The following is a 144,179-nucleotide window of genomic DNA, read 5'->3' as shown; positions in this document are numbered from 1 at the left end:
CATTTGCATCGTTTAGGACTTCTCATAACCTCTGGGTTTTTTTTTCCCGGTGAGACTGTCCATGGTTCTGATATAATCTATTCAGAGAATTTAACAAAAGAAAGTCTTGTTACAAGGTAAGCAATCGACGATATTGTAAATTATCCCTAAAACACATTGTGGTAGATAATCATATACCCATACACTTCTATTCGTGTATTCTTGGATGATCCAAAACATGTTGTTTCATCTAAACATTACACGAGAGGCAGTCAAAAAATTGTTTGGGGCACGATATGTCCCAGTCGAATTATTACTAGTCTAAATTCTGAAGGAGGAAAACGAAGTAACTCACCTTCCACTGACTTGTCACAAATAAGAGGGTATTGCTATTTGCTATAATTGTTTTAACCCAAATATGAAACAAAAGTATTTTCTGTGTTTGGATTGAAGAGTTACCTCCCTTGAGACTTATATGACATATTGTGTAGACATCCATTGTAAATCGAACGAAAAATAAGACCGTGACAGGTGGATATTGTCTTAATTCAAATATACAAACAACTGGGCTATTTTTTTTTCAAAATATAGCAACTTTGCCTGATAAGTACAAACAGTATGATGTCAAGACAGAATTCGTTTTATCTCCCATACGGTAGTAAGTTTGTCTGAATTATTTTAACTGATGGAGTACAGTTTGCAAACAATGAGTTATCTCTCATTACACGGAGAGAGCTTTGTTGCTGGCTTTAATTGACAGAGATCAGAGTTAAAAGGGTTAAAACTAATATTTATCAGATGGATAACAGTCAGAATATGATAAAAAAATTCAATGTTGATTTGTAAAATTTACCATGTATACTTAGAGTCTAAGCCATCTTTAATCCATTTCCACTCCGGTAAACATTAAAGCGGGCTCCATCCAAGTAACCATTCATTCCTATTTATTCAACACATTTTTCGTGCTACAACTCGAAAGCTTGTTAACATATTTCTACACAATTTATTCATAAAGGATGTGAGGATAGGAATATGGTAGGGATGAAGAGAGGAGGGTAACTTTCTTAATCCAACACGTCGATGTTTAGGTCACTTTTAATGAAACTTTCGGTGTCATTTTCTATTAAGTGCTGACTTTATGCATCGCTCATGTCATGGATATATCCCTGAACAACATACGCGTACTTTTCATCAATTGATATGGATAGCATGCGGCGGTCCTTCTGCACGTTGTTCAATGAGGTATAGTAGTAAACAACTACTGCGTGGGGACCTAGCCTCACCTTGACCCTGGATGTTTACGGGACGATAAAGAATTGCTAATTATGAGCTGTAATATACAGAATGAAATTACGGCGTATGCACATTATACATGTGTTCGCCTTTAGTGTGAAAGACTGTTCATGGAGTCTTATCAGTTTAATTACTTTCTACTTTTGAAAGGACAAAAGTTCCTCTCGCATATTTTGTGTAGTTCTGTTTTGTTTTTGTTTCTGGTGATTTTGAATTCTGTATTTGAAGATAGGTAGATAATGGATGCAATTGCAGTATAAGTATTTATTTTATGTATGAATACTTGAATTATCACCATACACTGGATTTTAGGGGGCGTAGTAGAGGTAAATTACCATTATTTAAGAAATACTTTATATATAATGCACACGCAAAAAAATAAAAATAAATAAAAAAACAAGTATTCAATAATTGTAAATCCATAAAAAGGCATACAAATACATGTACTCCGTATTAAGGAATAAATAAATAAATTTAGATAAATAAATAAGATAAATAAAACTTTGTTCATGGTAACATGTTATCGATGTTGTCCGTCACCAAACAGCGTGTTTCGATATTATTTGCCATAAGATACATATATGCGTCCAGTATTTTGTAACTACATCAGCAATTGAAATGATGTTTTGTATTTAAATCATCACTTCCACACCGAAACGTGTTTTTAATACAGTTAAGTATGGTATTATTTGTTATATATCATAGATACGATTGTAAAGTATGCAATTAAAACAAAATCTGAGTTATGTTTTTCAAATCAAAACTTTTATTGTGATTTTAGATCAATAAAAAATTATGTACTTTCATTGCATGATTTTACAGTGTTGCCATATTACTGACGTCACAGACTCGACACCTATGTGTCCTTGTGTCTTCCATTCAGGGGATAACTCACTTGACTCTCTACAATATACATATATGTACACATGTTGGTCCCTTTCTATTTCTATCCCAGAACAAAGAGAAACGGTCCATTTGCTCTACTTCTCGCCTTCTGAATAAGTCAGGAATTCATTTTTCTGATGATGATTATTTTGTATGCTCACGAATAATGTCCAAGATATCTTCACAACTAGTAACGAACCAGCTTACTTCCAGAGCTATGTTAAATGTGTAATACATTCCGAGAGCCTGTCTTTACTGCAATAATATTTTATCGTTTTAAAGTAGAATAAACATTCATTGTATAGAGGTCATATAACATGTAGAAAGCTGGGGCGTTTTTCTCTTCCCGGATTTATGATGGAAGGCAGCATACGCTTCGTCGGATTATGACTCGAGATCGAATCGTCCAATTGTTTAAACCCGGAAAGTTCGCTTTTTTTTTTTACTTCATCGCATGTGGATTGTTTAACTTTGCATATATCTATGCTGCTCCTGGTGGATTATCAGTTGAAATTCCAGATGAAATACTAAGATTATTAGTTTCAATTTTTTTCAAAGCGTGTTCTATGCAGCTGAGCATGTTGTATAGGCCTCGAATGTTTGGAGTCAGCCATCTACCATTGGAAACTCTTTGTGACTTTGTAATGTTCCTTTTCAATTCGTCTGTTGGCAATTGACATCGTGCTAACCTTTAGCGGAGGCAGATGACCGTCGTCCTTGTAAATGTTGATGTACTTAATAGCTTGTGGGGAGGTCTGTGAGGCTACTGATGTGCTGGTTCCATGAATAGCAGGAAGGTGGAAACTGGCAGATGAAGAAGTTTCTAGCGAAGATGGACCCTGTACTCTCTTTGTCGATTCAATTAGTTTACTAAGAGATCCATTTTTCAAGCTTGAAGACTTTGATGTAAAATTGTTTTTTGGCATAATTTTCTTGTCGCTTGGTTTGAAGCCTGGTTGTGGAATCCAAGCCTCTGATGATCCTAGGAAATAGGTATTGTCTATGTAGTTAGTGTAATTTGTAGGTTGGAAATGGCACGGCGTTCTTCCCTTTGACGCCCGCTGTGGACCTCGACTATTCGTGGCACCGGACGGAGCTTTTAATGGTGGCAACGCATACTTCGGAGCTTTCTTTTTGTCTACCGTCGTATTCTTTCTTCTTTCCGAAGCCAGTTTCTTTTCTTTCTTCAAAATAGCTGTTAAATATAAAGATAGGTCAATATCATTGATATGTTCTAGCGAATATATGTAGAAGATGCTTGTTTTTATATTGACAAATTTGAATTATTTAAGAATAATATTTTACTGTTTACCTTGGAGCTCGGGCTGTTGGGGCGGAACATCGGCTTCCGTTGGGCGGTTGCGGTAATCTTTGGGAATGTTGGCTATTTCTGATTCATTGTCTAGATTCGGGGATCCCGGAATGGGAGTCATGACTTGGACGGATCCGAAATTTCCGTAGTACATTGTTGTTTCTCCTATCACCAAGCATTTATCCTTCATAGTCCTCTTGAGACGTTGTAGTTTAGGTGATTCCTCATAGGACGACAACATGTTCACTTCGTTTAAACCTGCTTCACCCATCATATCAGTCATTATAGAAAATTATCTCTTTGCAGTATCAAAAATGCGCCCGACATCTAAGCCTAGGGCGTAACTATGAAAGAAGTATGGGTATTGCAATTATGATGTAATTGTGTTTGTGACGTCATCAATACTGTGACGTCACTGTAAATTTTCTGAACGTCGCCGGCGCTGGTCTTATCGAACGGAAACATAAGTACTTCACATGACTTAAGTGGATGCAAATCGGAAAGGTAAATACTTCTTGAGGGAAACAACGATCATGTGTATTGAAACGATATTCTACTGACACGTTTAAAAAAATCCCGAAAGCATACAACATGGCGTATAACGGATAAAGTATAACATGACGCCGCCCAGAATGGAAAGTACCATGTAACAGGAAAACACATTAGAATTAAGAAGATGGTTTTTTTTCTAAAATGTCATATACTGTTATAAGTGAGAGACATGCTACTGAGTCTGTGACGTTTCTTCTGTCCCTAACCAGTTTCCCCAGGCCCTTTGAGCGTGCCCCAGGGTACCGCCGGCCAGAGACCCTGAATTCGTCGTGGGTTGTCGTCAGTAGTCTGCTCATCGCCCTCCATCATCAGCATGGTGCTATTTCGGGCCTTATCCATGTATATCTGATAGCGAGTGGCCCCAACGTTCTACGGTGTGGAGGTCGATAGCTTCCAGCACTTCTCCTCGCGTCGTAGACACAACCAGCTAGACGCACGCTCTGCAGCTTGGCTCAGACTTTGGATCGTCCTGCGCCTTTCTCTGCCAGTGGTCCCAATTGCTGCCATGAGTAACTGCTTTAAATTAATGAAATGAAATTACTGTAAATATTGCGATTTCCTAAATGAAGGGAACATTGTAATGAATAAATAAATAAGATTTTGGTTTAAAACCTCAGTCATAGTTTGATATATAAATGTTATTCGTTATTTTGATGATTTTTGATGTGAAGTCTTTGAAGGCTTAATGTCCAAACTAACTCAAAACCAAATGCGGTGATATAAAGGTATACCAATATGAAAGTATATCAATCAATATAAAGCCCAATTTTCCTATTTGGTAGAGTCAAGTGAAGGTATTTATTTCTATGAACATATAAATAAACAGACTACGACGACTTTCAATGACAGATGATACAACCGTAAACGTCTAGGTACAGGTAGTGAGAGTTGTCGTTCTTAGTCCATCCGTTTTGCCAAAATGTATTTGTGATTCACCGTCAGTTCGACACACGTTTTGTGCCATTTCACGGTCTAAATTCACACCTAGGAGATACATATGTAAGCTGACATATATCGTAAGAGGGATTAAAATAATAGAATCCGGATTGGCAGAATGAAAAATTACTATAAGATCTATTGAGACTATATCGATTTTTTCGTTGAGACACTTCGAGTTAAACATGAACGCTATATTGTTTCAATTAATCTGTTAACCTGGCAATAACAAAAGTACCAGACACCTACACTGATAGGTGACAATGCCATATGAGACGAAACAATGTATCTTTTGAAGGGACTTTAAAGTAGTTTTAATCCACTGATGATACTCGGACACCTATCTACTTTGCTGTTATTGTATATTTCAGCTTATGGATTAAATATATAAAAGCACCGTTGAGCTGTTTCGTCCCCAAGCACCTTTCTGAGATGCTATGGTCAAACTTTCGGAAACCAGAAAAGGAGTTAGAACTTAAACTCTCAAAAATAATTTCTGTATAACAGGATTTTTTTTCTGTCTAGTATGCATTTGTGATTAGGGTAAATCTTGGTGACATAGATGTGCGCCATCAGAGCTCGTCACATACAGAGTTTGGTGACATAGATGTGCGCCATCAGAGCTCGTCACATACAGAGTTTGGTGACATAGATGTGCGCCATCAGAGCTCGTCACATACAGAGTTTGGTGACATAGATGTGCGCCATCAGAGCTCGTCACATACAGAGTTTGGTGACATAGATGTGCGCCATCAGAGCTCGTCACATACAGAGTTTGGTGACATAGATGTGCGCCATCAGATCTCGTCACATACAGAGTTTATAGCAAATTAACTTTACAAAAGACACACAGATGAATGGTGAATAAAATAAAAAAGAGCTCATGCTGAAAAAAAAAAGAAATTAGCGTCACTCAGCTGTTTCGGTCTTCCAGTGATGCTGGGGTCCTGAAATGTTGAAAACTAGGAGTGAATAAGGAACATCGCAAATGGCCACTTACTGTATAATTACATGACATTGTAAATTTCGGTAACTGAATAAATATATGTTTTCAGTTTAGAAGCTTGACATAGAGACGAAATGAAATGCATTTTCTTGAAAATATACCTTACTATACTTTAAGTATCGTTAAAAGCAAAATACTTCATCAGTTACAGGGTTTCCATCTCCATGGATCTTCCTATCGTAGACAAACGTCAGTGTTCTGGCGATGTTTTCAGAGGAATAAGATTGAAATGGCCATCTTTAGTAATTTTCCTACAATTATACATCTGTACGTTGTTGTCTAACGTTAGAGTGATCATGTGTATGTACAAAATAAAACAGAAATGGAACAAGAACTGATCCTTTCGATGAACCTTTGTTGCATCAGAAATTATCAATCCAACCAGCCTAACGATGTATATGCTACAGTAAAACCTTTTTGTATCGAATTTAAAAAGGACCCGGAGAAATTGTTCGCTTTAAGCTAAATTATTATAGAGTTAGTGAAAGTAAATACTCTTGTTGACTGATTTCTAACTAACGGTCATGCCGCAGTTGCGACTCCGATTTATGACTAGGACTATTAAATACATGTACCTATATATCAACACATATTCAAAGATCGACACATTACATGTTACAGAAACGTGGACCAATTTATTTCAAACGACGAAGAAGAAACTAAATGTACATTTTCATATTTTCTGAAATCAGTCTGTGATCTTGGTTTGTGTTTTCACTTATTTTTTTCGAAATATGACTCGAATGCCGACAGCTACTGAACAATACTTGTTGAATTTGCAGTTGCGCAGAGTTGAAAAAGTTCACAACAGTTTGAAGTTACAGCTGTTTTCACCTACTGGTTCATCATCTACGTCGTTAACAGAATAATTGTTGATCACAGCGATTATCGCCTCGTCAAAGCCCACATGAAGTTCAAATATGGGACATATTCGTCCAGATCGCAGATCTTGGGAACATCACGCATACTCTCTGAATTAAATGGGAGAGAGAAACACCATCCTCGTCGTCCGAGGTGTTCTAAATGGCAACAGATTCTAAATGTAGATATGAGAAATCCAGCTTGTTCACATAGCAGTTGTGAATGCAATCCTGTGTTAGCTGCTATCACGCAGTATAAACTGTATGGATGGGCTATCAAAATATTGATATGTATCTCGCGTTTCCTCTCTAAATCATCAAGGTAGAGTTTAATCAGTCGTGTGCGGTACCTGTAACAAAATATGCTAACATTCAATTTCAAATAAAGTGAGAATGCAAGTAGCCAATAGTCTCGGTTTCATTTGAAAATCGCTTGGGTTTGAAAATGATTTAGACGACAAAGGGGCGTGATTCGGGTTATCATGATTTCCTTTATAAAGTTGGCATTGTTTACATGTATGAAGTACTCATGTAAGAATTTGTTTGGAAGTTACGCCCCTTAATATGATTTGATCGATTTGTAATACTTTTTTGTCGTACCCGTCAACACTGTTGTGTCAAATTAATCACCACGTGATATTGCCACTACCAGTATTTGTTTGTTTTTTAAGTATATTCCACCCTAAAAGACGTTTCATATTAACGCCGTAAATATATATACTCATAGGAATAACATTTTCTACAGGAGTTAAACAAAAATTCATTTCAGTAGCCCGCGCTTGGCACTGTTAAACTGTGACATCGATTAAGCGTATGAATTTGAGTTTCATTTAACATAACAGGAAAGGTTGTTATTTAACACTCAAGGTGACCTTATGACTTAATGGTTTGATATCTTTGATATGTAACTGATAAAATAACTGATCAAAACGCAAGTTGTATCCTATTCTAGTCAGGACGTTCGTGATGGAAGGACATCGGGAGGTCAAAATGGTGTAATTGATGATAATTACCATGCTCATTACGCGGTAAGATTCAATTATATAATACGAGTTAATGATCTCAAAGTACAGGTCTTGAAGGCCGTCTGTGATGAAGTCTGGTAGACGGGTCCTGTCAGACTGCTCATCACCCCCGGGATAAAAAGTAGACCTTTCTCTGTTTGTGTCTGGCTATGCCTTTGACTGGGTGATGATCGTCAGCGTTGACGGACAGACCAATTGTTAGGAGATTTGTTGTAAACTAGAATCAGTGTTTGTCTTACCACAATCGTCTGTTGTCCCAGAGTTCGGTAACCTGAAACATGTCTGTTTCCCTCTTGAAGAAAGTATCAGTGCACGATATTGCTTCACACTGTGATCAATAGCTCATTAAAGAGAATATCGTTTCTCATTAATCTTTTTTATCAGGTTAGGGAAGATTGATAACAATTTGTTGATGTACTACCATTTTATACAAATATGATATCAAAAAAAGCATTTGTTTGTTTTTTGCTTAGTTAAAGGAAATCTACAGCAAGAATCCTATATATATTCTCTATTACGTGTTTTTGTTTTCCAAAGTCTCTTTGGTGTCAAGTTTGGATCCGTTATTCTTAGAAATTAACTCCTGAAAGTTTGTTACATATGTTGTAGGTTTCAATGGAACAATTCCTGGAGAAGGAATTTGACGATAGCTTTGGACGTTGCTTGCGTGACAGCTGTACAAATGCATTTGACTCGGGAATTGGAACCTTGGCGTTAAACACTCTTGATGAATAGTTCATAACGTGACGTTAATCAGAATGAACTACCGTTTGAATCCAAATAACAAAATGCTGACTGGTATTATAAAACCATGACCTTTGTTTGATACCTTTGATGAAAAAATAGTTTATTTCACTTGATTACTAAGAATTCTCGATTTTGTATCCGAAATATTATGAAACAATTGAATGTCATGATTTTGATGATGTTTTTAAATACAAACCTATTACTTGTAGTATTTTGAACCTCCGCCTCTATTTCGTTGTGCATCAAATGGTGCAAATTGCGATGTAAAATGATATATTTTCTTTGATGAGGAGAATGATAAATCTTGATATCACATATTCAGTTGCATAGGCGCAGTTGTGATGAAATTAGAATTAAAAGCTGGAAACAGATTGTCGGAATGAGCCGCGCTGTGGGCATACCAGTTGTCACAATGGTTTAATTACTGTTCCGTTTTATTAATTTCCTTATTGATGGGGGACAAAATGAGGTCATAGACGCAAATCTAAGACCAGCTAAGCTCGGATTTGTGAGGAAATGAACCCAGTTCACACACAGGCGCCTGCGTGGCAATTGCCTGAATATCATTGATACTTCATTAGGGTTTATTGTCATGACATATATTTACACATGGAATCCCTCCTTATATATATTTTACTCCCGTGACAGCATTGAATTTTACATGATTTAATGTTGCTTTGTATACAAGTAAGTAGTAGTAAGTCACTGATAGGTATTTCATGAACTGCTTGGGGCGTGAGGCCTTTTTGTTCTGACACATGGTCATTAGACGATGATGAGAGCGGCACCGACCAGAGCTGTTGCTTTAATCGACATCTGTGCTGTTAATAAGTTTCAATATTCCGTCTACCACACAGGGGGTATACATTCGAATAATTTGGGTCAGGTTTCATCACCTAACATATATTCCTCTTGGTTTCACTTCGACAAAATTATAAGAAAGACGAAGAAAAAATCGTTTGAATTTCAAGGGCGCTTCGATACGATGGAACGGAATGCATTATGGTATTGTTATTTATTTATTTGTTGTTTACTGGGAGGTCATTGACATTTATTCATCTCTCTATTGTACATACGACTGTCCGTCATTCGTAAGATATGGCGTGGCTGTAGATCATTACTTATATGACCTTATCTCTTAAACTATTAATATTTTACTTGAGTGTGCTTTAGCGATTCCAACTCCAATAATTATGTACAGGCTTTTAAAGTCTCGCTGCTGTATAGCATGTGACATTTTTATTCCGTTGGTGACCTAATTAATTAATGGATTTTTTCAATTCTGCAGTATCTAGTTTTCATCATAAACTTGGATAAGGCCTTTTCATGACATCATATTCAACTGACGAATCCCACACATCTATTAAGAAATATATATACAAAGTTTGTTTTGTAGTAAACATCATCAAAAACTATCTTGCTATCGTTGTATTGACATCCATAATACAAAGTGTACATTTTCATTGTTATACATGTGGCTTTGCAGAACTGTGACTGACTAGGTTACCATTGTTTCGACTGTGACGCTATAACTTAATGGTAAGAAAAACTAGACTGATAAAATATCTCTAATTTAGATTTTTTTATTTGCCTAATAAAATGCTGTTTGCAAGAATGGTTATAAAAGTGTCTAACGTTAGTGTAACCCTGCTAAAAGTACTAGCCGCAAAAAACCGCGTGAGTAAAGAGAACTTCTCTTTAGCTCGATCGGTTGCGCGCCTTTTGAGCAGTACACCAGAGCTTCCGGGTTCGAATCCCAGCGGAGGCATTGGAATGAACAATGTTACATTGGCGCCCACGTAGGGACTCGGGAATAAGACTAAGTCTTACTTTCACTAGCATCGCTGTAATCCCTGGAGGTAGAATATGTAACCCTGGTAAAATACTAGCCGCCAAATGCTGCTTGGTCTCTAGTAAGAAATTATATTTAGCTCGATCAGTTGAGCTCCAGATGTCCCAGTTTCGAATCTAACAGAGGCACTGACATAAATAATGGCCTCTCTTACATTCGTAAAATAACATGATAAACAGGATCTTACATTCGTCTCATTTTATACGAGATTTGTGAAAGTGACCAAGAAATTTTCAATTCACTTCGCCAGATGTTCGGTAACACGAGACAAAATATCAGGCTAGACTTCAGATAAGACAAGGAAAGGTAAAGAAGTTTTGTCTATCACGCAACGTAATCATAGGCTATACGTCTTTCCTGTGTATATATCAATTTTAAGACCAGAGTACATGTAATGGTATTTACAATGTTTACAACGAGTTGAAAAGAGACAAGTCGACGATTATACAAAACAAAACATCCATCAGTTAAGACAAGCATAAAACCTAAAGATCAAACGCCATTATAACTCGACAGACGGTACACCTCGCTAGTTACCATAAAATACAATGTATTTACCACGGAAAACTTCCCCGTTAACAGAGAATTCATGTCGGTATGAACTGCAGAAAACACAATACACAGTCCATGTCAGTATTTACAACAGAAAACAAAACACAATTGACAGTCCATGCCGGTATTTACTACAGAAAATATTACAACGTAATTAACAGTCCATGTCAGTATTTACTACAGAAAACCTAACACAATTGACAGTTCATGTCGGTATTTACTACAGAAAACATTACTACACAATAGACAGTCCATGTCAGTATTTACTACAGAAAACATTACAACGTAATAGACAGTCCATGTCAGTATTTACTAAAGAAAACCTAACACAATTGACAGACCATGTCGGTATTTACTACAGAAAACATTACTACACAATAGACAGTCCATGTCAGTATTTACTACAGAAAACCTAACACAATTGACAGTCCATGTCAGTATTTACTACAGAAAACCTAACAAAATTGACAGTTCATGTCAGTATTTACTACAGAAAACCTAACACAATTGACAGTCCATGTCCGTATTTTCTACAGAAAACATTACTACACAATAGACAGTCCATGTCAGTATTTACTACAGAAAACCTAACACAATTGACAGTCCATGTCAGTATTTACTACAGATAACCTAACACAATTGACAGTTCATGTCAGTATTTACTACAGAAAACCTAACACAATTGACAGTCCATGTCAGTATTTACAACAGAAAACCTAACACAATTGACAGTCCATGTCAGTATTTACTACAGAAAACATTACTACACAATAGACAGTCCATGTCAGTATTTACTACAGAAAATCTAACACAATTGACAGTCCATGTCAGTATTTACTACAGAAAACCTAACACAATTGACAGTTCTTGTCAGTATTTACTACAGAAAAAAAACACAATAGACAGTCCATGTCAGTATTTACTACAGAAAACATAACACAATAGACAGTCCATGTCAGTATTTACTACAGAAAACAAAACACAACCTAATTAACAGTCCATGTCAGTATTTACTACAGAAAACAAAACACAATTGACAGTCCATGTCAGTATTTACTACAGAAAACATTACAACACATTTGACAGTCCATGTCAGTATTTACTACAGAAAACATTACTACACAATAGACAGTCCATGTCAGTATTTACTACAGAAAACATTACAACGTAATAGACAGTCCATGTCAGTATTTACTAAAGAAAACCTAACACAATTGACAGACCATGTCAGTATTTACTACAGAAAACATTACTACACAATAGACAGTCCATGTCAGTATTTACTACAGAAAACCTAACACAATTGACAGTCCATGTCAGTATTTACTACAGAAAACAACATAACACAATTGACAGTCCATGTCAGTATTTACTACAGAAAACAAAACACAATTGACAGTCCATGTCAGTATTTACCACAGAAAACATAACACAATTGACAGTCCATGTCAGTATTTACTACAGAAAACATTACAACACAATTGACAGTCCATGTCAGTATTTACTACAGAAAACATTACAACACAATTGACAGTCCATGTCAGTATTTACTACAGAAAACATTACAACACAATTGACAGTCCATGTCAGTATTTACAACAGAAAACCTAACACAATTGACAGTCCATGTCGGTATTTACTACAGAAAATATTACTACACAATTGACAGTCAATGTCAGTATTTACTACAGAAAATATCATAACACATTTGATAGTCCATGTCAGTATTTACTACAGAAAACATCATAACACATTTGAAAGTCCATGTCAGTATTTACTACAGAAAACATCATAACACAATTGGCAGTCCATGTCAGTATTTACTACAGAAAACATCACAACACAATTGACAGTCCATGTCAGTATTTACTGCAGAAAACATTACAACACAATTGACAGTCCATGTCAGTATTTACAACAGAAAACCTAACACAATTGACAGACCATGTCAGTATTTACTACAGAAAACATAACACAATAGACAGTCCATGTCAGTATTTACTACAGAAAACATTACTACACAATAGACAGTCCATGTCAGTATTTACAACAGAAAACCTAACACAATTGACAGACCATGTCAGTATTTACAACAGAAAACCTAACACAATTGACAGACCATGTCAGTATTTACAACAGAAAACCTAACACAATTGACAGACCATGTCAGTATTTACTACAGAAAACCTAACACAATCGACAGTCCATGTGAGTATTTACTACAGAAAACATAACACAATAGACAGTCCATGTCAGTATTTACTACAGAAAACATTACTACACAATAGACAGTCCATGTCAGTATTTACTACAGAAAACCTAATACAATTGACAGTCCATGTCAGTATTTACTACAGAAAACCTAACACAATTGACAGTTCATGTCAGTATTTACTACAGAAAACCTAACACAATAGACAGTCCATGTCAGTATCAGTATTTACTACAGAAAACCTAACACAATTGACAGTCCATGTCAGTATTTACTACGGAAAACCTAACACAATTGACAGTTCATGTCAGTATTTACTACAGAAAACCTAACACAATTGACAGTCCATGTCAGTATTTTCTACAGAAAACATTACTACACAATAGACAGTCCATGTTAGTATTTACTACAGAAAACCTAACACAATTGACAGTCCATGTCCGTATTTTCTACAGAAAACATTACTACACAATTGACAGTTCATGTCAGTATTTACTACAGAAAACCTAACACAATAGACAGTCCATGTCAGTATTTACTACAGAAAACCTAACACAATTGACAGTCCATGTCAGTATTTACTACGGAAAACCTAACACAATTGACAGTTCATGTCAGTATTTACTACAGAAAACCTAACACAATTGACAGTCCATGTCAGTATTTTCTACAGAAAACATTACTACACAATAGACAGTCCATGTCAGTATTTACTACAGAAAACCTAACACAACTGACAGTCCATGTCAGTATTTTCTACAGAAAACATTACTACACAATAGACAGTCCATGTCAGTATTTACTACAGAAAACCTAACACAACTGACAGTCCATGTCAGTATTTACTACTCCCTCACGTCCTTTTCAAGGAACTTTACATTTACTTTAGGATGTTTTACGCTGTAGTTTGTACAAGTCATCAGGTTAAAATTGCAAACTCAGTTATGAAACGAAACGAACCACTATGGAATCTGCAATAAAATCGATACCTGAAGCAAAGTCACACAAGGGGCAATGCCCCAGACGTACCACGCCTTATTGTTTGAAACAAAGATATGATAAAGATGTAACATCATATTTTAATTGTAAAACTTGGGTCCTGTGCACTTTAAACAAATTTTGTATCTACCATACAATAGATAAGTCAATATCTGTTGATTTAAGATCCAAACCGTCAGTTACAAAGTGATTGGCTTCTTTTTCTAAATACATTTCGCTTCCTAAACCCTGTGTGAAATTGGCAGCAGAACATTTTAGGAAATTGCTTATTCTCATCTATCGACGAAACACATTAAGTGTACTTTAAAAATGGTTTTGTATACCTTTATGCCATGTATAAGTACACCAACCACTTGCAGGAGCATTTTCTGTGTTTGTTAATAACAAATGTTGATATGTTTCAAACAGACGGTATATTAAAATCATGTAGTATAATTTTACTATGGCTATACGTTTATACATTTCTCTTAACGATCCCAACATAATCAAACTGATGGCTGAGATCAAAAGAGGGTTATACAGCGTTATGGCTCAATGACCATGCGCTGTATCATCCCACATACCTTATGTCATCATCATAATGAAGGTGGTAAAATGTCTGTTAAAGACCCGATATGTGTGGATCTTTTCCTAAACGAGGAAGGCCTGCATGTCTCAGTGAATTCAGATCACGGATCGCCTTGTGCCGTTGTATCCTTAGGCAAAAAATTACCCGAATTGTTTAGAATACCATGCAGTGGGTCTCCACTATGATGTTCGGGGAATACTCACCAACTACAAGGTGAATACGATATTGTTAGACGTCCTTTTGTTGAATATAGTATTGATTCACAAACTCGTCGTTTAAGCTCTAGAGATATTTGTAAAAATATGTAAGGATAGATAAGAATGTACACCATTTAATTAAGAATGTCCTTTATGGGTTCGATCTGTGTTGAGATTTAAATAACATCAGAACAACAAATCCTTATCTTAATACAAATGATTACATTGATAATAAGATATGAGTGACATCTTTTGATTACCTTTCTTTATAGGCTTAATGTTGAGATACCACCAAGTGGTGTGATGGATGAAAAAAACACGAGGAAATCAATTTCTTGAGGCCACTCTGGGGTTCATCAAATCAGTATTTATGAATATCATTGTAATGCTATGGACGGAAAGCTTCATTTACTGGGGCAAATTTAGATGTGAAAAGATACATTATTTTTGCAATCTGTAAACAGAGTCAGATATATTATTGAAAATCTCATTTTAGCTCGATTGAGTGACTTTAGAGATTATGATGGATTGATAGTCTTCTCGAACCGGAAATTTGCCTTGAGTGGACAAGGAGTGGTGAGGTAACATTTAGCACAATAACCAGACAGATTGAAATAGTTTGAATTACAATCCCGTATTTTAATGATATTAAAGGAAAAATCTTGAAAACTGCTTAATTTAATTATAATTCTAAAGATATTTAATGCATTGCTGCATTTTTTTATACTTAAAAATCAATGTTTGCGTATGACATACAGATATGTACCCTGTTTATGGAAACGAAATGTTGACTTTGGCGTAGGTTTTTAAAATCAATTTTTAGTTTTTCCTATTTATGTTGTAAGAATGGGATATTTGATTATCACCAACTAACATCATTCGAATAATACAAAAGGTGGCTTATTGGAAGCTATTTTTTAAAAATCTGTTTTACGCTGCATTGCTTTAACATTTAGACCAAATTGTGAGACGATAGTGTAAGATAGCTAATAGGTTAGCAATATATGAAGATTATATAGATAACCCCTGCAGTTCTGTGTATGCATTACATAATACCCCTGTTTGTTGCCCCTACATATGACGTAGGCACATGCTGATCAATGTCATTGGTCACATGTTTTTATACGTGGTTTTGTGTCATGAAAGTAGAAATAATCAATATCAAATCAGGAATTTCCTTCATCAAAGCAATCACCGGTCACAACGTGGGCCAAGCCTTGTTAAATAGTTTTTTGTGGTGTGATAAATTGCACATTTCCTACACAAAACGAATTTAAATGAAACAGGAACGTCTTTAAAGGGCGGTAATCTGTGCTAAGATTACCATTTATAGTTATATGCCTGTCACCATGTACTTTAAGATCCGTACTCAAAAAACCGGAAGGGTAATTCTTGGAATATTAGAATTTTACTGTGTATTTTATCATTATTAATTTGATTGTATGTTGCAAAAATATTTAATTGTGTCTTGAGGTAGATCATGACGTTCGATCATCAGCATAACATAGGTCAGGATATATCAAATATAATAGTCTAAAATATTCGGTTTATATGCATATAAGTTTTCATTGTTTGTGTTATAGATCCTTCGGAACAAAACAATAAAAGGAAAGGTTTACATGGAAACTCGTGAAAAACCTTCAAGGAGAAAAAGACCAGTTATTCCGGAAGGATGGGTCCCTTGTGTTTCATAGACGGCAACCACATGCAGATATTGGTCAATCAGTGTAAGTTATGTCATGTTTGCAAGTTGGAGAAAGGAGTGCCTTTAATATTATGAATTTATTCTCATTTAACACCAATCGATCGTATAATCCATAAAATCAACAATGTGAACAGCAGCACAGCGAAAAGAAAACACTCAAAAACGATGAAAAGAAAAAATATAAATAAAAAAGAACAAACGAAAGCGTTCATACCGTTGATGTCTTATACATTGCCGTTACTATAAAAACTTCCTGGGCAATTATCAAAATCAATGTTTGATTGATTGTCTTTACAATAGCAATTTTAAAACATGGAATTATCACTGAAATATATAAACATATATAAATGTAACCTTCAACATGCAGCGTTATAGATAGCGATCAAGGAAAACCAAGCAATCCTATGTAAGAGACTAATGGAGACTAATGAGAACATCGAACCATGCATTAGGAAATAACCATTTTACAGAAAAAGGGCATTTCAGTTGGAACTGCTTTTGTTTTGAGAAAGCTGTGCCAATTGAGACAATCGTAAGGCAAAATGGTTATTTTATCTGTTAAAGATGGAACGTAAAATATAATTTGTCATTGACGTCATACCTCGCATGACTGTGATAACATTAATTGTGAATTGGATAATTCATTGGCTTGTCATTTACGTTCTCTGGTACGTGTTATACATTACGACATGGGATTTTGGAAGCTTTCTGTTGAATATCAAGATAATAGTACATGTACTCTGCTAGACGTAATTCTTTCACAATTTCTCTCATCTTATATACTCCATTGATTTAGTTAGTATGTAGGTTTAAAGATCTAAAGTCACAAACAGACAAAGGACTTGGACAGCAATAATTGGTCATACGTCTATATTACGATAGTCGATATAGGTCATTTGGTCCATACCTAGGAGCGACAAGGTGTCTTCATGGTGAAATGGGATTACTTATCTAACCAATAACCGACTTATCAAAAAGTGAAATGGTTGAACAAGTGGTTATTACAGGAATGTTCACATGACTTAATAGGATTTCCTTAATTGTGTTATATCATTACAAAGAAATTTAGAATTCAATAAAGGACGAAAATTAGTCGTATAATACATATACAATTTGTCATTGAATGAGAGCCAGCTAGATAATTATTGGTACAATTTAAGATTTTCCGGCAGATGACAGCACGTACTGGCATTGGAATTATCTTTCTGAATGTAAAAGATTCATTGCAAAACAAAAACTTGGTAGTAATTATTAAATATTTATTAGATAGATGAAGACACATCTAAACGTGTTTGCTTCGTCATACTGCTGTGGTAATCCTGTGTTCTTGGATATCACGATATTGTAATATGGTTAACCTGTCTAGTCTGACAATATCGAGTATGATATACTAACCCTGTTAACCTGTCCAATCTGACACATTGTAATGTATGACACGATCTATAATTTTAATATAACTGTCTTAACTGACAGTGTTGAGCACGGTAGATTGGTTCATTTAACATGTCCAGTTTGAAACACGTTTAACACTATATATTAACCTGGAATACCTGGCTTAATTGAGAATATTAGTACAATCTCAAGAAAGATCACTTGAATTGACAAATCTGTCTCAACAATTAAAGGCATTTTGTGTGAGCTTTCTGGAAGAATTATTGTATATTTGTATCAGTGAATTTACTTGTTAAGTAACTGAATCGATGAGAGATTATTAAAACTGAATACCATATAGCCGGTAATTTCCACGTGTCAAAGTTTTCACGACTTTCTTTTAAAACGATAATGGTATACTTCAACGAATTTTTATTTCGCGATATGGATGTAAACATATCATACACACGCGTCTTACTATTTCACGGATTTTATTTTCGTTATCATTTAATGTACCACGAAATATCAAAAATAATATCCCCGATAAAAATAAGCGGCTAAAGTTATCTTTTTCCTGTCCTGTAAAGTTCTAAATATCATTATTTTCCTGTTTAACTTAATAACTTGTTGTAAGTCTACACAAATAAACATTGACAAAGTACTTGGAAATATATTGAACGTCTTTTCATCATCTCAGTGTATAAATGTAATAATACACCCCATGTTATAAAACAAGACTTTGTATGTTGGATTTGGACTATTTATTTCTGTTCAGGAAATAAACTTAATTTAACTAGTTTTATGCACTTTATATTTGCATGATACAGTTTAAAGATACACTTGTATCAATAAATTTTCTTTCCTCCACTTTCAATGAAAATTCTTACTTCAAATTTACCTCAAGAAAAACTGTAAACTGACTAAATCGGTGCAATTAAATTTAACTAGTTAACTATCACTTTTGGCAAGTCAACCCAAATATTAAGCTGCACATCTGCAAACTCGCTTTAACCAGAGCATAGAATATGCAAGTAGCGCAATCAGATTTTAGCGCAATCAGATTTTAGCGCAACACTTCACCGCAAAAACTACATCACCGCAAATTTATGTAGGTTTACAGTACATCAGTAGGAAGACTAACGAAGGGAATTTTGTCTACTTTGACCCCTCTCATTTACAATTAAAATCGATTCAGGTTGTTATTCTTTTTGCCTTATTTGAATATTCGGTCACATATGATTAAAACAAATTTCAGTTTCATGTAAATTTATTGGGAGATTCTATCATTTATTCCAATATCCATTGAAATAGATTACTTAATAATGACTAAAACGCATGTTGTTTCCATCATCGAGGGTTATGTTTGACAGTGTCTGACATTGTACTACAATAGGTCCCTTACATCTGTACTTTACTGGCTAACACAAGGGTGTAGTTCCACTGACAAAGCAAGCCATATATGTCTATAATTCATAGTATTTATATACCATGTAGCTGAATTTCTTATAAATTGCTTTTTTTGATTTTTTTTTTATTACTGACGGAATAATAGTTATGGATATTTTAGTCCTAGTCTAAACTTATTATTTTTACCCTGTGGATGTACTTTTTTGTGATGTATATTTAACAATAAATCAAGTTATCTAATAAATGCTGTTCCCCATTGATATCCTATTGCTTTCCTTTGATATAAATCCTGGATTCGACAACTTATTCACTTTTATTCATATAGAAATGTAATGTTTCTCATTTGTTCACTTGATATGAATATTTGTTACAATACGATCGAAAGATTAAAGGGTTGATATTCTAATTAAGTAGAAAGGTATTCAACTTTTCCTAATTTTCTTCCACATTTGGATGATTCCTAATATAAACAGATAGCTTATTAATTCGCCGATATTTAATATATGTACAAATAAACGTTACTCTATTACAAATGTATTGGATTTTCAGATATATTTTCCATGAAGAGAATTTTCCTTTCAGTATAAAAATGCATATCTTTCTAACTCGTTCTCCCCTGTTCCTTGCTAAGTTTATACATTACACATATAATATAAAAACCAATACTAATATCAGGTTTGAAAAGAAACATTGTGTATGTTTATTATTTAGGAATAGAGACTTAAAATTGGATCTATATAATCTTATTTTGAAAAAAAATCCAGTAATGTTTTATATAATGATACTTCATTTACCTGATTCTATGTTTCATGTCATTACACAATCGTTTTTACTCCTCTTCATCACGTAACAAATACATGTTTCTACAAATAACCCCAGATTATGTCTACAGGCAAGCAATAAAGCTTCACAAACCTGGCACACCCATCGTGAATCAAGCCGACAGCATATATCTCTATACTTAAAAGGCAATCATCATCTTTCTTTCTCTTGAAAGACAAAATTTACTAACCTTGTGCATGTATACGTAGGAGAAAAAGACTGTTTTATCTTTTTTGTTTTGTTTGTTTTAATTTTCTTTTATGTAATTTGGTTTTGTGTGTTTCGTTTTTATCTAATTGTGTGTGCATGTTTTGTAATAATTCTCATGTATCAGTTACCCTTTTCTCCTTTATATGTCTTCTCGTATGATAGAATACCAATGAATTTTTCACTTGTCGTTAAACCAGTGAAAATATATAAAAATATATCCTCCATATATACAGCGTAATTAGAAGTATATTCTAATTTTGTAAACATTCCTAAATATATTTCAAAATAAAACAATAACCTTAGCTGTAATATCTTAATAAGGTCTCGGGATCATTACCATTAAACCGAGTTTTCGTCAATCCTTGAAAGCTTGTGGTGTGAGTTTTTGTCGAAATACGTCAGGGGAGGTAACAAATCACTGTTATAATGATTAACTATGATATGGAAACGGCAGTATGCCATATGTAGCCAAGGGAAAAACAATCGGATGTTAGTAAAGGGCATTATACTACTGTCAGCGTCTTTTATTTTTTTCGTATCTATCAATGACATCTATAGCAGGCTGCATCTGTCATAAATGGGAATACGATTCGTCGCTTTACTGTGGTATCAAATTGGCATGTTCTCTGTAGTTGAGATTGATCTTGTTTTAATGTGACGAAAAAGATGAAAAATTTAATCAGTAAAAAAAAGTTCACATACGTCTCGCATAACAAAAAATAATGAAGCTGTTTAGGGACTGGCTGATTTAGGGACGGAAATAATGAATGCAGTGAGGGGTCTGAGAGTGAAGCTGTAGAAAAAACTCAATTCAAAACTGGTGTGATCGCACTATGTTTATAAAGGCAAAGAATGTAGTTTATATTTCCTATACCTCTTAATATTTGCACAAAAAAGAGAATAAAAACACGTCCTTAATGATGCCAATGAAAATAGTATAAAAGACGCACAAGTGAATAGCACCTTTTCATTATTTGGATTGTGATACAGTAGAGCTAAACAATGAAGTAAACTGCCTCATACAGCTGCCTCGTCCTTCTAAGACTCATCAGTGAGGACCTAAATTTTGAAGCCTAGTTTAGGCGAAAACGGAAAAATCTAAAGTGATTTAAAGGAAAGTCAAAATCTAGACGGGGAGGTGCAGCAGCCCATGATTGAATAAATTCCGTAATGATGTTAGGAGACATACATGTAAATTGAGGAATAACTGTCATTTCTCTATATTGATGATAAATTAATGTATATTTATAATTTTATTTTTGCTATGAGAATCTTCTCGGGAGCATCACTTAATTAATCTAGTTCATTTCCAAAGATAAAAAAGTCCATTTACACTACAAAAAAACTAATTATCATAACAAATGAAAAACCCCGACATATTTAGAGAAACGTTTTTCTAGATCTATACATCTACAGTTCAGGGAATAGTTTGATGTCCGTTTTACGTTGCTGTTAGGTTTAAGAAACACACAATATACTGTTATGTCGTGCTAAATTCCTATTTTGAAATAAATTCAAATATTTCGATCGTACTCTTAGTTTTCACACAAACAATAAAGGAGCTGTTTCAGCCTTGAAATGATATTAGTTTTTCCAGTTAAGGCGATCACGCCATCCTCAAGAACATATCAGTCGAGTGTTTCAAAGCTTAGTTATATGTTGATGTAAAAAAAAAGCAACAACTAAGCATATGACACACATTGTTCATTTGTATATCGATGTTTCGTTTCTGCAAGACAAAAGACAGATCTTATCCGAGGTATCTTGAGGCAATTGAAATTCGATACCATGAGACAATTAGATTTCGTTGATTAATTTCGGATTAATGTTTTTTGTATATTTTCGCATTGATGTTTTTGAAATGTCCAATAGATATACCAGATATTATGCAAAGGAATATTTCAGATATGAAGGCGACTAAAGCTATATTGCTTTATCTACTTAAGTTCCAGTCATAAATATCATTTACTGTATTTTGTCATTCTGGAAAAAATGAAAAATATACTTTAATTGGAATACCGCAATGATTAACAATCTAATTGACAATTCCAAGAGTAATTTTTTAAAAAATCTTTTTTCAAAGACTATACGTTACAGAGAACTTAAAACGTTTTACTATAGTTATCATTTCAATTTATAATCAGAGGGAATTTAAAACATATATGTATATATATTTAATCTATTCTAGCATTTTGCAGATGATTCAAGAACATTCAAAGCTTATATTTGCTTTAAATTTCCTTGAGTCATCTGCAAAACGCTAGAATAGATTAGATTACATTTTGGTTAGTACCTAGTCGATGCAGCTTTACAGCTTTATGTTTAATCCCCTAGGGAAATGTAGACGTTTCCAATATTCATAATTGTGCCCATCCCCATCTAAAATGTTCCTCCCTTTCCTCTGGTGACTTTCGATTTCCTCAGTTGAAACATTTAAGAATCACGAACGAATCTTAGACGGAGCAAACAGCTGTATGGTGCAGTAAAATTCATTATTTGGCATTGCAGTATCTAAATATAAATTGTGTTAAAAGGTGCTATTCACTTGGGTGTCCCTGCAGGAATACTTTCACGGTGTGAAATGACAACTTGATATCAAGATTATCATGTATATTATCAAACAGGTCATAATGATATTGCAAAGTCGTTTGGTTTAACTTTCAGACATATTATTGATGACGTCTTATCTTTAAATCCGTATATACCAACACGAATTGAAAATCAAGGACACACGATATGCTCTTTTACATCAGCCGCTTTTCTCAATTTTCCCCACAACGAAACCAAAATGGAAAACTTTCCAACAAAAGCTTTATGATAAGGGTCGTGATTTTGATTTTTCCCATTGTGAATTTTTCATTTCTGGATAGTAACAGCCCTGTTCCCAAACCTATGGTACAGACATTTTCGCAGTTAATTAGATATTTTGAGGCCTCTTCCCATTATCACGACTTTTCGTGCAAGAAGTCGTCAATTGTCGATGAACGAAAAAGGCATTTAACCATTTAAAAGGGAGCGAAAATATCTCGGTATACAGTATTTGATTTGACGTTTTACAAGGAATCTAGTTATAGTTCTTTATAATAAATAATTGTTATTCCAAGCTCTCATAAATATCTTTCAATTTTGATCGTGATTTTCATTTAGAGAAAAGATTTGTTTTTATCTCATTAAGCAAACAGATGGTTTTAATCGTAACCTTTTCATTTCATATACGTGACAGACATTGCATCTTTATTTGTTGACAAAATCTTGGTAACATAAAAAGGTCACATCTCAATACAAGGCCAAAATCTTACTTCAGGTCTGTTGTAATGACAGGGGCAGAATGTTAGTCGACTGGAACGGGAGAGATGAATATTACTCCTTATCTAATTGTCGATTTATTGTGAAAGTTTCGGTCAGCCATTTTGTACCGTCTTTCACTGGCAAGTTGGATTATGTCACGCCATCTATCTTCGCCTCGCAGTCAATTGGATTAACCTCGCTATGGAATTGAATTTACAGAGCAGTCTCTCTATTCAGTTCTCATTAGCTTTAACGTAAGTACGATGAGATGAGCACTTTGCGCCGTCTACACTCTGCAACAAATTAAATATTTTACACTGATGATCGAGGTGCAAATTGCTGTAAATATTGTCAAAGCTTTGACTAATATCTAATTGTTATGTAGAATCAGTACTATAGTGAGGATGGCATTTGGTGTTAACATTTCTGTCTTACAGATTTCAATAACCTGAAATAAAAACAAACTTGAAAATTGTCGAGTACTTCTTAATATAGTTTGTGGTATTTTCATGATTACAGCTTCTATTCTTTTTTTTTTAATTAAACAAATGTAGTTCTTTTTGAACATTTTATTTCTCCGTTCTGTACACCACAATGCCACAGTTAAAAGTGAACGAACGCTTTTGGGCCCTTTTTCAGAGTGCTTTCTTTTCCAAGAAAGTTGAAAGACGACACAAATATATGATGAACTGTACTAAAGTGCATATACGTACGACATAATGTTCGAATGTAAGATCTTACAACAGATGATAAATATCCTTGTATTGTTCAGCATCACTTGAGTAGTTTAGAATAAATAGTTACACGTAACGGACGTCTTTTTGTCTCACTATTCACTAACACATTACATGATCATGAGGTGACTAAACGCGAATAGAAAATGGATCAACAGAAAACTAAAGTGACATGGGCCGGGAATATTCAAAACACTCGAAAACAGTGTTGAATTGGACACAAGAAACGCAGGTGAGACTCACAGTTTCTTGAATGCGATCTACAAGTAAAGGACATTTCTGCCAAACTAGATGATGATATTCTGAATGCTACATAAACAGAAAACACAGAGAAAAAAATTATCGAAGCAGATGAGTATAATTTAGAATTAGACTCAGAAATACGCATAAGTATATTGAATGATAATGTTGTTATGCCCACACAAGATTCGCCGATAGTACCGAACTCTCATGCGCTGAATTTGTAGACCAAAACTCATTTCGTGTACAGATTCCAAGTCAGCAAATGTCACAAACTAGTACTAACGACAGTTAAAGCTCACAGAATCCTAGACTATCAAAACTTTCAGTTCCAAAATTCTCGGCCGGTGTTTTAGAATGGAAAATTTTCGGGGACTCTTTCGATGCATACACGAGAGCGCTGCTTGATATACCGGCTACATTAGCTAATACGTACAGCCTATGTAACTTTCACGACAGATAGAAAACTTACATTCGCGGTTTAGAATCACTAGGTCAAGATGTGTACGAATCTTCACTTGTACCAATTATCCTGGGAAAAAATCCCAGATGAAATACACATGGACATTCCGCATGAAAACGGAAGTGACAAATGGAACATTGAGAGTTTAAGACGCTCTATATCACGTGAAATTTCAAAACAAATTATGTGTTTATGGTAAGAAATCCCACTTCCTATCTGAGTGCAGACTTATATACGACACGAAAATTGCATGCGTCAATCAGAATCGGTTATGTTTTAATGTGACTGTCGTAAATGTAACAAAATGCATCAGACATTTTGGGCGAAACCCAAGACACTAATGACTGACGCGAGTCGCCATTCAGCAAAAGAAACGAATTCAGTGCTACAAAATGTATCTGTACATGACAAAAGGAATGATCATAATATTGATCATCAAAACAAAACAAGAAGTGGATCGCGTAAACCGGATGACGTTCTTTACTCATCAAGCATGAACGATCAATCTCTCATTTTACTTAAAACTGCAGTTGTGACAGTTTCGTCTGATAGAAAATGTATTGTCGAAACGGACATTACTCATTAAACAATTATGATTTTTTTGGATGAAAACGGAACAGTGAGATATGGAGGCCGTATACACAATTCGTCACTGAATTAGGAGGCAAAGTTTCCTATATTGTTACCAACAAAACACTCGCTGATAAATCTGATAATGATGGACTCACACGAAGCCGAGTTACACACAGTTGTTAACAACACAATCACTTACATTTCTGGATTCCTCGGATTCACCAAAGGTGTATTTGAAAACGTTCTACTTGTCGCAAAGTAATTGGGAAGCCTTACTCCATTCCTGGACACCCCCTTCCCCCCGAGTCCCCGAGGACTCACCATTCACAGTTACCCCAATCGACATCGCTCGACCACTATTCATAAAAGAAAGTAATCATACACAGGAAAAAATAAATTTGTTTAAATTGTTCCAGACTAAAATCATTTATGCTGGTCTTCAGAGATTTGTCAGTCGAAGGTCATCACCAAAGGTCATCATATCGGACAATGCATCAATTTATAAAGCAGCTACCAGTACCCTCTCAGAGATGTTCAGCTCTAAGTACATCACTTAAGGTAATGTTATCTTCCCTGGGAACAGAATGGAAATTCATCCCAAACAGAGCTCTATGGCGTGGAGGTCAGTGGGAAAAGCTGATAGGGTTGACAAAATGTACGCTAAAGAAGGTATTAAAGATAAGCAAGTATATTCAGGGATATGCTACACAAAATCTTGACAGAGGTGGAATCCGTTCTCAACAATGGACCAATTACATACATTTCCAACGACGTCAAGGATGCCGAATCTCTCATCCCATCAGACCTTATATACATGAGGAAACTAGACCTTATCCGGTGTCGTTTTCTGACACTACATGACATAGAATGAGCAATACTGAATCTAACTCTAGGGTACAACGACAAAGACAGTTACTAAATCACTTTAGGTCTAGGGGAAGGACAGAGTATATTACGTCACTACGGCAGTTCCATCGTGCAAACGGGAAGACCTCTGGGGACATTGAAAACGACAGCATCGTACAGATACACAAAGAGTCAAACTTCGTACTTTTAAAATTGGTAGTTGTGAAAGAACTTATTCATGGCAAGGAGTGATATTTGCGAGTTGCCATAGTAAAGACAGATTCGGGACTTACGAATCGTCCAATATCACCCGATAGAACTTAATGCTGAAATATCCACTGGCAAGGATACGGAGCAGTTAAAAAACTGGCATCAGGCGAAGTCAACGTTTAAACATTTTCTAGATTTCTGAGGCCCCCATGATGTCGTGAATTCATTGACAGCTACGCAACCATCATATTGTTACATCACGTTATGTGTGACGTCATTTTTGTTCGGCAGCAGCTGGGCAGTTAAACGGTATGGACAATGTAAGTCTCCTTATTCACTAACTCATTTCAGTCCTATAGGAACAAACTGTGCCTCGATCATTACCGCCAAGAAAATCAACATATATCGATATTCAGCAAGGTTTTTGGTAAGCGTGATGGTTCCAATTTTCCTATTGTGAATTTTTCATTTCTGGAATGTGATATCCCTGCATCCCCAACCTAGAGTTAACAGGTCGCAAGATTATTCGATACCCTTGGCCTGTTCCCAATATCACAAATTTGTGAAAGATGTCGGCAACTGACGGACAAGCTCACAAAACAGGGCGCCGAGAGATGCAGGTTTATGCAAATCAAGGCAAAGTTACAGGCATCGTAGTGATCTCATTGGGAAACAGTATATTCCTGTTTTGATTAACGTTAATATGCCCAGTTGTTTCTTCATGTTTTCCTTTTCCTCATTTGAGAACGCGAAACTACTTTCTTGGGTTGGCATGATGGGTGTCGTCGACGAACCAAAAGACGCTAACCCTTACTGAACACATCGTGTTATTCTCATAATACCAATCGTTTACCTCGATCTTAAACAACGCAATCAAGAAGGAGAGATTGTCGTTTGTGAATTTTCCGTTTCTAGATAATAACAACCACATCATAGAATTTCGAGTAATGTTCATATTGGTGAAAACTGCATCGTGTGAATACGTTGTTTGGTAGCCATAATGATCTCGTTGGAAAGATATTTCATTTCCTCTTGCGGTATAAAATGAGACGTGGTCAAGGCTTGTTTATATGCCTTGTTATTTTATTAGTGTTATATTTTTAGAACGTGACATTCTATGTATACAAGTCGGATGCAGTCGATAAAGCTGAAGACACTTATTCCTATGATAAATATTAGTCTTAAACTTTTTTAAAGGTCTCCAAATAATTATTATATTTGTTCCTATTTGTTAATGTCGAAGTGTAGAAATTTTTGTTGAGCTTAAATCAGGGAATTATGTAATCTCTTTGTGTAACATCAATCTTAATTTTTTATCTTAAGTACGAACCTTTGTTGGGTAATTTATTTTAACTCGTCTAATCAGACGGGGATAATCGATTTTGCAGATGTTTACATTGATTGTTGTCTGTGACTGGACTGGACACGATTGTTACAAGGAAACCATTGAATGTGATAATTAGCATCCCAACAAATTCAAAGATGGCTTAGTAATACGCTTTCTTAAAGATGGTATAGTATACTTTCTCTGGTTAAATCGCCACCATTAAGACTGCAAGCTTCGGTAGGCTGGTCGATATGTAGTAGCCTGATCAGCTGGGCGTTCCTTTATTGTCTGTTCATATCAAGAAATAATCTGTTTCATTTTCCTGATTTTCGAATAATCAAGTTCAACCTTTTCCCAAGTATTTAAAGTCTTGCAGTTACATTTTAGAAATGATGGATGAACGTTAATGTATCGTAATGTGAACCTTACTGAACGTACCTGTAGTGTGGTGTTTCCATGTCTACATATTGATAGGAACAGTTCTGATGACATTATTAGGAGCGATATTTTTTGATCGACAAAACTATGAAATTAATACTGTGGCTAAATGCCACGATCACAGGCGTAATACTGTATAACTAAAGCAGTTGTAGTAACGGATCATTTGAGCTCTTACATGCAGGCACTGTAAAACATTCCGTTCTCATTATGTTTAAATCGTTCAGTGTCTTTCTGTGTGCTATTTTGTAATTGTGTCGGGGAGAAACAACTCAAGTGTCAGATAAACTAGGCTATCTAGTCTATACATTTACACGTTCATCTCTATTTAAAGAAATCGGTCTCAAGTATGCTTCATCACGCGCGTAAACAGGTCCGATATCTGTTGAGAACTGCAGTCGCACGTTGAACAAATAAAACTGTAATTTATCGAGTTTTAGCGCCAATGTATAGATAGTGACCTTTACATGGTGATCTGTATTATTCACTTGTTGTGGACGATCAGCTTAGAACCTTTACTGTATTCTCAGGATTATTCATAAGTGAAGACAACAGCATGAAATTATATTTTTTAGTTTGACCTTTCTGTACCTATCGACGAGGTCGCCACCATCTTGATTCATTTATTGACGCATAACTCCGTGAAGTGATATTCTGTATCTAATTGAAATAAAAATGTCATCTATATATAAATAGATGTGGGGCTTCCAGCAATGCTAAATTCTCATAGAGGGAGGCCTAAAGATTATTTCACCCTTCGAGACCATACAACGATACATTGCTTTGTGCCATCAAAGATGGTTCCTTTACATTTAATCTAAATAATCGATGACGCCATTGCTAATTCACTAATTACGTAACTAAATTACTAAATTATGAACGTCGATTGTCAGTAAATAGATAAAAAGTTATTAATTATTTCAACGAAATAGGAAAGTTTGAACCATGAACTGAATACCCAAATACTTAAACAATAAATACACCGCCGATATTATTGGTTTTTAAACATTTTGTGGTAAAAAATGACAATTTCTTCTGAACAAATGGCATTTTGAATGTCTTTCATTTTGAGTTCATTCAAATGTATTAGAGAGTTTTATCTCTTACCTTTCTGTTATCCTATAAAATACTAGGCGCAATTATACTACTAGGCTGAAGAGAATTTTTCTTGAGCTCGATTAGTTGACTAGTAAACCAGGGCTCCTGGGTTGGATTCCTTGCAAAGTCAATGAAATAAATAATGACCCCTAGCACGTATACAAGTAATGCCGACATTTCCTTGAATAACTATATCTGTAAATTATAATTAGGACATTAAGTACGATATTTTATAGGACTAGAAACATACCCAAGGAAAACTGGTTGTTTGATGTTTGAAAAGCAGAAGACAATAACTTTACTTATGACCAAGAGATGGGTATGTGTGCTAAGTGTTATAAGAATTATCAGAATAGAAAGCCACAACCTGAAGATCGATACGTTGGTGTTGATGACGATACGTGGCGAAATATCCCACTATTATCCATAGAGGACCTATTTAATGATCAGTCTTCCCATGCAAAATGCACATTATGAATGCATAATTTCAATCAAAACTCGACTATATTGCACAAGCGCACAAAAAACCGACTCCTTTTTCACCACAACCTTAGTTCTTAGTCCTCAGGTTTACATCATCTTATAGGGAAAGACCTTAGCTGTAACGGTGAACACTGCAATGATGAAAGAGATATGTCAATTTCCCAGCTACCTTTAAAATAAAAGGGAATCGTCAATGATCTTTTGGAGATATCACATATACTATCAAAGGAGAAGTCTTCTTTAACTATGTGCTTATCCTTTCTGAATGAAGCAGATTGTAAAGCCTGGAATGGTTGGACGAGAAAACAGTTTCTAAAAAGTATTTCTTATTGTTCATTTTCTTGACCAGCGGGCGACTGTACGTATATCTTCATTCCTTAGAGTTCTGCGTACAAGCTCCGGCTCCAATTTTCTACTGTGGCCAGCAGAAGCGGAACTATTTGACGTGAATGAGCATAGCCATGCCTGATGGTTACATTTTGGACAGTAGAAATTTTTCCTGGAAGCGATAAGGATACGACGATTACAAAAGTCATAATGGATAGTCTCTCCTGGATGGCGGATGATGTCAAATTCGTTGTTGATCAAGGGTTTAATGATGTTTTACCAGATTAGGAATCACGTGTTTTGACAACTAATATGCCGTCTTACCTAATACCAGGGCAGACTCAACATGCAAGCCAATCATCTTGATAGATCTATAACTAAATCCAGGTGGGTAGTGGAAACATATCACGAACGATTCAAGCAATGACTGTTTTTCAAAATACAACTTGCCTCAAACTATTTCATTGGTGTCATCGAGGCACTCGTTAGAATAGTAACAACCTATCTCAATGGAATCCGAGGACCCATATTTGTTAGAACACAAGAGCGAGACGCAAAGGACAAGGCACTGGCTGCCAAACTAAAAAGAACACCTTATTGTTCTTAAACAACTTAGATCAGTTTGTGAAAAATGAGCCCAATACTGATAGAAGGGCAAAGTCGCTATTTGTCAAACTAGATGCTACTGCGGATAATTATAACTTTCCAAAGTTTGACATGGAACACATTCTGACAATATCCTGTGACACATACAATATATCATTGGAAGCTGGTTATATAAGTGATCACCTCAGTGATGATGGTGACTGCGATATCTAGATCTATCGGCACTCACGAGACATTGTACGGTGTCAGATTCACTCGAAGCATAAGAGCAGTGTAAGATATGATGTTTTGATCCAGCACGACAGTTCCGATGCCATTATTCCCATAAAGGATTATCATTGCCAATGTTCTACTGGACAGAGGGCCATGGGGTATGTGCCCATGTAGCTAGTATCTTGTACTAATTCGGATACTACATCATCTATCACTTTGCCCATGTTGTCTTGGAATATTGATTCAGCAGTTGTAAGATCATAAGTTTTTGTGGTTATCATGGAACATACTTATAAAGCAAGTGAACATTTTACTTCAATACAAAACAGATTTTCTCCTTTGCTCGTTTTTTTTTCTAAAACAAAAACGTAGCAATATTGGCAATCAATATTAATATTTCAACAAACTTTCTTATTACTATTTTTGAGTAATTCGTTTTATACTCTTTGAAGATGTTTTTAGCACATAATTAAGAATGAACTCCAATAGCAAGTTGTATTTTTGACCTTAACAAAAACTTTCTCTTACTCTCTCATGCAATTTTTATCAGCATGTTCATATGAAGTTGCCGTTAAAAAGTTAAGAAAGGATATTTTAGCATTTTCCCTAAAAACATACATTTTTGGGATAAAAAGGGGGCTATTGTTTGGAATTAAATGCCTATTTGTAAATGTATGCCTACAGAGGCTACCAACAGCATATACACGCTGTTGGTTTGCTTCTTAGACAAATTACCTTTACATCTACTGTATCTGACTTTATTTTCTTATAAATGTCTTGCGTTACAGAGTTTCTTCAGGCAGCTTACCAACCAATGTATGTAATTATATTTACACATGGCGATTAGGCTTGCACAGTGAAAATGGTCTGGTCATTACCTATAGCGGTTGGTAATGCACAATATTTACTCACATAATAGAGAAGTGGCTTGGAAGGCATCTAGTTATTATGTTACACGACGTTTTTTTTTTGCACGAAGTCTGCACATTTGCTCCTAGAAGTTTTTATATCTGTTCTATCCAACTTCTGCTTTACGATGGTGCTGTTGAAATGGCCTCGCAACTGTCGTCACGAAGATTTTTTTCTTTCCTTTTTGTAATTGTTTTATCAATTTTTTCCCTTTTGTTTGGATTTGGTTTTTCATCTGTTCGTTCTTTTTAATGGTTACTTAACGCTTAACGTCAAGAAAATTACTAAATAGATGTTACTTTGTCTCTATGAGAGGAGAAATGTCATAACATTCATTGCCTTGGAAAGGGTAAAAATAATTGAAACTAAGTCGCCTCTCCCGAATGATGTATCAAGTCGGAGTATTAGGCATACGTCGCACCGCCCGAGCTGTCTGCCTTGGTGGACAGTTTTTAGTTGGATGTAACAACGTCAAATAGTGTTATATAACATCGCATGTTTTAGTGTGAACATTGTTAGAAATGAAATACAAATTAACCCGAAGTCGGTGACACTCAATAGAAATCCTTGCCTAATTTGTCAAAGTCGGTGCAGCAAGGCTATATGTGTTGCTATAGCAGGACGTAAGCATTGTGGGATTGTATTGATGGATGTCTACCGACAATGCAAACCGCTAATCAATCAATTTGTCTCGCCGACTGGCATTCATTTTAAAACAAAAATTCAATTAAAAAAAGAATATCATTTGTATTTCATATTGATTGTTTTCGATGAAATGTTCTTAGTCTTGTATTGAATAAGAAATTCTATTTGCAAATGCATACACAATGAAAACACTCTTGTCGTCATTTTGAAAGTCAGACATCACAGTATTTTCTCAATATGAAATACATTAATATATGTCAGACGAACCTTCCGATAAGATCATCAATTAAATAGAAAACGATAACTGAATAAACATTCGAAAACCTTTGAGTGTATATTACTGCCATGTCAATCCTACATAAGTATTTATACACAGGAAAATAACATCACAAGAGTAAATATCACTGTTAGGAATTCCATGACTAATGAATTGCTTTTACTGGTAGCAAGATATTGTTACTTGCTACAGTTGAACAGAAGCTAGACTGACACCGGCATGAGTTTGCCAAGAGATTGTCAAGTAATACAATATACAACAATATATACACGCCCGACAAACACTCATATTTATCAAAAATACCAAACTTCGACAGACTATTCAGCGTGGATACGAATGGCATCTCTCAATAAAAATCAATTAACAAACAATTACTAGAATTTGGGTGTCCAGCTCCCTGTTCTTTGAAAGGTTAGTTCAATATTAGGCTGATAAATATACAGCTATACATCTGTTCAATATATGAAAGGATCAGCAGATTAAAGTTCATATTCATATCGCATAACAAATCAAATATCCATCATATTGTAGACTTTATTTCCCACTGAAACTGTTCCAAAATTCATCCATAAATACGTTTGTTTCTGCAGGAACGAAACCATACCCAATGGATTAAAGGATAAAATTACCAAAGGTTAATGGAAGACAAGACTATAATGTTGTTTGCCAAGTTTTTATTTAAGCATTACAGTTATATAGCTTCAGGAAGACCCGCGATGTCATAAGAATACTTCAAGCATGGTTAGAATAGATTAATTGAATTCCTCTTTTTTCGGCCGACGCGACCAAAACAACGTCATTACGCGATCCAAGTGTAAATGTCTTTGACTCATGTCTTAAAAAGTGTGTTTGTTCGATAAACTGCTTATCAATTTTTGTTTTTCACTGAAAAACTGTACTTATCTTGTTAGGGAAATTGCACCATTTTTAAAAACATTTCGTGGATTTGAACTAAATATACTCTGCCTCGTTTAATTTTTTTTCAAAAATATTTTCAGTTCCGTGAAATCTTTGTGAACTAAGCTAAACTAAAAGTGAAAATCTGGGCTAGTAATACCATTTGTAAAAATGAGTGACATGTTTTGCGATAAAACTAACGATGCTAATTTACATTTTCAAATTCTCCCAGTAAATCAAATGAAAAATAAAATATGTAGACCAACACAAATAAAGGGAAATAAAATAAATTACAGTAGTCACAATAAATGATCGACCAATATATAATCAATAGATAGAACAAAAGCACGTTCATGTATAGAAAATAGTTTAACAGTTTAAATTATTTTCTGAAAATAATAACTGTTGTTCACATATCTTGATTAAATATTCAAAATTTGTCTGAATTTATTTGTAGTATATCTGATTGACGCAGTGATATACAATGAAGGATGTATGTCCACTTCAGTGATATTTTCTGTTCAATGAAGACAAAAAATGATTATTGAGATAAAGACACTTACTCAAAGTTTGTTCAAAAGACACACATTTAGAGCTAGATACAGCATAGCTAGGCAATGAATTAAGCAGCTGTCAACAGATGTTACCATTAAAGAACAATGTTTAACGATCGTTCACTATTGAAGTGCAAACATTTTGTCATTTAATTAATAATCTGTTAAATATTCGGCGACATGACACACGAGACGTCAATGTAGTGGAACTCATATGTATATATCTAGCTCGGGTACAATTGCAACAGGTAATTCGAACCTGCAACCTTCGAATCAACAACATTATTGTTTTTGATGCATATTGTTAATTTATAGATATTTTGGACATTGTAACACAATGTACGAAGGAAGACAATTATTGACTTGTTCCCAGTCCGGACCTCCAACTCACTATCTACGGCACCAAATCGCCTAGCTAAGAACTTCCAGATTGCCTGACCGTCAAACCACTACAGCATACCTAATAAAGGATGATTGGAAGTTGTACTGATAGACAAAAGACAATATCAAGAATCATATCGATGAAATAAAGGATATATACAAATAATTGTAATATCTAATTTGGTACGCATGGTTTAACAACAATAATGGACACAACATTGAACACGTATAAACCATTCAAAGACAGGTTTTAATAATATTTTGATTCTCTTTATGAACTTCCGACATAACTAGAATATACATTGCAAACTACTGAAAGACAGTTGCAATATTGGTATTTCAACACAACCAGCACATTCAGAGAAGTATAAGCATTATCACAGAGCCACGTGTTTTGTCAGATATTTTGACCATTGATAGAAACTGTATGGCATTCGATATTGGATTGCATGATAATACAAAAGTACAAAATCTCGACATTTACTATACAATGTATATGTTTACATTTATAAAAACCTCATCAATTTACATCTGTTTCCATAACAACATTTACATCTAGTTCGCCAACTGTTATCTGTCCCATCTGGCTTTCCCCCTTAATATCAATACTCATGTCTACAATTCTACCTATGCTACACCTGTGTACTTGGGTTATTTACCATCAAGTTAATTTAATTAATTACATTCTCCCTCATCCACATCTGTGCTAACACTGCCCATCTGCACCTTCTTTCACACTTAGCTGTAACCCAACCCATTTATTAGGATTATAAGATTGTGGTAAGGTACGGATTGTAAGATTGTGGTAAGTTACGGATTATAAGATTGTGGTTAGGTACGGATTATAAGATTGTGGTAAGTTACGGATTATAAGATTGTGGTAAGGTACGGATTATAAGATTGGGGTTAGTTACGGATTATAAGATTATGGTAAGGTACGGATTATAAGATTGGGGTTAGTTACGGATTATAAGATTATGGTAAGGTACGGATTATAAGATTGTGGTAAGGTACGAATCATAAGATTGTGGTAAGGTACGAATTGTAAGATTGGGGTAAGTTACGGATTATAAGATTGTGGTAAGGTACTGATTGTAAGATTGTGATGTTTGAATGAATGTAGTATAAATGCACATGGTATGTATCAAATGACTATTCATTAAAAAGCAATCGACGAATTGATGTCTATGATTACTATTAAATGACCGAGCCGGACAGTCCTAATCTTTAAACAAGTACTTCTACACTAAAGAAAATAAAACAAGTTCATGACCGAATTTCAGAAAAGCAAGCGTTCATCTATTATGCATAAATTTATCGAATTTTACACGAGCTAAATAGATTTGTGTTGGTATATTTACTGCCATTTATTTCTTTACCATGCTTTACAAATCTGAGCGATTAGATACTCGAGACGACATATATCTAAATCGTTAAATACCGATCAGAATGGCAACAGCTTTCTGTAATAATCATTGACCGAGAACACTACAAACTTTATATCTCCAGTTGTGTTATATATACACAACGCCATTCCCGAGAAAAGGCATGTACATTTCAAATACTCAGGAATGTTAAACTATAACACGGCACGCGATAAAATCTACACGTTAAATTCCGTTTCATTTCAACAGGATGGATGTTGTATGGTTGATAAAACTTTGGAAGTTTTTAATATCTATATAGACTTGACGATGAATGAAAAATGTAGATTAAAAATAATAAGGTAAGGAAAATAAAAATTAACATGCACCAACATGATCACACGTGATATCACATCGACAACTCGCCTTGGTTCATGTGTAAACGAGGGTTTTTTGAGTACACTTGGAAGCCCGAATGGTTGGGCATGTATATCGTTCATGTGCGACCGGAATAAAGGACCTCAGTCTCATTGGCTATGTATTTGGTGATTATCATTATGTGTTTAACTGTAGATCAAGTGTGAAGAGAAGTTATTTAATAATATAAGGAACTACAGCAGAATAAATAGAATCCCAAAACAAACATGGAAACAAACTTAAACATTAAATGGAAAATGAATAAATGTGGTTCTTAAGATTGAATACAAAGTCATTACATTTAACAAACTAATACCCAATATCTACACATATGTAGCAGACCTAAATCACACGGACGAAACAGATGATACCAACACACAACGTCGACAGTAGTCGTCACTAATATAGAAGGTCAGAATTAAGCAAAAAGTAGCACAACGTCAGAACACGAGGACAAATTTTACCAGAGCTTCGACACAAATGACCCTAGTATGTAAAAGATCAGCTATCGGGATAAAATACATCACAACCACAACAAGCTAGTGAGGTGAACTACATCGTCAGTATGCAAGACGGGAATGTACAAGAGAAAGAGAGTTATAACACAATGATCCTTACTCAAACCACAGGCACCTGTATCTGGAACGAAACAACACAAACTAAACTCCAGTCTATATGATGCTATAGTGGACTGGAGGTTTGCTTGTGTTTATTTACGTTCCAGATACAGGTTCCTGTGCTCAAACATCAAAAGCAAGAGTCGCCTAAAGTAAAGACTGCTGACTCCGCAAAGAGGTACGCTATCCTGGCACTAGTTACTGTGGCATATATCATGGCGTCTGTTATAACATCATCGACGAATTGTTCCGTATCATCGAACTATGACTCTTAAATTCTGATGGGCCACTCTATACATCTACGCTAATGACCTGTCGGGAGATGGATTTACATAGTATTCAAACTTGTTATCTAATCCTCTTGATAGTTTGTTAATTGTTTTAATACTTTTTCAATAATGAATTTTAATCAAATATTTTAAACAAACAATCTGATGGAAATGAGGATATGGTCAGTTTGAACGAGATCGTGACGACTTTAAAGTGTTAATACAGAGTAGACAATAAACTGTGGCATATTAGATCATTTAGCAGGTAAATCTATAATAGAAATGTTGGGAAAGTGGAAGTAATTGACCCGTGACGGGAGAATCAAATATGACATAATAGACGATTTTACCCTAATAAGACGGAAAACCTGGTATGTTGCTACTACTAAAAGGCACAACAGTAGTAATGTAGTTTCCGTTACTGTAGTCGTAATATTTTGGTATATGGTAGCGATGGTCAGTACTATTGGGAAATTGGAGTTTTGAATGGCAATAATCGTTTTTGATATACACGTACTCTGAAAAATATCGATACTGGTATTACATGTACTGTTGGTAAATATAGAGATTGGAATTAAATTCACAGTCACTGACATACTGTTTGTTTTTCTTGAAGATAAAATAGCAACAAGAATAAGAAAAACTTAACATATCATCTGTACCACACGCCTTGATATACCCTGTTAATACCAAAACAATATATCAGTCTCGACCAGTTATGCATATATAGCTGAATGTGTCGACACTGATGTTTTTTTTGGATCCCTGGGTCCATTTTTTTTTCCTGACCAAAATTCTAAACTATCTTACTATCATCATGAACTCACAACACACGCTGCCCCGGAAATCTAATTGAATACACGCCTTTCATTGGCAAAGCTGCTAAACACGGTCAAGTCGTTATTATTTCTTAACGACCGAAATGTTCAGTTAACATGAACGTGACATTCAGTTGACCTTTGTTATTACTGTATAGAATCCATTAGTAGAAAAAGATGTTATCATCGGAAGAGGAGATGTGCTAACCGGAAGTAGAGCCTGACGATAGATGAGCTCGGCTTCAATGTCTTAAGAATATTATTATCGGTAATAAACGTTTCCCTTCTTCAATATATGAATCTCATGAACTTGGTCATGGACTGAGCCAGTATACGGTACTTAATGGGTGTCATTGCTTGAACGACAATGTCGTGAATACAAATTGCTTTGATACAATCATAGTGGATATAGATCAAACAAAAAAACACACTTCGATGATTTTGATAGACAGAAAAAAAAGATATGCACTTTAATTATTTGAAAGCATTGTGATACTTCGAAAATTTAGAGAAAAAAGTCACAAAATGACATCACGCATGCTACAAGGTATATTTCAATCAAGCCCTGGATTGATTATACCCGAATGACATGTCTTTTACAAATATTTAAAATGTCTATGTATACATACACACTGTACATGCAAGGAATGCAGTAGTATACTTGAGGGTTTTAGTAAACATAATATATAAAGACAAAAACAATTGATCATATTGTTGCTGTAGGTAGTTCTGACTTCGAGGCACCCTTTGAACCCTGACTATGGTGTTGCTGTACTTAGTTCTGACTTCGAGGCACCCTTTGAACCCTGACTATGGTGTTGCTATAGTTAGTTCTGACTTCGAGGCACCCTTTGAACCCTGAATATCTTGTTGCTGTAGTTAGTACTGACTTCGAGGCACCCTTTGAACCCTGACTATGGTGTTGCTGTAGTTAATTCGGACTTCGAGGCACCCTTTGAATCCTGACTATGGTGTTGCTGTAGTTAGTTCTGACTTCGAGGCACCCTTTGAACCCTGACTATGGTGTTGCTGTAGTTAGTTCTGACTTCGAGGCACCCTTTGAACCCTGACTATGGTGTTGCTGTAGTTAGTTCTGACTTCGAGGCACCCTTTGAACCCTGACTATGGTGTTGCTGTAGTTAGTTCTGACTTCGAGGCACCCCCTTTGAACCCTGACTATGGTGTTGCTGTAGTTAGTTCTGACTTCGAGGCACCCTTTGAACCCTGACTATGGTGTTGCTGTAGTTAGTTCTGACTTCGAGGCACCCTTTGAACCCTGACTAAGGTGTTGCTGTAGTTAGTTCTGACTTCGAGGCACCCTTTGAACCCTGACTATGGTGTTGCTGTAGTTAATTCGGACTTCGAGGCACCCTTTGAACCCTGACTATGGTGTTGCTGTAGTTAATTCGGACTTCGAGGCACCCTTTGAACCCTGACTATGGTGTTGCTGTAGTTAGTTCTGACTTCGAGGCACCCTTTGAACCCTGACTAAGGTGGTGCTGTAGTTAATTCGGACTTCGAGGCACCCTTTGAACCCTGACTATGGTGTTGCTGTAGTTAATTCTGACTTCGAGGCACCCTTTGAACCCTGACTATGGTGTTGCTGTAGTTAATTCTGACTTCGAGGCACCCTTTGAACCCTGACTATGGTGTTGCTGTAGTTAATTCGGACTTCGAGGCACCCTTTGAACCCTGACTATGGTGTTGCTGTAGTTAATTCGGACTTCGAGGCACCCTTTGAACCCTGATTATCTTGTTGTTGTAGTTAGTACTGGCTTCGAAAATCAATGACAAATCATGACTGATCCTAAGCAGGAAATTAGAATATAAGAGAAAAATATTGTCTTTGATGAAATTGTTTCCTTGGTTACTAAATCAATTCCATAGCGTGGTTATAAAAAAACATTAAAATTTGCAGATTGTTTCGCCTGATTAAAAGGGTTATATTTACCTAGCTCCTGATTTACCTACATTTTGATAGTCTCACGTACAACTTTTTTAAGGTTGATTTATGTCAATATTTACATCAAAAAAGTCTTTTATTTTCTGTCTTTATTCCAACAACAACTAACACCAACCTCCACCCTTTCCTACCAATCATTCCAAGAAATCGCCCAACCCATTCATTTCATACCACACTACTTTCCAATCTACTACCCCCTCTAATTTGTGATTTAAACAGTAATGGTTGAAATCATATTCATACACCAATAGATGAAAAAACTCGCTCACGTGAACAATTTTATTCTATAATTAGTCGTCATAGCAATTTTGCATCCCTAATACCTAGGTTCAGTATCTGTCTGTTTATTGTCTACAGTCATCAGGAATAAAGACGGGATGTTTAAGTTCTACATATACAGTACAATGCTTGTCTCTGATTATATGTGCAACTGACATCTGAGAAACTGCAGTTATCAGAATAACTTAAGCGTATTTCCGGCCTTTATATAATTAGAACTTCAACGGAGAATTTAGGACCATTTCATGCCCGTTTTCATACTTTAAGGAAATGTATCTTCCGACTGTTCGATAAATAAATTTATCATTGACGTCAAAGCTTAAGAGAATGGGCATCGTTTTGGTACGGTTGGGAATGTTTTATGGTTACATTGACCTCAATACTCAAGGAAGTATCAAGCTGGATTCTAATGTCCAGTCATCCAGGACCCTACGAGCGCTAGATATTCCATATTTGGAGTGACCAGTAAGCGTCAGAATTGTGATGTCCGGTGCTAATTGCAGCTTTGGTCGAAATAATGTCCATCGTTGAAATGTGATAATGTGGCTCAATAGGATAGAATTTTACTACCGATAACTAAGTCTAGTGTGAAAAATGGACCGGATTAGACCCTTTTTATTCCTGTGTTTGATGATCGCAGATATACAGAGAACGCTGCTAGGCAGTTATTTAGGTAGTGTCTGTTTATTACCATACCTCATACTAAACTTACACAGTACAGTCAATCTTGTCTTAACGGTCACCTTTATACAAAGACCACCCCTATAAAGACCGCTTCTCTTTGGTTCTCTTTGTAATGCAATTCATAGTAATTGAACCTCTATATAAGGTCACGTCTTTATAAAGGTCACTTGCTCCCTTGAAAGGCCTTTATATACAGGTGTAAATGTATAACATGTTTCTTCCCTAAGAGATGACTTGAACAATTTATTACATTACATTATACTACTATGTATCAATATAATCACTTTTGAGAAAATACGAAGTCTGTAAAAATACCATGACAGTGTACTGGTTACTACATTTTAAATGTTTTAATGAGTGAGTGCTGCACATTCTTGAAAGATATTTAGATATTAGACACGCTTGTGATTACTGAAGACAATAATAAATATCATCACCTACTGACATGGACTGTCTGTTCGTGAGTTTAACAGTCGGTTTAATAGGTCTAATGGCTCCATTTGACCCGTTGTTATAAGTCATTATACGCGGGGATTGGTATGGTGAATACCATATACATATAATGTAACAGAACTTAATAGTAAAACGTTTGTTTCAAATCATAGCGTAAGATTGAGAAAACAATACAAGAAATACAGAGACTATTCAGCTGGCTATCTATCGTTATTTGGCCTTGAAGACCAAATCGAAATGCTTGTCCAGGTTGTGATATGGTGTGTCTGTATTTCGTGTCATTTATCATCGTTGCTGGAGTGGTCTTACATCAATATGATAGCCGTATATACCTATTGCCAATATCAGGGCAAAAGGTCAGTCATGGTTTTAATTATGGTATTGTTCCTGGCCAACATTGTCTGCAAACATCACTATCAATATCGGCATTTCTACATAGCAAAAAGGAGTCCTCGGTAATTGAACGTAAAAGACATAACTAACGAAAGTAATAACATCAAATCTCCTACAAGAAATTACATTTCCTTTATTCTAATGTTGCTATTAGCATTTGAAAATGCAATTTGTCAAACGAAAACCTTTTTTACGGTTATGTGTAGATCATACATATTTTGTAGGAGTAGCAATTCCTCGTTATGTATAATAGTCAGTGCTCATGTACCAAGGTCAAGCGGGGGCTGTTGATTGGATGATTGATGGGATTGTACGTTCTCGTTCCGGTTAGAAATAAGCTAGCGACAAGGGGCGATCACATACGTGCTGTTTATATGATTTATCACAGTGTGTCCAGAATTATATCAACTAAAAGTCAAAGATATAGCTCGTGAATCTAGCTTAATATGTACTTAATACGTACCTTTCTTTTATTAAGTTTCCGGCAATTGTGAGATCTCTTTCATTTGTAATTCTGATGAAATATTCAGTTTTGATTTTGATAAACAAAACTACCAACATACAGTGAAACCGAAATTTGAAAATAATTAACAACTTGAAATAACTACTGAGACAGTTAAATAGAATTTTAGAATGATGAATTCATTACAAACAATGATACATACGTATATAATCGTTATAATCAAATAGAAGTGTTACAATAATGTATTTGAGAAAAGAAATGCTAAAAACGAATTTGTTTAAATTATATTTCTTAAGTCTACTGTATAGGCTGGATACTGCATATATTTATCTATTTCTATAGTCTACTAAAGGCCGGATACCGGATATATTTAACTATTTCTATAGTCTAATAAATGCCGGATACCGCATATATTTATCTATTTCTATAGTCTACTGAAGGCCGGATACTGCATATATTTATCTATTTCTATAGTCTACTGAAGGCCGGATACTGCATATATTTATCTATTTCTATAGCCTACTGAAGGCCGGATACTGCATATATTTATCTATTTCTATAGCCTACTGAAGGTCGGATACTGCATATATTTATCTATTTCTATAGTCTAATAAAGGCCGGATACCGGATATATTTATCTATTTCTATAATCTACTGAAGGCCGGATACGGCATATATTTATCTATTTCTATAGTCTACTGAAGGCCGGATACCACATATATTTATATATTTCTATAGTCTACTTAAGGCCGGATACCGCATATATTTATCTATTTTATTGTCTAATAAATGCCGGATACCGCATATATTTATCTATTTCTATAGTCTAATAAAGGCCGGATACCGGATATATTTATCTATTTCTATAATCTACTGAAGGCCGGATACCGCATATATTTATCTATTTCTATAGTCTACTGAAGGCCGGATACTGCATATATTTATCTATTTCTATAGCCTACTGAAGGCCGGATACTGCATATATGTATCTATTTCGATAGCCTACTGAAGGTCTATATATATTTATCTATTTCTATAGTCTAATAAAGGCCGGATACCGGATATATTTATCTATTTCTATAATCTACTGAAGGCCGGATACGGCATATATTTATCTATTTCTATAGTCTACTGAAGGCCGGATACCACATATATTTATATATTTCTATAGTCTACTTAAGGCCGGATACCGCATATATTTATCTATTTCTATAGTCTACTGAAGGCCGGATACTGCATATATTTATCTATTTTATAGTCTACTGAAGGCCGGATACCGGATATATTTATCTATTTCTATAGTCTACTGAAGGCCGGATACCACATATATTTATATATTTCTATAGTCTACTTAAGGCCGGATACCGGATATATTTATCTATTTCTATAGTCTACTGAATTTATTCTTCTGACGTAATCTTTTCAGTTTTTTTTCTATTATGTCATCGAACCATAAACAATTAAAATACATTGAAAGTAAAGTTGACCTTAAAAACAACGGCCCAAGCATGACTCACTAAAAAAATACACCCCATTACATGAAGATTTTTGTAAAAACCGCAAACATTTGAAAATTAGAAAAATAATCATGATTGAAAAGTTCTTCAGTGTACCTACATATAACCATATATAACCGCGCGCTATTCAGACTGCATCAAATGGGTATCTTTAAGAATCAATATGCATTGTGTTGTTGTTTACTTATCACTGTCCAAAGTACACTATGGAATAGATAGTAACGTATACAATCTGCTACGGAGACATGAAAGTAACGTTACATCAGTGTGAATAATTATAATAACATTTCAGTACGCACCTGTTTCTTTGCCGTACATTTAATAACATTAACAAGTGAAATGTGAATAACGAAATTAAAGGGATATAACTATTTAGAATTCCAGCTAATTTATAGATATTCTTTGTGGTTAGGTTTCCAGGAATTCGGGTGTTGCTATAATCGCGTTATTGATTGATCTACTGGAGCGTGTGCTCCCGGGGAAAGATTTGCATTTCCTTTATGCAATTTTCCTTAGAGGAATTACCATATTGGTTTGACAGAGTGCTAATATTTAGGGACCTTGTTCTGTGACCCATTTAGATATGAACAAAGACACAATAGCTACAGAAGCAAAGAAGAGATGACATTAAAAGAAAGGGATTTGTGGGAGGAAAGTAGCGGGTGATAGGAGGTGGAAGAGGTTATGGTGAAAATGAAGGAATTTAATTTTATAGAATAATGGTTATGAGATAGAGAAATGGAAAGCTATGTATAAAGAAGGAGAATTATGTGTATTTAGATGGAAAGTTATTGTTTGTCAGTAGTGGAAGGCAATGGTGTAGGGGAATGATTGGTAGATATGAAAATATACCATATGATCACAGGGTAACACGATAATTATCTGTGTAACACTTAACAACAAAGACGTAAAATAAAACAATATCGTGTTCCATTGAATGATGACGTAAGAAATTTCAGTTCGTCAACGAATATTCGTTTCTTCATAAAGTTTCAAATTGATGAAATACAGAAGATAGAGGAAGCACATCTACTTTAAATTCGCTCTAGAAGTTTATACACTGCATAATTTACAACTAAAAAGTCCCTCCTTACTCGTGGTCTCTTCAATTTCTATTACTCTTGGCATTCTGTCTATATGCTGATAAGTAGAACTCCCGCTAAGTCGATATGATGTGGACACAAATAATAAAAAACGATTCCTGAACCAAGTGATACAAGGTTCTAAAATGCTGGAAAAGTTATTTATTTATTTGTTTTAGAGAAAGGTCACTGGCGGATTTACATACAAATTGGTGTAGCTATTTCTGGGTCGAAGGAAGTCTCGGAAATGAATCTCAATTATATTTTTTCAAAGAAAGCTTTTTCGATTTCCGAGCCACTGACAGGAATGTTATAGTAAATGACACTTGTGAAGGATGGTGGCGGAGGAAACGCTTTGCTACGGATTAGGTTGGCGAGCTATCGGAACAAAACAATTTACTGTACAAGTCGATTCTACAAATGTTACACATTTTACAAGGCATTGACTACTACTTTGTATTTCTACACCGAAATTTGAAATAGAAAAAATATAATTTAACCGGAGTTGACACTTTCTTATGCTATCGGTGACTTCCAGAAAAAATAGTAGTCCGTGTCATTTTCAATTTTTTGTACTGAAATAAAAATGTATTTACAAAGAAAAACGATAGACCCTACTAGTGACAATGAGAGATCATATATGTAATAAAAGCCTTTGTTATACGTACTGGTGTATCATTTGGAAATTAAATTGTCTTGTAAATAATTGATTACAAATGTATTAATTATGAATATCATATTATATATCTTAGAGAATTTAGAACTACAGATTTCCCTCGTGCAGATATGTACAGAGCAAGTAATTAGTCACTGGTCATCAAAGCTCTTGAGATTGATACAACAGTTACATAATGTTATTTTGATTTTAAAATTTGTATTCATATTTGAATTTCAATGGTGATTTATTTCGTGATCTGGAGTGAAGTAAAACGTTTCACCAAAAGAAAATATGAGAGTAAATTAACAGGTTATCGATAGTGTACAGGTAGATGTATAGTCGTGCAGCCTTACTCTCTGGTCTACTCGATCGAAGGGCTTACTTCCATTTCGCCTTAGCTGTCAATTTTATGGTAAAAAAATATTCCCATTTCGCCTTAGTGCCAAAACCAGGTAGGAAGGAGTCAGCTAAGGCGAAATGGAACTTTGTATATACAAATTAATGAAGTCAAGTAATTAATTTATAATGTTTATTTAGCTATGTACTAGTATTCTTCTTGCAATGTCATCAATACAAACATAATAAACATTATACATATATAATATATATTGATACAGACAAGTATACATTTCATGCAACACAATCTTATAGTTAAGCACTATCAATCTTATCATATCAATCATTTAAATCAAGCACTAATGTTCAAAAGGTTCTCTGCTTCAATATGATATAATAAATAGTCCTAACATGATTCAAATTAAGCACTATAAATGTCACAACACTGTATAACTAGTCACTGAGTTTCAGAATGTAGGATGCTGCGTCTTCATACTGGATGAAGTCTTTGGTCCCATTCATTAGATCAGCCTTTAGGTTTGCTATACGTCCTTCTACTTCTCTGTACTTCCTTGCTTTCTTTCGTCTCTGTCAACAACCTCTGCATGTAATTGGTTTGTTTATCTTTCCACACTTTTCCTAAATTCCCACTTTGCCTTAGCCCGATTCCCATTTCGCCTTAGCACATTTCCAACCTGTTTTATACTAAAATATGTAACTAAGGCGAAATGGGAACACACCGATCGAAGCTAAGTCAATCGCCTCTACTTTTCCTGTTAACTTATTCTGATCACCTGTTCTGTATCACTAGTGAACTAATTCTGTACCACAGAAATGGTAGCTAGTAATGATTGTAACCAAAGGACTTTTAATTAGGTTATTTTTTATTGATAATAACAAATCAAATATTTTTCATTTTCAGTTTTAATCAGTCTTCATGGAATTAAAGGTAATTACGTATCTAAAGCTTGTACACAAGATGCATCAAACTGAATTACATAAGTGTCAGGTAACGAATTAAACTGTTTCGTCCTCCGAAGACTCGTCAGTGATGCTAAAGGCCTAAAGACATATTGACATCGATAATGTTTTAAAGAGACATATTTTAACACTTTTCCCGGCGTATCTGTTACAACTGCCTAAGCATGTTTTAGATAGGTGTAAAGAAGAATGTAGAATTGGCGGAGAAACGTCTTTTAGAACAAGCAAATAGACACAAATTATTGTCAAAATGTACTCTTATAAAATAGAGGAAATAAAAGCAGCGTGTTATTGCTTTGAGATGTATCAAAGACAATGATAACAGTTATAGAAAACCTTTAGAACACAGGGGACCGAAATGCACTCATTAAAAACACAGATAATGTAGTCCAGCTGCATATCTAGGATGATTTATGAAGAATATGTCTGACAGTTTTTATGATGTAATTTCTGAACAAAATGTCGCCAAACATCAATATTATGGTAATACAGTGGGAAGGACAAAAGTAGTCTATCAGATAAAAATGTAGAATATGCAAGGCTGCATACAAGCCAGAAGAATCAGTAGAATTTAAATCTTCAGATTCGCAAATCCAACAAACCTCTCCCCTATAAATAAATAAATAAATAAATAAAAAAAAGTAAACATAATTATAATCCAGACCCACACGTAGCAAAACAAGAGCCAAATAGAACAATGGGAGGATTTACAGGGAGACTTGAAAAATATACAAGGTAAATAAGACCAGGTGTTCCGGAAGAATAAGTGTCTTCTGCTCCATCGACGGCATTCGTCTGCAAATCTTGATTAATCTACGTTAGTAGTGTTAGGTCTCAAATAAGATCAATATATACAACAACGAATCCAACAGGCAAAGTAATCAGCATTAAATACGTCAAATTTCATCCGAAATCAAATGCTGTAGTTTATGAATGATAATCATTAATTTTGTTTGCCTTCCTGTTGTTTCATAACTTTCAGTTTTTGTACAAGATGTCGGCAACTAACAGACGAACCCACAACACAGGGTTTTGAAAGATGCAGGCTGAAGATTATAAGCAAGTGTCACGGTCGTCATAGTGATCTTACTGGTAAATACTTTATTTCCTCGTCTGTTTCTCTGTACCAATATGAATTTATGTATGTTTGGTGCTCGTTAGTGTATGTGGTTTCGTACCATTGTTGTTAGTCTGTTCTCATCTTGGAACGGGATACACATGGTAGGTGTCGTCGATGAAGGTTAAGATGCTAACCCCTCCGGAACACCTTGTCTTCTTTTATATCTTTTCTTTGTTCATATATATTTTGCTGTAGTTTCACTTTAATTTGAATCAAAATTCTGTAAGCGTGCTTGCCATTTACAATCAAAGCGTGTTTGTCTTAATCAGTTGAACAAGTATATTTGATATGTCTATGCTATATCTGTCCAATTTAATCAATTGAATATCATAAATGAATTATCTGTTTACATATAATTTAATTCATTATTGATGGGATCTGTATATGTACACAAAACATTTAAATACATCTAGTTATAGTGGATAGGAATAAGCATCGGGTTCAAATCAAGATTAATCTACATGTAAAATTGAAAGCTTAAAAAAGCTGTAAAATTTCGAAATCGGAATACTTATCTTTATAAGCTCAAATTCCGATTATCTTGGGGTTGAATATCCGGAAAATAGCCATTAGATGGTTTCATGTTAGCTTTACCATTCTGCAGTTAGGTTTTTCTCTTTTAATGACAGACGTGGGAATATGTAAAAACTTCAGTCGTCACAGTGTCAGAGATTTCAGGAATAATTCAGTGCTAAGGATCATGATGTTTCATTTGCAGAACGGTTTTGCATCAAAACCAGCGCGATATCTTTGATTAAAGATGTCTCTCTTCAACTTGAAATGAACGCAATGTGACACCGTATCCAGCAAATATCTGGGTCATATTTTTCCCTCATTTATAAAGATGTCCATTGGGAGCATTGCTTTCTGTGTGGATTTATTGTGCCGATTACGATGTAAAGTCATCCGTCAGCAGTTGTTGACACATCGATAAAAATTACAGGACTTGTATCTGATTTTGGGTGGCAAGGATTTGACATTCGAAATTGTAATACTTTCCATTGATACTGAACTTAAGTTCATTGGTTTTCAACGAAGATGTGTTGGTATGGCAGTTAGTGATGTCCATATCCTGCCGATGTGTTAAGTGGTGTACTAGGCATCTAATTGTCATGAAAGGTCACTATCCTTCTAAAGAAACATAGAAATCTCAGCATGCCACAGACTGTGGGAAATGATGTTACAACAATTTGTCCCGATTCATCTTTAAATCAAGCTCGGATTGTTAACTTGATAATCACCTCACAAGAAAATCAATTGCAAGGAGTTAACATGGAAAGGCAGCCGTCTTTATAAAAACAATTCCCAAGAAAATTTTATCACAATTTTATAGGGTAAATCTTTGAAGGGTCTAATACCATTATATTATAAAGTATAAATTCTGATGAAAACTTTAGAAGTTGTCTTGGTTTGACCCCCATTTTCAGAAAAAATACTCTCTCTCACTTCATAGCAGATGCTTAAATATAATTTTGAATCAAGTTAATAGGCTGTTCTATGTTCAATTGCAGATTCATCAAGTTTGAAATCATAGTTTCTTCTTACGACAATTCATCAGACTAATTTTAAGATGTCGTACCATCTTTAAATGATACTGCTGCTTATTATCATATAATAAAAATAATTTTTTATCTATTTGTCGGCATTTCTTGACTTAGAATCTCAAGTCTGTGTCTGTAAATTTTCTACCCGTATTCGCTTGGTTAGATTGAATTTTATCCACTTATTCAATAGACGTAGATGACAGTTGTCGACCGTGAAGCTGAAGGCACTTTTTCTTCTTGGTCTTATCCTACTCGTAATTTTGTGGAAGTCCCCTTGTTTATCCTTTGACCGTGTTCTCGTGTTTTAAATCAGGATTATGATTTCGGTGTCGGTTCTTCTTCGTTTTTATGTTTTTTTGTTTTTTTTTTTTTTCAAAACAACTTTTCTTGGGAACTTCATTTGCATGAACAATGTATTTTTAAATTTTTCAGTTTTAACACTTTTTTAGGGAACACTGTATGAGGATTTTCGCTTTATTAAAAATCAATGTTGGCGTCTCTCTTTACATAAAATTTAGAAAATGGAAATAAGTGCAAATGTGTGAAATCAACCTCCGACTGTCAGCAGGAAAATACTTCTAACTGTTTGTAATTGGCTGCGTGATATCTGATTGATTCTATTTCTTAAAGGTCGGCAAATATTAAAATTCCTCATTTGTCATTGTCTTGCAAATGCAAATGAAATGAAATAAAATAGTGGTGAAGGAATCTAATCTGCGTTTATCATTCTTAATTCATTGCAAAGCCAGATCATTAAACGACGAACCAGGTGTGGGTCGTGGAGGAAATCCGCAAAAACAAAAAAACAACAAAAAAAAAAACAAAAAACAAAAACAAAAAAACAAAAAAAAAAAAAACAAAAAAACAAAAAAACAGGGCAGCCAGATCTCGCGATGTTCAAGCATGTTTAATAAAACTATTTACTAAAACGTTCTTGTTGCGTGTTTATATTAATATATATATATATACTGAACAAAATAAGTTAAGGATCATAAACTTGAAACAGTGCAGTTTTACATACAAATAATAATATGATTATATTTTAAATTTTAATGACAGAACATTCATTTTAGTCTTTAATTACACAAAACAAATTCATTTGTGGTAATTGCTACCAAGAGCAGATAACCCTGAGTAAAAGCGCCCTTGAAATCAAAGTGTAAGAGGAAGTAGAGCAAGTTAATCATGTAGACAAGGAAAACTCATCAAACTGCAATTGACAGTTTAATAGGCAGTATGACCTCCGTTGACATCAATAACTGCCCTGCAACGTCTGCACATGCTCCTTATTAGTCGTCGGTGGTTGATCTGTGGGATGCGCTGCCATTCCTCTTGCAGAGCAATCATAAGCTGTTGGCGGTTCTGTGGCGGATTAGGTCGAGCTGAAACCCGGCGTTGCAAGGTGTCCCAAGCATGCTCGATAGGGTTCAGATCAGGAGAACGACTTGGCCAGTCCATGCGATTGCTTCACGTTGAAGATAGTCGTTGACCACACGAGCACGGTGAGGACGAGCATTATCATCCATCAGAATAAAATCATGGCCAACAACTCCTGCAATGGGCCTTACTATAGGGTGTAGAATCTCGTCCCTGTATCGAACAGCTGTTAAAGATCCATTGTCTATGATGTAGAGGTCTGTATGGAAGTCAACACTTATCCCTGCCCAAACCATCACTGACCCACCACCAAAGCGATCATGCTGGACAACACAGCAGTCTGCATAGCGCTCTCCTTGGGTTCTCCATACCCTCCTCCTACCGTCATGGAAGTCAACACAAAACCTAGACTCATCTGTGAACATAACATTTCTCCAATGACGTAATTGCCAATGAGTGGCCCATTAATGTCTGGATTGTCGATGACCTCTGGATAAAATTGGTCGGACTGCTGGTCTTCTAGCTCGTAAATTAGAGGCATGGAGTCTGTTTCTGATTGTCTGGGATGAAATCCTTAGATTTGTAGCACGCTGAAACTGAAGATTCAAGACAGGAGCACTCAAAAACCGCTGACGTCGTGCCGTGATGCAAATGAATCTGTCCTGTCGGGCTGTCGTACAGCGTGGTCGTCCAGATCTGGGGCGTTGACGGACGTTATTTGTCTGTTGATAGCGATTCCATAGCCTACTAATCACGCTCTGAGAAACATGAAGCTGTGCCGCCACATTTCGTTGAGTTTGACCAGCTTGAAGGAGCCCTATAGCTCGCGCGGCTTCCATATCATTTAAATGTCTTCGCATGATTAGTTTTTCAAGTTTTCGTTACAAATTGATTAAATGTTTCCAAATTCAACTTTTTTTAGCTTAGAAGTAACAGAATCAAAACCTGCAAGATTCCTCTGTAGTAATAGACCAGTCAGTTTTTCACACCACCATAGTTAACTAGAGCGGAACGGCAAGACCTTCAGATGCACGTGCTTTCACCTTTGACATGACTTTAGGTACATATTGGAGAAACTACGAGTGCAATTACCGGCAATACATGATTTGAATTTTTAAAGATATTATGGTCACAATTTATGATCCTTAACTTATTTTGTCTAGTATATATATGACATAATATACAGAGCCAAACTTTCGTTGGTCTCTTTCAATAGGCGAGAATAAGGACTTCTTATCTCATTGTTAATAAAATGGGAACATATTTGACGTGTTTAGTGAAAAGATACTTTAATCACGATGTAGATACCATATACAAAATGTTTTCATAACATTTAATTGCATGTTATGATATGTTTTGTTGGGTTAACACCCCTCTTCTGTTGTGATCGTTTGTCATGAATTCGTGCGACAAACTTGGTATATATACAGTCACTCTATTTCCGACTGGTCTTCGTTTGTCAGTTTTATGTGCTGTGAGTAGTGTTTTGTCAATGGCAAGATCTAAATTAGTGTAAAATTCTATTACGGAACCCAGACTCGAACATTTTAGTCATGCAACCGGAAACCACCTAAGGCGTTTAGAAACAATGTGTTTTTTCTTCTCGCTGTCTGCTTGTCCTCTCATATCAGCAATGCATGCAAAAGAAATTTGCATGTTCGGTAAAATTGAATTAGAAATTCACAAATTCAAAAGGGCGTTTGTTGGGATAGACGTTTTTCCCCAGGAGCTGCGACGCTGATAGGAAGAAGCCTTAAGTAAATCTATTTGAAAAACGTAACGGGTTTTCTGTTATTTTGTGTAGTTCATCAGGGAATCAAACGGATGGATGTGCAACACGTAGAGAGGAAATGATTTAGCATGCCACTCTTCAAAATTTAAGTCTAAACTCTATGATAGTTTTACGTACAATTGTATAAGTAGAAACAATGTATCTACATTGGCAAGATGTAGCCCCGTAACTTTTCTCAGATATCACTTTACACGTCTGAAAATGTATCCCATGCCTTGTACTGTCATACCAATATAGACATAATTTGTTTTAAAGCTATTTTCTTCCTTTGCTCAATTTTAAGGGTCGACATAATGATCTCATCAAATAATATTTTGTTTCTGTCTGTATTTGAGGTAAGATGTGTTGATGCTTGTTGGTATTGTTCGTATAAAAACAACACAAAAATGCTAATATATCAACAAAATGTAAATCTAAACGTGTATCGTCCTTTGCTTCATTCAAGAACGTAAAATCACCAAAATCTACATTGCGGAAGTGGCGAATGAAGCAGAAGGTGCTTACCCTTCCGGAAAACATGGTCTAATTTCCCACTTTACCTTTTCAAATATGTTCTTAACTTATCGTTGTTTCTTATTTTACTGAACAGATATACTATCGGTGTACTCACCATGCTGAACTGAAGAGTAAGCGCCTAGAGTTGTAGGGAAATAAATCAGATGAAAACATTAACAAACAGAGGCGATAAATCGCACAAGATGACAGCAAAACAAGGTATTAATCATCGCCTAGTGCAATTAAACGAAATATCAACATGTGGGTTTTAATGAGTTGTCAAAGAAGAAGAACTTGTGTGAAGAATCAGACATTATTCTAATGTATTGATGAGTATCAAACAGCCAGCATGACGACAGTGATAAGCTTATAGACGGCGCCACCGAGAACGCAAGAATGGACCGAGTATTTCTACAGCCAAGGCACGCCATGTCTCAAGTTTCTCGTCAACCACTTTGCATAATACTGGCCGACCGTCCCTCGGCCTTTCAATCTAAGTAGTAAACTCCATAACCAAATTGGGTGTTGAGACAAACGTATTGACCATTTGCAAAGTGCGTGATTTTCGCTTTGAGTTTGAATCTGGAAAGTACATTTGATGGTTCAGTGCGCATACGTTCAGTAATGTCGTCCTCTCAATATAAAAAAATCCAATGTTTTTGTGAACATAATTGTCCCATAAAGACGACAGATAACCCACAGTATTCTTGCAGGTAGACTCTATTAGAAGTGGTAAGTAAAAGCATTGGAATTCCCAGATGTCTCTTGTAGGAGATAACTAAGACTTGATCGATTTCATACACTAACACATTAAGGTCTTCCGTATGATTTAATCATTAAGTCATTCTAAAGATATTTAAGGTGTAGAACAATGGTTCGAACTATTAAATATGTTGTTTTAGTATAATCAAAATATTCTTTCAAAAGATATATATATAAATGATTAGGCGTACAAAACTGTCATTGTTGTACATATTGTCGTGATTATGGTAAAATATAATCTTAATCACAGCAATGTGTAGATGAAATGAAAATATTACTTTTTTCGAACATTGGCCATGCATTTTAGATAAACAGAATCGCAAATTGTATTATATCAATTTGAAAATTTTGAAGTAACGGGCTTTTGAATAAGGATCTCGAACCATTCGATTTATCACTGTCCGTATGTAAGCAGTATAATGTGTGAAGACGTTGCGTAATCATCCACCAAAGTAGGCTTTAAAAGTGACATGCAGTCTTCCAGTCCTTGGTTGGGTGTGACCGACGAAAGGATGTCTGGGAAAGCGCCGCCGAAACGTTCGAAAAAGGAGGATTCATGTGATTTATGTGATGATGGAAATGACCAGCATTAGATTTTCCATTGTATTCAAGGCATAGATGTAGATAAGAAGGTAATCAAATATAGCAATGTTAGATATAATAACATTGAGTGGAATTTACATCTGAAGGCTATGCTTATGTGATATTGATTTATTTTCATATCTTCTCCTCATTCATACAGTATGAATGGACAACTATAAACGTCGAAGTACAAAAAAGATTTTCATTTTGAATGTTTTCACTTCTTTTTAAAAAAATATTTTTGTTGAATACAGGTATTGCAGCAGCTTGATATTTCGTAATATTTTCTGCCTTCCAACCACACACCATCTCATTTACATTGCTAAAGGTGTATTTACTAACCCGAAAAAGAGGGCTATGTTTTCTTCTAAAAACTTACTATCCCAAATTGTACTGGTTAACATAGTAATATTTAAAATGACAAATGAACATGCATAAAACAACTGTATTCTCCCACATGAAATAGTCTTCCTGTTGGACCGATAACCTTTATCAGAAGAAATGCATTCCAGACCAATCTGAACAAGTCCATACCGGAAACATTACAGTGTTCGAAGCATGCTTTTATTATATCGACACATTCTTACATCTTGTATTAGTTCAAACAAAACAACCTAAAGTATATCTAACTGTACTGGCTTTAAATTCTGCAAACTGTCCAAATAAGTACCGTTATTTCCTTTTTGCAAAACTAGTATACATATTTTGATTTAAAAAGGGGTCGATAGAATTGTGATGTATGCATGCCAAGCAAACCTGAAACATGTAAAGACATAATTCGCCAATTGAAGTTAATTGCTTGTTGATTAGATTATCCAACAATATTGGCGAAGATTGTCAATCGAATAAACTGTTGATAGAAAAAAAATCCAACGTGCAATGGACTTTTGAAATGAAATTCTAGAATTCCTCTATTTGTCGTGCTGCAGTGGTAGTCACGACTTTGTTGTTACGTCAACATTTTATGTCCTTGTTTCCAAGTTCTTACGTCATGATGTCTTGATAATGTCATAATACACAAAACTCAAATAGTTGGGTGAAATATCATTCCACCATTCAATGACTCTCCTTGATTCCTGAACGGAGTAAATATGATACTTTCAAAAGTAACATGGAACAACAATTTTCGATTGAACCAATCATTGGATTCCCTCCTGTTATTTTTCTAAATCATAAAACGTTATTTATTGCTGTAATTGCGAGACGAATTTCAAACCTATATAAGCACAGCGGGAAAAGCCCACGTGGTCGGAACCTCTACCTTTTCATGTCAGTCCCCCAAAATAGAATCCCACACGCCCAAGTGAAAGACAAGTGTGTTACCACTGCGTCTTCCAACACCTATGTGCAATAAACGACAGTTCGTTTCCTCGAAAAAATGCTTAAATGTTAACCACGGAAAAAATACCCACGGACATTTTATGTTTTAAAGTATTATTAAAGCATTTCATTTTCGGGGTTTTATTCAGTCCATGAAATGACAGAAAAAAAGAATCAAACGAAAATACCAATTACTAGTATAATGGGATCGCGTGATACACATAACATAACTTAACATCGAATAACATAGAAATACATCAATGATACCGTTTATATCGAAATTTTATCTGTTTGTAATTTCTTTCTTTAAGTTTCCATGGAGACTACATATCTTCAATCTGTTTCTAATGAAGTTTTGATGATTGTGCGATGCATAATCTCAGCATTATTTCATGTAAGTGAGTGTACATCGAAGTCCGTTCAACATGTGTTTTTGATGATGCACAAACTATCTTTATAATTATGAAGCATATGCCGTTGAACGGAGAGATTTAGGAACATCCTACTCCGTTATATACAGAAACAATAATTAGTAATTTGTCTGTTTCTTGTTTTTAGTGAGAAGTAATCTCCAGAAGATACTTTTCACTCCTATGTTGATTTTTCTGAAATTCATCACCGTATGCATATTACGAAAAAACTAACTTCTAAAATTATCTGATACTGGAAAATTAGAAGATTTACTTAGTGATTGGGCTAGTGCACCTTTCCGTCTAGACTTACACTTATTTTTTCAATCACTTTGGATTTTCCTCACTCGCCTCCTAGGCTTCAAAATTTAGGCCCTTAGCATTACTGACGAGTCCTAGAGAGACGAAACAGCTGTATGATGCAGTTTAATTCATCGTTTGGCTGTACTGTGACTAACTTGTATTAAAATGTGCTATTCACGTGTGTGTCCTTTGTAAATCTTGTTTTATGAATATTTGCATGCTATTTTTATGGCATTTAAACATGATTTTGTGTATTGTAAATATCTTGATCCTATCTGCAATATGTACTAAATAACTTTCTAAATTTGATCATCTGCCTATTCCCTCCGGTACTGAAGATTTTGCATTCTTAAAAATCTGAAGCGCATCGCAGGTTATTACATTTATCCCAATACCAACTCAATTTATCACCCCATGAAATCGAGCAAAAAGAGTAACTGCCATAAGCTTATTGCTCAGTTCATACTTTTTGTTTTCAAGGTTTTTGAAATAGGCATAGGCCTGCAGTTAGAAGAACTTGTGCAAGTCTAATGTGTTTGGTTGAAAGATATCATTTTAAATCAAAGGATGATAAAATATTATTACTTAGGCAAAATACGTTTAAAAGACACATTTTAATACTATATCTTATATAAATGACCATAGCAACTATACAACAACTGACCCGTATACTTAATTGGATTTTCTGACCCTGTAAAGGTTTACTTGTCATGGCCGACCTTTTTTGTTTGAAATGCTACATTATGCGCAAGATCATACATGCGTTTGAAAGATAAATATTGCAAAACGTTTTTCTCAATATCTATATCATGAAAATAGAAAATAATGCGACAGCTATGCAAAAGAATACCGTCTGTACTGAGCACTACAGTTGTCTGGACAGCTGTCATTTTCGAATTGTCACAGCGAGTGCTGAGACCATTCCTGTGTGTCAATGGCATAAAGAACTACAAATTTTGCAAGGCGTTATGCAGATATCAAATTATGAAAAACAAGGATGTTATAATTAAAATTACCACAATGTCAAATTCTCATTCTTATGATAATTATTATTATATACGTAAGTTCTCTTCATCAAGCTGTATTGTGCAAATCTTGAGCAAATTTGCTTACTTTTATATAAAAATTAGCATCAAACATGTGTAAGAGGTTTTCCCCATCACAGAGTCTTTAAAGGACATATTCAATTTAGATCTGCTTAAGTTCACTGATAAATAAAACCTGCTAAATTTGGTTTTCATAAAAGTCAACTTGAAGAAGTTGAAACATTATTGGACACCAATGCCTATAAGTAAGAGGATACAGACAAGTGACCAGCAAGAATTGTGGCAAAGCGACATTTTTGTTATAAACAACTCTGTATTACGTTCATGTTATACATCTACATAACCACTATATCATGATTGCTATATACTTACTAATTGGACAGTCACTTTTTAGATAAGATCGAGATTGTTTGGTCTCTCTGTCAATGTCCTTGTCTGGATACCAAAAGAACAGTAGTAGATAGTCCTGTTTCGGTATAGTTGGTGTAATTAAAATTTGACATGGTCGAAATTTAAACATAATTAATGAGCAAGTTATTATATCCAACAAATTCCAAGATCAGAAAAGTGTGTAGTGTGTCAGCTGATACAAAATGCACCGCACGAATATGCATGTATACAAAGATATTCACATAATTCTCAAGGTGACAGAATCCATAATTTTAAAAACAAAAAGGACATATTCATGTCGCGCTCTCTTGTGTCTAGTTTTTTTCATCTTTTTCACTGTCACTGATGACAGAGCTACTTCCTGATGTTAATCAAAGTAAACTTTGCTTCATTAAACATTTAACACACTTTTTACGAATTTCATGCTTTTGGTGTGAAAGAGACATTTCCCATCAAAAACGCTGTTAATCCTATATGTAGCACACACTTATATCCAAATGACAGAAACTATTGTTTCTTTCGAGGCCCATCAGTGCCTAAATATTTCCTAACACAAAATGTACACTTTGAGGCTTATTTTACAAACTTTAAATATTCACTTCCTTTGTATTAATATAAAACAAATTTAGTTTTAATAAAAACAAAATCCACTAACTTTGTCGCAGACAATAGGTAGAAATCCGACAATTTTCTGTTTTTCTCCTTTTGAACTTCCTACGACGGCTCTTCTTCCGTTCTTTCATCCAAATCACATATAAATTTAAGTTTCCTAATGATCCGTGTCAGAGCGGAGAAATAATACTAGTTGTATGTTATTACATGTTTTGAGAGGCGGCTAATAGTAAGACTCACTGCAGTGTTAATACCTATCTTTTTGTCTTCAACAAATTTTAATCAAAGGCTGCACTAAGCGATATGATTTGTTACCATTTCAAATTGAGTGAAATTCACCAAGATCTTACGCTGTTTGAAGTTAATTTTCCAAGTGATGATAGTATCGATGAAATTCGATGTGTTACTACATAACTCCTTTCACGGAAAAACCTTAAGGAAGGCCCTTGTCTTGTGAGCTATTTCCTTATAGGGCGTGTTTCTTTAGTTAAATCAGTTTATCAAACACATATATTTTCTATTAATGACAACGATAAGAGCAAGCATACCTACTATTTTGCGGAAAACGTTTTGACAAATATCTATATCCGCCATGAAATAACACTTACCGTCGAGCACCAATAAATAAGACGTGTATTCCTCAAAACCACCGATAAGATCTCAATCCTTGTTCCTTTAAATCTCATAAGCGTCAACGACATTTCGTAGAGAATAAAGATGAAGTTTTTTTCGCGGGGACATCTGCTTTAAGTCATGTCTGACGATCATAGTTCGGCTGACAGATTACGTTAATCTCTAAAATCGTCTCCCCAGTGTTTTTTTCTGTTTACCTCACATGCTTGTAACTATTCTATCGGTTGATTTATACATCAAGAAGAGATTGGGAATTCAGTACCTTCTGAAATTATATTAAGGCATTTTTTACCTTATTGATGAAGTCGACGTTATGTTAAATTGTTTTAAGAACACATGCGTCTAATCCGTGCCTGAGCTAGGTCGTTGAACGAAAGTGGATATTTTCCTTAGCAAAAGTGACATGCAAGTGTGAAGCTCGGAAATAATAATCAATCAGGGCTATGTAATATAGATAGTTGTCTCTCCGTCCCCCTCTGGAGAGCAAGTTACCAATATAAAGCGACCTATTTCGTATAATGAAATCTAGAACGTTTGGAACGAGATTGTTAACTTCTAGAAAGTAACTCCCTCTTTCTTTGGTTTATAGATATTTCCTGTCCATTGATCACGCCCTCACTACATTGAATTAGATCACATCACACGGGAAAAATACAACCTAGTTTTCTTATTGCTTCTGATAGGTATTTACTAATTAAGCACTCCCAAATGTCTTACACTGGTAACACTGATACTACTTTTCTGTGCTGGTATTGATGTCATCACATTACAGTTTATGCGAGACATGTTATCTTTGACAAACTTCATATAATAATGGATGTCATTGTAAATAATAAAGAAACATAGCAACATAACTTACTACACATATCTCGTACAAAAGGTGCTGTGAAAAAGTCAGCGAGTGTATTTTCTTAACTTATATACAAAGCAATGTGAAAATATGTCGACTCGTAGCTGACACTGATGATTTGTTGTAAGTACTGATATTTTACACCGGGCACTCATTACATCTCCTATTGTTTAATCACAATGTTAGGTTTAAAGGTACGCGGTTAGTGTGATCCAAAGAGACCAGTAACGAAATCCAGACCATTGTAGCAATCCCGAATCAGGATGACTGCCCGTGTACATACCAACATCTATACACATAAGCTTATATTTACTCGTACATACACTCACGTGATAGTAGATACGTTTTGTATGCGGGGCCTTGGGCACAAGGTAAACAGGTATGTTTTTGTATCTTCATTTCTGCCAAACCTAATATTTTTATTATTTTACTAACAAGACTTTATGTTCTAGTAATTCAGAGTTTTTAGACAAATGGTTCCCGTCTCATCTAAACTTAATTGTCGTTTACGTTCGGTGTATTTGTAGTTACAATTTGCAGTTTTATCTTTTATTTTGTCAGAGAGCCTGAGGTTGATTACAATGAATACTCAAGTATATGAAAATGACAGAAGTTTTATATCTATGAAGGTGCCGTAACTTATCTATCAAACGTATGTCATATTAGTTATTATTTGAGTTTGTGTTTTAGTTTTTCTTAAGCCATAAAACATTTTAAAAAACGTTCACACTGAATAACGGTTAATGCGTAATGCATAGAAAGAAATGTTTTGTATGCAAAATCTACAATAACTAACTGTATTTCAAGACATGAAAAATCATAGAAAAAAGACGGAATTTCGAGCATTTGGGAGGTCATCATTATTGTCCTGAAACAACATTTACTACAACACAAGTTAAAGTTTGACAGCCATGCCTTCTCGAGTATTCTGTCAAGGATATCCTTGTTAAACTTTCGTTTTCCCGTGACGAATCCATTCCATAGTTAGTTGTGTCACGTTTATGATGGCACAATAGAGTGGATTTTATGAAGGTTTTGATACCTTTAAACATTTCACAACTGGTTAATGTATTTCTTTAGCGTTTGCCTAGCTATTAGATACTTCTACTCTGTAGTCTTGTAGAGTTTGATACCTATAGATAATACTAATACTTGGAAACCTTAAAACAGATATTCTTTTTATTGTCCCAGAATTCTATTTATTGTTTAGAACATATTCAGATTACCCCTTACTACACATTTGTACAATGTTGTTCTATCCTCCAAATCGTGACAATACGACATGAGCGTGACTTGGAAAGACAAACTCAGAATAAAGAAAAAAAAAAGAAATGTTAAAAAAATTCAAGGTTATATCGAAATGAACAGAACTGCTGCATAAGAGCGTGTTTTCACTTCCAAAAAGCCGCATCGTCCTTATACATCCCATTAGGGTGTAATCACCAAGGTCGATTTCTATACATGTGAACAAACAAATTTTTTGCCAGTCAATTGTGTTCAAATCCTTTGCATAGAAATAGGAAAGTGTTACTTACAGTCAAAATACATGGATTTGTTATTGATTTACATGACAAATGAAAATGGAAGACAATTAGTATTTCAATTGCTTTTGAAAACTCATGAATAACTGATAAATTGTAGAACAGCTGATAGCTGCAGCGATATATAGGCTTTTATCCTTTTAAGCTAAATAACATTGGTGATAAAATGTATTTATTTAAGGTTTTACACATTCTGTCTTAGTTCTAAACAGAGAAGAATTTGAAGGAGCTCGTTGCCCTTACCACCTATTTAGAACATGGACAGAGGCGAGAATTCATCGTGTGTATCTCAGAATTATCGTATATACAGGTGTCGAAATAGCTAGGGTAGTCACATTGTAATATTTTCCATCCGTACACGATGGCATTTGCCATCTTAAAGTTAGCAGAACATGTGAATTAGTGACCTTGGCCTCTATGACTAACTATCTTTATCATATCATATGTTCATATCATTAATTATACTATTATTATTTTGTAGTGCAAAGTTAATGTTTTTATATTATTACGATATATATCCATAAAAAATATAACTACATGTATATAGTATAAAAATAAATAAGCTTTACAGCAGTGTCGAGGATAGCAATGCTTGAGGGTACCAAATGCTAATACGGTATTCAGTACTGTGCCCTGGTAGAACATTGGGAAACACCTAAACTGAGATATTTTTTATAGGAAAGCATTCGTTAACCTGACGAAAGTTGCCTAAGTTTATCTTCCATGCTAGTTTTAAAAAATTGTTACATAGTGGCATGCATAGATCTTCGTCTTTATTTACTTTTAACAAAAGGATCTTCTTTATGTGTAGAAAGCAATTTTACACTGTACAATGACCTACTATAGACAGAGGTATATATTGAATGATATGTTGTTACTGTTGTAGAGATACACGGGATCATATTTCCCATCAACGTGTTTATTCCTCGGAGTATTTTCTCTGTAATCGTCATCGGTAATCAACGCCTCACTCAATATCGTCGCGTGACTATCAATTGTCTGTTCGACTGGGTGCTAGTCCTAATCTTCACCTAATGAAATCAAATATCCAGGCCAGAGGAAATCCGAACTCCCAAAAGACACAGAGATGATGTTGACTATAGATGTATCCCAAATGTACCCACAGCAATTTAAATTCTAATCTTCTTAGCAATCTTGTGGAGAAGTGCCGAATTTTTCTATGTCAAGCGATGCAGCATTTGCTCCGTCCGATAGCAACGCCAGACGGTTTATGAGAGGTGACTATAGATTGGCTGCACGCGGCAGGGTCGGACCAATGGGAACTTGTCTCATTAAATGGATAAATACAGGCTGTTTTAAGCAGCTGTTATAGTATTGATCCATAATATACTACACTCACGCACCAACGCAAAGGGTGGTCACGGGAAGCCACCGCCAAAACGTATGATAGGAACTCTCCTATGCTGAAGGGTAGAAAGATTAGATATCATGGCAAATGCCAGAAAATTAAACTAGAAATGATTTTGGTTACAGAGTGAACATTCAATTGAAAGACGATACTATTTGATGTGTTGTAACTATCCGAGAGATCTTACAACATTAAGTTACTACACAGACGTGAGGGGAAACAATCCTTTACGTTATAGATATCAACAATGTGACAAGTCGGATGAATACAATCCAAAGAAAACATTATTCTTGCTCGGGCTAGACCACCAAGGCACTCTCACGATAAAATCAAATTTCGTGAGATAAGCAATATCTAGACTGGATATGAACAACGTATGAACGTTAGAGAGAACTTTGAATAAATACAGAAAGTCATCAAAATGAATTACACAGCGAACGTTACGTACAATTTGACCAGTAGTAACTGTTCAAATGAAATGTGTATCCCTGATGAAGATTATCTGAATGTCATAGAAACGCATGTGTTTCCTAAACCTTGGGAATGGACACTGGTCGGTTTGTATTCCATCACTTTTGTGATAGGACTGACAGGAAATTCGCTCGTTTGTTTTGCAGTATGGCGTAATAAAACGATGCGGACTGTGACCAATATTTTCATCGTAAATCTCGCTGTCGCCGATTTGACGGTTATTATTTTCTGTCTGACGCCGACGTTGATAGTGGATATATCGGAGACTTGGTTCCTGGGATTCATCATGTGTAAACTCGTGCTATTTCTTAATGTAAGTATGAACTGATTTTATAAAATTTGTCAAATTGAAACGCTTTATTCAGAACATATATATTGCTTTGTACAAGAAATTCTTAAGTCCATATGCGGTATATTCACTACATGCTTGGAATGAAACATCGCTCTGTTCATTCCCCGTACAATTCATCTTTATTCTATACGTTATGTAATATAAGTGCAAAATACCGGTATTAAATGCCAAGCATTGTTTTGCATGAAGTAATGCAGGCAATGAACAGATCAAGTGTGATAGGGTTAGTGATGGGGTTGGTTTGCGAGTCTCTGGGGACATTATATGTAAGTCTGGAAATTTTTCAAAAAAAAAAAAAAAAAACAAAAAAACAATACAGTCTAAAAGCCAAACGCTTCATTCTCTTGGAGAGTTTGTTTGTCAGCTGTACAAAGTGTTAACTATCATCCGAAATGTTCTTGTTTCTTCTTTCAAGCGAATTTCTTTAACGCAGTCAAAGCATAACTGAAACTTTGATGGCGTATAAGAAAGACTTCTGTAATCCCTTAAGTTGTTGTAGTACATTTACGAGCGATAACAACATCATACAAAGATCAAACTATGATGGTGCTTTTCTTTACTGATAAACATAGGAAGTGTGTTGAGGTTTGTGATACTAGTTACTATTTCTCATTATAATTACAAAACTGTCGATTTAAAAATCATATCTTTTTAACAAATCTGTAATTCTTTGTGTGGGGTCCGATGTACAAAATATCCATAGATAGATATCAATGGCTTTACCATTAACAGTTTTGTAGGATTAGTAACTAACAATGTTTGCCGCAGATAACCCATTGACATTTCCATAGGATTAAGGAACAACTTCAAATAAGATACATTTCTCGCTGGTATAGAAACTTCTATACACTTACATTTTTTTAAGAAATAATAACCTCATTTGGTTCTATATATTAAAAATTACACTCATATTAAGGAGACCAATAGTAATATAACATTGCTTAGCGTTGTTTTGTTGCATTCTGCTGATTAAGGAAAAATCATACTAGCTGTAAGCAAGATTTCTCCATGGCATATACACCCCGAGGTCTTCCAGGCGTTATCCTGGCGCGATCTACAACAAAATCGCAGAATTTTAACGAATGTAGAACTGTTCAATAATGAAGTTATTAAGTTTACGCCTGCAAATACTGACTTGAAAATGTCGATGTAGTAGAATCCATACGTTTTATTGCCATTTCGCTACTGTGAAATAAATTATTTTCGTGAGAGATTTATTTTCTTTGATTTAGTATTAACACTTAACTCAAACTCGCAAGTCCACGAATACATGTAATTAGTTAAGGAACATTCTTTGAGCTATATTTATCCGCGAAATCAAATGTCTACGAAGTAGTAATTTTTCAAAAAGCACAAAATGTGGACCACAGGAAAACATGTTTTCACAGTATGCCAAAATATGTAATAATTATCACGGTATCGCATCAATGACCATGGTACTTGAGTATTCTGTTTGTGTGCTTCTGAATATTCATAATATAATGTTTGTACCTATCCCGATGTTCCAACTCATAAAATCTATAACATTGACTGAAACAGAATTGAGATGATAATGATATAGCAATTGATATTTTTTTTCCAAAATGAGAACATGTTTAATAGAGCTTTCTCCGATCGAGACTAAACGCTTATCAACGGAAACTGTCTGTGTCGCTGTTTTGTTGACATCGAGCGCAGTGTGTTAATTTACGGTGTTTCATTAAATATAAAATAGTAGACCAGACAAAGGGTCGTGCTTAGTAACCGTGACATGCAGATCTATGATATGAAATGTATTCGTATTCGTTTTCTGTCGCAGATGATGAAAGATTAATGATGTTATTTACCTACCTCTCAATAAGGATTTTTATCGTGTCAATTCCCTTTATGTAACATCAAAGCGACCGAACACACAGAAAGTACATTCTATAACGATTCCATTACACAGTCATTTAAAATACATGTACAAAGAAGAGGTTAGAGAATCATGTACTTATCTAGTCTACAATGATCGAAGATTCATGAGTTCGATTCTGACATGAACTATCTCTATATCATCGTGTCTAACGTAATGACATTGTGCCTCGGACGTCAGGAGATCTATCCGCCGAAAGGATGTGGATAGCCATGAGTCTTTCGTGGTTCATCCTGACTAATCAGAGTTAATGACAAAGATTGATAAACATGTTTCATTGCTTATGTTATGCGAATTTCTATTTCAATAATGAACAGAGAATATATGTGGCATTAGGGCGATAATTTTAGATACGTAAAAATACTGGCAACTTTACAATCACTTTCCTGTTAGATACCCGAATTCATTGATAGTCGATAGTCGATAAATCTAATCAAGTGAGACGTCCGGCAACCCCCCCCCCCCATATGACCTCATAACAGAAATTAATAAATCACTGAACATTGTCTTTTCATTTACAATAAGAATCTTTATATCTTACTGCATAGAAGTTCTGCAATTTAATCGATAATTGTAATTTTCAATATTCATACCATTGTCTTTCTGATCTAATGATTCCTGATAAAAGTTTACGTTAAACTACCAACCGTAGAACAGTTCATGATTTCAGTAAGATATATCGGTGTAGGAATGTGTTACTTGGGAGGTTTGAACATTTGATACAATCAATGTCGGCTTTTCAATTTTGGTATCAAACTTTCTAATTCCAGGGAATATAACGTACCTATGCCAGTGCGGCACTGTGGTGTACGCTGAAGAACTTGTTAACTCGTTTACTGTCGTTCATTGTAGTAATTTGAGATAGATAAGTGTTTATAGTTCTACAATTAAGGCATGGCTGATAGAATAACATCATATAATACATCGCCTAAATAACATCCAAAGGTCTACAGTGATTCAATCACATCACATTGTCACAGATAGCTAAATTTTGTTTGGAAATTTCGCTTTTCTCATATTAAACAGCCATTTCTGATATTATCAGGTCTGACTCCGGATCCAGTGCTATTTGAAATTATAAGTTTCCGGTTTCTATAAAATTTGGGAGTTGACAAAACCTACACTTTTAACGACAAAGTATGAAATAATGAGTTAGATCCAGTTTTGTGTAATTAAGATTGTCAATCCTGTTCTGTCTTTTCTACTTGAATTGGTACTATATACTTTGACTGATGGTCTCAGTCAAAGAAAGAGGATATGTATGAATAGTAATGCTGCACTTGTAACGAGAGATAATTGCTACACGTGTAACGAGAGATAATTGCTACACGTGTAACGAGAGATAATTGCTACACTTGTAACGAGAGATAATTGCTACACTTGTAACGAGAGATAATTGCTACACGTGTAACGAGAGATAATTGCTACACGTGTAACGAGAGATAATTGCTACACTTGTAACGAGAGATAATTGCTACACGTGTAACGAGAGATAATTGCTACACGTGTAACGAGAGATAATTGCTACACGTGTAACGAGAGATGATATAGGAGACACTGAACAATGACATAAATGTAAATGTCGTGTTACATTGTATATTACTAGCACTGGTAAAGTCGTTAAATTTTGATTAATTTTAAAATGTTTTCAATGTCTTAAAATTCAATTATCAGTTGTAAATGAGAACTTGTTATGAATACGTAATGTTAAGATTTATTTTTAAAAAAATAATGGCTAGGTTAAAATAAATATCTATAAAATTGTCAGTATAGAGTTTGCAATAGCACTGAATATTACCCACAGGATACGATAGGCTACAAAAACCCATGCTTAATTCTTACATTTTCGACAGAGCACAATCCGAGCTTTGTAGTTTAACGTTGAATAAAGATTGAATGTTTAAAGACTTTTTTACTTCTAAATCTACGACCAAAGTTCAACAATATTGTAAACATAATTTTCTTTTAACTGACAGAACTTGTTAATCTGGACATCTTCAATAAGAAGCCGAACTCTATATACTGTTAAGAATCTAGTGATCCAAACGCTAACCGAAATGACGGAAAATTGTAAAACATAGGGTATTCCGAATGTTACTGCTGCTGAACATGCCATCACATTATGTTAAGTAATAGTTTGCAGGAGGTTCTCTTTAATTTTAGTGGTATCCATCTATTGCTTCTTTCATTGAAAACCCTTCAATGCCATACCACAAACATTTAGACGGGAAGGGTTCCAAATGATAAATCTTCGGTTTCGTGTCTTAAGTATATAATTTGCACTAGAGTTCCACGCTTTCGTGTAAATAAAACATTGTTTTCAATATAACTCCTGATAAGAAAACGTGTCATTCTTGTATACAAGAAAACACTATTTTCCTTTTTCTAAAGTTCTCTTTGCGGAACATTCTATCAAATTAATAGGTTCGTGGTTTTGTGTTTAATATGTGAAATTTGCAACAATATCAAACAAATAGATATCTTTATCAGCAGAGGACTTTTTTATTTGTTGAGAGTCCGGTCTTTTAAGACATCTTCTATTTCATTTCAATGAATGTTAAAAATTTAGATACCATTATGATGCTTTATCAGACAGACTGTGCTAATTATATCAAACTTCTATGCACGTGTAAATAAAGTGTGTTGTAAATCACCCTTCAAGCATTTGATTGGCAATATTCTTTTCTATCTAGGAGAGCCGGAGTTAAATTGTGAACTAGAATATCTTCTGAAAACTTTCCAGAAGACGTGTACCCTTCTGGAACACATGATCTTGTTCTCTGGAGTCACCATGCACACATTTCTTAGTTCATATTTTGTCCCAATATAATTCGACATTGGATTAAGATACAGTTGATGTGTCAGAATTGTCTTTGTTGTTGCTTATATCATGTCAAACCTGAACTTTCATTTTACTTCAAGTAATTTCAATCGTACTATAAAATACAAATATTATTTTTCTTTGTTGAAAGGGTACTTCAAATAAGGACATATATAAAAAGAACTTTTTAAAAAATAATCTAACTCGAAAGCGCATTTCTTTCCTCAACATTACAATTGCAGTAAATCTAGCTTCTGTGTTAGAACAAACTATTCGATGTACATAAGATTAATATCACACTTTTTTTGTGGCTGTCTGTTTTCTTTTAAACGTAACACATTATGAAACAGTTGTCTATTCAGCTTATCCTTCGAATCGGGTAAGTTAATCTTTCGCCTTCGTATCGTTATCGTTATTACATATATGTGGTTTATCCTCCCTGTCTATCAAGATATCGCTTACTCCACCCTACTGCAGATGTATCGGATATATTAGCCTCTTGATCTAAAGTTTAAAGTGGTAATCTTGTCTAATAACTTAAGAGTATGGCAGCGTCCGTTGTCGGGTCTCCATCAAATTTGTGCATTCAACACCCCGAGGACTGGAAACTTCACATTGTAATCTCCACACCGCTAAATCTTCGGTGATTATGTTGACAAGCTCATTTCTGGGAATGTTCAATCTACAGGCTTATCAAAGAGATTGGCAACGTTCCTGCTCCATAAATGTATCAAACAACGATAAATGTATAGTGTATTCTGTTTTTGTTGCCATAAATAGCCTAATGGTGCAATTGTATCTATATTATTGTTCCTCGTTTTCATGGCGAAAAGTGAAAGCTCTTTAGCCATGGAAACAAATTTGACAGTAATAATGGAAACCCGGTGGGATTCATATAAAATCGTAAGATTTGAGGATGACGAGAAGTAAAAAATACACCAGAGAAATATCTCGACGACAGTAATTTGATATCAAGATGACGTAATAGGCTTATCGGGAAAAGTGCTTGTTGTTTTCTCTAGTATACTGAGCATTTTTCTCACTCGTGGATTCTTTAGTTTTCAAACAGAACATTAGCAGACAAAAAAGATATCTATTGACTAGGATGTAGATTATTTTTCTCGATCCGTGTCTTATCTAAGGATTGGTTCAGGTTAACTCAAGCAACACTCAGAGACAATTCCAATTGGTATTTAAAAGCAGATAACAAGTTTCACAAGCACACTTATATAAATTATCACAAATTCGTCTAGAAGCATCTACTAATCTGGTTGATTTTAGAAGGTAAACAATACATTTTATGCTTCAATATACGAATACAGACATAACCCACTCATTTTATCTATTCACACTAATGCTTTTAACGCCTTTAATAGATTAAATTGCCAAAAGACGCTTTGCAAATACTAAATATTGTCTATGAATGAATATATTCCATCGAGCTGGTCCACCATTTCAACTGAACTCATCGGACTCTGTTTATGAACATTGTCCGTGTGATTTCTGCCTACTGTTAACGATTTCTACAAGTTTAGGATGTAAGTGATGTGGGATACACTGCTAACTTAACTATTTTAAGAGGTTTATATGTATACTCCAAACAGTGGATGTTACTAGACAACTGAATAAGTAACAGACATCAGTAGAATAAAAGTGCTTATAACACATTAAGTGGGAGAGTGTGACGTGTTGATGATTACACGGTGACCAGTATGAAGCGTACTGGCACTGACTTGCGTATTGTGGGTGATTGCGAGAACAATAAATACCCAAAGAGAACGTATCAGATGCGAGACTTTTATCGATACATCGTTTATCGAAGAAACGGACCGGAAATTTAGGTTCCGATTTAATGAACATCAGAAAGACGTGAAATCCCAAGAAGGCAAATTTATTTAGATTAGAACGAAAGCATTTTCAGTCAGAGATCAATATATCTGCACTTACAGATCAGTCCATGTAACAACATCATATCATTGACTGGGAAAATTCTGAAATAGTCGACAGAAAACAACTATTTCAGTCGGCTGGTAATGGAGGATATGCAGCAGAGGGCCAGTACTAAACAGGGACGAGGGGTACCATAGACTCTCGTACTAAACAGGGACGAGTGGTACCATAGACTCTCGTACTAAACAGGGACGAGGGGTACCATAGACTCTCGCATATCTATAACAAGATGCTAAACAAAGAATAGCAAAATTGACTACAGTACCTTGTTATCACTTTGTGTATTTTTTCTATTATCTGTTCAAATCTCGTCACACTTTTTTCGACTTAAGTGTCCACAGTATTATAGTACAACTCTTGTTTTTTTATGAAATCATCCATATTGCTTCCTTCCTCATGAAAGTTCGGGAAATAAGACTCTTTTCATATAAATTCCATGCGCATTTGATGCTTCCGTACTTTCGCTACGAACCTAACTCGGGTTCGATCAAGATTTCTTTTTGTCTACTTGTCAGAGAATGTCGAAGAAATCAAGTCCGTTCTGCTGTACCATTGCAACACTTGTTATCAATATACGTTTTTTTTCTTTCTGGCTTTTTTTTTCATGCTACTTCCGTTTTGGATCGCTGTGTGTTTTACTTCCGTTTTGGATCGCTGTGTGTTTTACTTCCGTTTTGGATCGCTGTGTGTTTTACCGTTTGATGGCCCTAATGACATTTTATGTGTTCACGGGACGTTAAGAATGTCATAACAATAATCTTTCTTGCTTCTATTCCGTTCCAACTACCTCTATAACAGCCGTCTTCGTATGACAGTAAATACATACTAAACTCATATCCTTTTCGACTCAATTGGTACCATGCCGGCGACCGTCATCTACAGGACAGGAGAATGAAGCATTAGGCCCTGGAACCGTGTTCTAAAACTACTCAATTTTTCCGACATCCTGACAGACTGCTCCGTCCATGAGAGGGATGCAGGCCTTCCTTCACGTCGCCAAACCACTGACGTCCGTCGATGAGACAAGGGCTAGAGATAGGATGAGTCAAGGAGACGGGGAACATGTAACCAACCAACCCACCAACACCAATAACACCTTCTGACTTAATAGTTCGATCTTAAAATGTGTAGCACAATGAATCCTCTGGACTGTTTAATATTCCTATGACGTAAGCTTCGTAAACGTTTAAAGTGGTGTTAATTAACAATTCATTTACTAAGCAATATCACCTACCAGTGTTTGTTACCTCACTATTTTACGACATTCCTTTTAATTTCTACTGAAGGAAGTGAGGTGAAGGGACTACAACTCATGTAACCAAATACACAACCATATTAAATTGTACTTGTTTAAAAAAAAAAAGGGATTACATCTTCTCATGTCGTAGATCTGCAAAGATAGGAAACAGTGGACGATAAAATATCGAAGGTGACATCGATTATTAAACTTCAAGAATGACAAACACTGACACAGTTGATCAAAGCTGTTGCATGGCTTTGATAAGTCGGTTACATTACACATTTTCTAATCTGAATCATTAAGTTAAAGAGACAAGTTGTTTTAATTATGTTCGTGTTAAATGCGTGCATGTTATGACTGTCTTTAGCAGGTTGTCCTTCCACGTGTATAAAATGTTATCAATTAGATGATTATGTCATGTGATTTCAGAAATATTCCAGGATAACTAGGAAACTACATTTCCGGTATCAATTTCATGGAGTCGTTAAAACGTGAGCTGTTCTATTTTGCGTTTAAATTCCCTCGTTAATGAGCCAGAGTTAAAGATAGCGTTTCAGTATAATTGTCTTGCATTATAGAACCAGGATTCTGAGTACTGAAACGTTCTGAGTTCATAAGGGGCGTATTTATTATTGGATGATGATGAAATTGGTAAGTTAAGCGAAAATAGAAGAGTGAAAATCTGCATAATCTGCAATTGATACTTTTAAAGTAGATTTAGGAAACAAATCGTTATTTACCAAGACTAGCATGGCAGATGTCAAACTTGACCAGTCGTCATGACGATGAACAAACGTTCTCTTAACGACAGTCATATTGACGTTACAACGGTTGATGTAATTAAGATATTTTAAATGTTTAATACTTTAATGTTCCAGGCAAGTGCAAATATGTCTATTACAAAATTATGATCCTATTATTTTTTCAAATATATGTATTCCATGAAAAAAGGCTTGCATAGGGAATGCCTCCAGCTCAATTCATGATCATTGCTTTTTATTTAATAATATTTTGAAATTAAAAATACTTTGAATTACTAAGATTATTAGTCCGCGTGTACCGCGATAACTTCTCGCATTTGAACTGTCAATGAAGTAGATTTCCAGGCCCCATTTGTATAAAACATCTCAACTTGAGATTTCCTCAAGTCGAGATTTTCCTCAGCTGTTATCTCCTCAAAAACGGCTGGTATAAAATTTTCTCAAGGAACAGGAGGAAGCCATCGGCTAGGATGTCCTGAAATTCCTTGAGGAATTTTCATACAAGATATTTTCAAGGAGATATTAACTGAGGAAAATCTGGGCTTGAGGAAATCTTAAATTGAGATGTTTTATACAAGTGGGGCCAGGTGTATAGTATACTAGAATATCAACGATCAAGGATGTGTCATCACTTTTACGCAGAAAAAACCCGTGCGCTTGAACTGAAACGTTCTCATAGTGACAGAGAAAAATATAACCAAGAAAACAGTAGCATAGCAGACGCAAACAGAAACATAACATATATGGTAAACTGCCTCACGAAATCTGTATACAAGCATGAAATTAATTCCCACGCAACTATACGTCTATCATCCCACCGCTGCCACCAATTTTGTAACGTAGGACGAGCGTCGAGTAGTTACCAGAGAGAAGAAAACAATGCAAATATTCAATTAACAATTTATTTACAACGCAAACGAAACACACACACTCATTCACCCGGTTTCACACAAATACTGAAATACACTACAAAGTTCCAATATGCAGACGATCACAGTCACTGGTCCCACAGACGAAACGTCCACAAACACTGGTTTCCACAGAGGAAAACTCGTCTAGGAACACGCAGTACCAAGCAATAGAGTATGTCACTCTTTCCAGAACCCAGCAGCGGCGACTCTCTAGTTGCAACGCTTGCGACCTGTCCTGGTGTTCCACATAGCTGGCTGACCTTACTGTACCAAGGTCCTGGTGCCGTCACTTAATAGTGAACGAGATGCACATAGCTCGCGATGCCTTCAAGGTCTGTCCTGGCGTTCTAGTGAGTTGGCCGACCTTACTGTCAAAAGGTCCTGGTGCCGTCACTTACTAGTAAGTGACCCTGCCTGAGGTACTTCTAAAGGTGAGTTTGTGACCGTCATATGGAGCTTAAAGAATAAAAATAGTGAGAACTAATGCTTACATACAACACTTGCACACAAATTAAGACATAATCAATTGATATTTAAATTCTAGCAATTTTTATAGAAACTGCTAAATTACTATAATTCATTACATAACACCGTTTAAAGAGTAACTAAGTTTATAATTTAACGTACCGTTTCATGCGGGCTCAGAAATATTTAACAACTATCTTAAAACGATACCCAAGACCTTTTACGGTATCTCACGGCTTCCATACTTTTCCAAACATGCGCACGTTCTCACCTGAGTATTCTAAATGTCAAAATAATATATGTATAAGTAATAATAACTGCCTCAGTATATAGATTTGGACACACTAATGATATTCCTATAATGATATTCCTATAATGATAAACAACAACATTAACGAATATCCGCCCTAATTTAGCATTACATATCAGAATAACACTGCTACGCTTGGCTGAGCCGCACGACCTAAACGGATGTTTACCAACGATATTTAATAAGAAACGGGCAAAGAAAACAGTAAGACATTGGAAAAATTATAAAGATAGACTTACCACAGTCTGTAATCTGCGCCTGTTTATCCTACATAGCCGCTATTGCCAATAGAAAAAACCCATAAAAATCAATTGGGAATTTACGCGACTGCCATGAATTCCCACTCACCTGGTCACGACACAAGATACGGTGGCCTGACAGGAACGACGAGATATCAACTGAGGAAAATCTGGGCTTGAGGAAATCTTAAATTGAGATGTTTTATACAAGTGGGGTCAGGTGTATAGTATACTAGAATATCAACGATCAAGGATGTGTCATCACTTTTACGCAGAAAAAAACATGTTCAGGATGGGCCGTGTTTCTATTGCACCTATAAATGAAACATCTGGGTTTTACAGGGAAACAAATTAAGGATATGTAGTGTAAGTAAGGGAACGCAGCATTCCAACGCCAGTTTATCAAACTTGTAGGGTGTGACTCCTTTATATAAAGTCTTAGCCGCATTAGCTATCAAAATATAATTATATAAGAAATTACACGTGGAGTTATCTTATCAACTCTACTCGACTAGCATGTCGGTAAAATATCTAGTTTTCAAGAAAGATGTGCAAGCTTGTATGCTTTGTTTATTAAGTTCCCCCAATTCAACAAATGCGTAAGGAAGTTTTAGAAATGCCACGAATGCATTGCGTCATACATGTGCTGATAATTTAATTGTTTATCTGAGATGCAGTTTCTATCTAGACATATGATTCCGAACCCCCGCCCCCTCCAAATAAACTGTTGAAAATTTCGACAATTTCGAGGAACATGCTCAATTAAAAACAAAATCGAAGGTTCCAAATTACATCGTAATCGTGGATATAAAGAATTCTCAGAAACAATTCTGTTACTACCTAGGAATGGTATGTTTATTGGGCTACGATTTTATGTCCTCTCAACAGCTGTCGAATGAGGATTTTAAGGCAACGAATAGACACCTTCATAGTGAGATCTTGTTGAAACTGGACTTTACCACTTACATAAAGCAACAGATTCCGCAGAGGGCAGTCAGTGTTAATTCTATTGACTTTAATTTGTTTCTGATGGAGGATAGAACCAATTACCACCTCTTGGACGGACTCTTAACGCTGAGATTTGAAGTGCTGAAGTGTCAAGTAGGGCCTCTGCCCCGATCATGACAGATGAACATCTGTTCAATCCTTGCTCCCTACGATTCACATTAAAGTTGATATCATCACACATGTTAGCTTTGTGCTTGACTTTCCTACGTGGTACATGTACGACATATTTGGGTCAGTTGGGGTCTGGATTAAGATTACATAGAATTCAGGATAATCCGTTTACGAAATTATTAAACAATTCAATTGCAAACGCGATATCTTTGTAATGTGTAGATTACAATCAGCTGAAAACATCTTTGAATTGACGACATTGCAAACCATGACCATCAGGCCGATGTTACACTGAAAAGATTCGGACGTCAGACCGATTTACAACGATTTCTAGATGTCGGACAGAGTTGATATGAGCCATGTGTTGTGCTGTCAAGGGAAAACAAGATTAACTTCCGTAACAAATATTTACATATTTGTCACAAAAATTGGTTCAACACGTAAAGTAATAAGTATTTAAGAGACTGAGTTACAACTGAACGTGTCTTATCACCTGTTTTGGAAGCCCCTGCTGGGCCATGCCAGACTGGATACACTCATTATAACCAAATTAGGAACGTAAGATATGTATGGTTGTCTAACCATCTGCGTTATGAAAATTTACAACTTGATCACCATATTACGTTTTATATAGCTATGCATGGATAACACTCTAGGCAGTTGGCACAGAACAAAGTATGTTTGTCTTCAAATATAATTCAGTTCGTTCGTCTAACATGTTGGAAATGGTAGACAAAATATGTATATATTGTTTATTTTTTTTATTTGATAGCTTTCGAAATTATATAACAACCATGAATGTTGGAAAAATTGAAAAATGTTATGAAGGTTATCAATTCTAATTTCTGTAAAATTAAAGTAGTTCTTTATTGTTTGTCCAATTAGTTAGAGTGAATCATCTATATTGTTATTTAAGAAGGTAAGATTAGTTATCCCAACACTGACTATTCCCTGCCTTAATTACTGGTGTGGTACTCATACGATATAGAATTAAGCTGCATAACCGGGCTTTTATAGGTACATTGTGTATACAGTTTGGATGATGCTCAGATAGATAAGTTGTCGGACTTGATAATTGAGCTCGTTATCACTATAATCAGCACAACTCGTCTGGATCTAAGTGGAACAATGTACAAAGCAATTCATCATTAAAACAGTAGCATGTTTCCATTGAGGTATCGTGTCACTAATTATGAAATAACACGGTGAAGCTACTTCTCGTCTCTCTGACAAACCACCTGGCGCTTGCCTTTGATCGCTCCTGATTGGTTCGTACGACCTTTCCATAAAAGGCACCAACTGAGACTAATGAAATAAAAATGTGTCTTTTTAAAGGGTGAAAGTGCAATAGGATTATATATGTAGTGAAGTGAAAGGATCTCTGTACAATCTGAGACGTCAAACAGTTATGATCAGTCAGATTATTTAATGTGTTACCAAGCGATTCTGTCATGTAACATTGTTGAAAACCTAAATTGTATTTATTAACCATCATCATTAGAGGGATTGTTGTTTAATATATATGTGTGTTATTTGATTAAAAAAATATGGTCAGCTAACATCTCATCAACACACACTAAAGACCACTGTGTGTAGTCATCCCAATATACGATAGGGTGGTCGGATGGCACAGTAGTAACGCACTCGCCTTTCACCTAGCCGACCGGGGTTCGATTCCCGGAACGGACGTGAAAAGGTACGAGGTCACCTCCCCGACCATGTGGCTTTTCCCCGGGTACTCCGGTTTCCTCCCACAATAAGACCCCTCGGGCGCTTACATCTGGGCCAACAAGAGTGATTAGTATAAGTTGTCAACTTGTAAAATAAATAAAGTTTATATATAAATATAATATAAGATACTCCGATGCAGGTTTAGAAACGAAACAAATAAATTGGAAATTCACAATTCGAAATCGATGGGGAAAACAACAAGCAAATAGACATAAAATGCTTCATATTAGGATGAGGAGACGTAGGACGCAAAACTGTAGTCTAGAATTTATAGAATGGCTATGGACCTGCCATTTTAGGTAACATTTTCTCACCACCTCAGCAGTAGAAAACTAAAGTATTCAGAATATAATGTACATGTGGTCGAAGAAATCGAAAGCGTGATCATCTATTATCTAAACTTAAAATAAGTACCATGTCGATATTTTTTGAATAAGCAGAGACCTTGTGAATCAAGAAAATAAAAAAATATTTTAAAAAACCCTGTTGAACGTTGATAAGACTAAACACTTAAATTATTCCATGGACGAAGTCGGATTAAATTCGTACGTTCTGGAATTAATCTCCTTAGAGAGTTTGAGTAAGATGATATCAAGCAGTTGTGAGGACAAGTCGAATGTGAATGAAATGGCAACATGAAACCACATATAGTTAAAATTCCTTATCAGTTATATCCCGTCAAACTGTGGACGTCTATACTACTGGGATTTCTATTTTTGAAATAATGCAGACACACAAGAAATTACGTAAAAAGGGAGCTGCCAGTCACGAGACAGAGAGAGCAAGTCATTGATTGATCAATGAACAACGGATATTGCAAACGCTTAGTGGTTTATGTATTCATTTAAATGGAAGGAAATGCGCTATCTGAACTCGTACACATTCCGTAACTCCTTGCTTCATCACCCGACTCCGATTTAGGTGTTACATTGTACATGCCCCCGTTGATAATCTTACGCATTGCAATTATTTCTCATTAAACGTATTCTTTAGAACGCAGTTATCTCCACAGGCCTCCCAGGGTTCCATACGTATGTGAACTTCCGATTTACATGCGTGATACCTTATTCGCAATGGAGCTTCAAGTATTTGAAATATGTCGACTGTATGTGATTACCTTAATCGTAATTGACCATCAGGTGCAATGCAGTATTATTCTTGATATGCGTGTTAACATACGGAAGAACTTAGGTACAGACGGAAAACAATTACTTCTTGGATATTATGGGTCAGTGGACTTTTCTATCGTACATAAAAGAGATCATAATATGTTAATGTGTTTGCCTGATTTTCACTATTCCATCAGGTGCGATGCCTCAGATTTGTACTTCTGGTACCAGACCCTGAAATTTATTCTATGCCAATCAGTAATCACAACGATTTTATAGACAATACAATGATTCAATCAGATATGTTTTACAAAATTGTAATGTTGTACACTTCAGGTATGCAGATAATCTAGATCGAAATAAAAACCAGATGCCACCGTTTTCACACACAATTATCAGATTGGGGTTTATCAAATCGCTTTTCTCCCCGCCGACGGTCCGCGTTACTGTCAATCCGTTCGGAAATATTTATGAAAATACCCTCACAGATCTTCCCAAAACTGTATTCAAATAATCAAAAGGTGTTCCTTATTCTGTAAACATGCCTTGTTTAGAGTATAGCCCATATTTTGATATGACCTCAAATGGTCACTGTTGTGACAATCATATTTTAATCGTTATTTTTCCAGAAATACTGAATCGATATCTGTGGAAAAAAGTTTATAAATAGGGTTCCAAACTGTAAATGGCCTATTTTGAGTATAACCTTTAAACATGATGGTTGCCGGCGGACATTTTTGATTTAGACATGACTGAAAGATTACTGCATTGTTAACGAAGTGATCGTTATTAAAAGATCAGAAGTAAATCGATCAACGATAAGGTGACACTTAACACGCAACATTTGTACAGTCAAGGAAATATATCGGTTATGTCTGTATGTACGGTTACCAGTTTATAGACATTTATACAGTCAAGGAAATATATCGGTTATGTCTGTATGTACGGTTACCAGTTTATAGACATTTATACAGTCAAGGAAATATATCCGTTATGTCTGTATGTACGGTTACCAGTTTATAGACATTTATACAGTCAAGGAAATATATCCGTTATGTCTGTATGTACGGTTACCAGTTTATAGACATTTATACAGTCAAGGAAATATATCCGTTATGTCTGTATGTACGGTTACCATTTCATAGACATTTGTACAGTCAAGGAAATATATCAGTTAAGTCTGTATGTACGGTTACCAGTTTATAGACATTTATACAGTCAAGGAAATATATCGGTTATGTCTGTATGTACGGTTACCAGTTTATAGACATTTATACAGTCAAGGAAATATATCGGTTATGTCTGTATGTACGGTTACCATTTCATAGACATTTGTGAAATTTAATACCTGTGAACAAGCCCAAACAGGGATAACAGCAAAATATTAGCCCTACAAAATTGAACAACTACACAGTATAGAACTGTTTCGATCAGCAAGATATTTTGAATAAAAAAACTTACCTTATGTAATGCAATCTTACGCAATTAACGGTCGACAACCCATTGCCGTTTTATAACCACGGTAACATAAATAGACAAGAACGCCACCTTGTGATAATCTACATAATATCTACGCTATTATGGAGAACAGTTGATATCAACATTACGTAATTTTATTTCATTAATATGTAAAGTAACTTCCATCAGGTGTTCTTTTTATAGAAAGTCGTGCTCAGTTTTCACTGTGTGGATCACCAAGGTTTTACAGTCATTGTTCGTACGTGCAGGACTAATTGAACATGTTAAGAACCTTGAAAATGTCATATTATATGATGGGATCCGGTGTCACCAAGAACACATCAAATACACATATCAAAACATTTTCACACACATGACAACCATCTTTTAGAGTCTTATTTCAATGTCGAATTCTATGAAACTGGGGGGAAAAATGAACAAGAAGAAGACTCGTCTAACAGAACAAGGAAAATAAGACAAGGTGTTTTGGATACAAAGTTAGTACATTTCACGAGTTAACATCAGTCGCCGTTTCATCAAATTTTGTAATCTGTGTATTGGTGTAGCGACCTGGTCAGATCAATGAGCATTTTACAAAACGGATATTTATTTATGAAAAGGTTTCTCGAAAGCAATAATATTTGGCTTGTAGCTGTTGGAAGATTTTTGAATATCAGTTAAGTATAGTGTACTTGGCCGACTTATTGATTTAATCCTACATGAACAATGTAAATTTTACAAAGATTCTCTGATATTTCATTTTAAAGTCTGTTTTACCTCATCTGAAATATAGAGCCGAAAAGTGATTATTTCCAGTATCTTAATGCATTATAAGCATATAGCATTAACAGTCTGCTCCCTTTCATTTCTAGTTGATAATATATATCCATGTTAGAAGACACATTAAACTGACGGATCTATTGTTAATTGTCCAGAAGATGCCGCATTGAAACAAATTCTATTTGCACTAGACCCTTCATCTAGTCAATTTTGTACTTTTAGAAGAACGTCAAGAACATGTGTATATTCTGCAGTATTTGAAATCGTTAAAACAGGTTACGGGAAATGTCGGGGACTTAAAGTCCACCAGCAGTATCTTCCACCTGCAACCTCGAATTAAGATTCAGTTGACATATGGATATGTCCTTATTTGCCTTTTTACTACTTTGAACTATGTTTTGTGCAATCAGTTATTTGCTTAGTATGATATACGTACCGCTTATCAGAAACAAAATGAAATAATAGATAACATATCGTACAAGGTTAAAAACCAAATACAGACATCTGAGGCCAAACAGATTAAGATATAGACATCGAACATTCCTGAGTTTTAACCAATAGGAAACAAACACAATGTGTAGATAGTGGTATAAGGAAATGAAGAGAGCATGTACAAAGAACACAAAATATCAGTGTCAAAATTCCAAAGAGCATGCACATTGTATTTCAAAGGCACAAAAGCATGGAAAAGGAAACGAAGCTCTACCACCCACATTAGATTTCATATTGATGAGACTTGACACCTAAATGAGATGAAAGACACAAAAAGGCTTCATGAACTCCATGCAACACCAAGTAACATCAGTGTCAGAAAGCATTTTCAACCTAACATGTCGTTAATGAACTATTAACATTGCTTTATTGCACAGAAACTTTCATAATGTTATAGTACTGATGAATATTTCTGGTGCCACATATGAATTCTCGTGAATCATACCGATATCGGTTCAGAATGTGCTAGTGTTGTAGGAAAGTTCCCTGCTATATGAAATAATGGATTGGATTCTATTGTAATGATAACAAACCTCTTCTTTCACATGTTTTACATTTTGTTATTGTCAATTTCGATATTTCTTGAATCCCATTCAGAATCCTGACGTGTTTTACCCCAGAAATAGGCCAGAAGGACTACACGCGTATATTGATACAGTTCTATACCCTATTCTGCATATACCGTGTTAAGTGCAACGATACGCATTTTTATACAATAGCGTTTGGCGTAGAATATAGTGAAGTTAAGTCACCGTGAAATAGCAGCAATTTTGGCAACCGCCAATATTACATTCACGATATCAGATAAACATGCAGTAACTTACTTTATTCTCATATGATAGTAGAATATTTATTTTCGGAAACCCTCTTATTTCTTAAACATAACGTTCTTCATGAACTATTTCTGAAAACGATGCTAGATATACGAAGTGAAGATGATTTTGCTGTCGACATTACCACCAGCTGTAATTTAATGCTACAAAGGATGAACAGTGTTACTACACTGTGATTCACTTCTCATCAGGATTAAGTCTCTAACTATATGAAGGTCGAATCAATCTGATTAGTAATTGGCCTTGTTAATTAAAGCCTGCCATTAGGAAACCATTTTCAGTGAAAAGCTGGTGATAAATGTGTTAAAAGTGACGGGTTGTGTTTAAAAAAGCGAAACTAGATGTGCAGAAACTCGTCACCCAAACCATCAAAAAGGATCACATGTCAGAAAAAATCAGGATCTAAAAGAAACAGAATCAAAAGTTATCACATTCTGTATCAGACATTAATCATCATATCAAATAGAGGGTGTGTGGTTTCTACCTCTTTAATTACGGTAGAAACAGGTCACACACACTCGAGGCTAAATTGTATCTATTCCACTTCCGTTCCGTTTATATATATGTATATATATAAAGAACTGACTCGTGTGAAAGTAATACAAAATACAACCACTTGTGTAACCTCTGTATAGTAACAATAACAGATCAATACGTATTTATACAATAATACTGATTTTATATGTTAAAGACAGTGGCGTCTATACAAAAACTGATTTGAGTACGTCATGGCTTAATTAGATGATATGACCACATGAAAAAAATTGTACAAGGTTTATTTGCCGAAATATTTGCTAATAAATTCTGATGTCCTCGGTCCGTTAAGGCTGCCATTTTGTTGAAAAAGCTACATTATGCACTGAAGAATATATGTGTTTGAAAGAGTCAGTATTTCAAAGCTTCGAAACGACTTGGAAATAATTCAAGAAATCCATCGACTACTTTTTTCTTACGTAGCAAGCTACTACCAGACAGTCGATAAATCTACGGCACTGAAGCTACATAGTTTTAAACAAGGAAGTCGGTTATGGCTGGAGGTCGAGGTCAGCCGGGTTACATTTTATTTATTATTTTTTTAAATTTCATTTTTATTTACTTATCTTTTCCTCGAGTCTAATACTTCTAATAGGAAAATAATGAATACCAAATGATTTACTTTACAAAAATCGTTTCCCTGTAGACAGTGCTTTGTTTGTTTCACTACGACCGCGGTATTGTGTGTCACCGCATCCCTTTGCCAATATCAGGATATTTTACAGAAAAAAACATTTCCTAGACACAGCTGCACTTAAATACACTAATTTGTAATTATTAGGAGTTACTTCGAAAGTCACCAATCGCTTTCACTAATGGGTTGACAAAGAAATCACTTTCGGTAATAACAATCGATATAACTTAAACACGATCATGAATTGAAATGTAAGCAAATTGAATCAGTATTTTTTATCTACAATGGAAGTATTACTTTATTGTAAACATGTCGATTGCATCACGTGAAGCCAAAGTAATTGGGTACCTAAGGCGAAATGACAATCCCTTTTCAATCGGGTTAGTAAAACAAGAAAGTAAGGATGGGAAGAATTGGAGTTTAATTATTCATAATTGTAGAGGATTTCAACTTAATGCCACCCATTGACGTCCTTTGTAGAACATTTCTGTGTGAAACACTGTTAGGTATACCATCGGGTATTCTTTCTGATAAGGATTTTATAAGGCTAATTGATTATTTCTTATTCAGGGAAGCTGATTAAAATCTAATCCGGGTCTTACACATCTTGATAACAGGGTATATCCGGTCGGTATTTTCTGAGTATTCTTGACCAGCTGGTCTTTGTTAACACGTCCTGTAAGCTTACATCCTGTGGCAACAAGCACACGATATACATTGACTTCTCGGTTTATGATTGCTGCAAACATATCAAAATTATCTTCCAAAAACGCATTTTAGGTTATATCAGACCATTTTAACAATAGTATTAATTAAAGCAAATCTTGTATCAATTACTATTTTTAAAAAGTCCGTTTTTCATCAAGCTGTGTAGTAAGAGCATCTTCCGTGATAAATTAATATTTTCTATATTCATTTATGCCACTTTAAAGTTTCTAAACATTCTGTCACACCGAAAGATCTGTATATGTTTTGTATTCAACCTATGGTGAAAACGACATCTTTGAAGAATACAAGCCTGTCTTTTGAGACATTCAATACGTACCATCATGTAATGCACTTATATAATCTAACGACATGAACCAGATATACATACATGTTCCCAGCCTTGGTTATCGGTACTACTAACCTTTTTCTTGTGTACTGAAAGTCTATGAACCAGTCTCCCATAGGAAACACTATCGCCTATAAAATGTAATCCCCATATATCTTAATCTGATATGTTAACCCTCCATAGAAACATTACATACGGTATATCAAAATGTTCCACAGAAAAGTATTGCAAATGTCAAATATCGCATGTCTCTTTCACAAAACGGTATTTTAGTTTCCTGTCCAATGCCAACTGAATGTTATATCTGTGTAGTTTAATTCACATTATTTTAATTCACTTCATCAACATTAACTGTATTTTATCCATAAAGTGAATTTACATTCACCTGTATTTATAAACGTGTACTAGGCCACACTATACAGTGAATATGCCATTCACGCCGAATTACATCCAGCATACTGTGCTGCTAAACACTTGACACTACTGCTATATCATCCATTAACTAAACTAACCAACAGGAAAAGCAAACTATTGGAATCAATAGAAATAAACACCTACTCAGAAATAAAAAGTAAAAGAAAAAAATTCCAATAGCAGTTCAGAGAGGATATTCGTGTTATACTTAATCATCGACACCTTCTCTGTAAGTTCAGTTTGGTTCAATTAAATGCATGCCATATTCTAAAAGTTATATCAGCGGAAGTAAGAATCTATTAAAAAATCTTTGAAGCTCTATGGAGTTCACATTCCACTCGACATCTAGATATATATAGCCAAAATATGATTAGTGGAATACTACCGTATGTCTAGTAGAAAGGAGTTAAGATAAAAGGGTATGGTTAAGCAACTACCTGAGTAAGTATATTTAGACAATAGAAATGTAATATGGACGAGGCTGGTACTTAGAATTCTGCTGTAACTTGAACTATCATAATACTGGAATATGTATAAAATGTATTCCTTATTTGGAAAACAATGTGTGACAGTAAACCCTTGGTTTTACATAATTAGATTATCTTTGTTTCAATCATATTCAAAAATCTATAGATAACTTTGCTGTTAAACAGTTGTTGTTAAATAGAAAATGAATAATGGTCGCGTTGCACTAAAATCGAGTTAATATAATCATAATTGTACCTGATATAATGACGGTACAAAATAGCTTTACTTTGTACCGAGGGTTTCTCATTGCCACCTAGTTAAGACAGAACGCCAAGCGTAGGTGCATAGTCACCACTGTATATTGATGTCTCTTTAGGGAAAGATACCAAACCAGAATTTCTCTACACTTAATTTTCAGGTCTACAAATCAATATCAAATTCAATTATATGTATGATTAGTTAGTAGAGATCTGTAGCATTATATTCCGGTTTAGGAACAGATGGACGGCATTGAACCTCAATATTGTGGGTTCTTGTGGCATAACCAAAACGAGCCAGACGTATTTTTTGTTAACTTGGTGGATGGACAGCATAAATTAATTCTTAGCCTTAGATATATTTTAAACTGATGTCAAAAACGCTAATTTGATGCTTTCATCATTCAGATCATCGAACTACCACCAAAGCAAAATAACAAAACAATCTTTTCTCATTAAAAATACGTTGAAACCGAAGCAATTAGGTTAGAAGAGGAGGTAATCTTATCTGTCAACAATACATCACAAAAATGTGTTCTTATTTTAAAACCAGCGAGAAATTTGTCATGAAGAACCACACCTTGGTTAAATGATGGTGGTAAGATCTTCCAACATACCATTGACTTACCTATGGGAACCAACTCCGCCCCTCTGCTGGCTGACTTGTTTTTGTTTTCATGCGAGGCTGAATTTATTGAATAGCTTATATAAATAGGCCACTAAGACCTTGGAAATTTGCTTAATTTCACTTTCAGATATACTGATGACGTCTTGTTTTTAAGTAACAATAATTTATTGACAACTTCCATCGTATATACCAACCAGAATTGGAAATCCAAGACACCACAGACTCTTTAACATTAGCCGCATATCTCCATCTTTTTTTACAATGAAATCAAAATGGACAGCTAACCATCAAGCTGTATAATAGACTTGATGATTTTCTTATTGTGAATTTTTCCTTTCTGGATAGCAATACCCCTGCCTTCATAACCTATGGTGTTGATATGTCGCATTTGATTCGATAATCAAGGGCCAGTTCCCAATATCATGATTTGCGTGCAAGAAGTCGTCAATTGACAAACAAAATCCTAACTTTTTTTAGAAGATTTTAAAAGATGCTAGCTGACGAAAATTAGGGGGAAGTGTTACAATTGTCATAATTATCTCATTAAGAAAAATAATCTATTTATGTGATAAGAAGCTGGACGTGTTTGATACTTGTTGGTTAGCGTGTTGGTTCTGTTGTTGTATACCTTGTTCTCATTTGAGAACGTGACATTATTTAGTTTGATTGACACAAAAAAAAACGTAAATAATGTTATGTTTAAATGATAAAAAATTGCGTATGATTTTTTCTGTGTCATTAATGTGATATGATGCTCAAAACCAGACCACCAGCAACCAATGCACTCTCATAATAAACTACATGTAAATGTCTTATTCATGTAAAGTATGAAAGTTATATCTCAGTGGAAATGTTTTTCTCTGGTGTAAAAAAATAGACTTTAATACTGATTTCTACCACAAAGCGCACAAGTTCACCTTTGGATCGTCTAAAATTCGTTCTCCTTAATAGTCGACATATAGAATCCCCGTTCATTGCCTAACCGTGATGATCGAAAACTGATGTTGATGTTATTCCAATACGCCAGCCAAATGTGCATACGTCCTAAAGCTGCAGACAGTACGCACTGTTCTTACCATCTTCTGAAACAATGAAGTGCAGTTTATACATTCTAGAACTGTACTTAAACCCTCAACATTAAAACATGATTAGGTTTAATCTATAACTGTTAGAATTCAAACACGGTGTGCTTTAAGTATTTCGAGTGTAAATAGCAAAGCAGCTAATTACATGGCAAAAGTTTGGTAAGGAGTCCCTTATTGAAGATCTGCTGTCTTTTTTAATTGAACAGCCCATCTTACTGTATTTAAGTACGACTGTAAAAGTACAATTGGTTTAGCCGGAAGTCTGTTGAATTTAAAATATCCAAAGAAAATTACGGTGAATGATGACAAACTAGTATCAGTTAAGATAAGCTGCTAAACGAACCACTCTAAAAACACAACATAAATAGAAAATACATATATCAGAGCCAAGTGTAAAGGAAAAACAAGCGTAGATAAGAAACATAGTCAGGGGAGACAAATTCAACCGGGACCTCAATTAAAGATATTAATGGAAATAAATTCCATCGGTGTTATTCGACAGTTTGAACTGATACAAATGCCATACTCTTGTTTCTCAAGAAATCAAATCATGGTATAATAATTTGTGCCGCTGTGCAAAATTCTTATCACGACAATAAATGGGTAATTTAGCATCTTAAAATTAAATAATGGATATAGTTTTTAAATATATCCTCCTGAAGCTAATACAGTTATAAGAAAAGGAGGGAAGCTGGGAAAAATAAAGAAAAATAACTTCTGAATGGGAACGGAATTCACATTAGGTTGCAGGAGCGCCATAATGTAATCTCCGTTCTTGTATCATCGTGTGTATTTAACGATGTTAATGTCAGGGACAAAATAATCTAATGTCGTTTAAACGATTTACATCCCGAATCAATTTTTGTAATGGGATCACGGTGAACGCCAGGTGTTATCCAAGGTTAACAGAGATTAATGGTGTTAACGCTCTTCGGGTTATTAAATAAAAATCTCGTAACACGATGTTCTGTTTCAATCCTTATGATTATGACCGTCATATTTCCCGAGGTATCTATTGAACGCTTATACAGAGAAAACAATCATATGAATTGAGATGCGTCTGGCCCAGAACACCTGTAGTCGGTACTGGAATACCTGGTGTCTGGACCAGAATATCTGTAGTCGGTACTGGAATACCTGGTGTCGGGACTGGAACACCTGTAGTCGGTACTGGAATACCTGGTGTCGGGACTGGAACACCTGTAGTCGGTACTGGAATACCTGGTGTCGGGACCAGAATATCTGTAGTCGGTACTGGAATATCTGATGTCGGGATCAGAACACCTGTAGTCGGTACTGGAATACCTGGTGTCGGGACCAGAATATCTGTAGTCGGTACTGGAATACCTGGTGTCGGGACTGGAACACCTGTAGTCGGTACTGTAATACCTGGTGTCGGGACTGGAACACCTGTAGTCGGTACTGTAATACCTGGTGTCGGGACCAGAATATCTGTAGTCGGTACTGCAATACCTGGTGTCGGGATCAGAACACCTGTAGTCGGTACTGGAATACCTGGTGTCGGGACCAGAATGTCTGTAGTAGGTACTGGAATATCTGGTGTCGGGACCAGAATATCTGTAGTCGGTACAGGAATACCTGGTGTCGGGACTGGAACACCTGCAGTCGGTACTAGAATACCTGGTGTCGGAACCAGAATTCTAGGTGCCATGATCGGAATACCTGGTGTCGGTACCAGAATACCAGACCTTGGAGAAAACTTTTCATTGCCAAAATAAGATTACCGCTGAAGTATGTAAACTATTTTCGTTTACAGTTTATGTATTAATAACCTTTTCAAATCAGTTTACACACTTAACTATTTTCCATTGGAAACTTACACGCACGCAGACCTTGTTGCCTATAGGGAGTAAATATTTGATCCATTCCTCCATTCAATTACAACACATGTATTCCGCACACCGTGCGTGTATCATATCGTGCGTACATTCGCACGATGTACGATTGTATTGTACAATCAAAAGATCGGATCTCACATTCGGACGGTTTTGTGTTTAATCGTAAATCAATATGGAGGATTAAAAAAAGACTCATATAATAGCGATTGAATAGGTATTAGAAAAGTATTGGATTTGATCTGTGATCTCATCAATTAGGACACATCTGGGCCTTGTTTAAGTTGAACATGGTAAGTGTTCTGACATTCTCACACTATCGATGTGATCTGCTGTATACACGGGTGTATGTGTTACAGAACGTACACGATGTATGAAATTCCAGTGTAAATGTAATAACACCAAACGTTATGTGATCCAACAACTGTATGTTGAAAAATCGTCCTGCATTGATGGAAAGAGTCCATCGTTCCTTATTTCTTACACGTGCATGTATATAAAACGGTATGCTCCTTCCACCGGTCTGTGCAACACGTGCAGACATTATACATGTTATGTGCGTGTAATATGGAATTACTAAAGATATACAAATCGAGTTAATTAGTGAATTAATTACATTGATGTACTGTTGAAAAGACATTATAAAAAAGAGCTGAAGGTGGGATATAATTATATAGGTATATCTAAAGTAGGTAATAATTACTGTTCGTAATACAATTCAAGCCTTTGTGTTTTGATATGGAGTTAATGAGAAAGTGATATCTCACGAATACATTCATAAATACGTATACATTGTCTTTAATGTGTCCACATTGTGATATGTTCTCAGACCAAGTCCCTTACTGTTCAATCAATACTCTTAACACAGTTATTCTTAATTGTCTTTGAAGAAGTTTGATCCTAATATCATCGACACCACCATTCTCTTAAATCTGATAATCCGGTCTCACAATGAGTGAATGTTTTAATCATTTTTGTACTAACACAAATGTATTTTCAATTCTTACTAATAGAAAATCGTGCAATAGGTATATAAAAAAACACAATCAAAATATTAGCTGCCTGCGTCAGAACAGATCAAGCCAGCGACCTTATCGTCGGCCGACGGATACCGACTGACCCTAGCAATGATGATATCGTTAAATCACTATATGTGGTGATATTTGTTCGTTAGATTCACGTGCAGATCTTGCATTGGGCAGATATGGTGTTGGGTTTTTTATTCTCTCTTAATAAATTATGTAACAAGCTGAACTAAAAATCATATCTGTTGAACATTTTTAACTAACAGTACTTTACGGCAACACATCGAAACCATCTACTGAGACCACACGTGCACTCTACTTTCGAACAGATATCCTACAATCCAGCGTATCATTGCTGTCTCAGATACATCTTGATAAAAGCCAAAGTGACTTAGTTTTCGTTCAAGCTCGCGTCCGAAACAGAAACGTAGGGCTTCAGTGTAATATTACCGGGATATAGTTATCGTTATCAGTATAATTGGTACATATAATTGTATAAGAGATGCATTAAATTGGTAATTTATTTTATGATGCGATAAGCGACTTAGGTAAGATTACTGTTTATTATCATCATAAGCGACCTTGTGTCTACATGACGTAATACAAGATGTTGCCGGCAGCCTATAATGGCTATAAAATTTAAAAAGTAAGAAGATTGTCTGCTTGTTAATAATAATATAGGAACTAAATATTGTGTCTACAACCTACACCACAAACACGCACAACAACATAACAAAAACTATTTTACTTGTAAGTAAGACAAAACAATGCTGATCCCTTTAAAAGCCGCTGTGTAATTTGCCAAATTAACTTATTAGAAACCTCCCGTATAATTATATACACTTGATTTCGCGGCACAGTGCCTATAGGATATTTATCCATCAAGATAACAAGTACGTTCATGCGTTATGTCACTTAAAATTTTCAAACAAGTCCATTGGTGATTTCCTACAAACATTAGGAAATTATTTGAAATACGCATATGCGGATCAGCACAGATGTGTTTATCAAAATCATTCTGATTCGTAAGCTCTTATTTCAAATCAATATCATTCCACATGAACGAATGTTATCAATGTAAATTATCTTAATTTTAACTATCTACTATAGCTCTTTAACTGTACAATTAATTAAACAATAAGGGACTTCTAAATTAAACAGAATGTAGTTTACTCTGAAACTGTTAACCATTGTGATTTCAATATGTTTTGAACAGATGGCATCTCAATGCCGGAGAAAAGTTAATGTAACATGGAATGATGCAGTGAATGCATATAATAGTGTAGTGTAGGGGTACACATGATGAATAGATATAAGTCACGCTCAGAAAATGTTTTCCTGAACGACTGTTTAGCCACTAAATGAGTTCAACCATAGGGAGATGACCATTAGTTGTAATCGCTCAACAGCTGGGTCCGAGGGAAGACGGTCCTAAAAGGTAATCAGTCGACTAAATAGCTTGAATAATACCACGTTATCAATATATCTGATCAATTATGCAGCATCATCAATTTCCGACCGAAAGAATTAAAGGCAGAAATAAGAAAAAGCGTTTCAAAGGCAGGGTTTATGACTTCCTTCGTACAAGCGGCGAGATTAGCATCAAACGTTAATTTTAAAGTGCGGTTAAGCCTTAATACGTAACGATGGCGTGCGTAACACGTATGGTAAGATTCTTATTTAGACACCGACATTAGTATTATGTTAAAAATCACTTAAATGCCCATTTACCATTCGTCACCATTAGGTGTAAATAAGAGGCCAGAGTTATGTAAACTGCTGACATCGATCGTAGATCATCAAAGATTGTTGACAATAATTTATGACATGCGATCTCTAATGTGGAGTAATCTAGAACGAACTGAACAGCGAAAATACGAAACTAATGTCTTGCGTCAGAAAAATCACATCCTACTATCAATATCCAAAATACATATCGTGTTTACATAACATTAACGTATCTCGATTGGATATTTTTCGTTTGCATGAAAGTCTCTATTCAGCTTCATTAAAGCATAAACATTGGTAACATTAAAAGAAGATTGAAATTGAATCAAACTGCTTAAGAAGTTGTCTGAACATTCAACAAACTCGTACAGTTGTAATTATTTTGAAAGTAAATCTACATATGTCATTAATCTTCTTACATCCAAATCGTGAAAAGAAAGTACCCCTGGTAGGAATATATGTATGCTTTTGATTTCAACAGAATTCATCTTCATCAGGGTCTATAAATTAGGTATACTGCATGTTGTGTTCCGTTCTAACCTCAGATATGCTCTCATAAAGGCGTTGAAAACATTACGCGTCACCGTGCGTTATCCAAAATAAACAGCAAGATTAGTTCTATCTCCTCTTCGCCCTCACTCACGTGTACAGTCTTACTTACTCATACAATTTACGCCAATATACTTAACTGTGTTGTTTCTATTATCGTTAGAATTTCTTCCATGTGTATTCCGTTTTAGAAGAAGATGAAGGGGATGGGAAGGAGGGGGTGCTCACGTGAACGAATGTTGAATTGATATAATACAAGGTGTAAATAGTTGCACAAGCATTAATAACAGAAATGAGCTATTTTATATCCGCAATTCAAAAACCTCTTTAAAATATGAAATTAAGAATATGAAATGCTGTAGATATTGTTTGTTTTGATGTTCCAAATGTTTGCGATGTTACGAAAGTCTTCAAGGAAAAAATATGTATCTGTTACAAGTCTTCTTATTATTTTTTTCAATCACAATTAAAGCGAAAATTTAGTACTTAACAAAAGTAACAACATTACACAGAGTAATTTGCCAACGTTATACTGTACGCTACACGCAGAAAATGCATTTCCTCCAAAGGTCCGACAAGAAAAAACAATGCCAAATCACAGACAAATGTTTTCATGTTCACAAACTGTCTGACCGTTCTACTTCAACATTCAGAGCTGTAAATTCCTTTTACCAAAAAAAAAAACCAATTTCGTCCGTGCAGCGCTAAAAGAGCCTTCGATTTTACGAATGTAGCTTGTTACAATTTACATCTTATATTTGGATTACTACTGACGGAAATGACTGATCCGAGAGAGCACCTGTCGACACTGACTAAGCACTGCAATGTTCTAACAGCGGTAGACAGCTATGCTATATGCGACAGAAAACTGATCTGTGTATTTTTGACGAGATTTGTCGAATATTGTGAAGAATTAATGGAATTTCCAAGCAGTGAAATTTGCATCGGAATTTGTTGTAGAAATGAGATTTTGGGATTTTTTTTGTTGTATTTATGTTTATATTTGCGATCGCAAGTTGTTCACGTGTCATGTCGATGGCAAACATATCTGACAAGTAGTTTCAAAATGCATTACTTAATGATAACAAAGCACAAGTTTTCGGTAAAGAATTTCATTGTTTTGATGATATCGTTCTGTCATTTGTCGATAAGATGCTTCAGATATTTGATGTTTATTGTGTGTGAGATAAACAAATTCATTGACTTCCTCTCGCAAAAATATAACTTGGCAAACTTGATGGGGGAAAAACAACCATAGTGGAGTTAACAAAAATGTTGAAAAGTTGTAGTGGAGCCAGAATTCACCTTTTTTAAACAACGTTTTGCTGCCACACTCACGTTTCTCCAGTTAAATTCAAGCTAGCATGGAGATCTTCGTTGATTTAATTATAAATTCTACCAACCAAGGAAATTTACTGGAGTTGATGGAATATATGCATAAGTAAATCTGAAATCTTACCGCAAACGAATGTGACTAATTTCTTTTCTCTGTATAATGGAGGCCGAAATGTCTAATAGAAGATAAGCTTTGGCTCAGACTAATATTTATTTTACATTGTATGTTTAAGAATTCTATGTGTTTTTATGTCCTCCTGGATTCTGATAATATATCATTAGATTTATGGTTCTCCGTGTCCGATATTTGTGAGAACATTAAACAATCATTCCTTCGCTTATACCATTATGTCTATAGATTTTGTGAGAATCTTTTTTATCTATGTCAAGTTTTATGCACATTATAATATAAATGTTTGCGGTCTTCAAAAGTCTAATGTAATAATTTGTGACTGTGTTTCCATTGTTTTCCCCAAGCAACTGGCGTTTCAAGTTTTCTATTTCCCAGAGCAACAACGCAAACGGTCGCACGTCATTCTTATCAAAGAAGTTTTTCCATTTAAGTACAATGTATCTGCGACCCCTACCGCCTACTAAACCCAACACACCTCTATATGTTGATAGCAATAAGCACATTGGTTCACAGAAACTGCTCATCTATTTAACGATAACGATAAAACTCTATCATAATGGTGTTATCTAACCAAGAAGTTCCAATCGTAATGCTCTACTAGGTGTCCCAATACGATTTCAGTAATGGCAAATAATAGGATCTTTATTTTCGGTGTTCTAAGAAAAATGCTTTTACTCTTTCGGAATATCCTTCTTGGGAAGTACGAATGTCCAATTTCCTAAATGGACTTGAATTTGAAATGTCTGATATACTTCTGATGGAAAAACACCATCAACATCAAATCAAAATAATAGTAAACAACATATGTGGATTGCACTTCATTTAAAAGATTTGTATTTCAATTTCACTTACATTAAATAAGTTATAGAGATTTACTTGTTCTATATATGGATGTGGCCCATATCACTCTTCCTTAATAGTTTATGGCGAGATTTCAATAACAGCTCAAATATTCTCTATGATCTACGTCTTAAATAATACATTTACACAACAGTGGGGATTGGGAGATTTGAACTTCCTATTCTGTTCTTAACTCAGCAGAATCATTTTGATAAATTTTCTAAAAACTAGCTATTCATTATTGAATAACGATATGCATCATTGTTTTGCTGATGGATCTCCAAAGGGACCCACTTTTGAAAAAGTTTGGGAATGGCTCGTGTGATTTCCTTGGACTACAGGCGTTGTGGTTTAGGTTTCCATCATCAATTAAGATAGAATTTTATTCGAGACCTTACCACTCACGCGTGCATCTCATCTCACATAAGAGTTGCATAACTGAGTAGGGTTTCCGTTCAGGCTTCCTTGTTTAAGCCTTACAGTGATACAAGTGTAACACCAGATTAGCTTGGCTTGCGTTATTTCGTTCAGTCTTACATCTGTAGTTCTTGCATGGTGTAAACACCCTTGTCAGTTAACACGTGAGGCAGCCATAAGATTAACCATTCACAAGTCTTCACAGTCCCCGATATCCAGTCGTTCACATTGGCGACCTGCTTGCTGTCTTAAAAATTACATCAAAATTCAGAATCAATTAATAGGGATTTGTTTTCCTGTCCAGATCAATTATTGTAATATCCATATAAAATACATTTGCAGTGCATCCAATGACCGTTACTTGTCATAGTTTTAAAGGGAATGCATAAAAATGCATTTCTTTTACGTTCATTGTATTATCAAATAACTGGGAAAAACAAAGAAAAACAGCTAAAATTCAGTTTGAAATGTCAGTGGACATTATTAATTCAGTTTTGTAACGGTATGCTGAGTCGATCGATCTAGCTCTTTTTCCGGAAGATTAATTACGTCATAGTCTTGCATAGAAACAATCCCAAATAATCTCAATGAAAGAGTGGAATCTTACATAGGTAATTAGATAAGAACAGTAAACAAATGACAACATCATTAACCTGTTACGTATTTTATTCTTTTATCCTATCAAACCTGTTAATAGATATCTGGAAAATACACGGGGGAAACTCGTTCAGGTACAAAAATATATATGCAACGTCCGATTTAGATGGTATGTTTATATATATATATATATATCTGTTTAAAACATGGAATATCTGACAGATTAGCGTTTAAACATCAGATCTATGTAGTAAATAAGACAATTTTGTAGTTGTGCTTGAAATGGCGGATGTAAATATTTGCCAGTTTTGCATCATTTCCGCTGACACCTGCTTCAGTGTATAAATATAGAATTGTTTTAAACTAACTGAGAAAACAATATCAGGTTCACCCTCAAACAAGTGGATTTGAAACTTTGGAACTCTTCATGTCAACATCGAAATTTATTGACCCCGTCCATAATATTTACCTATTAGAATTCGGAATTTAGACAGAGTTTCTACTCCAACCGCTTTTCTTTATCTTTTCCTACACCGTGTTTGATGCTCGTTATTTGGCATGCTGGTTTCGTTGCTGTATAACTTGTTCCCATTTGAGACCATCACATTACTTGCCTGGATTGACCAAGGTTTACCTTGCGGGTTTCGGCGATGAAGCAGAAGACACGTACTGATCCAGAACGCCTGGTCTCATTCTCCTTACATTTTTCATTAGTATCCTTGTAAATATTTCTTTAGTTCATAATATACTTCAGTTGTACCGAATTTGAGGTTTGATTATGACTGTGTTCTCATGCCAGTATTTTCTTGTCGTTTTTACAAAGGTAGCCAAACCAACGTTAATATCTCAAGATTTTGATTGGATAAAAGTGAAATCCTAATATTAAAAGAATGAATAGTAGATATAGGAATATTATACAGAACATACCACCAGAAAGACACTTGAAATATCTAATATATAAATCCTTGTGCTTAAAGAGCACAATCTCTATGTATTTAATGATTTATATAGCGCCCAGGTGCATCGTACATATATTTCAAATCAGTGTTCAGCAATTAACGCTAGCAGATTTGGAGTTTTGGCAGCCACTGTCTTCTTATCGAACACATGGAAGTGTCAAAAACACGCATGTGGCCTAAATACTTCAATACGTATAATATACACTATTATTCACTGCGATCGCACATATATGAGCACATTTATAACTAAATACTAACATCGTATTCCATTAATTCTAGATGATATGATGGAAAATAAAACTAATATAATTACATTGACTAGATGGATTTCCCATGTTAATTTTTGATCAAATAATTAATTCCTCATTTGTGGTTGATTTTGTAAAGAACATGTTTGAAATTGTGTACTTTTATTGTGTCCTACATAAAATGAATGCATGGAGAACAGCAGTTCATGATATTTTCAGAAACTATTAACGTATCACTCATATCTTGTATGAAAATATATGACATGTGAACAATATTTTACTTCTGTACATTACTGTATTAGCATCAGTTGTGACAACGCAAATCTATTGTATAGTATTTAGCACTTCAGAATGTACCTATGTGCTGCCTGATACAAGCTGACCATCAGTTTTATCTTTTTACAGACGGTGTCCATCTCTGTTTCCGTGCTCACCCTCAGTGCTATTTCTGTGGAGAGATGGTACGCCATCTGTTACCCGCTTGTGTTTAAAAGCACGAAAAAGCGCGCCAAACTGATTATCAGCGCTATATGGCTATTTTCCGTAGCAGTTGCTGTACCGGATCTAGTTGTTGCCAAATTGCACCCGTACTTCAGTCCAGAATTCACCATTCTCTTGACGTCATGTAAGCCGGGATGGTCTAACAGAAATCAAACTATATACCAACTGGTCCTGTTGATTGTTCTTTACGTTGTACCCATGGTCCTTATGGGCTTTACATACTCCCATATAGCTGTAGTGCTATGGAAAGGCAACATTCCCGGCGCCGTGGAGACAGGTAAGTGAATTCAAATATACATAATCTTTTCCTTGGCATCATACCAAATTAATTAAGGCATATAGTTTTAAACAGTAATACGATAAAGTACAACGAGTTATTTACAACCTAACAAAAACAAGCAAAGAAAAACACTTATTTCTTCATCTTAACAAATACCATTAGCCAATGTTGTAAACAAATTCACATTTGCGGACGAATTTATCATTGTGCACAAAATACACAATATTAATGCACGGTTCAGCGATAAAAAACCTCATTTGAAGTCGTATAAACATCTACGTTGTTACTTTTATAACGAGCATATATCTTAATATTTTTATAATGACGTTTACGACGGTAATGTTGCACGTGATCATGGCATAGCTCAACGGTTACTTGCCCAAAATATTCTAAACTCATCCATCACATTAATAGATAACAGCCGACGAGACCCTATCATTCTCCGCCCCCTCTCGACCTCCCCCAACCCCCTCCCCCACCCCCCTAAAAAGAAAAAAAAACAAGCAAAAAAACAAACAAACAAAGAAACTTCCTCCTATCAAAAGCCCAGCTTTACGTCTCCCTTGGCAGTAACTCACTTAATCGTTTAAGTGTATGAGACTACAGGTCCTTTCCCGAAGTCGTTATTTCAAACCAAATACTAGTATTTTGCGTTCCTTGCTGATCGCTTCACATAAAACGGACAAACAAAGAACTGTTTCGACAGGATTCATCTGTTTGATTTTACCAGATGAAATGTCATGTCAGTGATTTCAGGATATGATATTTTAGTGTAAGTGTACTATAAAAGCGCCCGCCTGTTGCCTCATCAGCGCTGGTCACAGTTTCCATATGATCTCTGCGTTTGCGAGGATGTAAAGCCACATCACCAAGTGACATCGCCTTTAGCAAACGACTTTGTTTAAAATGTGAAATACAGTTTGTTAACATAACTTCGTGTTATACCTGTCTTTTTAAACAGTTTAACCGAGATTTCATGAAAACAACCGAATTATGATATACCCTAAAAGCCTTACCACATTTAAGGCCTTGACTCAGAGGTTTAAACAGTTCTCACTGATATTATCGACAACAAATTAATACCAACAGAGCTATTATAAAAGGTACATTTTATATTCATAAAAAGGAAAATGTTGCATCGAAGGCACAAAGCAAATCACAAGAGGTTGTCCGGCTTATTTACTTTATTGGATACAGAACAGCAAAGTGGGACCGACCAAATAATATTATGGATATGTAGAACACGCTAATTTGCCAAATTGATGCAGAGATAGGCAAGGCACATGGAGAGAAAAAGGGCTCATAAGTTAAATATATAAAAGAACGTGAAAACATTGGTTGCAGCAAAACTGGTGAGATAAATACATTTGTTTTAAAACAGTTTTAATTGCTTAGTAACGACTGACCATATTCATTGTTTCAGCTGGTATATGATTACAACTATTTTAACTGCAGGATACATTTTGGCGTGAGTGAAAATTATTATAAGGTAAAAAAAGGTTACGCCCCTTGCCGTAGTGGACACTGTGCTTCTACGTTTATCTAATTGTTAGTGTCTGCAATGGTGTCGGTAAACAGATCTGAAACTATAAATACGAAATACGTTGCAGCAAAACCTTCTTGTACAAAGGCTTATTAAAGATCACACTATGCCTGGAGATATCATTTAGGATCGGCTTCTGGCTTTTGTAAAAAGTGTTCGCCCAGGTGAGAAAAGCTATGACTGCTGTCTCGCGACGGAGAAAAACATTTAACACAGACTGTTCATTGTCTGACGTGCAGCTTTCGATTTGTGACCAAAAGGACATGTAAAACTTTCCCCCTGCGTTTAATTTTGTTTAGCTTTTATTTCCAAGGAAAACACTTTAAAGGAATGCCAGGGATGAGACTCTGGGTTCGGCCGTTACATTACGTCATGAAATCTGTCGTATGATTTACTCTGCTATCTTCCATCATTTATTTGTCAATTACATTTGCACATTAGGTTTAAAAGGAGAGACATTTTCTTTACATCGTGCATGCACACATTGTTATAGATTTAATGTTCCGATCTAATAGAAATGGTTATTACTCCTAAGTATAAGGAAAGTATTTGACCATGCATGTGTGCAAAACATTCAAATTACCAGTTGAAAACCATCGAGTATATTCACCTTTTACGTTACAAAAACAGCAACTATACAATAAAAGAAAAGTTACATGTTGGTATACTATGGCTGCATGAAAATAACGTAACATATGAAAGTTATGATACTTCAGTATGATGGCACTTTACCTGTTCAAGTATCCATCAGTTTTGCTTTCAAATGAATTTCAGACGATTTTAAACGCGGAAAGCTGCAAATGAGCCTCTCTACCAATCAAAAATATAAATTGGATGGTTTCCGGCCATACGACTTCCTAACCGACCTCATCACTCTCAGTTTGCCAAGGTTATTGTATTGTCTGACGGGGTTACCGAAGATGTCACGTTGTAAGAAAAAAAGTTTCCCCTGAGAGAACATGATTGATACCTGCTTCAACCACGAAGTATATTGAAGTATTTGTCTTTTATTGGGTGATAACATCAAGTTAAACTTTTTGTCGTTTTAAAGTGAATTGTAAATGATAACAAACTTTATATATATACGTGTGCCATAGATATGTTATGTATGTTATACACATCATCAACAATTCTAGTTTTGCCTTTGAGTAGTAGATAATAAAGGAGATTAATTGAATTATGGTATCTGTTGCTATTTTTAGATACGATAAATATTTGGTAACTACTCAGGTACGAATGAGAAATCAATAGCTAATACCTGATCATTTCTACATTTAGCACATACTTTAGAACCCCTCTCTTTTTTACTCATTTGATTTTCATATACAAATAAGAAATCTGCTCTGTATGTATATACCAAAATATAAAAAAAAAATCCGCTACAAAATACCAACCATATTTGTCAATCATTACAGGATGCTTCTAATGAACACCAAAATAAAATCACAAATCGAAAAAAATAGTGTACTATATAGTCTAATATAAGTCCTTGACCAAACTTATGTTACGCTGGTGGCAGATCGTTATTTTTCGGTAATATTCAGTGTCAAACTGGTAGTTCAATGAATACTTCAGGTCACTGTTTTCAAAAGGGAAGAACATTTTTTTTCAAATTTTGAAGATCCCTGTCTGATCTAGAGCTTGAGTTGAAAGCAAATCAATATCAATTTTAGGAAACTTTTGGTGTTCCAAATGAAGTTATTTGTAAGACAACATAATATAGGCTACCAAAAGCTCTTGATCAAATTGATGAAGAATACCAAATAATCTGCTTTCTATTTCGCACTTATTTAAAGCTGTAAAATGTTAAGTGAATGACTATATGTATTGTTTTGAATGTTTAACCTCTACGGAAATGTTTCATTTTCTAACTAGCTTACTTTTCTACCAGGAAATTGTCGTCATTATCATTTTTTTTTATTTTACTAAATTGTCATATATTTCCCTTTGGTATCCTTGTATTGAGGTAAATATGACCCATGGTATAAGTTTTATTTTTAATACGTACTATTTCCTATAAGCATGAACATTGTACCGCTCTCAGAAAACATCTGTAACTAGCCATTAATGAAATACTGGCACAGACACTGATCCTGTTAAATGAAAATGATAACAATAATAAAAGGCACGATTTTTTTCTATATCTATCTGCACTCTTGTTTTCGCAATTCTCTTCTGTATAAAATAAGCCATTATATAGACTAATGGAATGTCTGGAACATCTTCCGAACTCTCGGATAGTCACGAACTCTCTTAGTCATAAAAAACCATGTCTGCAAATATACAACATAGATATGCCTGTCCTGATGAAGTGTTCTCCTATAAAAGTCTACTTGTTGTCGGTCTCCCTATCCTAAGCATAGAACATATAATCAGACTATTTGGGAGCAGTGGTGACAGTCGACAAAATGGCGTCAGCAATACACATTCTTCCAAATACATGTAATGGGCGTGTACTGATCCGTTTGATTATAGGAAAATCCTATCTTCAAATAATTACCTCTTTATTCTTGTTTCGATATTTTATTCCAGATGATATTTTTCCATTACAAGAAATCAGATTCGGATAATTTCCTTCGTGTTTAAAAAACTGCAACAATTTTCTAATCTCAACAAAAGCTGAGGATGACCTCCAAAATACAGCCGAATATAACCCAATTAAGATCCTACGAATGAATTAATATTACTACACAACAGGGTACCACAGTATCAAGAACAACAAGGAAATAACCACATGTCAACATAATTAGTATCCAACTCAAATACAATAAAACTTAAACAAAATATTAACAAGGTTATATAAGGAGACTTCTTTTTTTAAATATAAGGAAAAATAAGACCAGGTGTTCCGGAAGAGCAATGTTCGAAATTTTAGGATATTTAGGTAAAGTCTCCAAATGAGATCCATAAACGTATAACCCTTTTCTAAATTTGACAGCCAGTGCAACCGATCACGCCCCCAAGCATGAATTAAGGCTACAATGAACCGACTCCAGCTTCAAATGTATTTGTAGGTTTGTAGAATTGTACGTCACAGTTGTTATACAATGTCAATCCCATCAAGTAATAGAGAATTTTCTCCGAAAGAGGAACCTACATGGGAATCGGAAGGGGGTGCAATTTTACATCATTTTCCGGTAGTCGATAGATGTCACAAAAGACAATACAAGTATATGGTTTATCTAAATATATCTGGGAAACGGTGCTGTTTATACAACCAAATTTTCAAATCGTTCAATGAAATCTTGTTACATCATGACGAAAGATTGACTGACGCCAAAACCACTTAAAATCCTATGTCTGTTAGATGTTTTGATTTTATCTTTGACAGAGAACATACAATGTAGATATCTATCACGTTTAGTGGTCTTATTTCTCTTAATGATTTATTGTTTCAATTATGAAGCAATGAAATTAATCTGAAAAGAGTGGGACATTGGAACATGATTTGATTAGATTGATATTACTTACACAATAGAAAGCGATAACATACTGTTCATACAAAGCACGAGAAATGTTATTAATTTCTTAAATGTTTACCGTGATAGCAAGATATTTTTCACATCGTGGAAAACGTTTTACGTTCCTTGTAATAAACATGAAAAAAGACGATTTTATAACAAGATTAGTGTCAAGTTTCGTGATTATTCCCACATTGTAAAAGATATTCAAATCGAATCAAAGAAGATAACAGAACATTGTCTGGATAATTTGCATGCAATTCTTATCGATGGTTCAAGAAAATTAATGTAAAAATATATTACAATCTATTACATAACTTCCAAGACCAAACTAAAATTATTGCCATTTAGATTATATATTAGCAGTTGTAGTGTGAAAATATCGCACTGTAGTTTGGTACCATTTTTTTTATCTAAATTTCGTTGATTTTTTATCGAAAATGAATATTGAAACAGCTATCTGATGCAGATAGACATAGATAATTTCAAAGTATTACCCTTGTGATAAATATCAAATTAAAATTCAATTTTACAATACTATCTACAGCAACAATTACAAAACAGAGAGATAATACCGATGTATCAACAAGAGTGTAGCCTTCATTTAAAGTTGACAAAACTAATTAAAATATATATAGTAAGGCATGCCAAACACCAAGACCCACTAGTAAGGCGAATAAGACCATGTGTCTTGGAAGGAGTAGCATTTTCTACTACATTAAAACCTACCATACAAATATAGGTCAATGTGGTATCAAGTTTGCAATATGATCATAACAACGAAACTGCCAGAAACATGTATCGAGCATTCATATATATCGTTATGGCTCGTGAAAGTAAAATATTTTCCAATGTGGTCATGATGCTGACAAAGCAATAATGGCTATCGTTTCATAAAACTGCGTCATTTGTATATATACCAATAAGCCGTGCACTTCTGACTTGTTCTTGAACAGATGAGTTTAGCATCAAATCAGCTGTTGCATTGGTTTTATTTGATCTGACATAGACGAGTCTTCATCCTGGACATATCGAGACAGAAAGAAAGACAAATATGAAAATTGTTATTGATGGGGTTAGCCGTATCATGACACCGTCATAGGATGTTGCGTGATACTTTCCATCCGATTTTGGCAGTCTTGCAGTCTGTCTGTCTGTATATCTGACTTGCTGACATCTCTGTCCACAGGGAAAAGGTATGTCAAGGAAGAATACATCTCCTTATTATACCATCCATTGACGGTAGGGGGTATACAGGAATCAGTTTGTCTGACTGTCCCTGGAAACATTTTGTCCGGACAACACCTAAACTACTTGATCGTGGGGACCATGTGTAGGTGTGCATCAAGCCTTTTCTTTTGAAGAAAATTGGAATTTACAAATGATACAAAATTTATTGTAAATTTGTAAATCCGTTCAAATCATAGTGTCAGTACTATAAAACTGTATTATGCAATCGATATGGAGCGGGGGTATAAGTCAGCCGTAGGATTACAGTTCTAGTTCAATAGTTCCTTCTCTATGTTAAAAACTCTTTAATTATGTTAATTTAATTAATTGAATATACTGTTAGACTATCTCACGTTTTATTTTTTTGTTCGTAATAATGCCCTTTGTTACTGAAAGATTACACAAACATTGTTATCGAAAAACCTCTATTTAATTTATTCTGGTAATTATGTTCACATCTTGTGGCTAATTTTAGGTACCTGAATATAAATCCTTTGTTTACTGTTTTAATGAGTATTTCTCTGCTTGTAAAGACCATTCGTATTCGTCAGTAAAAGATACTTCAAACTATGGAGTTGCTTTACATAATGCAATTAAATTCTTTCATTGTGTTTGTTCGAATTCGCAAGTCACTAAAATATCCAAATATAGGTTTTGCCAGGATAGGATTTTAATAACCGTTGTTGTTAGAGCTGTGAATGCTCATCCTTATTTTCAAGGAAATACGTTTGAAATATATTCCTAGTATACTGCAAGGCACAAATATGTTAGTAAATATTTTTAAAACAGGCAGGTCTTTGAAAATAGCTGAAGCATCATTGTACCACATTACCAGTTAAGCCATTCAAAAGATGACAGATAGAATTTCAGTTTGATAACAATACTTAATGATTCCTTTATGGATATTTTTGTCATCTTGAAAAGTCGGTGAATCAAAAATAAATTGATATAGAAAACAAACAACTGTCCTAAAAATCATATAACTTTTCATTTACGGTAGATATCATTCGCTTTTTCACTCATCAGACATTATGACCAATCTGAAACCAGAATACTGCGTCTACACATTCCAAAGATAACAGCGATTGAAATCTAGAGATGATTATGATACACATTCCAAAGCACCAAGCTAGCAATACCGTCCACACAGCTACTAAGAGTTTAAGTGGGTTTTTTATCAACCTTGCCTTAATTCCACATTGAACCATTTTATCTTATCTTCATTGTACGTTATACTAGAAATATGTTTATACTGACATCTGAATTTATGTTTAATGTGGACGGTATCTTGAAAATGTTTAAAGACAAATAGAGCTATTGTATATTACAATATCTTAACATCCACTACAGCCTGCAGTTAATTAAAATCATCATAAATGCTATACATAAGCATATTATACGTATTTTGTGCCTTTGTGCCTTCGTATACTTAATTAACATTTGGAGAATTAAGGATTTGTTTTCCTATGGGTATGAGAGTCGATATACATGTAAGCTTAACGATATTTGAACCAGGTGGGTGCACTTATTGCAAAAATACATAACAATTTTGTTTTCTTTTTAAATAAAGTACATATTTCATTTATGATCGAATGTAACTTTTTTCTTTTGTTTTATTTTTCAAATGTGCATATTATGACACTTTGTTAAGGAATCAATATAGGCAGAAATAATGTGTATCAGTCACAGTTTGCAGAGAACGTATGTGCTTGATATAAGTATGGGAGTGTTAGTGAATTCGACAGCGGTTTGTGTTCAGCAACAACGCCTTTGAATTATTGTATATAATGAGCAACTCTCAGGAATATGCCAAATAATTACATCCTATTTTTTACAGCAAGGTTACATGTACTTCATGTTAATCATCATGAAATTATTTGAGTTTGTGTTGCTTGATAAAGGAAGACTCACAATACACATCGCTAATTCCTTCATCAGAATGGCTTATAAAGTCACCTTTTGATAACAAAGCATGTCATGTTAAATACATATGTATATATTTTATAGTGATTCATTTTGTCTGCGGTTTTTTCTTTCAAATATCATCCAGTTACCATCATGTTGTCGAACGAGGGGGAGGCTTTGCCTTACGAGCGCAGGAAGATTGCTCCTAAGTGCAATGTAATTTGTGTATGTCGCAAAAAAGGTTACAATATAACATCAGTTTTACTATTTGTTTTTTCAAGCTCTCAACATATAATTTAAAACGAAACAGATCTGTTTCTCGACGTTTAAAAAACAAGTTCTGTTCAGTCGAAAAGTCACTTTATCTAAGAAACAGGATTACCGTATTTTGTTTCTTCTAAGATAATGTAACCAAAGCCAGGAACAGCATGAAAGTCACAAGGGTTAAATAGGTACATCTTATATATATACTTTAAATCAATCTAACAAAACTAATGAAAATAAATGCTATCAACGATTTTAAACATGTTCATTTTTTAGAGTACAGACACTATTACAACAGCAAAGTGCCAAAATTTGTTCTAAACTTTGAATATTTGACAATTTTAGCAATGATAATTGAAACATTTAGCAGTATGTAATCTCAAATTGTATTCGCCAATCGTATTTATTTAACACAACAAATGATCATATACAACACTCAAATGTACCATACTTCAGAACATATACATCACTCAATTATATCATATTGCAGAACATGTATATCACTCAGTTATATCATACTTCATAACATATATATCACCCAATTATATCATACTTCAGAACATATATATCATTCAATTGTACCATATTTCAGAACATATATATCATTCAATTATATCATACTTCAGAACATATTTATCACTCAATTATATCATATTTCAGAACATGTATATCACTCAGTTATAAGATACTTCATAACATATATATCACCCAATTATATCATACTTCAGAACATATATTTCACCCAATTATATCATACTTCATAACATATATATCACCCAATTATATCATACTTCAGAACATATATATCACTCAGTTATATCATACTTCAGAACATATATATTACTCAATTGTACCATACTTAAGAACATGTGTATTAAACAGGATTAAACCTGGGATTGTTTTGGCAGCGCTTATATATAAAAATAACAATAATCTGAAGGAATCATGTTTGTAATAAATAAGTATTCTTCCTGCCAACACATTAAGAGAAAGGAAACGATTCTTTGACTTTTTATGAATATGTATTGGCAACACATATAGTTCCACAAGTTATCTGTCGACTAATACGACATGACAATTCGTCCAGCGTCATTAGTCTATTTGGAACGTTTTATGGCTGGCATCAGTCTAGTTATTGAGTGTTGGCATTCAGACCAGGCATTTAACCCCCATGTTGGCTCTTCCAACTGTTTGGAATGTCGTAAGTAGCAAGGAAAAGGTTGTCAACTTGATCTCTTGAGATTTTGTTTATTTAACCTTCCCGTCGAGAATCGAGTTTACAACATCACAGCTATCACGCGTTCCTATCATTAAGTACACTTTCCAGTCAATCCAAGGGTGTGATATCACTTTGTCACATCCATTTTCACGGGAAACGAATGATGACGCTCAAATACATTTAGTAATACCTGGTAAGGCATCCTGAAGATAAATGCTGGTATTTAACTTATAAGCTTTGCAAGCATGTTTTATTTTTCAGTGGTTGCTTCTGAAAGTACATCAGGAAGTATGCTTTTATATGTTCAAATTTGTGTGGGGGGGAGTGTGTGTGGGGGGGGGGGGGGAGGGGGTGTTGGTGGGTGTGGGGGGGAGTGTGCGTGTGTGTGGGGGGGGTGTGGGTGTGGGTGTGTGTGTTCAGGTTTCCTTTACTTCAAACACTTTGTAATATCTTGTAACTTATTCATTTTTTTTAAATACCAGGACAATGATATCTCGCGCCGACGGCATCTGAACTTATTTCTTCCTGATTTTGAAGTACCTAACTAACTGGCATGATCATTGTGTTTGTGTTATATTTCAGGATTGAGTAGATGAATGCGATATAAAAGTAGAACGCTGAAGAGGAATAAGGCGTCAAGTGTCTGGTATATGTGTTTCAGTGTCTGCAAACCAAGAGCATACACAGCAGACACGAAGATAATAGGTAGAAAGGGGGGGACGGGGTTAGGGGTGTGGGAAAGGGGAGGAAGGAGGAAAGAAGGGAGGTTGATGTGGGGTTGGGGTTGGAGAGAGAAATAGGGAGCATGGAACATCAACAAAAAACAACATAAACATCAAAATAATCTGAATGGGATTGTGAAAATTGAATTTTCATATGATTTAGGAGCATTTTTGTCGCAGTTATAAGAAAAAAAACTATTTCTTTTCTTAATAAATATAGCGCAATAAAACTATTTATTCTTTTGAACGGTTCGCTGATGTATGAATTCACGGATAAAGACTCTCGCTTGTAATGGATAAATTATCGCTAAAATTATTGGTTTTACATGATATAATTATGTGTTAAGACTATATCACTGTTTGATTTTCTGTTCTTACGTGACATCTCTAGATTCTTATGCGAGGATGCCTCTGATGAATAATCATATATAATCATTCTGAAGGCATGTCACTCCAACCACCAATGTGTATACACAAGTCAAATTGAATATGGCGAGCTTTGTCAGTTTTGATAAATGCATCAGCGGTCTGTAGAACACATCATATCGCAGTCCGACACTTCCAACTGTATGTAAGTCGTTCTGAAGCGCAGGCTTTTATGTGTTTGATTCTGTCTTGCTAGTCTCCATCCTGCTCTGATTGAATTTATTGAGTTTTGCGCGAAGGTCTTTATGAGTTGCGCCTTGCCGTGTGACCGATTTGTTAGTCTACGTGTACAGCTGGTGACATATTGGGTAAAACATAGTCTAAATCAAGGCATTTTCTGAAACAAACCAATAAATATGTGGACAATGACTCAAGTAATGAACATCGGTTTTAACCCATGTCGACAGTTTGATTTTTTTAGGAACGGGAATATACTTGTCTATGTATGCCCCTTTGATGTACCCGCCAAGCACAGAGTTTATGAGGAAAAAACTCAATAAATTCCCTATGAAGATTAAAATTATTGTAAGGGCTATTGATACTGAATGTATTATCCTTTTTTAATATTGTGTAAACATTCAATGTATATCATTTTTAAGATTAGCAGATACACCCTTCATAAAACCTAGCTCTGAAGGTTACTATGTCTGTAGTGTAGACACTGCAGATTTTGAAAAAAAAAAACATGTTTATAGTTGAATTTGATTTATCATTTAGCAATACATGTGTAGACTAAAACGGTTTTTGGTCTGAGCGTATGTAGATTACTGTGTTTATTGCTTTGAAACATATGGTGTGTAAAGAATAGAGTAGAATACACCATTAAACAATAGACAATGTATTACGTAAAACAGCAAATATAGAGAAGTAGGCAGTTGTTTGTGATGATCAATAACTTAATCTTTCACTACATATTTTCTAGTAAAATTAATTTGATGAAAACTTATAACTGCAGTGGTGATATAAGATATCATACATGATATGACTTTTGTATTTTTACCAACCCACGAGGTACTTTTATTTTACTGCATTGAAAATTAGCGTAGGCTGAATGTCATGCCGTTGTTAATGTTAAGTTATTTAAAACTTTTTTTTTTGTTTTTGTGGGTTTTTTTAGATACTGGAAACCACTGAAAAATTGCAAGCAATTTATTTTCGTGATGTTTGCGTTTAAGAACAGTCGCAAAATTACCTGCCACGAATTTCATGAGGTTTCTACAAAGTATGAATATCAACTTTTAGAATTATGAAATAGCTAAATGAGAAGCACTTAACGAATTAAAATGCATGCCCCGTCCTTCAAGAATTTGCCACATACAGACTGTAAGAATACATAGCAACGCGACAGACAGAGTAAACATGCGAAAAGTTATAGCATGGAAATATAAATTGGTTTACAACATATCGTTAGACTGAATACATAGCCTCGAAATGTCAATGCTGGTTTTTTATCGCGATTAACTGTGAAAACTCGCGATTTATAACTGATTTGCAGTATTGTGGTTTCTTTCAAACGTTTTCTGTCCTTTTCGTCCTTATGTCGAGTCTACACAGTAGAGTGGGATGAAGGGGTATTAGCATGTGAAAACGGAAAACGTCTGTTGATTTGTTATATCATTAGCAGATAAACATGGCGATTCCATGTAATTGTGTACGTGTCTGAGGGAATATAAGAGGAAGCCTTAGTTATGTTCCTACTTTATCTCTCATTACCTCACACACTCATAGTCTGTTGCCACAACGGAACATTTATGTGGTTGTCGACCAACTAATGAAGTCTAGCCGCAATAGTTTGGTGTGAAAATGGCAACCTGTTGATACGATGATCCAATTCAGCTGGTAATTGACACATCATATGTCTTCAGAATAACTTCATTGTGCCATACCACAATTTATGAAGGAATGTTTTTATGTTAATGAGATGGCCAATTCTCATTGTCCCGTATAATTTGCAGTAAGATTAAAAACAATTCATTTAATTTGAGTCTGAGTAGAATACATTGTTTCATCATAAATCATTTGGATTCCTCATACATATTGGACATGTTGTTTCGTGTAGATTTCCATGTACAGATTTTTTCGTACGTATTTGCATTAGGTTATGGTATCGTAATTTGTTTTAACGACATGCCGTAAGTCATAAATCATTCTCGAATTTGTTCAGTAGTTGCGACCGTCTTATTCTCACGGGATTCACGTGAACCAATAATTGTTTATCTTTCCTGGCAAATTTCGTACTTGAAAAATAGTTTGAATAAGTGCTGAACATGAAATCTAAAATGACATGCGTTTTCAATCTAAGTAAATATCTTGCGTAAGCAGAATTTGGAAACAATTAAGACATTTTTTTGACAACTTTGATAATAAAATTACTAACAGTTGTGATATACGTAAAAGATATCTGAATGGGTCGCTGGCTAGGTCAGATTTATAAACCTATACTTGTTTCGCATCCAAACGAGGAACCCCGTAGTGGTATACATATGCATTAAGTAAAATATGTAGTCCGTCTGACCACGCTTTGTTTAAATATGTGTGCTACTCGTACATAGGAATGAACTTTCTAATATGTCTATGGAAATGTATACATCCCGAATAATCTTATATCCTATCTCGTATTTTTACCGATCTTTTTTTATTGGATTTGATAGTCATTTACTTATACAACCTCGTCATTTAGTTTCATCACATTACGAAACGTTACCATACATCGTTGTTAAGTCAAAATATTTATGTGACAGCAATTATGAAATGTGTAGCATCACTCTCCACCGATCACTCGTTTTGTCCGGAAAATGTATCTGTATTTCTCATATCGTAAGAAATCGGAATAACTATAGTAATATTGTGTTGATTAGGTTATCTAATCCTTTGTAACTCGATACACGGGCTCTGTTTAACCCTTGCTAGCAAATGCTCCATCCGATACAAGTTTGATCTGGTACAGTATCACCAAGTCATCATTGTATCATATTACGCCTCGTGTTCGAATCAGTTTGCGAGGAAAAGGTAACAAGTGAAAAATGCTGAGGCTTCAGAGCTGTACAGAAATGACTCTGTGTTACATGCATATCATACCGACTTCATCTTGTTATCTTAAATATGTCACTTTTGTGTTTAAGTAAAGCGAAAACCTTGTTCTTCACCCTAGAGTTGTTTCCATTTCAGTCGGGTGTTGGGATGTAACAGTCTGTCTTTCTGTTGTTCTATCTCATTCTTATAATTACCGTTTATCGGTGACAATTTGAAAACCATTTCTGTGTCTGATTTGTAGGGATATCATACCATCGGAGAAAAGTCTTCATCGCTGAAAAAATATGTATATATATTGATTTATTTTATATATATATGTGTGTTTATCGCTTCCGTCTCATGTGTGTATTGTATTGAATACAAAATGTGATATATTTGTGGAAATAACGGACGCTAGACCTTATCTACTTTGGCTAAAGATATGTAAACCTTCTAGCAATATTACTCCTTTCGTTAAACATTTATAGACATTTAAAACTAAAGTGAATTAACTCTATGCGTTTATTCTTAATTGATAAGGCTTTGAGTAAGTTGGTGTAGCGATATTATTGTTATATTTAATGGACATAAGAAATTATCCTAGACCGAAAGGATAGATATAATTTGTTCCACATCGCCCAAGGGAATGCAACGCAATGAGAAATCGTTAAACTGAGATCAGAGGAATGGTTTAGGTTGATAATAGCAAAGAGTCTAATTATACACAATTTGAATAAGAGATATACCAAACGCCAAGTTCTTGGGGGAATTTTCGATGTCAAATGTACTTACATTACGTTCAGTGTATTTTCTACAGAAATGAACGTTATAATAATAGTGTGTATGGACAACAAAGGTTTCCTGATAATTATTCTGTTTACCTTTTTATTCCTGTCAAAGAGTTACATAATGATGATTGCATGCATGACGTCACCTTATAATGACAAGCTTGAATTATACGTAATAGTTCAAATGAACAGCAGCATGCATTATTATGTACACACAATAAAATAATGAATTAAAATGAATAATTGAAAAGCGGGAAATTCCAATTATCAAATTCGATAGTTCGAAAACGTTTACCTGTATTTGTTTTAACAAGACTATTAATGATATGATTGAATGTTGAATCTAATGGAGAAAACGTGCTAACATTTCAATACAAAACACAAATTAAATAATATTTCATGTGTACGGCAAAAGTTAGTAAATGAACTAACCAGAAAGAAATATGCTTTAAGATACACTTCCTTCCGGTGCGTAACCCTTATGGCGTCAGTGTTATGGGCTAAGCGAAGTTGGTGGCTCACCATCAAAATGGATATTATTAAACAGTTAAACTCTTCAAGTAAGAATAAAAAGGGCAAGAGGGTTGTAGAATGGCAATAATTGGAACCCACCTATTTTTCATTTATTTATTCATTTCTTTATTTATTCTTTACTAATAACTATTGCAGAGAGCACTGTTAACCTACATAATTCAATCTTGCACTGGGTGATCCACATGACATTGAATATTGTTTATTACAGACATACAAAAATCGATACGTCCCTTGTATCTGAAATGTTGTGCGGTTACTGCCTTTCATTTCCACAGAAACATTCTTGCCAAAAAATTGCCCATGTCACATATTTTGACATCTGATGGCTGAAATAGTAAGGCGCCTTTAGTCGTATCATAAAATTTTAAGTAAAACAAACCCAACAAAACGTTTTGCATATGAATACGAATATTATGACAAAGAGGAGAAGCTAGAAGATGGTAAGATTTCGTTTCTAACTCAGTCTGTGAAGCTGACATCTTCACAAACATCGGTCTGGAACTATTCATTCATAAAATGTGTATCTGTGATAATATTAGCATATAAAGTGCCTCCACATTGAGTCCCTCTAATATTTGTTCATGAACACTAGATTTTGATAACTGACCATGCATTATCAACTTGTAATTTCGCGGTCCAGAAACCAATCTTATCAATGTGCTTACACTTCATGAACTATGATTCCATTAAGATATATCTCTGAAAGAACAAACTACAGGAATGTTTGAAAAATACTGTGCTGGCAATTGTATTGTCAATAATGAGTTCAAAATACAACATTGCTGTTGACATTGCACTTTTGCATTTTATCAATACGGCAATGAATTTCTGAGATTGAACATATGTGTACATGTTGTTCTTAAACGCCGTATTAATATGATTTTCCAAAGGCATTTTATAAAATTTTAAATACCAATTATCATTAAGGATCAAAGTGTTTGTATCAGGATATCACGAAGTAGATTACTTTGAAAAGGATATTAATATCAATATTAATTGGAATGGCTATCAACTTTAGAGTTATATGCAATATGTCACATAAAGCATTGTGGATTAAGTCTTTGATCCTTCTATTAAGCATGCAATATACATAACAAAATTCTTAAGATACATTCTTCTTTTATGTTATCGATAACTCGTCGTCATCTAGCTTTACGCAACTCACAATCACACACGCATGCATATAGTGACCAGTGAGACCTCTATCTTCTGTGATGTATTTAGGTCAAATATATTTTCATGTCAACCACAAATTCATCCTGCGGACAGCGCCAGCGGTTTGATTCACTCGTAGTTTGATCCATGTTTCAGCTAGTTATTATGGCATCTGGTATGTGTGGATTCTCTTTTATATTATATCGAGCTTTTTTCTATTCAATTTTACGGTTCTAAATTCTGTGTTTTATCTATTTTCTGATTTATACGGTTAACTTTCAAAGTACACTACGCGTTTAAGTCTTCGATAACTATTTTACATGGATTCACCTTTGCTTCAATTTTACAGACGTAATCATAAAAAAGCCAACTGCTATGATTTAACCCAATATTCCTATTCGTTTTAATGCAAAAGCTATGTCTTTAAAACATATCTGATGAAAAACCAACAATTGGGTTGCATTCCATCGAGAGAATCTATCGTTTACGATAAAGTGGTTCAAGTTTTCCTTATCTAGTCTTGAGAAATAGTTGTATCCGATACAGTCTAGCATATTTGATTACAGGCAAAATCAATTTCTTGAAATTAAATGAAAAATTGCTGACACTGTCAGAGGGATGAGTTTCCGAATTATTTCCTTTGTCTATCAACATATGAATCCTTCATAAAACCCGAAACAGATGAAAGTGAGAAAAAATAGAAAGAACAATTTCTACTATCAATAGAATTTCATAGTCATGAGATTTCTGCATTTTATTTAATATTTTTCACATAATTTCAATTTCATAATGGTTTTCTTGTTAGTTCTAAGCAGGGTTTTATTAGCTGAATGTAAAGAAAACTTTAAAATCTTACAGATTAAAAAAAACACTAGTGAAGTGTGCCTTTTAATTCAAAAGTAGAGCTATGTGCAGCTATTTCACAAGTATTTTCATATACCAAACAATAAATTGTAACATAGATTTTACAAAAACGCTAGTGAAGAGTGCCTTTTCATTTCAAAAGCTGAACTAGGTACAACTATTGTACAGGTATTTTCATACACCAGATAATCTTGGAAGGACGTCAAGTTCACGTGTATATTCTGAACAGGTTATGTCAAACGTTGGAGCCTGAAAGGCAGCCAGCAGTATATCCTGATTATTGTACAAAATATACTTCCAATTTTAAATACCAATTTAGTGTATGATAAAGTAGTGCCAAACAATAAATTAAACTGCATCATACAGCTGTTCGTTCTGTATATGTCATGTCAGTGTTGCTAAGGACAGACTACTGTTCACCAGAAAGACAGGTTAATTAATGAGATAACTAATCGACATCGCGAAAAGTTTTCAATTTACTAATAGTATTGTTTTGTTTTAGACTTATCAATTACTACAGATTGCCCATGTGTGATAATGACTTTTCAGTCTTTGTACTGCAATATTTGTTTCGAAATCTTACCATGTATCTTACATCCATTTTTCTTACATCTTGGAGATGTTCTGTAAGACTTTGCAAATCGCTTTCGTGATAATTATTGATTCCCGATTTTGTTTGTTAACTGATGCAACCTACTGCTGCTCTTTCAGAATGATTACATAACTTTAAGATAATATACCTATGAAGTATACTTAAAGTTAAAAATGCAAAGCAAAATGCATTAACTACAAAACTAAACTTTCATTAATCAAGCTGTGCCCACCTGTACTGAGGAACTTATGTCTTTGACCTTGGAAACATTTTCACTAATAAGCTCCCCTGCTGTGTTACGTAATGCCTTGAATAACGATGTGTTAATGTACGAGTTGGTATATCTGTTAGGCTTAGGGAATTGCTAAGTGATGAGTCGATCAACACCCGCCTATTTTGTTGGTGTCAACATCTCCCTAAAACTATAGCCGTCCTTTGTAAGTAGCACCAATGGCCTTGCTTGTTGAAATGCCTAAATAAACAAACGTTACTCTGTGTTCTAAAATCTGTCTTTAGGGAAAATGTTTGAATATAGCATAGCTTGCAACTTACAGAATGACTAGCGTACATGGTAACTCTGATATGTCCTTACCGCTATTAGATTTGTTATGCTTAATTTTGCCGCAAATGCGTTTAGCTGGCTTTAATATAATTTCAGTGCCGATTCGAATGCATTTTAATATTATTGTACTTGTTATTAACCAAATTTCTTTAACAAGGTATGAACATCATTGGTCCTAAGTGAAAATCGCAGTATCACTTATTTAACGATAGCGTAATAAGGATTATGAGTTTCCATTTGATGTGAGAATTTATGAAACTAGCCTCAGAACTTTTCTTTGTGGCGAGGGAACTATTGGTGATCTGATCTGAAGTGAAAAATTCGTGATGAGTTTCATTAAATCACATATCAAATGGAAGCGGATCTTAAACTGTTTTAACACAAGATCGATATCCAAGCAAATATGTAGAAAATGGACATTCATATATAAAAGTCATCATCGCTTCTTATATATGGTCTCCAACATCTCACCGTTCAACATGTAAGTACATAACGTCATTTCATAACAAAGCGATCATGTGAACAATCACAGTGCTATGTACGTTTTCACCTGACTTGAATAGCGACGATTGTCGATTCTTAATGGTATGTCAAGTCAATTAAATAACAAACGAAAGTGCTTTAGACTCATCGGATTTGGATACAAGGCAACTTTCTATAACTTGTGATATTGCGATATGTGTAAGCCTTGCAAGTTTATCGATGAAACTTCCTAACAAAAATGACTTGTATTAAGTTATCTATACACTTGCTTTTAAACTACTCAGCCATATTTGCGATAACTGCGTAGTAAGCTCTAAGTGTTAAATATTTTTTCACAGATTTGTCATAGCCCTGCAATCAAAGTTTAAGATTGTTTTTCAATCATTTTAACATGAGTGCAGAAAATCCACACGTATCTATGTCTTTCAATTTCTTCAAACATTAAAAGACAAGCGTTTAAAGGGTAATGGATATCTTCTCTTATCATTGTTATTTTATCGACCGATGTAGGTCTGTCTTATTCTTATCGAATTATATGCACAAAGTTGATCCCTTAGAGTATTTAGGCTTCCTAAAAGGACTAGACATATTTTTGTAAAATTATTTACAAAAAAAACCCAAAAAACAACAACAACAAAAAAAAACATTCCAACATGTCACCTTATCATAATCCAAACTCAAATTAAAACTAAAACTAGGGGCAGAGTAAAATATAATCACAAGAAAGATACACACGAACACCCCTGAAAAGATACAAGAATAATAGGCAAATCAACGAGCATCAAACACGTCCATATCGAACAATGAAATAGAATATTTCTCATAGATCGCTATGATGACCGTAAAACTTCCCATGATTTTCATCGACCTGTATTTTTGAAACCCAGTAATTGTCAAATGCCCGTCTATCTAATGCAGAGGTTTGTTGCAATTGTGCATGCGTTGTAGAAATCAATGTAATGATATACCTTATATACATTAATTCTCAGCAATCTGCCAATATTCACTTGTCCCTACCTATGGATCACGGCTTACATGGGGCAATCGCAAGGTAATGGCTGCAAGTCGGTGTTTTTCTCCAAGAACTCCGACTTTCCTCGACTAACCAATCCTGCGACGTCCTGAAACTGCCCGTTTATTAACAATTGTCTGACCGTATGACTTCAGTGAAAGCGTTTTATTAAACTTTAAAACCATGCAAGCTCTAACCTCCAAAAACAAAATAAAGTGCAAATGGAGTTTTGATCGGTACGGAATGAAATTGATATACACGTATCTTAAATTAATTGCCATTTGTGATATTAATGCCGCTTCCTAGCTAGTAAGTAGTCATTAGGTAACGAAGATATCAGATGCTTCATTATAATGTACATGTAGTCGACTCTTATACTTGGCACACATTGGCACTTCTCGTCCTTTATAACAAACGTGCATATATTTCCCGTGAATTTTTTTTTATACTTCATAATGTCGTTTGGATTTGCATGAAACCAGTTGCTACAACTGCTATCCTTCGGGTACCAAACTTTCCCTAGCTTTACCAGTCTTTCCAAGAATATCAATCATGCAAATTATATATTGATTGACCACTGGATAAGAGAAATAAAGCAGATTTAGAATTCCATTACTTCAACACAGTTTTACGATGATTAAAATAAAAAAAATGTACTTATTTCTTATTAAGCTGTCAAGATTTTCAGCGTTTTAAATGTCGCACGTTCATATGAAGTGGTATGTAGATAAATTATTTAAGTAGATTTTAATCGAATTGGAATGACAATCACTTTTTCTGTCTTGAATAAACAAAATATTCCAATTATCCATCTTTTCAAACGATGCTGTTAACAATATAATATAGATAACTATTGTCTATTACAAGTTAGCTAAAACTATTTCTGTATCAATTGACAAAATTATATTGCAGAGATAAGATAGTTTGATGCCTTCGACGTAGTCACCGACGAAGAAAAATAAATAAGTGTCGTAATTCTTTATCTGTAACCAGTTCCAGTTTACAGCGCCTGTTAAGTTGGTTATGTACAAAATGAATGAAATGCCGGACTTACGTGTTTTAAACAACGATAAACAAAACGGAATATATATTACGTAAATAAGTCTATTTTACAAAAAAGTTGTTAGAAATTGATATTTCTTAGAATTTCTATTATGTTGTCATCTCAAATGTATCTAATATCAGTACCATGTGTAGGTTCTATTCCCATGCTCATCACTTAACAATTTTCCATTGATGTATGCCAAATATTTTAACAGCGTTGAGAATATTATATATGTTTAATGGTTTAATAATCAATTGACACAAACAAACATATTATATTACTCTGAAGACTCATTTTATATATTCTGCAAAGCTGTTGTGTTCCACAAACAAACCAATCAAATTGTATAATTGCGTCTTCCTTTCATTTCCAAATCTTGTGCCGGTCATATTTCACTTAAAACATTTAGAACAGGCATTTTCTTAATTATATCTTGTCATTGGCGATGGCTGCAACAGGCATATACCTCCTTTAACATTTTTATCGTGTAGTTACAACCCAAAACATAAGTGACCGTTGGTAAATGAACTGTATGGCTTTATACTTTGATGGATTTAACACTCGATCGCCAGGTACATCGGCACCGATACACTGCTATTATTATAACAGACTGAAGCGAACAGACGTTTACTGGCGTCAGCGAACAATTATTTACTTTCCATCCAAAAATATATTCCGTTTTCGTTTTAGCTCGAAAACCAATGATGAACAGTAAGATGAATAAAGCAGATGAACAACTGGAATCTAGAAAGAAAGCCGCCAAGATGCTCATCACAATTGTCATCATTTTCGCCGTCTCATATTTCCCAGTTCATCTTCTAAATATTTTCAGGTAAATTTATAATACATCAGTCTGTATTGTGGTCAGAAAGACGATATCATATATTATCGGGCGCCTCCCATGTGCCAGTAGATGTGTTTATGTTCGTTTGGGGGTTTCATATCTATTAAAGTGGATAGAACTAATATTCAGAATGACATGAAACGTGTCATTCTTAAAGAGAAAATTTGATGAATTATCAGAAGCAGTATATGATATGGAATTCAAATGACCTAATTTCATGTTGGTGGTTATACTTACTATGAAGAATGGCACTAACACTGTTCTGACATCTTAGTAATAGCTTCCTGGTAATACTGAAATGCATTATGTTTCGAATTATGTTCAACTATTTGTCACTAATGTTATATTCATAGGTATTGATTGCTTTAAACGCACTTTATTTGCAACAGCTTGTTTGTACAGTTGTGATGATTAGAGACAACGTTGTATATTTGTTAACAAGTTATACATCACATCAGAAAAAATGATAACGCGTAAGATATGCCATGTACGTGGACGTGATAAAGTAATTATCGTTTATAACGACTGTTGGAAGGATCTCTGCACTGTCCTTAGAATCATGTGATCCCAAAGAAAAGACTGATGTTTCCTTAACATTACAATAATTATGTAATTACATAAGAAGAATTATATTTGACATGACAGTCCATGATTATGAAAAATAGTACATAAATATTCTTATTTCATTTAGACAACGTCCAGAATGTTACTTTTTTTTCGTCAAATGTACAAACAGAAAAAAATCAAACTGTTTTCCGTATTTATAGAGAGGAAGCTGTTTCATTCAATCGATTTGAGTACAGTGTATTTTGGATTGAGTAGTGTCTGAAATGTGGTTTTCCAGTTTTGCTTGTAGGCAATACTATAGAGAAATGTATTAACACATATATATTTTGTCACGGTATGCTCTTTGTGGCAATTCAATTTAACACAAGTATTAGCAACAAAGATTTATAAAATAGCTTAACGCTAAACACGGCAACATTTGCAACAGCATAATGATTTATTCTGATAAGTCTAAGTAACAGCTGGCGATAACACATCTCGGAAACGTAAACGTGGGTGAAACAAACAGGTTTTGGTACCTTTACCCCTTGTCTGGGCGCAACAGCTGCTAACGATTAATACTAAATAGGCAGCGTCCCTGCGAAATCGATTCGGGCAGGTCGATCGGTAGGTTACTGTTGTAAAAAAAGAGACATTTTACAAATAAATATGTCATAGCGGTGATGACCATAACATTGCCAAATATGACCCCTTGCATCCTTTCTTTCTGAAACCAACTGTGAGTAGAATCGGAAGTATTGCGTTTTTATCGAATAACATAATGAAATATGCATCAGTGATGGTCACGCCTGCCTCAGCGTCTTACTTATTTCGATTGGATAAATAAACAATGACGTGCTAAAGACGTAAATCGCATTGAGTCTGTTTAGTTGGTAACACGTTGACTTTAAACAAAAAGAAACGGCAGAAGTGCAGAACATTTTTCTTTATCAAAATATTAATGACGGCAACCAGCACAGCATTTTAGTTGTTTCCCCTCGTCGTAAGGTATTCTGCGTGTGATGATACTACACACTAGAGACATATTACTTTCTGACGCAACTTTTATTATAGAACTGAGTCGTCCATCGCCCGTTAAAATTCCAAAGATTTTATTTCATTATTTTTGTTTTTGTTAATAATGACTTCCTGTTACAGAATGGAGAGAACTACCATCAGGACACTTATGGTGATGAGTACTTAAGTTGGATAAGATAGAAAATACTAGTACTTTTGAAGTATATATTATCTTGATATTACTTTAAAAACACCTATTTGAAGGTCAAACTATTTTCTTTGAAGGTCAAATTGGTAAAAGCTGCTTATTTTTTATCATTATTGTTAGTTATTCAACTGCTAAAGATTTGTCAATTTGCATTAAAACTAGTCCTGCTGATATTGTCCAAACTTGGTAAATTTGATAGGTGTTCGCATAACTAGAAAACTGTCCTTATATTCGTGTTAGAGGAGCACATATTTGTTCATCACAACCATATGATTTTCGTGAATTTTGTTCAATGATTTGACCTTTTTAATATACGCACATTGGCTGTAGCGAATTCGACAAAAATGCTACTATTTGAAATAATGTACATAATACACAAAAGTAAATAGCATTCAATTGAATTTTAGGGGGAGATAGATTAAACAAAAATGACTGTACCACTTAATCATAGAGATAATTATATTTTCAGAAAGTGATGTGTTTCTGAACTAAGCAGATCATCAATAGATTGATTTCTTCACATGCAAGACACAAGGTTCTCACCTACAATTTTAGGTAGACCTAGAGTCAAATTTAAAATCGCCGTAAACACGCAGAACTTGCAAATTTCTTTTTAGTGAGAATATTATTTATGTAGGAGCAGAACCTGTGTATCAGCTAAAGACAATGTGGTGATGACATTTGCTTTTGCACAAGAAAATTTAGCAAATGCATTTAATCAATAGAAGATGAATAACAGGTGAAGGTCATTCGAGCTTCATATCAATTTTTATTCTTACGTTGTATTGCAGTCGATTTGCGTTACGTTTAGATTAACTGATGATGTACTGTCAATTTTATGATCCTTGCCATACTACTGGAGTGGTTAGATTTAAAGCCCCTACAATGCACTTTTTAACTTACATTTAGTGTACGAACAGCCGTGCCTTAGGCAGCTTTACGAGACTTAATGGTTTTAAGGCTTTTAGATTATTAAGTTTAAATCGTTTTTTCTATTCATTGGCTATGCTTGCCTTCTTTATCACCAAACGGTAGCGCACTTTCCTGCGTTATTATCATGCTCTCGACATGTCTGACGGATGTCTGTTTCTGTCTGTATTCAAAACATTCTACAATACGAAAGGATTTTCAAAATAAAATTCAATTTCGATGACAGACTATTTTACACAGCAAAGTAAATCAAAGACCTTGCCGTGAGCATGACCTTATACATCAACATTGTTGAATCCGTATTGATGTCTATGGACAGTGATGAGGTCTGCCTTAAGAGCTTTTATCCACCTTACTATGTGTGTTTCGTACGATACAAGTAACTTGTGGTCGTTACAAATACATTAGCTATACACATTGCGGTTCACTTAAATAATTCACCTTACTTTAATTGTCGATTTTGTTCGTATCTTCATAAACATATCGTGTGTTCCTCACACTGTAAGTATGGTTTGTGGGTCTGCACGAGTTCATTTTGTTTCTTTCAAATGAAAGCTATCCTTATCGTATAGCTAAAAGGCATCAAATGGCTACATATTTTGCTGACGTTTTGTGTCTTACAAAGGCTCAAGATTTCATATCAATACTAATTTATGATAACCGCTTTGTAGAAGTTACTAACATCAACTGCATTGCACATACTTAAACGGTAAACTTACGTAAAGACTTCTAAATAATGATATCTTTAAGTATACCTACCATACTTTTGCAATTAAAGAAAAATGGATCATTATTAATCATCCCGCTCCTCTTGTCTTAACGAGACTTACCGTTGTATAATTTGATATTTAAAGACAATCGTCTGTCCGGTAAATTTCCGGCATCACGATGGAAGAATGAACCAGTAAATTATCTTTTGTCTGAAAATGATGTACCCATCTCTGACAATGCTTTATGTTATTGATGTATTAACAATATCTTTTTCATGACATTGTTGTAATCAGGTCGACAGTGTGCCACAGATTTTGCTTCTAATATTTCGTAGAAACTAGAACCGAATCTCTACACAAACGGCATCAAAACGTAACTTATTGTTATTTTACTTAAATGAAATGTAATGTCATTTTCGCAGGTATACGGGAGTGCTACTCAAATTGCCAACCAATTTTGTACTAGTGATGGCGCTCATATCTCACTGGTTACCGTACTTCAACAGCTCCATCAATCCCGTCATTTATAACTTCATGAGTGGTAAGTATGTTTAAAAAGGAATTGGATCTCCATGTAGTTTCTAGTAAATTTTAATACATCCGTTTTAAACATCTTTAAATTCATTTTTAACGTAGATGTTTTGATATAAATGGTAACGTGATGAAATATTTACAAAACTAGTAAAAATTGATAGGAGACTAATATCAAACGACTGGACCAACTTATCAACATCAATTGGACATGATCTTATGCCTAGATGTCGGTTGACAACCCAAGTCATAGTTACAATTGTAGATAGAACGAGGAGGAAAACCATTTAAAAGCGCGTGAAAGCATTTCGTGACGTTGTCAAAATGTATTTTTGTTACCTAACGCTATCATGCAACTATACTTTGTATATTTAAATATTGCACATGTAACTGTTTTAGAGTAGCCAGTTTTAAATCTCTGCCACCTGTCTGAACAGAACACTAAACCTTTTTGTTAGATATATCAAATAAACAGTTACTTTGATATTTTTGTAATTATGCGTAGTAATTATAACATTTAGATGAAGATATTATTGATCGTTTCGCGTTGAGGATAATTTCCTTTGAATATACTGTATCTGTACAAAGATATTTTAACAGTGAAAGCATCGTTTGCAGTGAATAAATTGAGAGTATTATTCGGATGGCATCCGAAAATCTCTGAGAATTAATTAAACATACATTCACTCGTGTACGTTGTCGGAATGGTCGTCAATCAGATTTTGATTACATCATTGTTGACATATACGGTGCTGTATCTTTACATAAGTGTAACTGTAATTTAACGCTTAAAAAAAGGAATGCGTTGGTGTTCCCTAATTAAGCGATAGGATTTAATGTAAATGCTGTTAAAATTACATCAAGGAAGGAAAACGGCAATAACTTTTGATTTGTTTCTCTTGAAATTAAAAGTAAACACAATTGAAACTAGAAACAAAGTTATACAACCTCTGTGTATGCGTTGTGTATGCGTAGTTTTACTTTCCAATTATACGCTAGCTAGGCGATAATATTGTTTGAGTGTTATGTCTTTCAGATCTGAGAATTTGTAAGCAATATCAGTAACTACATTCCTTCAATAGATCAAGGTTACTTTACATGTACATGTGTTCGTCTGAAATTAAGGAAAACGCATGAGGAGCATAACTATACAATTCAATTTAATTGTTTTTCTTATCAACATTGAAAGCTTGGAAAGATTAAAAAAGAGGATTACGTGTTGGAGATATAAATATACCATATGGCTTGATTGTTTGTCTTTTCAGCAAAGTTTAGAAAAGAATTCCGCATGGCAATCAGCTGTGGCATGCTGCAACAAAAGAGGAGAATCCGGGGACGTGGTCAGCCGACAATGTCAATCTATTCTAATTCCACCACCACTCAACATTTCGTGGGTCGCAACTATAGTCAGACAGAGCAGATTACATTGTCAAACTTTCATGATAAAAGTGAAACAGATGCGTGGTGAAATTGAACATTTTAATGTTTAATATCATTTCATGTAGTAGGACAATGACCAATATCAGATATATGTTGTTTATCATTTAACGTTACATATTGGAGAATTACATATAAGCTGACCTCAAAAAATTGTTTCTGTAATTCTATTTCTGACATATCGTCGTAAACTGTGGAATCAGTTATGACGTAATATGCCGATAGAGTTTGTCAGTAATTGATAACATGAATCATTTTTGTGATATAACTTATGACATTTAAAATTTCATATTACATTTTAATTTGTGACATGATACTTATTGATTGTGTACAGAACAACAGAATTGTTAACAGTATTCAATGTTAGAGAAAAATTTTAAGTAGTAGATGAAGCGTCGGTATTACATTCGTGACAGACAAACAATGCATCGGTGCTATTTAGTGTAGTGTAAAAGCCCTTCTCGGCAGTCTCGTGAGTTCGCTTGGTATTGTCTAGTAACCCCTCGCTGTAGAAGTCTATGTTTTAAACGGCTGCGTTAGACATGAACTTCCTTTCTTTCTGGTGTTTGGTTTCAAAATATTGATTATTTGCCGCTGGGAAGTGATCAATCACTGATTCACTTACCTGTAAAAGATTTACAACAACATATATTGTACTGGATTACATAATATCAAAACATTTCACAACGATGGTCGTCTTTAAACATGACTTTGAATTCAATGTTCCTTGTTTCCAAGTCAGAATTCACACGTATACGTCGGTTGCCACTACCGGTGTAGATTTTGTGTATGTGAGAAGTTCATTGTTAAAGATTTCATTCTTGTCTTGTACAGAGATGTATATAAAAAATCGTTACGCTATTTGTGGAGGAGCTTACTTCAGCTTCTGTTAGTCGAGTTTGTTTGTGCTATAATCATCTAAGTAGTTAATTGGTGTTAAAATTATTGTCTGGTAATATTGAGGTATGTAAGAACGATTTACACTCTCATAATATATTGTGTAAGGCGATTGAACATTGATGATAATACTTTGTTAGTAAATTGTGAATATTCAAGTTCTGAAACAACAATTTGCTGTCCTCTGGTTGGGGATGACACGTTACCAAGAAAAATTATCGGAAACAGGTAAAGCATTCTCCATAAATGTCTGTTTTTTAATGGTTGCGACCCTTCACTATGTAAATAAAGTTTCATCATTTCCCCCTCTGATCGTCTTCGTTATTGCCAATGTATTCCACTAATGGGGTTTCCATACCAACGCTTGTTTATGACTCCCTGGTTTTGTCACTACGCCTCATATTTATTGTTTTGAGATAACGTAGTCGTCACCATACAATTAGGGGATGAAAGTATGCTTGTTTTTATATATCCTCTGGCGATTACAGCACAAAGTTTGGTTTTAACACGAGACTGACAAGTTTTTATTTTGGGCTCAAGTTGGTAATTGTTATAGGGCAACGTGTTCTGTTATCAAAACGGCATTCTGTTTACTATGATATAGTGAGCCTAATTGTTTTGAAACAATGGTAAATCGCCGATTTTCGCGTTCATGCTTAGATTATAAATTGATATAATAAGAATCTCACAACACGTATTCCCAGATATTTCAACTGAACATTTTTCAATTTTTCACATTTTATGACATTTGGTACGGTTTAATTGATCAATATGCAACATGACAAATTTGATTGATAACATGTTTATATAGCATCTGAATTCCCGTTGACGATGTCGTCACTAGTACCAATATGTATAACAGAGAAATATAACAAGTGTTACGGTTGTTTTTAGCAAATATCCTGTAATTCCATTAAACACATGTTGTTTGATTTAAATCGTATCAGGAAAAAGATACATTTGTATCATAAATCATATAGTAATACGGTCGAGTACTGACCCTTCTCAAACTGAACATATAAATATAAAAGTCAATATCTTTCTACTGATGGTCAATTAATCAATAGATAGACCAAATTCTACCACAATAACAGTTTTGAGGATTTTTCATGCCATTTGTAGTGGTTTTTTTTTCTGTTTTTTTTATGCATGATTATATAGATGAAATTATGGTTGAATATGATATATATTGTATTCTATATAAAATGTTACATTTATAACTGGATAGTTCTACTTAAGGAAATAAAAAAAAACATAACCGGAAACAGTTCTCTCCATAAACTGATTGATCCGCTCGATCGACAACACTTAGTAATCAACATTACGTCACGTATCTAAACGATTGCGCATACTGTTTTAAATTATCCTAATTAATGATTAATACTGCCATGCGTTCACTACAACTCATTTCTTTAAGCGCAATTAGTGTAAACCGCGGCAGATAACCAATGTTCAAAATTCTCCTATGTGCAAGCTCATTTACACACTTATAAACGATAGTAGTTTCATTGGTTTTAAGCATTTGATTGAACAAAAATTGACCGTAACGTTATCTGATTTGATGAAAATTAACCATAACGTTATCTGGGTACACGATGATTAATCAAAACGTCATCAGGTCAACACAGCGGTTTGTGCTGCATTGCATGCAAGTGCCAATAAATAAAACACAACAAGAAAATATCAACAGGTCAACATAATCAAAATCCAAATTTAAATTTCATAAAAGAAGGGTAAAATGTGAACAACAGAAAGATCTACACGGAAACTTCTGAAAAGCAAAAGAAGAATCAAACGAGCTGTTCCAGAAGAGAAAGCGTCTTTTGTTTCATCAACGACGCCCGGCATATAAATAATGGTCAATCCAAGTGAGTAATGTCACGTTCACAAATGAGAACATTGTATACAACAACGGTACCAACAGATAAACTAACGAGCATCAAACATGTCAAATACGTGTTTACAGAGGATAACGTAAAGTTTTGTATAACAATATTATTTTAGATAATTTCTCACAAAGAAAGAAATGACGTTTTCAGATTTATAAGAGTATAACATCAATACTAACGTAACATTCATATGTCAGTATGTTCATGATGTATTATATACAATTGACAAGTTTATATTATTGCAAATTCCATCTTAGCAGTATGCTTGTCATTTTTGTGTAATGACATGGCATTGTTTACGCTACTTTAAAAACGATACAAATATGATATAGGTATAACTAGCACAAATTAGTCTTTGATATTACATGTACATTGACAGATACACTGGTTTGGTACATACTTCTGTAAAAAGCGATATGTGATAGTTTTATCAGTAAAATAGAATATGTCTTCATTTCTGTTGCATTTATCCAAATTTTAAGTTTTGATTTCTGCATTTTGACAATCGTTGTATATAGTATTGAATACATTAAATTCAATTTTCTCTTGTATGTAGAAGAATCATTCCATGAAATGTGAATGGGATTTATTGAAGTTGATACCAGAGTATCGTGAAAAGTGCACGGGTTTTTTTTCAAGTCGGCATTTCACTTTCATGAATTTGTAGTAGTTATATCAAAACAAATTTTTCAGTTTCGTGAAATGTGCATGGGTTATTGTTATTATAATTAAGCAACAAATCACATTTGTAAAACTGTTTCTTGATCTTTTTGTGATTTCTTGGTGTTTTAACAAGAAATCTGATGGTGTTGATTTTACATGTTGTATATGGAGTCCAATAAAGCATATTTATGGTTAAAAATGGTTTTTATTTCATTTTGATATACCCGATATATCTTATACAGGTACCAAAAGACAAGGAAACACCGACATGCGAAATAAATCATCAAAATCTTAGACTAAATCAAACTAGGGTAAAAATGAATAAAAACCAACAAGAAAATATGAACTGGTCAAAAAATACATGACCATAACTCAAACTTGATAAAAGTAAAGTAAAATATGAAAAAAAAGAAAGATTCAACTAGAGACTCCTGCACAAGTATAAGTAAGAATAAAGTTCACAGCAACTGAGTCAACAGGCAAACTAGCCAGCATCAAACACGTCCGGCTTCATACCCCACAAAGAAGGGATATATTGAGAAATATTTCACAACGAATAATCTATGACGACCTCATATTTTCAATTAACCTGTATCCCATAAAATCCTGTGTTATAATTTTTTTATTCTGTCGGGTGACAACACCGAAATCATAATATAACAGGACTTAGCAGGTAAACACTCTGGTGTACAAGGTTTGCTCCTTTATCAATGAATTTCAGTTTTAAGTAAGATCGCGTTACATGTCTATATCTTTCTTATAGTTTTTTCAAAGAAAGCCCCAAGGAAGACACAATAGATGTGAGTATCTGACATGCATTGGCTTTCATTCTGTCGAGTGCATGATTCCGAATATGGGAATGTCTATGAAAAGAGAGAAAATGTCAAGGATACGCCCCGGTGGCAACAAATTGATATTACGTTTGCTTGTATCGTGCTTAAGTGTCCAGTTTAAATGGTGAAAATAGCACAAGAAATACAAACAAATCAGTTCTGCTGCAGGCATTTTTAAACTTACAAAATACAATTGTTAAGTTTGTTCAGTGCTAAAAACATTAATGGTAAAGTCTTAAGCGGATTAACATGTAGATCTATGTATTCGGTCTTTGTTCCATGATCTTGCTTCTTAACTAGTCGCAATAAAATTAATGACAGCATGACATTAATAACAGCAGGTTCAGGGTCTTGCACTTATTTTGTTGAAAAAGTTTCAAATGTTGGTAAAAGAAATCTTACAGATGTCATGAAAATAAATGTGGCATTTCAACCTCACAGTCGAAGATGGTGAATTGTATAATTGGAAAAACTAGAATAGATATAAATCACACTGACTTATATCAGGCAAAAACATTAAAGCATAATCACGGTATCGTTCATATGATACAAATTGACAGGAATCATCATATCGTAAGCATGTCTCGAACATAGAACCACTCGACAGCTTGTTATAGTACTGATATAGTAAATCGTGAATGACGCAATAATATGAATAATGAAACTAAATGCTAAAAATTGAATTTATTTTCAGAAAGTTGGGGACATCAGTGTCTTCCAATTGATACATTTATCATTCCACAAAATATAATGTATTCTTTTATCTACTCCAGTATACTCACAGAATATCTTTCTTAATACTATAATATACTACAATCTGCATATCAATTTGTAAATTGTTTCCCTATTTTTATATCAAGAATCATGGTACGTGACGTCACGCTCACCTGTAGTAGCAAGTGAAAACAACGCTCCGACAAAATTTGCAAATTTTGTCAATCTTGTGCTGTATTATCGTCTGATTTTGAGCATAAGTGTGTAAGAAGGTACTGTCATCCCATACCTATCTTTTCTGCATCATCGGTACCAGAAAATGGCACTTTTGGGACGATTTTGATATGACAATGGACTAATACTACGGGTAGTGACCACCACTCACGGCGACTTTCTGTTTGGACAGTGGATATACTTGGTAAATGTCTTCCATTATGGAACCTACTAGAAAATCTGTGACCGTTTCCGACAAACTGAAAAAACTATCGCAGAAACTTGAGAATTCTGTTACAAGAGAGTATATGGAGTCTTTAATCACGAAGCTGAAAGAAGAACTGCAAACAGAAATCCACAGAGAAAACGGAGAATTTATTAACTCTCTTAAATGGAGGATAAGTACATTAGAGACAGAAAATGAAGATTTGAAGGAGAGAGTTAGTGTACTAGAACAGAGAGAAACGGAATCCGAAGTCCTCGTAAGCAACTTGGAAAACCAGTTAAACGACCTAGAACAGCAAGGTCGAAAGAACTCTGTTCGGATCGCTGGTCTCCATGATCATTCACCTAAAGAATCTGTGGAAGACTGTGTTAAGAAAGTAGTTGACTTTGCTAACTCACAGCTGAAAGTACTCCTAAGCCCGGAGGATATTGACATCGCCCACAGACTGGGAAGATTTAACCCCGAAAGAAAGAGACCCGTCATTGTTAAATGCACACATGGACGAAAGAAGCATGAGATCATCAGGACTCGGAGGACACTAAAAGGATCTGGATTCACTGTATGGGAGGACTTGACAAAAATCAACCAACAGAAACTTAGTGAAGCTTTTCGGATGGAATGTGTTCAGAATTCTTACAGCATCGACGGAAAACTTTTTGTTGTTTTGAAGAACGGAAGAAGAAGTAGAAGAAGACTTTTCCATGATACTAGGCTCACAAAGCAGTATCTCGAGAATGACGCTAATTTCAACTAATCGAAAAAATAACTTTAGCGAAATGCAGAACACTGTTTTGCTGGTCGGTTGTGACTTTTAGTGGTTTAATGCCATTTCGACCTACGTCAAGATATTCGTAGTGGCTCGCTTTTTAAAATATGTGCTGATGTCTCGAGTGAAAGTGTCTCCTATTTTTCTTTATTCCTTGAATGTGCTTTCCTTCCCCTGGAGGATATTCTATTTATGCCTGCGTTTTCTGTGCAGAGGTAAGTCAACCATACATATTATTTCATATCAACACATATAGTTTACACTTGTAACATGATCACTATTGTATTATGGTAGTCTAAACACAATTACACTGTAACGGGACGATTGCTTTTTCAGACAGCTTAAAAATGCATAATGTGATTTTTAAAACGCAATAAATACTTTGTATTACTAAATTCCGGAAACTGTACCGAGATTTGGTTTCTATTTACAACGACGTCACAAGACTTCCGGTATCGTGCCATGAATGCTGGTCGCTATCAATATTGACGCATTTCACATGATGTTTTACTTCTGTCTACTCCTTTCTTTAAATACCACATATTCCTCTTTTCCTTTTACCTCATCTTTACTTTTGTGCCAGATAGCTACATTTATTAGACAGGTAAGCAGTGTCAGCAATGTTGTATACATACCCTATACTGTATGGAAGGAGTCAGAATACTAACCGCTAACTGTCAGGGGTTGGGTGATAGAGGTAAGGATGTATTTACTTATTTAAGAAATATGAATTTTAACATGTATTGCATACAAGACACTCATGTTATTAAAGGAGATTTACGCTTGCAACTATATATGGACCAAATTCATATACACCCAGTTTTTATGATAAAGTTTTAGACACCATTCTCGATTTCAATAACGACTCATTTATCATCTGTGGAGATTTTAATTTGGTCTTGAACCCAAATTTAGATTGTCATAGTTATAAACAAGTTAACAATCCCAAAGCAAGAGAAAGAGTTAGCGAAATAATAAATGAACTAGGGCTTGTCGATATATATTCAGAACAACACCCAAGCAGTAAAATATGTACATGGAGGAGAACTAGTACAGTAAAACAGGCAAGATTAGAATATTTTCTAGTTTCTGAGAATGTTATCTTGCATACAAAAAACTGATATTGACCCAGGATATCGATCTTATCATTCTATTCAATATGTAACAATAAAATTCAATGATTTTAAGAAAGGCAAAGGCATATGGAAGTTTAATAATTATCTACTTCATGATTTGGATTATCAAAAAAAAACATATTATAGATGCTAAAATCCAATATGCTGTACCAATGTATAACCTTGATAGTTTAGATAATATTTCAAACCAAGATATACAATTTACAATAAATGATCAACTCTTCTTAGAAACTCTTTTATTTGAAATTAGGGGGAAACCCATTTCATATGCTTCTTATAAGAAAAAAGAGAGGAATAATCTAGAGCAAGATCTAAGACAAAAAATAAAAAAGAGAAAAGCACAAGATGTTGTTAATTTTGAAGAACCAGAAGTTTGTCAAAAAGAATTATAATCAATAAGAAAGGATAAGCTTAAAGGTAGAATTCTGAGGTCTAAAGTGAAATGGATAGAAGAAAGGGAAAAACCAACAAGATATTTCTTCAATCTAGAGAATAGAAATTTTGTTGCAAACATGATTCCAGTTATAGAAAAGGAAGATGGAGAAATCATTAGAAAACAAGAAGAAATCTTAAACGAAGTAAAACAATTTTATGAAAAGTTGTATTCAGAAGACAATAAATTACATGACATAAACTTAAATGAATACCTTAACAATGATAATATACCAAAATTAAATCCTGTAGAAACAGCCAAATTAGAGGGTAATATTACTTTTAAAGAGGCATCTCATACTGTAAAAAACATGAAAAATAATAAAAGTCCAGGTTCTAACGGTTTTACAGTTGAATTTTTTTAATGTTTTTGGAAACAGATAGGCAATTTTGTCGTAAGGTCAATTCAATATGGCTTTCTTATTATCTATAACTCAAAAACAAGGAATCATAACATGTTTACCAAAGGGAGATAATCCAAGACAATATTTGAATACAACTTATGAAATTGCTTCAGGTACAATTGCAAATAGAATAAGAAAAGTCCTTGACAAACTCATTACTATAAATCAGTCTGGTTTTATCTCAGGTAGATATATAGGGGAAAATACGAGAATTATATATGACATGATGCAATATGCAGACGAAAATGATATTCCTGGTATGTTACTTAATGTAAATTTTGAAAAAGTCTTTGATTCGGTGAGTTGGAATTTTATAGATAAAGCGCTTGAATTTTTTAACTTTGGAAATGATATAAGGAACAGGGTTCATATTTTTGAAAATGGTTCAAATTCATCTGTTAATCAGGGGGGAATTTTATCATCATTTTTCGGTATTAAACGTGGATGCCGAAAAGGCGACACCATTTCTCCGCATTTATTTATTTTATGTGCTGAATTGCTAGCGATTCGAATAAGAAATAATGCTGATATTAGGGGGATCAGTATAGAAGACACTCCCATACTATTATCTTAATATGCTGATGATACATCTGTTATACTTGATGGATCCAGAAATTCCTTAAGAGCGACACTCGAAGAATTAAAACAATTTGCAGATATATCTAGGTTAAAAATAAATAAAAGTAAGACAGAAGTAATTTGGATAGGAAGTATGAAATATAGTTAGGTAAAATTTTGTCCCGAATGGAACTTGGAAAAACAAAAAAAAAATACTATTTTAGGTATTGATTTCCATATAGACAAAATTATCAAAATAAAATTTGATAAGAAATTAGTCAGACTTAAATCTTAAATAATCGGAATAAAAGAATGCTTACTCCAATTCGTAAAATACATGTAATAAAATCACTGTTGATTTCTCAATTTAACCATTGCTCTGCCAAACCCTGACCTATCATTTATTAAAAAGTTTAACTCAGAACGCTATAGCTTTCATTGGAACAGTAAGGTAGACAAAGTGAAAAGGGACGCTATCATAAAAGATTATAGAGAAGGGGGTCTGAAAATGATAGTTATACTTTCTTTCAGCAGGGCACTAAAATTAACATGGATCAGACGGTTATACACTAAATCAAGTAAATGGCAACATATCCTTGGCAGAAGCATTGATATAGACATTTTAGCTAACTGTGGATCAGGATACATAGGAGAATGTGAAATGAAATGTAAAAACCAATTTTGGAAAGACCATCAAATCATGGGGATATCTTAAACGGAAAGAACAGACTTTGATAAACAAGTGTGTATCAATATTAAAATCTCCGTTATGGTTTAATAAGAAATTAACAGTAAATGCTAAAAATGGTGTTCTATAAAGAATGGTACAAAAAAGGGAGTAGCTATAATCAATGATCTAATAAAATTGCCAAACTTCAGTACATTTTATACTTTTCAAGATTTAAAAATAAGTATAATGTTAATACTAACTTCATTACATATCATGGCATAATAAATTCTATTAAGGACTACATTGCCCAGAAACAGTTAGAAAATGAACATCTGTCTTACCCATTAATACCCACTAATTTGGAGATTTGAAAAAATAAATATTAAGGGCTCGAAAGACTTCTATAACATACTTTCTTTAAACAAAAATACATCTACTGGAAAAAATGGAATGACGTATTTGAATTAGATGAAGAAACTTGGAAAAGAATATTTATAATCCCTTTCCAAGCTACTAAAAGTTCTAAACTTCAGTGGCTTCAATATAGAATAAATCAACACATATTAACCACAAATTCATATTTATTTAAAATTGGTTTAACTAATAGTCCACATTGCTTTTTCTGTAAAACAGAATCAGAAACAATAGTACATCTGCTATGGGAGTGCAAAGAAGTATAATCTTTTTTTCAGAATTTTGAATTTTTGCTTGATGCTATGTTCATTCCTTTTACTTTCAATAAAGAAACTCTCATATTTGGCTTTAGAAATAACAAAAATATATATTACAAAACTGATAATCTTGTATTACTTGTTATAAAGCAATACATCTACAGAACAAGGTGTTTACAGCAAATTTTATCAGTACAAGCTTTAAAATCTATCATTATAGATAACTACAACATTCAAAAATATACTTACATGGACAACGGAAATGAAAATATGGTAAAATTTCACAATAGTTGGTAAAAATGGGATAAACTATTACAGACAACACCCAACTCCTGACAGAAAAGCGAACTAGGGTTTTTGTATGTTTCTAAACATCCTGATTTTTGGTTGACATGGCACAACAAATCTCGTCCCTTTCCTCTCTCTCTCTCTCTCTCTCTCTCTCTCTCTCTCTCTCTCTCTCTCTCTCTCTCTCTCTCTCTCTCTCTCTCTGTATGAAAGGATGTGTATGTGTGTGTGAGGATGAGGATCTATTATTGTATATAGATGTCAATAGTTATCTCAATATGATGAGAATACTGCATGATTATGTTTGCTAGTGATGAAATGATGACAATGACGGTATTAACTGTAAATAAAGATGAATGTGAAGCTGGGTGAGTTTATGAATGACAATGATAATTTTTTTGTATCTTAAGGATGTGAGTGACATGGTGTTAATGCCAAATAACCGTGGAGATGAAGAAGTAAAGAGCACTATCAATGATGGTGGTGATGAAAATTCCTAAGGATGATTGTGACATCGAGGATGATGGCCCCTGCCTGAAAGTGATGATGATGATGATGATTAAGATGAGGATGATGGCTCATGATGAAAATGATGTTGAATGATTTGTTGACGATGATGATGATGATGATGATGATGATGATGATGATGATGATGATGATGATGATGATGATGTCTCAAGATGATGGTGAAAATGATGATCATGACTATAATGAAGATGATGATGATGATGATGATGATGATGATGATGATGATGATGATGATGATGCCTGTTTATGATAATGATTGTGCCTGTGTATGATGATGATGGTGATGATGATAATGGTGGCGATTAACGCCGCCGCCGACGAGAACGACGACGACGACGTCGATGATGATGATGATGATGATGATGATGATGATGATGATGATGATGATGATGAAGACGAGGATGGTTGTGTGGATGTGTTGTGAGGATCTGTATGAGTGAGAAAGAATAAGTATGTCTGCGCGAGTGTGTCCCAGGACATTGTAATACATTTTTTTTAAAAATGCTTGAAAAAATAAAAAGATATAAAACATTTAAAGAAAAAAGAATCGGATCTGTGTACTCTTACTTTATATATTTTTTTTATATTTTACATGATTGAAATTCAATGTTGCCTTAGCGCTCAAGATTATTCATTTGATTAGTAACAATCAGAGTGCTTTCAGGATTCTGCAAGAGAATGATGTGTTTCTGTGAGATTAAAGAGTTGACATTTGATCCGAATTCCATCAGTTCTAATTTTATTTTTCGGCACCAAAAATATCAGGAATTGATTAGGCTACATACAGGATTTCGTACTGGGAACCATATTCTAGTGACTGTAATTGCTGGTTGAAACTTAAGCAAAAGCTGTGACAGAAACGCTGGGCTCAAATGTAGTTTTTGTCTGATATTTGTATACCAATGAACGTATAATCATTATGTAGCAAATTAATTAATATAAATCAATCATTTTATACCTGCATGAATATGTAAATACAAAGTAAAAACTTAGTACTACAGTAGTAAATCACAGAAGAAAGTACAACCTGCTCGAAATTATTACTTCCCATTTAAACTTTTTAACTGTAACCCGTACACGAATTAACAGAAGTATAATTACTAAGAATAGATCAACAGTATTGTGATGACCATGATCCTTCATAATGCATATATCAACTTCCATACAGCAATATGTTTGATTTGAATTGATGAATGGCCAACCATGAGCTCTAACACAGCATCTCTGATACTTTAACATAAGGAAAACCGCTCAATTCAAGCTCGATCATTACTGTTTTGCACCCTGTCACATTCGAGAATGAATTGATTTATTAAAAAGACATTTCGGTAAAAGTAATCTAAGATACAATTAAATGCTCCAGTTGTATGCACACCACGAGGGACTGAATTGAATCGTTTGTAATTTGATTAACTACAGTTAAACACTATAGACAGATAGGGTCTATATATGAATACGAACTAAGTATTGATTCTGAAGAAGTATAGATCATATTGCTGCATGTGTTTTGTAGTTCTATATGCTTACATAAAAAGGATTTTAATGATGTTATATACCCATTGCATTTGATATTCTGGACTTATTCTGTGTGTAAGTGTCTCGTGAAACAGTCGAATTGAATTTTTTATATAATATTTTCCAAAAACGTATGAAAATCTAATTTTAGCACTGTTAAATTACATTTCTCTTTTACGCAGTTTCAAAATTTTGAAATAATTGTTTAATGTATTCGACCACCGACTTATTCCATCCACTACTTTCACTCGTTTTCTAAACAAATATATTTGGAAGTATCGTTGAACAATTTGATTTATTTATCACAACATACATGTTCGATGTTCAGACTTGGTTATTGTATTTCACTCGCATTCCTATTGTGTATATTGCATTGCACGGCTTTTTCGGGCTTATCAAACAGAGAATTATGAAAAATTGGGTTCTAAAGCCTGGTTAGCTTGTGAATAGATCATCTCGAATATGAAAGCCATATGCAGAACATTTATAAAAATAATATGTATATAATAATTATAAAAACCGGAAATGTTCATGAAATGTAGAAACGCGTGTTTTCGAACAAAGTGATAGGCGAGCAATGCATTGGTCTGTAAAATGTTTATCGTCCGATTACTCACATTTGTGTTTAGCCGAAAACATCTACGTCTAAAAAGTTACGCATGCGATATATTTACTCTGTCCTATCAGTACATCTTTTCTTGACTTTTATTGCGTGAAATGGTACATTTCAAATCATGTAATACTATGAAGTGTGAATTGAACAACTTTTTTGATAATGATTTATCGAAAATTAGACATACAAACAAAACCTAACACACCACGAACTCAACACGTAGAAGATGAGGAAAGGTCCAAAAGCCTGGAAACCTCAAGAATGACTATAATAAGTTTAAATAGAACATAATCAATCACAACAACATTTTATAAAAAGGAGGTCTTTGAATGAAATAAGTTAATGGAGTTTTTTTCTAATCGAAATACAATATATCATTAGGAATTGTCAAACCAATAAAACATTACATCAATCATCAGTAGTGAACTTTATGTCAATTAATATTTAGAAAATTAATTTTCGACATCCACTGATCTGAACTTGTCGTTACATTGTTTGATCAGAACAACAGTGTATGTTGCTCCCGAGTTGCCCTTGACATGCTGACATGTACAGATGCAGATTCTAGAGCAATAACGATTCCATAAGAAGCTTTTCTAGCGGGTCCTTGAATATCAAATCAACTGCAACATGTTAACACTATATGTTAGGGAAATATATTTTTCGTGGATTGCAAGTCATTTGCAAACGTTTCGTGGAATAACATCGCAAAAAGAAGTTAACCATAATAAGTTATAATTGATTATGGGAATCAATTGTACACTTGGAGTAATTTGTGAAATCATTAAGGTCATTAGAAAATCTTTACTTGTTTTACTAACATCTCACATTTATTGAAATATTGATTAAAGATATACATACCAGTCAGGAGAGTTCAAATACATCCTCTACATGGTTTATTGTTCCAGCCAAGGTCATTCAAGAACGCACCTGGTTTGGAAGGTGGAGAAAGACTCCGTTCCTGGAGATGAAAACAACGACATTTTTACATAGTTCCAAGGAAAATATTGAATCGATGTTGATCACAGTTGTCGACATAATTTTTTGCTGTGCAAATAATATCATGAAGAGGTTTGTATCACCGTTGTATGTCGTTAGGTAAGAAGATATGTCAATATTTTATGGATGCCATGTTCTTGTGAATAGCGTCATTGAATTAATATTAGTAATAAATTTAAAAAATCTTGTACCTGTGATATACTGAACTAAAGCCAGTATCAAAACGTCGTGTATTATAGAAGAGTTTGCAGATATCGAAAATAATGTAATGTATTGTGTGGTTATATAAGGGATCTCAGTGACGTGATCGACACATCTGTTATCTATGTAAGCAGTTGAATGCAAATGTAAGTAAGTTGAGTGGATTGATCGTTCAGAAACAGAATTCGCGGAATCTGATATCTATGTCTAAAATCGAATGTAGGATAGAATTCGGTAACTTGATTGATGCATTATATACAATAGTAGTCGAATGTAGAATATATCTTACTTTGTTTAACTAACCAACATCTGTGTGCAGAGGGGTGGGTTGTATCTTTTTTCGGCAGATCGATCCATCTATTTAATAAGGATAGGGATTCATGAGAAAGTTCATTGGGACGATCAATGCATTATCTATGTTGCTAGGAAGACATAATTAGATGGTTCATACTTCTTATTCATCATGTAAAAGAAATTCCAATTGAATGATTGACTACATGACCATGTTTATTTGGTGTAAATCAAACGTTGCCTCTCAATGATATGATCGATACATTGTCTACGATTGCTTGGATTATTCAACAATCAATCAAGAACGCCAACTTATAATGTAGAAACAACTGCCGTAGTCTCTTAGATAAAGTGTCTATATTATTTTTATCATTGTGATACGTATGTATGTTATGTTTTGTTAATGTTCTAAGCACACTCTTAAACATTGAACTAAAGGCGTATTAGACCTTACTGATAAATATTCACTTAAGTTTCCTTTGCATGATGAAGACAGCTTAAGTGCTAGTATACGCCTCCCATTGTTACTTCCAACAGAACCAAATTGAATATAATTGCAAAGAATGTGTATATTGATAATTTTCAATATTTATTGCTCTATGCGAATTATATTGCCGCATTATTTAGTTTTTTAATTCTTTTGAAATATCAACTAAGTGTCAGTTTACTTTTGTTTGGCGATTTATAAAAAGCTGATAAAATTTAATTGAATATTTATAAACCATAAGTATTTACGATTGTCAGTTATTAACTTAACAATACGATGAAGATAGTATCAACCGTTCAATGTTGCAAACTCCATTCGCTTGATTCATCTTTGTTTGTTCTTTTAGCTAACATTTTCTCTGTTATGTTTCGTGAGAAGGATAAGTAAACAAGTATTTCTTAATGCTTATCTTCTCCACAAACTTTTGCATATATACATATTTCATTTTTTTCAAAATTGAATTAATGGTACGATTTTTGATTGATTAGTTGTGAGCCTTATATTTAAGTTTTTTTCAACATTATCTCCTTCAGTATCTGCCAGCGAGATTTAAAGGTTTCAATACCACTATTGAATAAGGCCTTTTCTTGACCGTACAGAAAGTCTTCATCTCCATATATGACGTCATCATGTGACCGGAAGTGGGTCCCGGAAATGGCCTTTTTCAATTTTAGAAATAGATGAAAGTCTGATGGAACGATATCAGGCGAATAAGGCGGATGATCGATCAATTCAATGTCTCAAATGTTAAAAGTGTGCTAGTGTGCTTCAGATCAAATTTCAGAAGTCATTGTACCCAATTGACAGAGACCTTCTCAATGCAAGATCTTCCGTGAGAATGGAATATACGCTACATGTAAAATCTCAACTGTACGGGCTATACATTTCTGTGTAACTCACCTGTCAGCCATAACAATATCATGGGTTTTATTGATCATTCTGGGGTAGCAACCGTGACAGGTCTTCCAAAATGGGCGTCATGCCTATGTTTTTGCCTGCCCCGCATATGAAGGGGCAGCATTCCCTAGTGTTGCTGCCATATCAGTATGGATATCCTTATGTGCTAAACCTTTCTTATGTAAATATTAAATCACTGCTCTTTCAGTGATTTTGTCAATTTAGCTACCTCTGACCAAATGACACCAGCCTTTCGGGATCACAGCCAGAGCCAGGCAATAGAAGAGCTGAAAAAAGACATCCCTGCTTAACTTCTTCAATACAAGGCTCACAACTTATCAATCAGCCCTCGTTTATGTTATTGCCAAGAATTGTAACTTTTGATTTACCCCATTTAATAAATGTTTTGTTTCACGTGAAATTTTTATTGTTAATCTTCATTATACAGATCATCACAAAGTGCACTTAGGGTTTCATCTGTATAACCATGAGGCTGATAATGGTCGCTCTGACCAAAACGAATTCTCATGCCATAACGGTAATTTCATGTTGTGAAGTAAAGACTGACTAGGGACAGTTTTGTTGTGTTGATTTTCACAATGGATGTCAAAATGCATTTATCTGATTACAGTTCTCCGTGGAAAAATCGATTCTTGGACACATCACCCTAAACACTATTCCGAATAAGATAATCATAGTTATAAGTGTATGTAGTCAACCGTTTCAACTGTCGGATTCGTGCCATACGCAACTTTTAATAATAAAAACTGTGTTAAATATACCACCTCATAAAAGATGTCATATATTATCAACATCTAAAAAGAATTGCATATATTGTATACGCAATGAATACGCAATCAAATTAAGCTTGGAAAAGGTATATTTTGACAAAACAATGCTGCTACTTCAGTATTATGCGAGTCCATGAAATTGATTGGATGATAGGTATAGCCATAGTGACCTTGTGTCCTCGGCTTTTACAAGCTAATTCTTTGATTTATCCTGATCATGTTGTGTCCGGGGGTATCGGCCACGAGAAATAATTCCTAGATACTATATCTGAAGAATACAAATTTAGCAGTTGACAAATTTGTTAATCACGGAAGGAGACAGTTAATAATATCCGGTTTTAGTACCGACGATCGCCGTAATCAGATTATCTATATCCGATAAATAGCAGCGATTAAACAATAAACACACGGTAAACATATCCAGTAAAATATTGTAAAAGTCAACAGAACGATACGCTCAAATTGATAATAGATATAATATATGATAAGTATTTAATGATTCTGAAATAGTTGTGTTAAATTTTACTCTACATATCGTTATACATGATCTACTTTTTATTGTTTCTAACATATAAACTTGATGTTTTCACTGAAGTCATTAAAAAGAAGGATATTCATTGGAATGTCATTATTCTGGTTCTTATATTGAGAACATTTAATTAACTTTATTGTCTTCATTGGTGCAAAAAATGTAACTTCAGTGAAATATTTTGTTTTACTTCCCTCGTTCATGTTGCTTTCCAAATGAGAACATGATCGCGATCAGAAACCTCCTGATAATCTTCATTAATCACTGATTCGGGTGGCGCAGTGGTAACGCACCTATCCGACCGAAGTCAGACCGAAAGGACGTGAAAAGGTAAGAGGTCACCTGCCCGACCACGTTGGTTTTTCCCCCGGGTACTCCGGTTTCCTCCCACAATAAGACACCTAACACGCTTACATTCGGGCCAACAAGAGTGATTAGTATAAGCTGACATAACTTCTTTCGCAATTGTTGTAACATAAATAAAGTTTATATTTATATATCTAATTGATTTTTTAATAACTCATTTGTAAAAGAATATACGTGTTATATGAATTGTATAAATATCGTGAAACTACTTATAGAATTTTCGGAAGGGATACCTGTCATGTAGATCTTGGTAAATCCATCTCCAAACACAACAGTGAAAATATCAAACTCAGATGCGATGAAACTATGTCAAAATATGAGATATTTTCACTGACTGTTACCAGGTAAATATTGGTCATTCCAGTAAAGTATTGTCAGTACCGGAATCACTAGGGTGCTAACGGGTATTTTATTGTCTAAATTCATATCACAGAGGGGAATATCATGTTTCCAATTATATCATTATTTTCGAAGTTTTTGTCCTTCATTCTACATCTCGTTGAATTATCTGTGATGAGTTTGTCAGCTTCACAAAAAGTCAAACAAAAGGCATCTAGGCTAATAACAGCTTTTATCGAGGATCTTTCTCATCAAACTTCATATCGCACCCTAACAATATCCTGATGGCGATTAAAAAAATCAAAATAGTCTTCATCTCTTATGATCTAGTTATATAAGTTTATTTATAGCCTATATGAATGCGTTAAAATATAACATACATAAGATAACCGGGTCTCACTGGAGGACTTATACAACCGGATCAAAACAGACCATTTCATCCATTGGTCGTAAAGCATTCCGAATAACGCTTGTAGTGGGAACTGCTATAAAAATCTGAAGAGTTCCGATGTTATCTCAACAATTACTGCGAACGTAAATTGGAATGTTGAGTTAAGGATTTAACAGTCATAAATCACCACAAACTATACGCATTGGAATAGCGGAAAAGTAGAAAAACATTCGCTTCTATTTACCACTCGAGTTGCGATCGAACGTCCGCGCGCCGTGAAGATCGCTTGTTATAAATGCTTTGGGATGGGCTAGCCTGTTCGTTTGACATTTTCTAGTTATCTTTACCTCTTGTTTGTTACGGAAGAGAGAGTAGATTCCCGACACAGCCATTTTACAGAGGTTTTCTTGTCAATGAGCAACGCGCCGTGACGTGAAGATATAGCCAACTAAACCTATTTACTTCCAGACTGAATCTATCACGCCACAAATGCATTGTAAACAATATGTGCAGTCAAGACCCATAGCTTTATCACTACACATCACAACCACTGTTACAGACATGCCATGACGAATGTATTACTGCTGTGGTTAATAGTCATTCATATTGTCATCAACAGTACCTTGTAAATGAGGAATTCGGCACCATAGAGGTAATGATATTACAACTGAGGTATGTCATTTCTCTGTTGAAAACAACCAACGCACAAGTAAAACAATTAACTGATTAATAATGAAAACTCCTACTTGTCTATTTTCAGTCAATATATGCTCACTACTGCTCTCCATAGATTTATATGTGAGTGTACATACCACGCACAGCATTAGGCTTTATCGACGTAATATCATGTGGGTACGATTTCTCAGGTGATGGAAAGAAACAGTGTGTGGACAGCATGATGTGATATGTGAAATA

General features: G+C 34.6%; 3 protein-coding genes and 1 pseudogene across 3 annotated transcripts; 2 read left to right on the top strand and 2 right to left on the bottom strand.

The window, feature by feature from the left end:
• Window positions 1-2,771: 2,771 nt before the first annotated feature.
• On the bottom strand, window positions 2,772-3,740 carry LOC132565355 (uncharacterized). Its single transcript, XM_060230000.1, has 2 exons — window positions 3,470-3,740; window positions 2,772-3,352 (listed from the first exon to the last, which is right to left on the bottom strand). Exons 1-2 carry the CDS (start codon window positions 3,738-3,740, stop codon window positions 2,772-2,774), a joined length of 852 nt encoding a protein of 283 aa, XP_060085983.1.
• A 2,896-nt stretch (window positions 3,741-6,636) lies between these two features.
• On the bottom strand, window positions 6,637-8,128 carry LOC132565354 (uncharacterized; annotated as a pseudogene).
• A 55,732-nt stretch (window positions 8,129-63,860) lies between these two features.
• LOC132565343 (orexin receptor type 2-like) lies at window positions 63,861-124,988 on the top strand. The gene is made up of 5 exons (XM_060229991.1): window positions 63,861-64,223; window positions 97,542-97,914; window positions 119,425-119,566; window positions 123,412-123,530; window positions 124,786-124,988. Exons 1-5 carry the CDS (start codon window positions 63,861-63,863, stop codon window positions 124,986-124,988), a joined length of 1,200 nt encoding a protein of 399 aa, XP_060085974.1.
• A 5,399-nt stretch (window positions 124,989-130,387) lies between these two features.
• Window positions 130,388-131,146, top strand: LOC132565353 (uncharacterized). The gene has a single exon (XM_060229998.1). It carries the CDS (start codon window positions 130,388-130,390, stop codon window positions 131,144-131,146), a length of 759 nt encoding a protein of 252 aa, XP_060085981.1.
• Window positions 131,147-144,179: the final 13,033 nt, after the last annotated feature.

Source organism: Ylistrum balloti, unplaced genomic scaffold (genome assembly GCF_031769215.1).
Source record: "Ylistrum balloti isolate Yb309-2 unplaced genomic scaffold, AGI_CSIRO_Ybal_v1 Utg369716, whole genome shotgun sequence".
NCBI classification, from domain to species: Eukaryota; Metazoa; Mollusca; class Bivalvia; order Pectinida; family Pectinidae; genus Ylistrum; species Ylistrum balloti.
This window is presented reverse-complemented; position numbering and strand designations above follow the sequence as displayed.

What these genes read in the sequence shown, in the direction of transcription:
- LOC132565355 (XM_060230000.1), bottom strand. Translation starts at nt 3,740, where the DNA reads ATGGGTGAAGCAGGTTTAAACGAAGTGAACATGTTGTCGTCCTATGAG. An exon ending in CCAACAGCCCGAGCTCCAAG is followed by an intron (nt 3,353 to 3,469) that starts GTAAACAGTAAA and finishes TATATTTAACAG; the next exon opens with CTATTTTGAAGAAAGAAAAG.
- LOC132565343 (XM_060229991.1), top strand. Translation starts at nt 63,861, where the DNA reads ATGAATTACACAGCGAACGTTACGTACAATTTGACCAGTAGTAACTGT. An exon ending in CATCTTCTAAATATTTTCAG is followed by an intron (nt 119,567 to 123,411) that starts GTAAATTTATAA and finishes TCATTTTCGCAG; the next exon opens with GTATACGGGAGTGCTACTCA. An exon ending in CATTTATAACTTCATGAGTG is followed by an intron (nt 123,531 to 124,785) that starts GTAAGTATGTTT and finishes TTGTCTTTTCAG; the next exon opens with CAAAGTTTAGAAAAGAATTC.
- LOC132565353 (XM_060229998.1), top strand. Translation starts at nt 130,388, where the DNA reads ATGGAACCTACTAGAAAATCTGTGACCGTTTCCGACAAACTGAAAAAA.